The sequence below is a fragment of the Elaeis guineensis genome, chromosome 2 (assembly GCF_000442705.2).
Source record: "Elaeis guineensis isolate ETL-2024a chromosome 2, EG11, whole genome shotgun sequence".
Taxonomy (NCBI): Eukaryota; Viridiplantae; Streptophyta; class Magnoliopsida; order Arecales; family Arecaceae; genus Elaeis; species Elaeis guineensis.
In genome coordinates, this window is record NC_025994.2 from 112,064,002 (window position 1) to 112,208,180 (window position 144,179).

A 144,179-nucleotide genomic window follows, 5' to 3' on the forward strand; every position below is an offset into this window, starting at 1 on the left:
CGATCATCCAATACTTGACCGATGGGATTCTTCCTATAAATTTCTCAGAAGCGAAATGACTTTGATGGATGGCCTCTCAGTATGTAATAATGAATGGCCATCTCTATAAAAGATCGTTCTCTCTTTTCTTACTGAAGTGTTTGGGACCAACAGATACCGACTATACACTTAGAGAAGTACATGAAGGGATTTGTGAAAATCATTTGGGAGGCAGATCTTTAGCTTATAAAGTCTTGCGACAAGGATACTATTGGTCTACCATGAAAAAAGATGCAGCTGAACTTGTCTGAAGATGTGAACCATGCTAAAAATATATAAATTTACAACATCAACTGGTTAGTCAGCTAACATTGATTGTAGCATCGTGGTCCTTTGCATAATGGAGGATTGATATACTTGGCCCGTTTCTCCCGACATCTAGTCAGAGAAAATTCATAGTGATCGTTATCGACTATTTCACCAAATGGATAGAAGCCGAACCTCTGACACAAATCACTAAAAGTAAGATGGAAGACTTCATTCAAAAATTCATCATTCACAGATTCGATCTACCGCACACCATCATCACCGATAATGATCAACAATTCAACAGTCAGAATTTCAGAGAGTTCTATGCGAGATTTCATATTACGCCCAAACTCATATTAGTCGGTCATCTACAATCAAATGGAGAGGTGAAGGTAACCAACTGATCAATCCTGTACGAGCTCAAAATCTGACTAAATGAAGCCAAAGACCTCTGGGTGGGAGAACTGTATCCAGTTTTATGGGCATACCAAACAACTTCCTGCATATCGACTGGAGAATCCTCCTTTAATTTGGCTTATGGGACAGAAGCAATAATCCTGCTCGAGATCGGACTGCCATCAACAAGGATGGAATAATACAGTGAGCCAAAAAATTTTGAATGTCGGAGAGCCGACTTAGATCTTCTTCCAGAACTCCGACAGTAAGCTCAAGTTCGGATGGCTGCATATCGATAAAGGATAGTCCGGTATTGTAATACAAGAGTCAAGCTGAAGGTTTTTCGATCAGAAGATTTGGTCCTAAGAAGAATAGAAGTTTCAAAATCTTTAGATCAGGAAAAGCTATCTCTGAATTGGGAAGGACCTTATAGGATATCCGAAACACTTAGATCGGGTGTATATCGATCAGAAACACTTAAAGGATCAATAATTTTTTGAACATGGAATACTGATAATCTAAAGATGTATCACCAATAAAGTTGCTCATATATACATTATTTGGAATACAATACAGAATTTCAGAATCACAAGTCTTGATCAATTTCTATCAGCTATCGACTACATGTTGGCTTTCACTGTAAAAGTCAGAGAATCAACTATTTCAGTGTCGATTGTGTTTCGGTTCTCTTGTAAAAATTGACATACCGACTGTAATCTTAAACTGACGTCAAGTATACAAGCTTTCACTGCAAAAGCTGTAATACCGACTAAATCTCAATATTCAATATTGACTTTCCACTGTAAAAATCGATCGTAGTTGAAAGACTAATATGCTGACTTAGTCCTAACTAAGCGAAATGAAATACCGATACGATCAAGGTCGCATTGGAATTATATCGACTTAGCTATGGCTAGTCGAAGGATATTCGGTTTGCCACCGATTATCATATGATCTGACGTATAAATCCGACCAAGCATCAGATACAGGATATTTGATTTACCATCGTTATCTTAACTTTTATTAAGTACGTTAAAAAGACTACGTGATTAACGGATATTATACAAGTCCTACCAAATGATCGGATCATCGATTAATGTTCGGTGACTACTTTACATCGCAGACTTAACATTGTAGACAAAAAGTTTGGACTTGAAAGAAAAATACTTTCATTCATTGTCAAAGAGAAATTATAAAGTTGGACCGAAGTTCGATTATATATTTGATTGCAAAAAGAGAAAAAATACACCAATCAAGGTTCATCGCCATCCCTATCCCTTTGCTCTGGTGTAGAGTCGGCAACTTGAACAACTTCAGGTTCGATCAGTGTTTCACCCTGAGTCGGTGCAGCTTCTTCTTCGACAACCCCATCTTCCGACCCCGGAGGGATGATGCTGCTCAAGTTGAGGTTCGGACATAAGTTTTCGACCGCATCTCGATCGTCCTCATATCCGACGCAATATGAAGCGAAGCTACCTTCGAAGATTTCTTCTTTGAATTCTTTCAAACCCCAAAAATTCTCGATCGCTCGACTTAATGCTTCTCTTACCGACTCTGCTTCCGCCTTCGCCAAATCAGCATCGGCTCGAGCGGAAGATAACTCCTCGGCCAATGCCAACCTTTCTAGGCTGGCCCGATGTCATTCACATTCGGCTTTGAGTTCAATGATGTATCCATCTCGCTCCCATCGAAGCCGGTGGATAGAGTGTTTCTTGCTCTTGACCTGCAACTTAAGAGCTGAAATAGTCCCACGAGCCGACTCAAGTTCGGCTCCAGAAGATGCTAAGTCGTCAGTTAACTGGAAAACCTCCTCCTGAAGCTTGGCTTCCCGCTCAGTTGTCGACTTAAGTTGTTCGAGGTAGCTGCTTTCTTGGCTTTCGCAGCTGCCACCCTATTCATCCACGACAGACGAAAGTCACTGAATTTTGCGTAGTCGACTTCTAATCGAACATGTCGTGGATCAATTGCAGACAGAAGATAAGTCAGATAAAAAAAAGAAGAAGAAAAGGAAACTTATCCTGAGTATCATCGGGTAAAAGGATGAGAATATCTCGGCCACTGTTCGGCTCTTTCGATTCTTCTGATCAATAAGAAGAAGAGCAGCTTGGCATAATCGCTTGGCCAATGCTGGATTGGCCAGGGCGACTCATCTCCAAATACTTGAATGTCGAAGTGAATCGTGTGGCCCTCCGATGCTATGTCTTCCATCGAAATCATCAGAGCTTTTTCCCAATCCCTTCTCGACGGCCTCACATTTGAAAGTGAGAGAAAGTTTAAACTCGACTCCGCTCCGATTGAAGGAGCAACTGGCGCAGCTGTAGATTGTTTGGGTCCCTCGGCCCGAACCTCCTCCGATAGTGGAACTACTAATATTGCTTTGGTAGTTCCCCTTGCCACCCCTCCTTCAGACGGCCTGGCAGAAAGCACTGTCGAGGCCGACAGTGCCAAAACAGGCTCAGGAGCCAGCTCAGTCGGCGATAGAGCAACGACTGGAGTTGGTGTCGGCATTGGAGCAGCCACTTGAACTTGTGCCGAAGCGGCAGCTTGTTTCTTCTTCACTGGTCGGGAAGGCCCAGCCTTGGATGCTGCCCTCTTACTGGCAGCGTGTTGACGAATGTCGGCACTTGACATTCGCACCCTTGGCGGCATGGCTGCAATTATAACAAAAGTCAATACAACTCAACAAAAGAAGCATAAAGTGAGAAATGATCAACTGTACTATACCTATATGTGTGACCAAACTAAGACCGACGTCATAAAGGACTTGTTCGGTCACCAGCTCCTTCTGCGATGGACCCACCATATCCTTCAATCGATGAAAGTCTTTCTGATCGCCGACCTCTACTCGATTGTTGTCATTGGGATCGGTTCTTGGATCGCCCCAACGGGAAGAAAAACCCCAAGGAAGAGAAGAAGACGCGAAAAAGAACCGATTCTTTCATCCATGAATGGACGATGGAAGACCGGTGATGAAAGAAAGACTTTTTCGAGGGTTGAAGAACCACCATCGTCAGGCCTTTGGATGAGGTCGAAGGACAAAGAAGGCATGAAAAAGAGAAAGATGAGGTTCGATCGGTAGCAATCGATACAATAAAGCAAAACTGATTATCAGTCGGATCGAGTTCGGTGCCAGCTGAGCAGGGCAAAGGCTATAATAATCTAAGACATTTTGGACAAACACCGAAATCAGAAATTGAAGATCTGTCCGAAGATCTTCGACATAAAAAGCCATCTGATCCGAAGGAGTATTCATCCAACCATTCGCCCTAGGGGCGAAGAGCTGATACGGCTCCGGAATACAATACTGTTCTCAGAGCCGTTTGACATTCGACTTCGAAAGTGAAGAAGCCTCGACCTCCAGACCTGACTGGGACTTGTCCATCGAATTTTTCGACTGACCATCTCGAGAAGAAGAAATCCTAGCCATAAAAGATGAAGACTAGAGAAGAAGAGATTTAAGAAAAAATAGAAACTTGATCTGAAAAAGCTGGGAACAACAACCTCAGACGCTGGAGCGATCTTCCGGTAGAGTCTCAGCACCAAAAGACCAAATGAAAAGTGAAAGTTTGGTTGAGAGTGACCCTATATATAGGATCCCTCAACGATCGAGATAAGAGCATTCGAATCGAAGACTTATCATATGACGACACGTGGTAACATCTGGACCGACCATTGATCGGATGGTTCGATGCACCTATTCCAGATTATGCCATGTCACCCTAATCCACATGAACAGCTTCGACACAATAACATTCGGACATGTGGCACATATTAACTTGTCAGGATCATATTGTCCGGCATCGGATCAACTTCCCAAAACGACGTCTGATACTGACATTTGATACCGAATTGTCCTGACAATGTGCCAGGATAAGGATGATTGTACCTGCTAAAATGACAAAACAGTCGATTGTCCATACCTTGAAGGGAGTGGCAGTTGAATTGGGGTTCGATGTGACAGAAATAACTCCCTTTGTCCAACATGATAGACCACGTGACAATATCACATCGGTTCACTTTGGACTTGGGAGTGGAGGGCAACTGTTGGGGTAAACCGATCGACCCCCAACTTTTGTCACCACGACTCCGATTGTGTATCGACTGAATGTGCAGTTCTGACTCTTCATCAACCAACTGAGCAAACCTCATTGATCTATGGTCGACTGACCGACTAGTATTCAACTACTACCGACCAATAACAGATGACTAGAACTGTCGGTATAACAGAAATACTAGCCAACGGATGCTCATAGATCCTATCGACATATGATCGGTAATCTGTTCAACTCACTATAAACATTGCGAACGATTATTGAATACGTGTCACGGTCATTAAAAAAAATTAACGGCCCACTAACTTTATATTTATGGCTCGATAATTTAGTACCATAAAAAGTGGGACTCCGTGCTCGATGATTACATCAGATTCATCTATGAAAAGGAGATAAGGGAACAATACTGGTAGGCCACTTCGAGGCCAAAATTCTACTACTCTCAAATTTACTGATCAACAATTTTCTCTTTAACTTAAGCATCGGAGGGTTTCCGTTGGACACAACTCCGATCTGTGAGGATGCTATTTTGCAGATGCTCATCATCGACGACAGACGACAGGGAGTTGACAATAACACATTTTTCCCTAAAATCCTAGCAAATAAATATTATTTTTTGCACACTTTCTTCTCTCGCTCTTTTCCTTTTTTGTGGTGCTTCTCATGATCAACGTTAACGATATCTCATCATCATAGCAGCCATTTCTCATTGGGCATCTCTTCGTAAATATTATCATCACTTAATAATATTACGAGGTATGTAAACCATTCTTTTTATCAAAAAAAAGATATTTTTTTTTGCTCATTTTTGAAAGTCTTCAAGTTTCTCTCTCTCTGTATGTATATATAAGAAAATTTTAGAGATTCATTTTCATTTCTTATTTTTTATTTTTAAAAAAAACATAGAGGACTCGATTGGTTCATAGAAAGAACTTTTCTTCACAGAAAGTAACTTTGCAGAAACTAATTTTCTGACAAGTTACTTATTGGGAATAGGATTTTGGTATGTTTGACTGATCATGAAAAAGTGATTAATTGTAAAGTAGTTTATGTTTGGTTGAGCACCTATTTTTCTGAAAAAATTATATAAAATACTTATTATATCTTTAGTAGATATAAGACTATACCTTTTTACTTTTAAACTTTATACAAATATTAATATTATATTTATATTAATATATAATATAATATCAATATATTATAATATATTAGACCATAATAATTTATTATGTTAACATAATACTAATATATATTAATATTTTAATATAATAAATTTATTAATATAGATATTAAATATAATATTATATTAATATATTAATATAAGTATTATATTAATATTAATAAAAATATTATATTAGTATAAATATTAAAATAATATTAAAATATTAAAATATTATAATATTAATATTATATTTATATAAATATTAGGATAATATTAATATAATATTATATTACTATCTAGTATTTCATCGTAACCATTCATTGGTATTTTACAAAATCTTAACCGTAGATTTTAAAGAAATATTTTGGGAAAGAAAATATACCATTACTTTCCATTTCATAGGAAGTGCCAAAATCTACATCTCCAATGTATTTTCACTTTTCATGAAATATAGGAAATAACTTCTCATGAAAATTTTTTTTTTACCCTTTCTCTTCTTAAAAGTCCAAGCAAACAAGAGGCTCCTTCTCCATTTCTCACTTCCTACTTTCCATGAACTACCTCTTCCCCCTCCATTTTCTATCAACCAAACAAGTCCAGAAATCAAGATCAAAATATATTTGTCACTATTCTATTTATTTTTATTTTTCAAAATATTTATATAATTTTTTCTTTCATTATTTTCAAAATATGGACACTGATATATTTTACCACTATCACCGTTGATACCATCTCAACAGCTACCGCCATTGTGTTCTCACCGCTCCTACCACCTCTGCCACACAACCGGTGCCACCACCACTATAATCTTTACTGTTTTTGCGTGCTTCATTTATTTTCTTAGAAAGTCAGGTTCAGTGCTAGCTTTTTTTTTTTCCTTTTCTCTTGCTAGACAGGAATGGTTTTACTAGCCTGGATAAACCAAACACACTGTTGGGTGGATGTCTGGCCAGGACACCACCTCCCAAGACCCTTTCAGTACCACGCGATGCAGCAGGAAGAAAGAAGAAACAAAACAAAAGGAAAAACAATCAAAATACGTGGATCAGCCACAAAAGGGCTCGCCTCCACGGGGCATGCAAACTTCACTATGAAAAGAAAATTTTACAAGAAGAGACCTCACCCTCAACCCTTGTACACCCAATTCTCTCTCACATGAAGTTTCCCTCACAAAAGCTCTCTTTCTCTTGGAGACCCCCCTGAACCCCTGAAGAGCCTGGCGACCGCTGTCCAGGAGCCTCCTGCTCCTTCTCTCAAAGCGCCTCACGCCTCTCTCTCCTCTCGGTTCGTACGGCTGCGAGAGACCAAAACCCACTCGTTCTCTGCTGTGTCTCAGGCCTTTTAAAGCCTTAAACATAGGTTAGAGGGTGATTAGGAATCCTTAATCAAGCCAAATCACGTCCCAAGCCGTCCGATCAACACCGGGAGCTCTCTGGACCCTTAGATCGCGCTCCGGTCCACGGAATAGGGCCGTGGACCGCGAGAAACGAGTGGGAAACGTCCACGCGGTCCACAGGCCGCGCCGTGGACCACCCGGTCCACGGTGGACCGGGGATGGGCCAGCAGGCTGCTGGGTCGCGCGTCCCGCACGGGCCTGGGCCTGGGTCCCGCGTCCCGCGCGGGCCTGGGCCTGGGACGCGCGTCCCGCGCGGGCCTGGGTCCCGCGTCCCGCCCGAGCCTGGGTCCCGCGTCCCACGCGGGCCAGCGGGCCTGGGACGCGCGTCCCGCGCGCCGCCGCCTGCGGCCGCGCCGCTGCCGCCCGCCGTGGTCGCCGGCGGTCCTCCGTCACCTCGGTTTTCGTGCTATCTTCGAAAGCTCGTATCTTCTCCATCCGAGCTCCGATTCAGATGATCTTGGTCTCGTTGGACTCCGTTTTTCGCCGCGAACCTCACTGTGGGCTCAATGTGGGCTGAATCTCGAGGCGTCAAATCCTAACACACACACTATTAGAAAAATAAACAGTTTTGGTGATTATTTTTATCCTAAATTTGAGAACAACGTATCTAGGTATAATTGTATGGTATCACAACAACCCTCAAAAGTTAACAGCAATATGGAGGCTGTCATCCACAACATAAATAAATGTTCTCAAAAGACAATGCAAAACAAAAGACATTGCTTCATTTTTTTTTAAAAAAAAATCTAGTATTTCTAGAATAATATATAAGATTTAGAAAGGGGGTTTGGGGGCTCTTGGATTTTCTCCGGAGAAGATCAGTTCATCTTGATGTGACCCATATCCAGCTAATAATTGAAATGGGCCGTTTTTTCTATCCAAGGTTGACCTGAATGGCTTTAATTAGTTTAAATTGAGCCAATCATTTTCAGGTTCCTTTCAGTTCAGATAACTTTCAATGCAATCCACTGGCAACCCAAAGAGTAGTCTGCCTTCCGGGGAATGCTACAATTTTGAGAATTTATTTTTCCGGCACAATTGGTGAATACTTTTGACAAAGTTTGAAACCGAAAGGAGAACTGAGACGTGTCAAATAAAATTAAAAACCAACATTACCCTTGTTTGACACCAAATATGAAAATTAATAGGGTTGGTTGGTTCGCATTTTTGATGTGGGCTTTCAATTCTCGACTGTCAATTAGACTATTGTTCATGTACAACTTATACCGGCCTCAAAACAAAATAAATAGATAACTAATATATATTATATTATTTTAATTATTATCATCATTTTTTAAATATTAAGTTATAATTTTAATTGATATAGTTTATATATTACAAAAGTATATTACAACTATAATATTAACGTATAGTGGTGGAAAAATTTACTTACGATACACAAACATAAAGATACATGGAATAATGAGTTGCTCATGAGCGGCTCTTATTTGGCTGAAAACAAAAGGACCAGCTTGATTATTGATTTGATTGCAAAGAAGCTAGCATGATGCTGTTAGTGTTTGGCTCATTTAAACTAACAGTTTTAATCATGAAGATTTATTTAATATGTGAAAATGTATTTGTCGCCCTGCCATTATATTTTATGTTCGCCATCAGACAAGCTTATGACAAAAGATGCTGCGTAATGTGAACATCTTAATGCAACTCGTAAATGCCATCACTGCTTGGGGTGGTTGGCTTGTGCAAGTTGTGCCACCTCACAAGCGAAAGCAATTTTTCAGAGAATGCAGTACAATTAGATTGGCCAACATGTTTACCAACATCCCACGTGCAAGAAACTTACGTAGCTGCATAATTGTCGGTTCGGATTGTATCTTTTGCATGACAAAATGATCCACATCCTCTCGTAATGTCAACCAATGGATCGTACAATAACTACTTCAAGATCTATAAAGAGGGATAAAAAAAAAATTTTGGATGCTTTGAGATCTATACGAGATGTAATCTAGCAGTTGATGTTACGAGAGAAGATCAATCATTCTTTCGCATGGAAGATACAGTCTGAACCCCATAATTTTATTGAATCTAGCTTACCAAATTGAAAGGGCCGCAATCATTGAGTCGCACGGATGGTTTGATGGGGCCCGGCTTATTTAGTGCTAGGCCGGCAAAGCTAGGTTTTGCATCATGTTCTTCTCAAGAATTTGAACATGAGATGAGGTTTGTCCAAGGCCCAGTAATTTCCGTCTGCTTTGGTGGTGTCACCAATAATCTGATATTTGATTTGGCAAAAGCTATAGATCACCCGCTAGTAATCACTGATCAATTTACAAGGGGATGCGGAGGTTGGTGATTGTTTAAGTGCTGGTGGGGCCTGGCTGACACTAGGATCCTGGTGTGTTAGGCATCAATCGGATTTCTGATGCGATCACAGTGGGTGATGGGTAGCAGTACATTTTGATTTTGACCCACACGAAGCATTTTGATTCACGAAGAATTCTTTGTACAACGTGGGCGATGAAGAATCGTACGTATTACTCATGATGATTTATTCATACATGGAGTCGGAATGCGACACGTGAAAATTTTTTTTTCATCAGCTCTATGCGGAATCAATTATCGTGGATGGTGTATGCGGTTCTACACTGTCTACGGTGTATAAATTTTTTTTTTTTTGATTAACTTATCCAGATCTCATGTTTTACTCTACCATCCTATTGTGTGCGTTTGACAGAGGGAGATACCTAATTTTGAGCATTTGTTAGTGCACATGAAAAGTTTCATTAGGCCAGATCTTGCAAGTTGAGCAACTCGCATTCAACCGCATTCTATGCACCATTTCCCGTTGGTTATAGAGGAACCTTTTGTACCACATGAACATTTTGTGTGCATGAAATTAATATATAATAAGTATTACCTTTACATAAAGGTTTATTTTATTTGCAAGTAAATATTTTTTTGACTAGAGTAATTTTTTTAGAAAGCTGATGTCTGGATATATGATATTTAAAAAAAATAATTTTTATATGTTTGATTGATTATAAAAAAATGATATATTTTAGAAAAACTCATGTTTGATTTATCATCTATTTTTAAAAAAAAATTATATAAAATATCTATTATATTTTAATAAAGTGAAAGATTTTATTCTATTCCCTTTGAAAACTTAAAGAGTGTACTTTTAAAAAAGATATCCCAATTTTCAGCCTGTGGGAAAATAGTTCTCCCATATTCTATGTGAATTTTTCTTTTTTATAAAATATACAAATTTTATTTTTATAAGAAAACTATTTTCTTATATCTTTTTTTAAAAAACGCTAACCAAATATAAAGTTTTTTTTTTTTTTTAATTTTTTCATTGACTACACTTTTTTCCATTCTTTTTGGGCAAACTAAACGCGTCCTTATGGAAAACATGTAAGTTCATAGTTAGAATTTTTTGTGGGAGCTTGCATCGAGGTTTCATCCCATAAATTTGCTAAAGATATTATATGTTTCACAACAGGAGAAAGGTTGTGCCGCATTAGCTATCATTTGTTTGGATAACAATCGTCAATAGACACAGAATAGGCTTAGGAATGACATAATGAGTTTGTATATATCAAAAGAATGGTAATCACATAAAAACTATCTGAAAAGAATGGATCTTTTTCCCCTTCAGATAGGAAAGGGAAGTCTCACCACATCATAGAAGAAGAGGTATTCGGATCTCTCCAAGATCTTTCACCTTCTACTTAGACTACCTTGAAGCCCACAGTATTTGAGCTACCTAATCTTTTAAGAGCTTGGTCATCGTACTGTAACGCCTCTCAGAGCGCACTTGGATTTTTCTTTTCGACTCCCACCCTTTCCCTCCTCCTTTTGATTCAACCAAGATTTATTTGGATTAAATAATAATAATAATAATAATAATAATAATAATAATAATAATAATAATAATAATAATAATAATAAAACTTTGCTTGCATGCATAGAGTAAATCTTTGGACTTCACCAAGTACTACTTCAGTTTATGTTTTATGCTTCAAGTTTGTAATTATAGCCAGCAAAAAAAAAAAACAAACATGTCGAGCCTTTGCACACGTCAGGCTCCAACATAGCGTAGATCTATGGACTTCTCCATGCTTCTAGTTCAGTTTATGTTTGGTAGGCTTCAAATTTTATAATTATAGCCTGCTAACAAACAAACATGCTGAGTCTTTGCACACATGTCAGGCTCTACCTGTAGGGACCAGAGAGCAAGAGAAACCATATATATTGCTTGTGTCTCTGTTGAAAGAGGAGCATTAATTAGTAGCTTTTACTGTTCCTGGAGGCAGTGGACCTCATCTTAGTTCAAATAGTTCTACCTCTTTCTGCATTCTATTGGATTCTCTGAGAGGACCTCTTTGTCACAAATTAATCGCAAGACCACTGTTTAGCCTGCATCCAAATCATAGTGCTCATGCATGCATTGGGTGTGAAGCTAGATTTAGTGGCCCCATGAATAGTACCCTAATCTTGCTTGGGACCATTGGAAGCAGCATGTCATAGGTGGTGATTGATTTTGCTCTGTGTCCAGTAGCGTTAAATTGCTATCTTAATTAATAAACCAAAATTGAGCTTTGTATTATAAGGAATTATTCAGGTAGTGTAGTGTAAAAAAATGGGTTTTTCATCATGGGATCAGTGGCCACGAGCCTAAGGGATGCACACCCTTCCTTTTTCTTTACCACATTCGAAAGGAAAAACTGAAACAAAGAGCCCTTATAAAACCAAAGCCACAAGCATCTGCCGTTAATAAACAATTAAGCTTAGAATGAAGCGTATCTCCCTGCTTCCAGAATGCATCCTTAAATGTTAGCAAAAATTTACATCTTAGGGCACCAGACTTAATTCATCATGAGACTGAACAATCTGATGGGTACGTAGCAACTATAATCAGCAAATCCTTCAGAAAGGAAACAAATTAAAATTCATCATTTTGCAATATGCGACGGATTGTTGGATGAAGGAATCTCAAAAATATTTCTCTCTCTCATGCATCACACTTATATATCTATGACCATCTCAAGCTAAAAATTATGAGCTAGGTCAGATTCTTGTATAAGAGGACACGATGCTCATCCATTACTGATTGCAATGTATGGTGATTGGTGACGTTAACATTTCCTCAAATCAGCTCATCAAACTTTGTAACTCAGGTTTCTAGCCCTACAATCTCATAGCAGGTCGACGGTTAAATTCTCTTCTTGGAAAAGAAAAACAAAGGCTGGTTTTTTTTTTTTCACTTTTTGGGTAGAAGGAAAAAAAAAAAAAAGACTTGGTTAAAGTGGACTTGCAGTCAAAAGTCCAAGTGAAACCAGGGTTTTTCGAGCCAACATAATATTTGAATTGATGCAACCCAAACTTTATATGTAATCATCAAGTTAAAACGGCCTTTTATTTGCCAAATATCAAGCTAGAACGTGTCACATAGTGCATCATAATAAATAGGCTATGCTCCCACATTTAAACATCCTCCAAATCTTGTACGTCACACTTTTCTTTCCTTCCATCCATATTGATATCCTCCTTCCAACAAACTCGAGTAAAAACATGGGGTTGTTAGCGTGGCACGTTTCATTAACAATCTTTTTTGGATGGTCAAATTTATCTTAATCATCCGATGATCTTTTTTTTTCATAAAATTATGGATTGAACCAGATTCCCCAAATTAATGATGGATGAGAAAGAATGTCAGAAAAAAATATGGTGTTACGGTAAATTTGATCCGACTAAAAATTTCATCTTCCTCGTCCTCGATAAGAAAAAAAAAAAAAAATCACGTTCCCCTGCGGCTGCTAGCCCCAGCTAGAGAGAGAAAAAGCGAGCAACAACGACGGAGCCCAAAGGGTGGATGGCATCTCTCTCTTCTCGAGGTCTTGGGCGTGCGTTGGGTTTAGATCCGAGCGTCGTGGTCGGGGTGGGAAGAGACGTCGCTCTCGGAGGCCAATTGCACCCATTTGATCTCATGCACGTCTCCCTCCGTGCAGATATTGCTCTTTTTGGGATCCCCCCTCTTGTTGTCCCATTGCTTTTCTTTTGCTTGCAATAATTGGAGGTGCGTGCCGCTCCAAAAACTTTGAGCGCATGTGTTTGTTGCCCATGCCATGCCAGCTTCCTTACGCTGTTCACATGCATGCCTCGGCAGCTCAAAGGTACAAGCTGCTCAGCCCTTGGCCAATCAAATTGGAGAAGAAGTTGGATATGGATCATATATTAATAAAGGATCATCATGAGCATGAATAGTGTTGTAACCACCAGTCCAGTGGTAAACTTTCTTTTGATTGATGTGTTTGTGACCTTTCTTTTTTTTTTTTTTTCTTTTTACTTTGCCCTTTTCTGATAAAATCAACGATTTGCCAGACCTTTACCAGTACATCGGGAGGAGTCAAAAGATACAAGACATAACAAACCCAGCCAAAGTGGAAATTGATGTCTTACGTACTGTCCAAGACAAGGAAAAGAAGTCCCAATTCCCAAATAATATTCCAAAAACTCAAAAAAAAGATCTTGTTCAAACGTAACTCCTACATCCAATCAATAAAATATCAAAAATCATTCAGACCCATTTTGTTTCCTAATTAGCTTTTCCGACCGCGAAAGAGGGAAAATAGTTAGATCTCAGGCACTTTCGCTGCGAAGATTTGCATTAAAGCCCACATATATGGTGGACCCATATACTTCTTCTTATAAGCAGGAACGTACTTTTCATACCGGTCAGGCTCTAAAAAAAAATAATTATAATAAAATGAGCTTAACTAAAAGGAGCTATGCGTTTAAATCATATGCAACGTGCACCTATGTTCTTAATTATTATTAGTTTGAAACGTCAAGCATCTCATTAGTAATATGCGAATGGGTCAAGTTAATTGCTACATGTCATGGCAAACAATATGGGGCAGACCAGGTCATAGGTATTTTTAAAATAAATAAAAAAAAATTTTGAATTAGAATTTAAAAAAATTAAATAAAAGGTGCCCCATCGAGTGAGTAAAATCCTAGGCCACGATACAAAAGATTTAGCTTTGAATCTTGTCTTCACCATAGTTTATGATCCCAATGAAGTTTTGATAAGTTATATCATTCTTCGAAAGAAAAGGACAAAAATCAATTATCAAAAAAAAAAAGAAAAAAACAAAATAAATTATGCCAAATGTGTAAGTTTCAATGTGTAGACCTAATTGGTCCGGTCATCGTCCAGTCCAATTAGATCAGAGCACAGATCGAAGCTCGATTTCATCCTTAATTAGAGGATTAGATTTGCATAAAATGAATGTAACTTTGATTTTCATGCTCTCTTTCATCGGGAGGCATCTACCGAAAAGCACATCATTGCTATGTCATGGACTCATGCACATGCCTAAATCTAAATAAAGTTTAGGATAATTCTTTCCATACAGCAAAAGCATGATATGAAGTTTATGCTGTTTGACAAATAGTTCCATGTGCTTGGTCTCACACAATCAATATGAATATATTGCAGAGGCTTGCTGACATACTTTCACAATGGATACCGTCTCTGGTGCAATTGGATTTGAAGCTAATCAGACTCGATCCAATCCATAACCTGGATTTGATTGTGCAAACATTTGTTAAACTAAACCATGTTTTGGAATGGCACACGCCACACCAGTTTCAGCCCAAAGTTCATTTGGAATGGCAAGTGTGAAACTACTCTATGGGCATAATTTCACCGGGGACCACGTGACTCTGCTAGCATAACAAGTTACGTGGCTTCAAAGTAAAATCTTCATAATAGTGCGTAAAGAAACCAGATCTAGATTTAGAAAGTGACGCGCGCGCGCGCGCGCACACACACACACAGAGAGAGAGAGAGAGAGAGAGAGAAGAATATAAATATTTACATAGTTTAGCCTATGGTGTGTGTTCATAGATGAAAATGATAATAGAAAGTTTCATTAATGGTGGAGAAAATACCAAGAGAAGAAAATCCTAATTACAAAAACTCTTAATCTCACGATCTATCAAAAGCCCCAAAAAAATGGAGGTGCAATACCAAAAGGCCTAGGACAGGTAAAATCTATACATGTAAAAATATTTCGAAAAACTCAAGCTGGGGACTTCACCTCGGAAACTCGGATGAGTCAATTGCAAGTATCAAGTATAGAGCACATGTCAAAGTCCCTATAGTGGGCCTTAGTCTCTAGGTCAAGGGCCCAAATAGAGAGGCTCCTTTAGCTGTCCATCCTCTAAATGCAAGACAAACAATACCACCATACGACTAACATATACGTCATCCCCTCGGTGTTAAAAAAAAAAAAAACCAATATTTTCAATAGGAAATACATCTAGAATATACTTGTATGTACATATAAGCATGCAATACATGTTGCAAACTTCTTCTTCTTCTTCTTTTCTTTTTGTAAGGAGATATAAAGGACACTTATATCAGTTCTCAGAGCATAATCCAATAAGCTAATTTAGTACATTGAAATTGAAAAGCAGTCATATGCTCGGAAGTGAAAATGTTAGCCATTTATTCCAAATAGTTCTGCCTCAGAAGTAAAATTTCAACTCGAGCTTGTGCTGTCAGAGTAAGAATCACACCCTTAACATGCATGGACGTGTCTTGTGCCGACCTCCCAAATGGATCCAGTATTTCTCCGGTCACCGATCGAGCGCCGGCCACCCAATGAGTTCCTAATTATTGCTTATGATATAATTCTAGAGCTATCCTCGCTTTACACGTCACGTGCATGCCATGGTCTACTTTTGTGGGCGACCACTAGGAAGTATGCGCCATACAGTTGTCATGCTCATAATTCTGCTAAAAATGCACCCATATATGATAGTCAAGTCGTATTTATTCCACTTACTCCCAAGATATCCTCATCTGCTAAAATATAAGGATCCGAGTGTGTATTTACTCCCTTATTGACTATGCAGTAAAAAGATCTCAAATATCTATACAAAATTTAAATACTATACTTTACCTTTTTAGATGGGATCTTATATTGCTATAAATGATATTAGGGCAAAGATAATTCATAATCTATGTGGACTTAGGAATATTGCAATTCGCAATACTAGCATAATTAAATCGATCATAGACTGATCGTGATGTTTATAATTAGATTTATGAGATTTGAAACCTTAGCATGATGAGGATGTTTAGACTTAAACAAAAATGATGTGTAAAGATCAGAACAGATATATATTGTTTTATATCGGCTATGTACTAAATAGATATTAGTGCTCTATACAAAATTAAAAAATTTAAATAGTATTTTTTTGCTAACTTTTTTAGATGGGATATTTTGATCAAAATTATAAATTAAAGATAATTAGTATATGTCCACCATGGCACCATTGGGCGGGGGGGCCGGCGAGAGAGAGAGAGAGGGGTGGTGGGTAGTTTGGCAACCGCAGAGGGGGGGGGGGGTAGGAGAGGTGATGTTTCGTTTGCCAAAGCCGCAATAAAGGTGAGGAAAAAAAAGAAAAAAAAAGCTGGAAAGGGTCGTTTTCCAGTCGAGAGAGAGGCATTTTGTTTCGTTTATCTTATCGCCCAAGAAGCAAGGGGCAATATTGTACCCAAAAAGAAAAAAGAAAAGCAAGGGGCAGAGCTGAAGCTCTATCGCTGGTATAGGGATTTATTTTGGGAGAGAGGGCTATAAACGGCTGAGCTCACCATGATCTTTACTCTCTGACGCTTGTCTGTCTGCGCGCCACCCTCTCCTCCAGTGGCATCATCCAACCTCCTCCTATAGGTCCAGTCCGTACTCTCACTCTGTAATATTTCCTTCTCTCCTCCTCTTTCACCCTTCTCCTAGCTCCTCCATTGGCTGCTAAAAAATGAGAGGGTTTTGTTGCTGCTTCTGCACAACAAAATTAAAGGAAGCCGTGGAGCTAACAGTCTCTCTTCTCACTATGCTCGTGCCCTCTTTGCCAGGGCCAAGGACTTTGAAAGTTGGCAAGAGTTAAAGAAAAAGATGAGGAAATAGAGTTGCATCACTTTCTCCTGTTGTTTGCTTATTTACTAGTTTCTTGGTTCAGCATCTTTGAAGCGCCTCTTTGTGGCCGATGCTAATGGGGACTAGAGTGAGCAAGTGCTGTTGGTGATGGATTTCCGGCAGTTGCTTGTCCATACCTTTTGGAAGCCAAAGGCAAGAGTGCACCGCAACCAGATCGTAGCAAACCAAGAAGAGAAAGAGGAGTTTCAAGAAAGAGTTTGAAGGCAGCAGCCGAAGAGAAAAAGTAGACTAGAGAGTACTCTAGATCTCAGGAGGACTCATTACTACCCGATTCAAAATATAAGAAGAGGAGGAGGCCTGCCTTTCCTCAAGCACTTAAGAAAAAGGAGGTGGAGGGAGAGAAGACGAAGAAGAAGAGGAAGAAAGAGGACTGACTGCTTTAAGGCTTCCGACCGCATCAAATTCATCAGCAGCAACAGCAACAGCCAAAGCAAAAGGTTCTTGGGCCACCACGGCTTCTTCGTCTGAACATGCTCACCTCTCAGAGAAGATGGAAGAGAGCCCCCCCCACCACCACCACCACCACAGTCACGACGAGCAGAAGCTCCTCCACCATCACAACCACCACCACCACCAGCAGCGGCCGCCACCCCATAATTCTAGGCTGGGGACTTTGAGGGAAGGCGGTGGTCAGGTCGTGGAGGTCGCGGGGGGCCACATTGTGCGGTCCACCGGGCGCAAGGACCGGCACAGCAAGGTGTGCACTGCCAAGGGCCTGCGGGACCGCCGTGTCCGCCTCTCGGCCCACACCGCCATCCAGTTCTATGACGTCCAGGACCGCCTTGGCTATGACCGCCCTAGCAAAGCCGTGGACTGGCTCATCAAGCATGCCAAGGGTGCCATCGACGAGCTCGCCGAGCTCCCCCGCTGGTACCCTCCCGCCGCCACCTACGCCTCCTCATCCAATCCTTCTCCACCTCCAAATCAACACGATCACCTCCATGACCAGCCTGTGCCCACCGAACCATCCGCTGAACAAGCCGCTTATAGCACTGGTAATTTCCTCCCTCCTCCACTGGATTCCGATTCCATTGCCGACACCATCAAGACCTTCTTTCCTTTGGCCACAACCACTGCATCATCCTCTTACCAGAACCACCACCCACCGGACCTCCTATCTCGTAGTAGCAGCCAAGTCCAAGACCTCCGCCTCTCCCTGCAGTCCTTCCAAGATCCCATGTTTCACCAGAATCAAATACCTACTGCATCCTCCCAGCAGAACTTCCTCCCTGGCTATTTAGCCTTCGATGCCACCTCCGCCAGCTGGCCTGAGCAAAACCAGAGAATTGTTGCATGGAATGTGGCGGAGACCAGTAGCGGCGAAGGTGGTGGAGGTTATGGGTTCAATATGCCACCGCCCCAGACGGTGCCGCTGCACCCGGCGCTCGGTCAAAGCCAGCTTCTTTCTCAGAGGGGAACCCTTCAGTCCAGTATCTTGCCGTCGGTTCGTGCCTGGATGGATCCGATTGCTGCCGCCGCCGGTCATCAGATTCACCCAGCAGGAGTCCATTCATCATCACCGTCAGTCACAACCACAGGATTCGTATTCAGTGGTGATGGTGGTTTCTCTGGGTTCCATATTCCAGCGCGGATACAGGGTGAAGAGGAGCATGGTTGCATCCCCGGAAAGCCACCATCTGACTCCTCTGCTTCTAATCAGTGATATAAAGAGAGGGGTAGATATAGTGGAGAAGAAAATCCACAATCAAGCTTTCAGGGGCTTCTCCCATTCCTTCTCAGGTTAAAGTTCAATCAGATGACAACTTTAGTTGCCACAAATATTTCTATCAATGTTCTCGTACATCTCAGGATTGCTTGGTCAATATGGTAGAGGGACAAGAAGAGAGGGGGCGGGGGGGGGGGGGGGGGGGGGGGGGAAGAGAGAGAGAGAGAGCTTTTCTGCTGATATGTACAAACCAGGATTTTGTTTGCTGGATTGGCCTCAGGTTATCTTATTTTTCTATATCTTGCTCTTATATTGATGAGCTTCTTTGCCGGCCATGGTTAGACCAAGTGATTATTATTATTATTATAATATTGTGGTTGTTGTATAGCAGTCGCTCAAGTTGTTTGCTGTTGTTGTTGATGGTTTGCTGCTATGGCTACGGCGAAGATTCTGGTCCTTGGTCACCTGGAGATGTCTCTGGAAACTGGTTCGATTAGGGTTTCTTAAAGGAAAAAGAAAGAAGAAAGCTCAAGAGGATCAAATAAACTAGTGTATCATTTGACAGCAAGCCTGGGGTTGTTTGCATGCTGATGGGGAGAGCTTATGAGAGGGTTTTGGCTTCTCTATAATTGGCAATAAATGGTCTCTTTCCCAATACCTTCGTCACATAATGTTTTTGTGTTTGTTAAAAAAGAAGTAGCCTTTTTGTGTTGATGCTTCAGCTTCCTCAGACAACCAAAAATGATGAATAAAATATGGACTTCATGATTGCCAATTTCTCCATCCCATTTGAAGATGCTGAGGATACGTCTTTGTCCTTCAATAGTGGAAGATTTCATTGCCAGGCTTGCCAGCAACTTCTGCTTTATTGCTCGCAAGTCACAAGCCGGTATCCTATTTACACAGTGGATGGGAGAAGGAAAAGAAAGTAGGGCTATTCTCTTTTCTTTAGCAAGAGATCCCTTGAGGATGGGACAGTTAGCAGACGATCGATGATTTGGATTTGATACCTTGATGATATTTCTTTCTTTCTTGTGCAGTTGTGCTTCTACGGCCATCCGTTTCTGTACCTTCCTGCTCTTCGGCGTGCTGCTTTAGCTCAAGAAGTCAAAACTCGTGGATCGTGTTTGACTTGCTGTCTACTAATTTTTTTGATTCGAAGGAAATAACTCAATCGAGATAACTTAGTCGAGACGTACATTGAATACATGCATATTATTATGTATGATACCTTTTATAAATAATTAAAAATATTTGATGATCTAAGTATCTGTAATTAATTTGAATTTAATATATATAGTTTAATCTTGAAAATAAGGAATATGTAGATATTACAGGAGAATAGCATTATCCAAATGGATATCGATACTTCAACTTGCTAAAATTAATTATACCTAAATCATTTAGTTAAGAAAATATACAAACTTCAAATTAACATAAAAAGGAATACATCAAAATTTTTGCTTTCTTGCCTATCATTATGATTAAACTAATATCTGAGATAAAAAAATTGCAGCCATCTCTAGTGCTTGTTGGCCCCCCAACCCCCACAACCATGTCTCCTTGCTCTTCCTCGTCATCAGCAATATTGTCTCCATTTCACTCGGCGACAACATGGCATCATTCGGTCTGGCCCGGTGACAACCCGATTTAATTCGGCTAAGTTAAGATTTTGCGGGGAAAAAAAAAAAAAATAGAAATACAACTCAGTCAAATCTTATTCTTTTTTTAATAATATCCCAGTTGTCTTGATTTTTAATTCAGTAACCTTAGTTTTGGACTCAACTTGGTTGGGTCACGAGCGGTCTTGCCAAGTTTTACAACATTCAAAGAATCCTGCTAGGTCTCTTATACTGGAAATATGCATCGCATCATTTATTAATATACTATTTTCTCTTTCCCTTTTCCAGATTCCACGCACGCACAGAAATTGTGTAAACTCTTATCCTAAAAGAATCCACTTTTTGAGGTCAATGCTGGTAGATTTGTATTGCAGCTGTGGAGAAGCAGAAAGTTTTTAGTGAAAGATATTGCTTATGCTCCTTTACCAAAAAAAAAAAAGATATTGCTTATGCTCAAAAGAAAGAGGATTTGCCAGCAAAAACTGTTTGTGTGATTTGAAGTCCGATCTCCGAGACCAAAAAATATGTTTTGGTTAATAGAAAAGCTTTTGAACAGGACTGTCCAAATCTGCAAGTGCATTCATCACTGTTTATGGATGTAGCGACAGTAAGGTCCAACGTAGCCTGTCTTGTTTGTTCTGTGCTTAAGATGTAGGTTCCTGTAGTGGCTCTTCTTTCATCCACAGGTCTCTGTACTTGCCAGTAGATGAAGATGCTAAGTTATTACAGTTGCATGAAGCTTGAATTCCAGGAATTTCAATTATATGGAACAACTTATTCCGATGAACAAGCTACTCTCTTCTTGGCCACAGGCCAAGTGCAGCTTTGGAGTCTTGGATTGTTATTTTGTAGTTGAAGTGATATGCGGCTCTTTTCCTACCCCAATAAAAAAATGAAAAAGAGGCACTTGTAGAAACCAGACTTAGAAGCAACCAAGGACAACATCTTTGAGGTAGAGGAGATTATACTGTTCCTATGAGGATCTATACAGACGTATGTTTATTACCACATTTATTATTCGCTGGGAACATAATGGATACCTATAACGGATTAGGGAATCTAAATAACATCTTCTAACTAATCTTTTTGGATGAAATCTTGAGTTGTTATAGAGCTGTCTGATTAATTATAAATCGTGAAGCCAACATCATACTCTATCAAATACTAAATGTCCAGAAACTTATTTGGGTCCCCACAGAAAACACTGAGCAACTAGTGAAGATGGACCTTGATCGATGATGCGGAGTGGGTTGTTGCGAATCCCAAATTTCCCCTCACTCTATTACAAATTACAAAACATTTGATCAATGACAACGGTTGCAGAGAGATTAAATCAATTCTTACATCCAAACAATTCCAAAATCATCGGATCATGAACAGCTTCTAGTGCCAATCTAAACGTGTCGTTGAGCAGAATTAATTAAAGACTTGAAGGCTGTCCAAATTCCACGAGATGACATGACTCCAGACCATGGCAAAAAGCTACAGTTTATAGAGAAACACAAGATGAAGTTGAGGTTGATCAGTGATCACAAGTGGACACAAACTACTGCATTGCTCCACGCAAGCCAAGCCAACAATCTGGATGAGCCATCGCCATCAGCCAGGCCAGCAGCCGATCTTATTCTGAAAAAATGGCAGGAGTCACAAAGGTCCACCCAGTTCAGCCACCTTCAAAAGCGACTTTTCTTCAGAAAAGAACTTCAAAAGCTACTTCACATGAAAGCATGTGCTTATTGCATCCAAAATGAAAGCATGCGCACATATACATTTGTTAAATTATATGCCTGAAATAATAAATAGCCGATCACGTATTCTATACGCCAAATGGTAAAGCAACCGCCAGAAGGATACAACCTAAAAACTTGGAATGCTACACTTTCAGGGAAGCAACTTTAGTAAAATTAACACTGCCAACAGCAAGCAGAATATTGGCAGTAACATCTACCATGACATATATTTGTCAATGGTGCAACTGCCATCATCTTGGAATTCTGATCTGTTGGCAGAGTGCTTTAGTGGTTTAGAATCTAACTCTAGGTAACCATTTCCTCATGTGTTGGATGAAGTGAACTTCTCGTAGATCTTTTCTCATAACAACATATATATTTAACTGAATGGGGAGGCCTATGAGCCAATAGAATTTTATATGGGTAATGGACAGAGCAGGAAGCTGCATCTACCATGGACCACTAGTAATCCATTCCATCCAGCTCCATACTTCCTGCTTTCCCCAAAATCATTGAAAAATTGTCCCTGCTTCGAAGCATAGACCCATGAATAAAGTTGAAATGCTACTGCATAGAATAGAACATAGACCCATGATACTTCTGAACTAGCTTAATGAAGGTATTTTCTATTTCACGAAAAGACCTATGAGAAAATGCATATGCATTGGCACAGTCAATATTCTTGATCACTGCTGCTTCCCTCCACCATATCCTCATGAGAATTACATCCATTATTTATGAAAAGAAAAAAGGAAACCCTCCATGGTTTCTTAGATTCCATCCTGTGTTCTACCAGTAGGAAATATCTAGTTATGAAATCAAGTGGCAATGGAAATCATTTGGCAATTACTAGCCCTCCATGATACTTTGTACTAATACTCGAAAACATGCACATCAGATACCTATTGCCTTATTTACAAATTATGGCCAAAGAAAAGGGACAAATATGTGTTGGAGATTTTAGAAGAGGGAAGAGAACTTTTTTGAATTGTATTTCATTCCAACATTTTTAGATTACAAGCCTATATATATAGCACCTAAAAGATGATTCTAGACTTGTAATTAAGAGACTAACACAACCCAAAGAGTCAACAAACTCATTAACTTTGACACATTTCCAAACATAATTAAGGCTAAGGAACCCACAATTCCAAGACAGCTATTTCCAAGACTTACATTGAAAATGACAAATTATCATTTTAACAGCCCCTCTTAATTTGTAATTTTCAACATGCCTTTAAACTTCTCAATCTTCTCTTTAGTAACTGGCTTGGTGAGAACATCTGCAGGTTGCTTCTTTGTTCCAATGAACTCCAAGCGAATTTCTCCTTTGCTTACTAGGTCTCGAATGAAATGATGACGGAGTTCAATGTGCTTGCTTCTTGCATGAAAAACTGGATTCTTCGTCATTGCTATTGCTGACATGTTATCGCAATAGATCACGGTGGGTTCTTCAAATTTCTGCTGCAAGTCTATCAAGAGTTTTCGTAGTCAAATAACTTCACAAACTGCACTTGTAGCTGTAGTGTATTCAGCTTCCACAGAAGATAAAGCAATAGTATTTTGCTTCTTGGAACCCCATGATATCACATTCGAACCCAAACAAATCAGATATCCTGAAGTGCTTCTTCTATCATCCATCGAACCAGCCCAATCACTATCAGTGAAGCCAACAAGCTTGAAGTTTACTTCTTTCATATATTTGAGCCCCAGATTTTTTGATCCTTGCAAGTACCTTAGGATCCTCTTTGCTGCTGCATAATAAACCTTGCTAGGCTTGCTCATGTATCTTGAAACAACACTTACTGATTGCATGATGTTAGGCCTTGTGTTAGTAAGGTAAATGAGAGATCCCACTAAGCTTAAAAATAATTTTTCATCAATCATGTCTGCACCATCATCTTGTTGCATCTTCTCATTAAGTGCTATTGGAGTAGACATTGGTTTGCAATCTTTCATCTTGAATTTCTTCAACAAATCTTCAACATACTTTTCTTGCGAGATAAAAATCTCTCCTTTTGATTACTTAACTTGAAAGTCGAGAAAATATTTCATAAGTCCGAGATCAATCATCTCAAATTTAGTCATCATGACCTTTTTAAAATCTTGAACCATCTTTAAATTGGTTCCTGTATAGATCAAATCATTAACGTACAAGCAAACAATCAAGAAATTTTTACCTTCACATTTCATATAAAGGGATGGTTTGCTTTGGCTACGTTGAAGATCAAAATTCTAGAAATAAGAGTCAATCTTGCTATTCCAGGCTCGAGGGGCTTGTTTCACCCCATAAAGCATCTTTCGAAGTCGATAGATTTTTTCTTCTTTTCTCTTTGCAACATAGCCTTGGGGTGATGCACGTACACTTCTTCTTCCAATTCTCCATTTAGAAATACAGACTTTACATCCAAGTGAAATACTTCCATCTCCAATTGGGCTGCCAAAGCAAGAATAACTCGGATTGTTTCCATTCAAACCACAGGTGCAAAGGTTTCATTGAAATCGACATCGGGTTGTTGTGAATAGTCTTTTGCAACAACTTTGGCTTTGTGCTTCTGAATGCTTCCATCTTTATTGAACTTTGTTTTGAAGATCCATTTAGCCCAATTGCATCATTTCCTTTTGGAAGATCAACTAACTCCCAAGTCTGATTCTTTTCAATACTTTTAATCTCCTTATTCATGGCTTCTCACCAAACTTTTTCTCTTTTAGCTTTTTCAAAACTCTGTGGTTCTCTAGCAAATAAAACAAAATTACTAAAAGCATAAATATCAGTCAAAGAACGATACCTCTTGGGAGAATCTGAGTCCAAATCATGATTAGAAGAAGATGCACCAACTTCTTGTTGTTCATTCGGGGCTTCTGGTTGGTTATTTGGAGACACCACAGGAACAACATCTTGTGGGATAAAAATATAGCCATCAGGTTCTTGAGCAACCTGAGCTTCAGTAGCTTCCAATTTTCATGCTGCCATTTCATCAAAGATAACATCTCTCGAGAGAACAAACTTAATTATTTCTGGATTAAAAAGACGGTACCCTTTAGATTCATTGCTATAGCCAATAAAGATAAATTTTTTATCTTTTTCATCAAATTTATCCTTATTCGGAGTGGACACATGTGCATAGGCAATGCATCCAAAAACTTTCAGCTGAGTCACCATTGGCTTTTGATCGAACCATGCTTCGAATGGGTCTTGTTTATAACCACTTTCATCGGAGAACGATTCAAAATGTACACTGCTGTGTTGACAGCTTCTGCCCAAAATTTGTTTGGAAGACCTTTGCCTTTTAGCATACTTCTCACCATTTCTTCAATAGTTCGATTTTTTCTTTCTGCCACACCATTTTGCTGAGGTGTGTATCAGATTGTAAGCTGCCTTTATATCCCATTTTCTTTGCAATAATCAAGGAAAGACTTGTAGATGAACTCGCCTTTGCGATCAGTCCTAAGTGTCATTATCAAACACCCACTCTATTTTTCTACAAGGACTTTGAAATATAAAAAAAATGTTGAAAGCATCTGACTTTTTATCAAGAAAATAAACCCATATCATCCTCATATAATCATCAAAAAAGAGAGTAAAATATTGCATGTTACCAAGTGAAGGAGTTTGAGTTGGACCACATATATCAACATGAACAAGCTCCAAAGGGCTTCGAGCTCTCCGCGCTGCTTTTGGAAACGATAATTGATATATTTTTTCATACACACAACCTTCACAAACTTACTCTTTTGAATGAATTTGAGGAAGTCCACTCACCACATTACAAGAAAAAAAATTTTTTGTGATGAATTTATTTACGATGAAAATATTTTCATCGTCAATAAAGATATTTATGATGAAAAATCATTTTCATCACTAATAAAGAAATATTTATGATGAAAATTATTTTTCATCACAAATAGCTCCATATTTATGATGAAAAAAAAATTTCATCACAAATACCTATTATTTGCGATGCAAATAATCATCGTAAATAATAAAATATTTATTTTAATTTTATATTTTTAAATATTCATGATGAAAATATTTTCATCGTAAATAATGTCAGTATTTATGATGAAAATATATTTTTCATCAGAAATAGATATTATTTATGATAAAAAATTTTTGTGACTAATATTTGAAAAAAATAAAAAATTTAAAAAATTTAAAAATTATATATTATTGGTAATAAAAATATTACATTGTAAATAATGAATATTAATGATGAAAACTAAACTTCATCATAAATAATAAATTATTTACGATAAAAAATTTTCATCATTGATATTTGAAAAAAATAAAAAATTTTAAAAATTTAAAAATTATAGATTATTTATGATGAAGAGATTACGTCACAAATACTAGAGTTTTGACGATGAAAAAGATTTTTCATTGCAAATACATAAATATTTACAATGAAAATTTTTCATCGCTAATAGGTGAAAAATATCAAAAAAATTTAAAAATTCACAAACTGTAAATTATTAGTGACGAAAATATTACATCGTAAATACTTAAGTATTTATGATGAAAATCAGCTTTACATCGTAAATAATCTACTATTTACGATGAATAATTTTCATCATTAATATTTAAAAAAATAAAAAAAAATTAAAAATTCAAAAATTATAGATTATTTATGATAAAAATATTACATCATAAATAATCAGTATTTATGATGAAAAGTAACTTTTCATCATTAATACTAATTATTTACGATAAAAATTTTTCATCGTTAATAGATAAAAAAATTAAAAAAATTTAAAAAATAAAAAACTACAGATTATTAGTGATGAAATTTTTTTTCCATCGTAAATAGTCAATTATTTGTGATAAAAATATTTTTATTGTCAATATTTTTAAAAAAATAAAAAATTTTAAAAAAATAAAAATTATAGATTATTTGCAATAAAAATATTGCATCGTAAATAACTTAGTGTTTATGATGAAAATATATTTTTCATCATAAATAGTCTATTATTTACGATGAAAAGAATCAAAAGTTGATCATTATTTGTGACAGTATTTTTCGTCTCTAAGTATATTTGAATCTATTTCATTGCTCAATTTTGTATAGGTTGTTGGTTCTATGGACTGAGCAAAGGTTACAAAGTATAAAGATTTTGTATCATCAGTCCAAGAACATAGAAAGGAGATGATACTGGATCTTTATACGTTAAAACATAATCCACAAAAAAGTTATTCATATGATACTTGATCTTTATAAAGAATAAAAGTCTATCAACTTTCAATTGTATAAAGAATAAAATTTTATCAACTATTCGATGGACTAAATTGTGTCATATATTTCTAAACTGTATGCAGAAGGCCTTTGCTGGGTCCTTCAGTATTATTTTTCTAGAGTACATTCATGGTCTTAATTGGTATGCAATGATTATTTGTCGCAGATACTCTCGAACTAGTTGAACTCTTATTATTGCTATACAGTTCAAGATTTATCCTAAGATTGACATACTCTTAAACAGGTATTATCCTTTCTACTATGCTCTTTTTGCATCGGATCTCAAGGGTCTTAGCTGCTCGCAGATTAAATTTGAGTTCGAATGTCCATTTAAACCTTTCGATCAACTTATGACAGTGTTGCCACTAAAAAAATAAATCTAATTAGTTAATTTTTTTTAATTATAAATTATATTTGATTGTTAGTTAACATCTTTAATGTATCAGTAGGAAAATGTTTCTCATCCGACGGTACATGATCATGTAAGTTTTTTGGGTACGTAATTTTTTATGTACGTAATTTTTTTGAAAAAAAATTATAAATTAATTATTTATATAAATATTTTTATTAATATTTTATTTTTTATCATGAATATTCTTTTACTGTCATTTTTTATTATTAAACTTTTTGGATAAAAAATTTTCTTAATGAAAAAAATCTAAAATTAAATTTTTATGAAATTATTATTGAGAAATTTTTTTACAAAAATTATTTTCGATGAAAACTATATTGACATTACTAATAAGATTATTAATGACTAAAATTTAGTTTTCATCACAAATAATTTTTTTTACAAAATTTTTTAAGATGAAAAAATTTTTTAGTGGAAATTTTTTTTTGGTAGAATTATTGACAATAAAATTTTAGTTTTTATTGCTAATAAGATTATAAGAAATAATAGTAACTTGGTCTCGGGCATCTACCATTATACCTAAAATTAGGATACCAGAGGAGGAGGATCACCATATATAACACAAAATTTCTCCTCCAATTCTTTCTAGTCGAGCTTCTCGATCTGTCATTATACCTCGAGAAGCCATGGGACTTTTCCTATTTTGGGCCAGCCCTCGATTGGCCTTTCTTTGAAGCAATGTTGTAAGATGTCAGTCTTCGAATTGGCACTAGGGCCCCATCTGGGGGTTCTTCCTTTTCCAAATCATAGGTACTCAAGATATTGTGTCTGGAGAGGTAGATAGATAGGACCACGTCTTGCTCGATCAGGACCCTAGCTTTATTGCGAGCCAAAAGATCCATATGATTTTTCGAAGCAGCTCGTTCAGTCTCCGTCTCAGTCGAAGGAGAAGTCTAAGTCACCTTTCTTTGACGTTCTTGATGAATATTTTTCATCGTAAATAAATTTTTTATTTTTTGATCAAATTATTAGCGATGAAAATTATTTTTTCGTTATTAATAACCTAATTAATGATGTAAAGCTTTTCATCGTAAATATTTTTTTTTGAGAAAACTTTTTTAGCAGAAAAATGAGATATTTTTTTGGCGGTAATTATTAGCGATGAAAATATTTTTTCATCACTAATAACCTAATTAACAATGGAAAGCTTTCTATCGCAAATAAATTTTTTTTGGTGAAAAATTTTTTTAGCAAAAAATATTTTTTTTGGCGAAAACTATTGGCAATGAAAATTTTTTTCCATCATTAATAGGCTTATTAAAGATGAAATTTTTTATTTCATCATAAATAATATTTTTTAAGTAATTATTAATAATAAAAATTAATTATTAGCGATGAAAATTTTTATCGCTAATAGTTCACATCCCATCAAGTCCCATCCCGAAATTCATTTTCTTTCCCTCCCCCCTGTTTCGCGTGAAGCTGGTCCCCCCACCCCCACTCCCCCTCTCTGCACTTCCCCCTCTCCCCGCCGACGCATCCCGCCACTGCGTCCGCCACCATCCGTGATCACATCCGTCCACCGTCCGTGATGACGTCCGTCCGCCATCACCATCCTTCTCCGTTCGCCGCCAGTAAGGTTTTTTTTTTTTTGGTGTTTTCTCAGGCCACCGGGGGGCCAGCGGGGATGGGGCCAGGTTGGGCCGACGGGGATGGGGTCGGGGCGGGCCAGGCTGGCGGCAACTATTACTGGCCCGACGGTAAGATTTTTTTTTTATTTTTGATATTTTCTCGGGCCACCGGGGGACCGACGGGGATGGGGCCGGGCCGACAGCAATTGTGACCAGGTCAGCGGTAAGTTTTTTCTGTTTTTGGATGGTGTTTTCTCGGGCCATTGGGGGCCCGACAGGGATGGGGCTGGGACAGGCCAGCGAGGATGGGGTCAGGTCGGGTCGGGCCGACGGTGACTGTGACCGGTCGGGCAATAATATTTTTTTTTGTGGTATTTTCTCAGGCCACCAAGGGGCCAACAGGGATGGGGCCGGGTCATATCGGGCCGACGACGACTATGATTGGCTTGGTGAGGATGGGGTCTGGGGCTGGGGAGGATGTCGACGACGGGGAGGAAGGGAAGGGAGAAAGGAGGGGGGAAAAAGAAAAAAAGAAAAGAAAAGAATGGAAAAAAAGAAAGAAAAAAAAGGAGACAGGGTCGGGGAGGGGGCGGCCGGCGGCCGGGGGAGACAGGGCCAGGGAGGGGGCCTGTCGGTGGCCGAAGGAGACAGAATCGGGGATAGGGGTATTGGCGGTCGGGGGAGACGGGGCCGGGGGGAGACGGGGCCGAGGACGGGGTCTGTCTGGGTCGGAGAGGGGGTGACTGGTGGAGATGGGGCAGGGGAGAGTGTCGGCCGGCAAAGATGCGTTCGAAAAAATTATTTGATTAATTATTTAATTAATTATATTTTTTGCATAACTTTTTTAGTGTCACTGTTGAAATTTTTTAATTATTTGATTAATTAATTTTTTTCACTAACATAATGCATATTGCTATTACTTATTATAATTTAATTATTTTATGTGCTATTTTGTATACTTTTATTTATTATAATTAAATATGAAAAGTATTTCTATTTTAGAGAAAACTCTACTAAAATTTTTGATGACAAAATTTCAATACATAATTTTTTTTGATAAATTAAAAATTTATTTTCGAATGTATATTTAGAGATGGTAGTTAAATTACATTGAGCCATAGATTCTCGTTCAAGAGTCGATCTTCATCGAGATCGACTCTTGGATGTCCCATATTCGGGCTTGTTGAAAAAATAATAATCTTATTATTATTAATAGTTATTATTTTATTTCATTATGTAGTATTCAGTAGTTATCTGTCCATTGTTCTCTGGGTATATGGTGGATAGGGTGCGTAGGCACCATATTCACATCGTATACTTGGAGAACCATGGAGAGATGCTATCAAAATTTCTATAACAATGAAATAAAATATTCACTAATAACAATTAAAATTATTATTTTTTTGAAAGGGATAGGGCCACACCTCTAGTAATGATTTGAAATGGATAGGATCATATATTTTTACTTCATTAAATTGATGGAAGGATATTTTCTATGCTACTGTTCAGTCTGTATTTTTTAATATATGTTGTTTTGTATAAAGTGATCCGTGTCTGGATCCGAAATAAAATTTTGATTAGAATTTGGATCGCGATTCAGTCCAAAATTCAGATCGGGATCTAAAATATCACTTAACATTTTTTTGATTGTTAATGATTTTGTATTTATTATTAGATGGATATCAACAAAAATTAAATGAATGCTAGAGATATTTTTTTTTCTGAATATCGAAAAGAAGTTCGAGATTTTATTGAGTTTGCACGGCATATGGGTGACAGTGCTAGTCGGATAAAGTGTCCATGCAAGAGAGGTGTCAATTTGATATATCATGGAGAGGATGATCCGAATAAAGTGGTGCGCGATGATGACGATATTGAAGATGATAGTGATGCTGCTGGACCTGTCAAATATAGTGATATAGGAGAATTATTAGATGATTTACATCAGGATGCTTGTTCAAATATATGCATGAGTACTATTGCATCTGAAAGCAATTTTGATCATGAACATAATATCCGGCTTAAGGTAGAAGAGACTTCTGAATAGTTTACAAAGCTTGTAAGAGATGCACGAGAGCCACTCTATCCAAATTGTATAAAATTTTTTACGTTAGAGTTTTTAATAAAATTACTTCATATTAAAACCGTGAACCGATAGAGTCATAAGTCATTTGATTAAATTTTGACATTGATTAAAGCAGCTCTTCTCGATGGAGAGAGACTTCCGAAATCATATTCTGAAGCAAAAATATACATGCGGATAGTGGGACTTAGCTATATTCCTATGCATGCCTATAAAAATGACTGTATATTATTTTATAAGGATAATGAATAAGCAGCTGAATGTCTGAAATGCGGTGAGCCTAGATACAAAATCGATAATAAGAAAGCAAAGAATATACCTCAAAAGATTTTGAGATATTTTTCATTGATTCTAAGACTTCAAAGGTTGTATATATCCACAAAGATCGTTAAAAAAATGAGATGGCATTTGAGTACTTCATACAGCATATGGCCTGTGATGCTAGTTATATATAATGTGTCACCTTGAAAGTGCATGAAAGAACTATTTATTTTTATGTCACTGTTGATTCCGGATCCGAAAGTATCAGGTAATAAAATTGATGTATATCTATGATCTTTAATCGATGATCTAATGGAGCTATGAAAAAATGGGGTACAGACATATGATTCTATGAGTCGAAGTAATTTTAAGTTGCATGCTTCGATTCTATAGATCATAAATGATTTTTCTGCATATGAAAACTTATCTACATAGAGCACCAAAGGATATCTTGCATGTCCAATATGTAATAGGGATGCATCCTTCTTACATTTAAAGCACGAGCAAAAAATATATTTCATAGGTCATCGGTAGTTTTTTTCTGTTAATCATTCTTGGAGGATCATTATAACCATTATTTTGATGGTAAGTCTGATCGACGTCCACCACCTAAGGAGTTAAGTGAAGCAAAAATTTTAGAACAACTTGAAGTCATTGAAAACATCCAATTTGAAAAAATATCGGGTACTCGCAAGTGAAAGCATACTGAAACTGAGCTGAATTGGATGAAGCGAAGCATCTTTTTCGAACTACTGTATTGAAAACAGCTACTACTTCGTCATAATCTGGATGTAATGCACACTAAAAAGAATATTTGTGATAATATCATTAGTACTGTATTGAACATCTCAAAAAAAATAAAAGATGGTACAAAAGCTCATTTTGATTTACAGAAAATAGAAATCTGATCGAAGTTGCATTTAGTTCATCGAGATGAGAGTTTTTTATGCCACCTGCATGTTATTCGCTGTTTGGTGAGAAAAAGAAAAATTTTTGTGGATGGTTCAAAATCGTAAGTTTTCTGATGCATACATTTCAAATATATCGCAGTGTGTTAGAAACAACGACGGCAATATCTCTAGCATAAAAAGTCATGACTCCCATATGATGATGCAACATTTGCTTCTTATGATCATGCGTGGCTATTTGAGTGGTGATGTTCAAACTATATTGATTCAGCTGGGAGTGTTCTTTCGAGAACTGTGTTGTCGACAATTGAAGATTAACTTACTTGAGAGATCAGAGAAGGATATCATACTCATTTTTTGTAAGTTAGAAAAAAAATTTTATCATTATTTTTTGATGTTATGGTGCATCTAACTGTTCATCTTCTAAAGGAAGCTCTTTTGATCGGATCGGTATATTATCGATGGATGTATCCTATTGAAAGATAAAGAAATTATACGTATTTTATCATATCAATTATAAGATGTAAATATATTTTTAAAATTTAAATTTATTTTTATTTATAGATTTTTGTATACCTTAAAAAAGTACGTGTGTAATAAAGCAAGGCCTGAAGAATCTATAGCAGAAGTATATATAGCTACAAAGTGTGTCACATTCTGCTCGATGTATCTTGACAATATTGAAATAAAATTTAATCATATAGATCGTAATGCAGACCGTGAATGGGGTGACAATGAACTGATATTGTCTATATTTAAACAAACGGTTCGATCTATTGATGCAAGGAGATATGAATTTATGGATGTGAACGAGCTATCCAAGGCACACTTTTACGTTCTAAATAATTATGAAGAAATTGAAGATTTTATTGAGTAAGTACCTTCTTTGCATACTGTTTAATATTTTAAGTAAATTTTTTATGTCGGTGTAAAATTAAAAATCATAACTTGTTACAGTGAGCACAAGAGTATACTATGTAGAGAGAACAATACGGATGTCGATGATCGATATAGGAGAGAATTCGCAAAATAGTTTAGTGATCTTGTAAGATGCATTAGTGATACATTATTTATTTCATTATAAATATTATATTTTGAACCAACATAATTTTTTATGTTATGGTGTAGATGAAATATAAATATTTTAATAAAAAAGTAAATGCAATTGATGAGTTGTACAATTTAGCATGTGATCCCGATCGAAGGGTTAATCATTATGCATCCTGTATCATTGGAGGAATAAGATTTCACACAAGGGTGCTTGAGATGCAATGACGAACCAAAATAGTGGGATTGCTACAACAGGATATGAAGAAGAAGAAGAAGAGATTTATTATAATGGTATACTGATAGATATCATAGAACTGAAGTATGGGTCCTATAATTCTGTATTCTTATTTCAGTGTGAATGGTGGGATATTAGTAATAAAAAGATCGGTATTCATATTGATTCACACTTTATCAGTATAAATTTTGTATGAATATGGTACCAGAATGAGCTGTATATATTAGCAACTCAAACGAAATAAGTAATATATTTAAAGGATCTAAAGTATCGAGATAATTGACATATTGCACAAAAATAACACCTAGAGGCGTATATGACATATCAATCCGATTAGAGATGGATGAAAATTCGAATTTACATGAAGAAAAAAATTTTCAGCAAGAAGAACAAATATTAGTCGAGTTTTTTGTTGATGAAGAACTTGTAACGGCATCTTTGAATAGGGTTGATCTGCCGTCCAACAAAGTTGAAGCTGGTCATATATTTAATCTTGATGAGTCGGAGAGTGATGATTAGTTGATAAATGACGATGAGATAAAAGACGACACATATATCGATTATTGTGATTCGAAGAAGGATCTACACATCGAGGAAGATACGAATATTGATGAGTAGATCTATATTCTTTGTTCAATCTTTTCTTACAATAATGGTATGCGATATAATTGTATTCATTAGAATGTAATTTATTTTTTATTATTATTATTCAATATTATATTCATTTATATGTCAATTATTGTAAATATGGCATCAGGAGACAAACGACGACATTCGCGTTCACAGTCTAGCCCGGAGGTTGAGGTGCCTTCATCGATCTCCGTTGCCACACTAGCTCCATTATCAGAGGGTCCTACACCGATACGTCCTAATGAGGCAGATCCGAGTGAGACAGACTCGAGTGGTATTATTATACTTTTTATATAATAAAATTTAATTTTTTTATTTGGATACCTATCATACTAATGATTTATTTATTATTGTTTCAGACCAGTCTTCATCTGTAGTGAGACGAGAGTGAGGTCCATCGAAGAACCTCGCTCTAGAGCATTGGAGATGCGAGCACTCGGGACAGCGTCTTCGGATCGACATACCAGCCGGCTAAATTAGGCCCATTAGGGGATGGTGCGAGCCGTGGCAGACTAAGCTGGGCATTATATGCCACAGCTATGCCCCTGTGACGATCTTCAATTGGCATCACGTTCTACCGACTCAGAGAGAAGTTTTGTACACGTACTTATAGGTAAAATAAATTATATTATGAATATTTAATTTACATAGTATTCTTCTAATATTTGTTATTGACAGGGTATATTCGACATCATTGATTTTGAGGAGGATCGTGTGAGGCGAGCCGTGGACACTCATTTATCATTGCATTTCAGGGATTATCACTATGACATGCATCAGCATTGGTACCATGTGGTGCTGGATCATAGGGAGGAGGCAGCGTGGCAGCAGCCCTATGACAGCATCACTATGGATGAATGGATTATCATATGCTGGTATTACAAGGATCCGGTATATTAGATTACACATCCAATTTTTTTTTTTTTAGAGTTTAATGATTGAATTATTTATTCTTAAATTAAATTTATTATCTATAAATTTGATTGATAACTATATAGAAAAGATATGCCCAGAACGTCGTGAATCGGACAAGACAAATCATTCCGTATTGTGGGGTTTCGAGGTCGTTCGCTCGTCACATGGAGCACATGGTAGATAATTTTTAATTTTTAATTAGCATATAATTCTCTAGTTATTTAAAAAAAAATTAATTAATTCTCAAATTACAGAGAGATGCTGAGAGTGGCGAGCTTCCTGATAGGATCGATATCTACCAGCAGGCCCACCAGCGACGGTCAGGGGAGTGGACGACGGAGAGCCAGGAGCTCTTTGTAAGTTTTTTTTATTATTTTTTCATTCACAATCTGATTTTTATTATAAAATTAAAATAGCTATAATTTTAATTTTCAAGACAATATGACAGACATGAGATCCCAGCCTACCCCTGAGGACTCGACCGCACCCACAGATAATAAAATCTGTGATCAGGTGCTTGGTATGAGATCCTGTTATGTTAGGGGTCTAGGGTATGGAATCACTGCTCCCTCATCCTCATGCTCATCTAGGGCTAACATCCATTCTGCGTGTGAGACTCGACTGACAGAGGTGCAGAGGTAGACTGTCGAGGATCGACAGCAGACTACCATGGATCGACAGCAAACTGAGCAGTGAGCTCAGGAGTTGGCTGCATGCGTCGACGAGCATTAGAAGCTTCAGATCCAGATGATGGAGCGGATGGTGCAAATAGAGCAGATGATACACCTGATGAGACAGCAGTAGGCTGGTCCGAGCTCTTTCGAGTGCTCTCCTTCCTCAGCTCGTTAGCTAGATGCCGACACTTGACGGCTTCTTCATGTACTTTTTTATTTTTATTTTAAATCTCTTATAATTTTAATTTAATATAATAAAATAATAAAATTTATTTATTTATTTATTATATAATTTTTTTTATTTTAATTTTTTTATTATTAAAAATATTATAGATATAAATTAAAAATATATATTCAAAAATTATTTTTTTAAAAAAAATATGTTTAAATTATTAGCTATAAAATTATTTTTGATAAAATTTTGATCGCCAAAAATATTTTAGTATGATAATTTAATTTTTTAATAAATATAAAATTATTAAAATTTTATATATAATTAATAGTGATGAAAAGTGTTCATCGTAAATAATTATTAGCGATGGAAATTTTTATCAAAAAATTATCATTTATTTACAATGTAAGTTTTTCATCGCTAATATTATTTAAATTTAATTTTTAAAAAATTTATTATTAAATTAATAGCGATGAAGAATTTTGGTTACAAAAATTATTATTTATGACACAAATTTTTATCGTTGAAAGTTTTTAAAAGTTTTATTTTAAAAAAAATTAATTAAATTAATAGTGATGAAAAACCTTTCATCGCTATTAATTTTTTATTTATTAGCGACGTTATAATTCATCACAAATAATTTTTTTATATGATTAAAATTTTTCGATGAAAATTTTTAATGATAAAAATTATTCATCATAAATAAATATTATTAGCAATAAAATATTTTTTTCATTGTAAAATATTATCAACGATGCGATTATTTATGATAAAAAATTAGCGATGAAATTTTCATCACTAATAACTATTAACGACGAAAATAGGCTATTAGCGATGATAAATTTTTATCGCTAATAACCTGTTTTGTTGTTGTGCTATTTTCTTTTGCTTCAATAGTTGCAAATTTTTAAAATTCAAATATCCATATCTTAAATGCCAGAGATACGACTCATCAACTTGCCCTGATTTTAGAGCAAAATTCTGCAACTTCAGTGTATCAAAGGGAAATAGGTAATTTGCATTCATCTTCACAGCTACCAATTTTTGATTATTTTTTTTATCAAAAATTTCACACTAATCATTATCAAAGATCCGCTTGTAACCATTTTTCATCATCTGCCCAACACTCTGAGAGATTGTGAGTAATTTTGGAAGAATAATAGACATCATAAATATGTTTTTTGTTACCTCCATTAGTGTTTACAGCAATAATACCTTGTCCTTCAATCTTTAGATACTTACTGTCTCCAAGTTTCACTTGTGAAGAAAAATTTTCATCTAGCTCGATGAAGGACTTGCGATCTCCTGTTATGTGGTGGCTACATCCACTATTCCAAAACCAAGTGTTTTTGGTGTAGGGTTCTTCAGAAGAGAAGAACAACTTCTCAAGATTTTCTTCTTTTGCAAGATTTGCCGTAGAATTTTTTTTCTTCAATCTTTTTGCCTTTGTCTTTGAACCAACAATCCCTCTTCGAATGATTTGGGATTCTGTACCGAGTACAGCGGTAATGGCAATCTTTCGATTCTTGGCCGGGCTTCTTGCAAACATGACAATTCGAGTCGATTTGTTGCGAAGATGACTTCCTTCCTTGTCCTCGACCACGGCCTCGTCCAGAATATCCACGCCCTTTGCCTCGAAAAGATGAGTCCCCTCGTTGTCCATGCTCTGAAGAATCGGATTTCTTTTCTCCAAGATTAGCTTTCATTTGGAAAGCTTGCTCTAGAGGTTGGCTTGTATAGCGATTAACTCTCCTTTCATATGCTTCCAGAGAGCTAAACAACTCATACCTTGTAAGCCGAGACATATCTTTTGTTTCTTCAACAACAGCAACAATATGCTCAAATTTTTGTGGAAGAGACCTGAAAACTCTTTCAACAATTTTTTTTTCTGGGATCGTATCACCGCAACTCTTGAAAAAAAAGTACGAATTAACTCACCTTCTTTCATAGACAAGTCGTCGAAGTCTCTCCATAGAGTTTGTAGCTTGATGGAGATTACTTTATCGGCTCCTTGAAATTTTTTTTTCAAGACTTTTCATGCTTCTTGAGCCTTTTTGATGCCGAAGATTCTAGGATAAATTGATTTACTCATCCCTTGTTGAATAATCCTCAAAGCTGTGGCGTTCTTCTTCATGTTCTCTTTTAACTGTTTTAGTCTTTCTTCAATGAGCTCTTCCTCCATATCTGCTTGGACTTCGAATCCATTTTCCACCACATCCCGTAAATCTTGCGAGATGAAGATGGTCTCCATTTGAGAGTTCCAATATTCATAATGTTCTCCATCAAAGATGGGTATTTGACTGGGAGTATATGAGAAGAAAGTGATAGGATTGGATGAGGCCATTTTCCTTCTTTTTCTTTTGGTACTCTGATGAAGTCAGAATGTGGTCCTTTGCTTTTTTTTTTTTTTTTTTGTGTCTTCTTATCACTTCCTTTTGAAAGTGATGGTGCTCCTTGATGCTGGCGTCTTTTACTCTTGACACCGTGGCTGTAGAATAGTGGACTCCCTTTTTTTTGACAAGCTTCTTTTTTTTTTTTTTGGCTGAGCCCTGATACCAAAATTTGTTGGAGATTTTAGAAGAGAGAAGAGAACTTTTTTGAATTGTATTTCATTCCAACATTTTTAGATTACAAACTTATATATATAGCACCTGAAGGATGATTCTAGATCTGTAATTAAGAGACTAACACATCCCAAAGAGTCAACAGACTCATTAACTTTGACATATTTTTAAAACATGATTTAGGCTAACGAACCTATAATTCCAAGATAGCTATTTCCAAGACTTACATTGAAAATGATAAATTATCATTAACAATATGAAAAAATAAATAGTGAAACGGAAATGGTCAATAACAAGAAAAGAAAAGAAAACAAACGCATATATTAATGAAAGTAAAATGATATGTGAAAGGACCCAGGCACATAAATCCAATTCTCACAGTAGGAAACAAGAACCAACAGCTGCCATTCAAGAAGCATGGTGTCCACGCTATGATGTCCAGAAGATGCAATAGATTATGACCTTTGAGAGTAGGAGATCAATATTGTATATATGTTGTCTGCCTCTAAAATGATGAAGATTGTGATAGTGGGAATGTTATATTGGTGCTCTTTTACATAATTGTGACATGGTCCCTTGTCGGTTGAGAAATCATGCTCCAACCATTGCACTAAGAATGCTCCCATTGTGCATTTTATGCAAGATACTTCCTCAAATTGGCCACACCAAGAAGTAGAGACAAGAGGAATGGCAAGTCTTATTGCAACATCAGCAGGCATCATAAGTCTATATATGCCTCTTTAGGCATAGTAGTGGTGCATGATAATTTTACACACAACATTTTCCCTAAGTTTGGTTGACAGGAAATCTGCACGAAGGAAAAGCAAAAATAAAAGTCTTTTCATCAAAAGAAATTTTGTCCGAATGTAGTAATTTCTGGATTTTTAGCTTTTCCAAGGAAAACAAGCTTTTCACACAATTCTCCTTGCAACCACGTATGTTAATCAAAAACTCTGTAACTTATCCTTTCTGTCGTAGAAGTCCTCCACAATTAGTTTCCAGGTGATACTCTTTTTACCTCCTTTATCCTTTCGATAACCGAACTCCGTTCTCTCCTATTCATATATTCTTTTCCAATTTCTTTTTTGGATGAAATTTCCTTTCCCAGTTAGCCGAAAGGTTTTGCCCTTTTTCCACAGCACCTACTTGTTCTTCCTCATTTCTTTTTCAAACAATGCAGCTACAAGGGAGTCTACCATTCCATCAGGCACCTCACTCACCAGATCTCCTATCGAACTTCCCCAAACCACAAGGCAGCAACAATGTAAAACGTAATGCGTCATTATTCATGAGGATGGTCCCTTTCCCATTTCATCCACAAAAAAAAAAAAAAAAAAAAAAGAAATAAAACTTGGTAATGTCATAGAGCATGGTGTTACATATTTAGTATTTGTGATATACGTTAAATTATAATATATTATATTTTTTAATTATAATAGAAATATATTATTGTACTTTATATTTATATTATAAAATCATTTTATATATTATTTCTATTTTCTTATTTTTTAATCAAAATAAATATTAGTATTAAAATAAAATATATTATAGGTATAAACAAAAAAAAATAGTTTTTTAAAAAATTATCTTTTAATAACAATTAATATATTTTTATAGGATTAATAATTTATAGTATTAGTAAACATATTTTTATGAAAAATATCAACAATAAATATATTAATAATGCATTATGTTATATTTATATGATTAATAAATATTTTTTCATGGAATATATTAGAGGTAGTATTAGTATTATATAATTAGTGCTATTTGATTCCCATATATATCAAACAGGTTGCTTATAGATATCTACGGATCTTTAATTATCAAAATATAACATATCCAATTTGATGATCTTTATACAGAAAAAATGGTAATCTTTAATCACTTGGTATTAGATTATTCTAGGATTAAGATTATCACTTTAGTAATTCCATTTGAGTAACCAATCCCTACCTAAGTGATTGACATATAGAGAAGGTGAAGTGTGGGAATTGGATAGGTTTAAAACTCGAGTTGCATGAGCCAAGCTAACTACTGGGCATGCTCTCCCATTTCATCAACTGCCCAAATCTCGAGGTAGATGCAGAGCGATGTTAGATGGTGTCCTGTGCGATTTATCTCATGTGGTTTTTGGGCCTGGTTCATGCTCAAATTCAGGGCCATCTTGGGCTGAGCCTAATAACCATCAGAGCCCATTCCGAAATACACACGGGCTCTAATTTCAAACCCAAATTCAGTCTAGACATTGTTGAGCATAAACCTTAACCTGATGGGCCTCGGCCCAGTCTAAGCCCACTTGCAACCCTAGATGGAAGGAATTGTTTGCATCTAATTCCTCTTTATACCTTGATGTTATAGTTAGGTAATGCAGATTTAGTTTCCACACACTGCCCAATGGGAATTTTACAAATATAGGTAAAGGCATTGTTGTATTAAGTCCTACTTGTTCTTCTACAATGGTGACAAGTCTTTGGCGGGAGGATTATTACATTAAGTGTTCTTTCTAATTTTCATATCATAATTAAACTTCATATATATATTTTTAAATTAGTCTTGGCATTCAGGTTACCAATACTACTTTAAATATAAAATAAAAATATCCATGTTAAAATCTAATGTCAATAAGGAAATAAACATAAGTCTTATATCTTTTTTTTTTTGATAAAAAAGCATCCAATTAATTCCATTCAACTCAATTGATCCAAGGTACTTACATCAAGTTTCTCGTGTGATAATAAAGAAAAAGAAATGCAGCAAAAGAGCAAATATTCCAATTAAGAGAAAAATTATGAAAGGTAGCAAAATGAGCTAATTAATGGGCAGCCTTATTGCCATCTTAAGAGTGAAGCAAATAGTATTAAGAATTTGTTGAATCAAGATTCTGCAATGGGCAATAACAATCTAGGTCTCCCTCTCTCTAAAAAAACATCACTCAAAAAACCAATTACCAAAATAATGTAGATTTAGATTTAGATTTTTTATATTATGATAGATTTATAGGTAATTAATAGAAGAAATTTAGCATATTCCAAATTTCAACACTTTTTCATATGTTAAATCTTTCTATACTCAAACATTTAATAGAGGTGATAGTTTAATAATTCATTCTCCTACTACCTCAACATTTGAGTTGATAATGGGCTATGCCTCGGGCTTAAACTATATTCATTTTGCAAAATTCTTATTATACAGTGTATGGTGATTGGCGCAGAAACCCCTCCCCCATCTTCTCTAGAAAAAAAAATTTTTTTCTCCGACTTCCCCCCTTGTGGTGACCAATTACCGCACGTTGTGCTGAATTTCTGCATCATGTGCAGTGCACAAAGAATCGCTCATTTATTTTTAGTAGAATTTTGGATTGAACCTCTTTAAAATATGATCTTTTCTATGATCAAGTCCGCCCCATGACTAGTTCTACTCCATAATTTTGATTTAGTGATAGGCTTTTGTTCACTTATTAGTGCAAATCTTCTACATGCACTATAATTATAGTTGCATAGAATTCAAAAAATTAAAATATATCCAAAAATTTTAGTACCTATGCATTGTTAGCCTTGCTAATTTACTATAAAGAATTTCATCCAATTTCATTTTATTCAATGAAACTTCTGCATACCAAGTTGTAGCTAGCGGACTTGTTGCCTTCACGAGGTTTGCATGCTTTTTTTAATTTTATTATGACCGTCAATCAATGCAGTTAGTAAAATTATAGGCATGATTTTGGATGACCAAGGAACAAACCCCATCTATTTAGGTGGCTAGTGTGGGGAATAACACCCGCCCTCACCCCCAAAAAAAGAAAAAAAAAAACCAACATTTTTTTTAAAAAAAAATTATATATCCAAAAAAAAGTCTTTTTTTTAAAAAAAATTGTTATATATGTATATATATATATATATATATATATATATATATATATATGTATATGTATATATATATATATATATATGAGACTTTCGAAAGCAGAGAACGTTGACTTTTGATTGTATCAATTTTTGTACCTCAAACAGTCCTATTTATTTTAAAAATAAGTTACTTGACTGACTTTCTCACCTTTTACTGATCAGAGGCACACGTTTTTCCCCGGTCAGACCTGTCTCATAAATCCACTCTTTCCTCCCTTTCCAACCAAGCAAATAGGCTTTATGACTTTCTTTCATTCGACCCACAAATAGATTTGACTTTCATAAAACAAACTGAGACTCCATTACTTACTTTTCCTTTCCCATCCCCTCAAACATGCACCATGCTCCCGCTTGCTATGGATATGTTCTTGTTCATGTCGTATACGTACTAAATTAATCAAGATTTAAGATTTACAATGCTTGAAGAGTCAAAGACCCTATTCCTAAAGCTCCCTCTCTACAGTTGAAACCTAACCGTGGACCTCCTATTCCTGTTATGATTCCCTACGCTTACCACATCGGTGTTTAAAATCATGGACACTCAACTTCCTTGGATTTCAGATGGTCCGACCCAACCACAGATCAGGATAGTTAATTTGTGAGTCAACATTGATATAACTGAATAGTATATGACCAAAAAATAATTTAAAAATATTAATAAAAACTAGAACCAATAAACTAAGGAAACAAACACAAATCGTTTTCTGAAGACAATTTCGAAAACTTGTTGATTTGGATAACTGATCCGTCCACAAACTCGGCTGAGTTATTTTGACTGTTAGGTTTTGGATTGGATTGTTTGCTCCTAGTTAAAGTGATCTAATAAGTTATCCATCCAAAAACCCTATCAGTTTGACCCAAATTAGATGCTTCTTTAGTCGCATCTGTGGATTTCAAGTTAAATGATGTACCATACACTTATATATTAGATTCCTTGTAGCTCTCACACCATTAAAGCTACAAGTGAGCCGGATTGGCCCATGACTCTATCCAATTGGATCAGCTTAGACCTAATATAGCCTATTTAAAATATCTATAGGATCTGATTATGGTTTAAAATTGAATCCGCTCTATTTTTTGGGACCGGATTTAAATTTATTGAATTCGAATATAATTCGATCAGATCAGGCCTGAACTCGGTATATCATTAGGAGCTAAACCTATTTGAGTCTTTAAGCTATAATTTAAGACTTATATAAGTAATATCTTTAACATAAAGATAGGTTTAAAATTATTTTTATACAGTAATTAATTTTAAAAATAATATTATTTATTATTTATTTTATATTATTAATAATAGTTGATCATATGATAATTAAAATATGGTTGGCTACATATTGATCTGGATTAAAATTTTTGAATTGAGGCTAGATTATACATAGACTTAATCCGATTTGAATGATCTATTGGATTGAAAATTTTAGCCATAGATTTAATTCGACTTGATTCGATTTTCTATTTGATCGGATCCGAGCTAATCATTAGTATCCAATCAAGAAACTGGATCAAGTGGGGTCACTCATGATCCAATCCATTTCAATCCATTTGCGCCCTTTGCACATAGCAAGCTTTTTCAATTCCACATTTACCTAGATTGATCTGGATAATCTCTGCAGGCCATCAAGAGGACTTTTCTTTACGCCTTTATGCGAGAACATGACGACCGTTTGGCCCCTGGGTCTATATGGGCGACGAGTCTCATCCACACCGATCGAATTGGATTTGGACTTCTTGGGGAAGATAAGAGAAGGGAGCCTACGCTTGCTTAGATCACGTACATGAGGGTGTTCGCTGGCTTCGAGGTGAGGGCCCACCCTCAATTAGTTGTAAAATGCGTCGGCCACGGCAAACTCTTCAAAGCACCTCCACGTTCTTCTCTCGCCATTTTTCCAACTTCTTGACCAAATCGGCCCTACATCTACCACTTGCTTGCCCCAACAATTCAGATGAGAAAAAAATGCACAATTTTGGTATGCGGCTTGCTGCTTTGCCATTTTACCCCAATTGAGTTTTTTTCTGAAAAACTATTACCTACGTATATAATATCTGAAAAAATAATTTTATATATTTGATTGATCGAAGGAAATTAACATAGATTAGACAAAAAAACACCACATGCATAAAGCATTTTGCTAAAAAATTATCATAATTTTCAACTATGAAATTTTTTTTTCATATCTTAGATGATTTTTTTTTCAGAGAATATGAAAAACTTATTTCTATAAAAAATTACTTTTTCATCCCCCTTCTTTGATATTTTCAACCAAACATGCAGTATTTTTTTATTTTTTTTTGTTCACCATACTTTGTGCTCTCCTCTTCCCATGAATGAGACGAATCATGAGGTTTTAGTGCAGCTAAAAAATCTCATTCTATTGATGTAATATTAATTTAAAAATAATAACTAATATTTAATTAATTAAAATTTTTAGATTAATTTGTTAAAAGAGTAGTTAATCTTAATTAGATTTATCATATGGGCTAAAAATTTGCTCTTTCTACTTTTATATATATATATATATATTTTCATACATCAAGATCTACGAGATAGATTTATAATATCAGCATATTTGTAGGAATTTCTATAACAAAATGTCTAATCCACCAAAATTTGCCAAAAATCCATCCAGTGGATTCCTACCATTTCAATTAGAGGACAGGTCCTTGTGCATCTTGATTTATCGTGATTTAAATTAAAATAATAATTTTGAAGTCTTGGCCTATAAATGAGGATAAAGATATCAAATTCTTAGCTAATATGGCAACTCTGGAAATAAAATCTGTGATAAATCATAATTATATATTTTTATAATTATGATTGTAATAATACAAAACTTCTAATTATTTTAGTTTTGGTTCCTGCTCACGGGTTTCATCAACGTATGGACAACCGAGAAAGCATCGAGCACCCGACGAATGTCTCCCGCATTTTGAGTTCCCCGCATAGAGATTACCATGCGTTACTTCGTGCAGATATGTTCTTCGTCGCTTCCTTGACCGACCGAACCCCGCCCCATTCACGCGTCATCTCCATACCTAAAACATCCTGAAGAACAATCCAAAATTAGACACCTCACCAACAGCCATCCAACGTCCGATCAGCATCAAGCGGTCCAAATGAACACCAAACACAAGGGCACCATCGACCTTTTAATTTGCTAATTAAACTTGAGTCAATGATGGTAACAAAACCACATGCCTCACGAAAAATATCTCGTTATCAAAGTTTTTTTTTCTTCTTCTTTGTTGAGATAAACGGACCCCAGGGAGAGGAGAAGCAAAGAGGGGGAGTTTGAGATACACAAGCGGCCACCATGTCCAACGTCCCACCGCTCGAATTCTCCGACGTCGAAGACCACCGTTCGAGATACGACCTCGACACCCGGATTCTGGTGACGGCCATACTCTGCCTCCTCTTCGTCGTCGCCCTCGTCACCTTCCTCCACCTCTACACGCGCTACGTCCTCCGCCGCCAGCGCGTCGCCCGCCGCTCCACTTCGATCAGCCTTTTTCGTATTGGGGTCGCCTACGCCGGCCCCCGCGACGAGCCCCCCCAAAGGCCGGGCTCGACCCCTCGGCTATCACCGCCCTGCCCACGTTCCCTCACCGAAGAATTATTAACAACGCAAGCAACGATAAAAACGATGGTAGCTGCAGTGCTGAGTGCGCGATTTGTTTGAGCGTGATAGAAGAAGGTGAGATGGTCCGGTTGCTGCCGGGCTGCAGGCATGTGTTCCATGTCAGCTGCATTGATATGTGGTTGAGTTCTAATTCTACGTGCCCGGTTTGCCGGACTGGGGTGGAGCCGCCACCGGTGGCGGTCGCCGTGGAGATAGGGGAGTCATCAGCGCCACAACCAGGGACACGTGAGTTACCCGGAGGCGGCGTGACGGAGGGCACGTCGGAGACGAAGGAAGGAGGCGGCTCGATGTCGTCGCGGTTTAGCTCATCGTTTCGGAGGATGTACATGTTGAGCAGGGAGAGGTCTGCAGGGAGGAGAACTCAAGGGGTTGAGATCGAAGACTTGGAGAGGCAGTAGTAAAATTTTTCATACGATACTTGTTAAATTTCCCTTTTTTTTCTTTTCCTTCACTTTGATTTCTTCGTGTTTTCTTTCTTTCTACTTTGTTTTTTTTTTTTTTTTTCATTTGGAAAAGGTTTCTAATTACTAGTGTGAACATATACAGCAGATTGTTTATGAAGTAAGGTGAAGAACACAGAGATTTTGTTGGTCATGGACTTTAGATTTTTTTTTTTTTTTTTTGCCTTGCAGTCCGGCTTGAAAGTTGGGGCTTGCCACGTGGTACCACTGGGTGGTAGGTGAATGGGTCCACGAGAAGGAGAATGGAAGTTCTGAGTTTCAAAGGATTTGGTAGATGTGGGGGGGGACACGCCACCTTGGATACTTTTCATTGATGGTTTCATATGGTTAATTTAATGTGTTGCAGTTTGTGGGGCTTTTTATTTGATGAGGCCTTGACTGTAGGGGCTGTTCCACAAATGTGACTGGAGGAATATCGAGCTAGCATTTGGTATCCACGTTGATCCCCCGCTGATTTATAGCAGCATGATATCACTGGTTCTTCGTTTCATAAATGTTTTAGGTATTCAAAGTTTTCTGCCAGAAAACTCCAAATGTTCTGGTCATAGTTTGATATGTACCTTGGCCGCCATGATATGTTGATCGGGCGAGAATTGAACTTTTTCAAATCTCAATGAGATATGCTTCAGGTTACTTTGGTTGAACGGTTTTTTCCTCAAAAAAAAAAATGGTGGTATATAGGGAGTTGAGTGTGAAAAGAATTTAGCTGCAATTTGATTTGACTTAATTAAGATATGCTTCAGGTTACTTAGGTTGAACGGTTTTTTCTTTAAAAAAAAAATGGTGGTATATGGGGAGTTGAGTGTGAAAAGAATTTAGCTTTAATTTGATTTTGACTTAATTAAGAGTTATTGCAAGTTTTTGTTTGGTAACAGCTAAAATAATATATTGGATAAAAAGAGTGCTCCACTTTATAGTACAAAAGGCTTGCTCTGCAAAAGTTTATAGCTTCGAACAATTTTTTTCTTGTGCATTTAACCCATGTCTAAGAGCTCTTTTTTCAATCGTGTGATGCATCCAATATGGATTAATTAAAAGAAAAAATTGTTAGGACATAATATTCACTTGGAATTCAGGTATTCAGATACAGAAGATGAGAAAGGTAAACTTCTTTCTTTTTCAACTCCTTTAGTATATCCATATTATTCTTTTGAATGATGCAAGTCTTGGAAATGGAAAATCATACACCCAAGCACTCGTTGTCAATTTCTTTCATTTTTTTCTTCATGCTTTTATTGGTTGGCCTATAGTGTTGTTCATTGAAGCAACCTTATCTCAAAGAAACTAAGAGGTAATATATAAAAAAAGTAGTATTTTTATGAAGTCAAACGTTGCTTACGAGACGGAAAGCTGCCGGCGGATATGCAAGGAGTAAGAAATTTCTTATCAAATGTTTTCACAATTGCTCGAATGATATTGAATAAAATTTTGGGTGGCCTACCTCCCTTTTTCTCAAAAAAAGAAAAAAAAAGAAAAAAAGAAAAAAAGAAAAAAAGAAGAGAAAAACAAAAAAACTTGTTCAATACTTGTCAAGCCATCCACTGACATTGATTTAGACCTTGATGGTAGTATAACATTTCCTTCTATTTAGGTTGGCTTATCCTTGGTTGCATACCTTTATGCGTTCATCTGGTATAACATTTCCTTGTATTTGGTGGTTATTTGTTTATTACGATCGCTTCAACGTCATAAGATGACTCCATGGGGCTTGCAGTCCGTAGTTATCTCATCTCACAAGAAAATAACAATGAAAAGACGTATCTGAGGCATGTGTTGCGCATTTTCGCTGTTTCTAGATTAAACTGTAATAATTTAGATTTTAAAAAAAAAATAATAGAGGAGAAGGAAGACTCCTAACTGGAGTTTTCTTCCTTCCCGTTTCCGACGAAATCGGACTCGAGGAGTCCGGCTAGAGTTGAAAACCTCCTCTATAAAAGACCTCCCTTTCCTCCCTTAGAATCTTACAACAAAACTTCAAAGAAATTAAAGGGATTTGAAAGATTTTTGGCAAAAGAGAGCACCGTGAGGGTTGATCGGAAGAGAAGGGCCGCTGGAGCTATTTTCGACCGTCGGAATAAGGTACGTTCCTTCTTCCTTCTTTTCGGATTAATCTCTCCGGCCTTTGGGTACTTGGAAGCCGGCGAGATGCCGGTTCGGGCTCAAACAGGGACACCCCTGTTTACGTTTTATTTTTTTTTCTCCCTCGTGTGCCACCGGCAACAGCCACCGTTGGGGCTGTCATCGGGGCTGTGGATGCGTCGTCGTCGGCTACTGTCGGAGGGTGGCCGGAGTCGGCCCTCTTTGGCCGCTTGAGGGTGAGTGGAGATGGAGGGGGACGATGCCCCTGTTTTGGCCCAAAGGAACCCACTGGAAAAGAAAAGAAAAGAAGAAGGAAGAAGAAGAAGAAAAGAAAAGAAAAGAAAAAGAAAAAAGAAAAAGGAAAGGAAAAAGAAAGAAAAGAAAAAGAGAAGAAGGAAAAGAAAAAGAGAAAGAAAAAAAAAAGAAAAAGAGAAAGAGAAAAATAAAAATAAAATAAAATAAAAAGAAGAAGAAGAGAGAAAAATTTTCTCTCTCTCTTCTCTCTCCAGTTTCTCTCTCTAGATTCTCTCTCTATTTTCTCTCTCTAGATCTTTCTCTCTTTTTGTGGATTTTATCTCTCTAGAATCTTTCTCTACTATCTCTCTCTGATGACATCACAGACCCTAGGATATATTTGAAATAAAAATATGATGAATTGAGATTGCTCCGAAATTCGTGCAGTAGATCTGATCCCAGTCCGATTCTATTTGAAATTTGTAACACTTTATTCATATTGAGTCACCCTGATAGGACCTCTGATGATCTCGACCATGATTGCCTCATCGAAAGGATACAAAGATTCTCTCTCCACTTTATCTCTCTACTTTCTCTCTCTAGAATTTTCTCTCTCTTCATGAATTTTCTCTCTCTATAAGTCTTATAAATCAGTGAAGGATCTAGATACTTAGATAAATCCTAATTTTGATTAATCCTAAGAGAGGTCCTCGATCTGTGTTATTAGGATCGATTATCGGTAATTTTTTCCATATATGATCTTTATATTTGATCAGGATTATGAAGAGATGATTGTCTGCAAATGATATCGAGTGGAATATTTTGTTAAAGAATTCATAAATCAAAGAAGAACATTGATTTTTGTGTTTGGATCAGTCACCGTTAAAAGTAAGAATCCCTGTACATGATTATCATTATATATGTTATTTTATCGTTGGTTTTATCTCATTGATTTTGCATCATTGGATTTGAGATCGATGAATTTGTTATATCTGAGACACTGTTATTTATTTATGTGATTTTAAGCATGAGTATGCTATATCAATACATATGTATCGGTGATTGATGGCATGATTATGTGTATGACATATTTATTATACTGCAAAAGATGAATTGATTAATGAAGTTAAATATCATAATTTCATGAAAATGAAAAGAAAGAGAAATATAGTTTGGACTGACCTTATCATGTGGAATAGTCTGTCAGGAGCTTATGCCTGGGACAGCCCCCACAGGCTTATGTGTGGAAGAATATGATCCGAGAAAGATCATGAAGAATCTGATCCGAGAAAGATCATGAATGATTTGATCCGAGAAAGATCATGGCCACTTTGATCCGAGAAAGATCATGAATATTTCGATCCGAGAAAGATCACAGAAATCGATCCAAATAAAAGATCGTCGCATGATCCTGGTAGTCCAAAGCCAAAGTCAAAGCCAAAGCTAAAGCTAAAGCCAAAAAGAAAGGATTAAAGATGATGTGATAATAGAAGAAAATAGAAAGATAAGACATGAAACAATCATTGAATAAAATTGTTTCACTTATTTAACATACGATGATGCATCTCTTTTGATAAAACAGATAATCTATAAATGTTTGCAGTATTCTGGACAGTGAACATCGACTTTTATATGTTATTGCCTATCATTATTTTCAGATTATATTATTATATTGGTGTGATATGGAAATTCTTACTGGGCTGTAAAGCTCACACCCCTTCATTTTCTTTTTCTTCTCAGAGTTACAAGATGTCCATGGTTGGCTATGGTATGGATTTATGAGTGAGTGGATGCATAGATAGAATACCGTTGATACCTGATCAGAGGATTGAAGGAATGTTAATTGTAATTATGCAAGGTTTTATGAATTATTATTGAAATTAATTGTTATGGATGTTAAGATTGTAATGATTTATTTTGGCCTTGCATATTCTTTAGGGCTTGCTCTAAGGAGTATGCGGCCATCACGTATCCGATCCGGATGTTGGGTTCGGGTGCGGGTGCGGCCATCACGTATCCGCATGTTTCTAGATTAAACATTTCCACATTTCCACATTTCCAACTTTCTGCATTGGTTAGTGAAAGTCCTTTACGCTCCCCTTGGTCCTGGCACTGCGATCGATCAAAACACCTGCACCACCGCTCCTTAATTCTGCAAATCAACAATAATTAATTCAATTTTTTTTTATTTTTTCTTGATAAGACAGAGCATTCACTTAATTCTAATATGAATATAATAAAAAAATAAAAAAAATATCATAAAGTAACATATGAAAATCAGCAACATCGGGCTATAAGATGTCTCTAGTATACTCCGCAATGTATGAAGCCATCCGATCTATGATACTATTCGTCTTTTGATAGATATGCCCGATGATCATCGAGATATACTCTTCAAATCACCATATATCCTATAAGAGTAGATGCAACACTGCATCTCTAGATTGCTCCCGCATCTAGCCAACCATAATGGTCGTGTCCCTCTCATCAGCCAACCTCTGAGCTTTCAATGTTGTCCTGGTGAAAGATTATAATAAATAATCCACATTGTTTGTCCTACAACTGCATCAGCTCCACATGCACATGCTCCATCATTTAAAAAGCTTAGAAAGGTAGGTAGAAGTCTATATTTTATTTAAGAAAAAATTATCGGAACATCCTCTCAATTTTAGTCCAATTTCATTTACACACCCTGTATTTTAAAAAATGCTAAACTAATCCTTCTAGTTATGCATGTATTCCAATGTAGTCAAGCTATTGACACTGTAAAATACAGAAAATATAAGTGAAATTGAGATAATGTTCAAAAAGTGTTTCCAGAGCAAGATAAGATTTTAGGGTCTATCTCTTTATTGAGATAATAAATTTTATAGTGCTGTTGATGGGATGATGCAAATGGGCCAGAGGCCATGACGTGGTTTCTCAACCAGGCCGCTACAACTTACATATAGGCCTAGCTCAGCCCAGCCTGGCTTTGGATCACCTATTTCAAACCTTGAGAAATGTTTTGTGCACCGTGGGTGGTGTGCGTGGGCCAATCACCGTAGGCAGTACGTACGGTGCTTCTCCACCCGTAGTGTATAAAATATTTTTCTTCAAACCTGAGTACAAACTGGCCAGATCTGATCCCAACTTGGCTTTGAACTTAGATCTATGAATAATTATCTTAATTTTTCCGATTAAATCAAATGAGAGAATGGATCTGCGCTAGGTAATTTGGATACCTATCCAGCAGGCCACCTAAAATAACCTATAATTCGACAGTTAGTTTGCGGTTCATTTTGGGGCCTGGTCCACCGGCCTGATAAGCCAGTTCAACATCCTTGCATCCCCAGACTCATGTCATTAGTAACAACTCCAATCAACTTTACCAGCTAAACTGGTGTTAACCTATGCAATTTATGTTTTCTGATTTTAATCATAAGCACCTGAGAAAATGCTGAAGGTCAAGATTCCTGTCAGTGTAATGATCGTATCTGGTAGTAGATGATTGAGTGAAAGCTCGACTCACAAAATAGGTAGGCCTAAACTGCAGTTGGCTCACATAATTATGTAGCAACTCGAGGTCTACTTGAGAAGTAACTTGTTTAAGGGGCCACAAAAATGAAGTTTTGAGCTTCAAACACATGGTTAAGCTCACTTCAGTTTTAATCCAGACATGAACAACCTGCTTATAAACTGCTAATGTACAGACCAAATTTCTACAACTGGGATATATATAGCGAATTTTGATTGTCCCAATTGATTTTTCGTTCTTTTGGTAATACTAGTTTTTCTTATAATCAACTTTGTTAGTTGTTACATACATTAGATATCATACATGTTGCACAGCCAATAAAAATTAGCTATATTATTTTTAAATTACATAAAAAATTGAAATATATTCTAATTGTAGTAATTTTCTTCAATCATGCAAGGAAGTTTCACGGTGGGTTCAGTTGGATGTAAGGCTGCAAATGGATCGGATTAATTTGATTTGTTTCAATTTGATCCGATTTGTCTTAAAAGATCCATGGGGCTGCATCAAATTTTAAAATTGGACCCGTTCTATTTATTGGATTAAATCTGGATCTATTAAATTTGAACTTGATCCGATTTGAAGCCAGCATATTATTAGGACAAACACATGTTTGAACTTATAAGTTGTGATTTAAGATTTTTATATGCGATATCATTAATATTAAGATGAGTTTAAAATTAATTTTATATATTTTTTTAGAAAATATTATTTATTGTCTATTTTGAATGGTTATTGGTAGTTGGTTATATGGTAATTAAATATAGTTGGCCATATTTAACCCAAATAAAATCATAGATTTGAACCCGATTTAATCTGCATAATCCGTTGGATCAAAAATTTTGGCTATGAATTTGACATGATCCAATCCAATTTTTTATTGGATTGAATTTGGGTTCAATATTAGGATTCGATAACGAAATCAGGTCAAGTTAGGATCATTCATGACTTATTTCGATTTGATCCATTTGCACCCTAACTTTATATTTAATTAATTAATTAATTAATTTTTTTGAATAAAAGGAAGGCTGAGGACGTTGCCACCTAGCTTTTATTGACGAGAGAGTATCATTACGATAAAGGTTGGAGAGAAGAGGCGTTATAGAGAGATGTTGCAGAGAAGAAGGTGCATTGAAGTTACAAGGAAGGGGGATGGTGAGAAGCTGATGTTATTAAAAACTGTTGCTCGTTCTGGGTACGAAATCAGAAGAAATGATCGGATTCTCCTCACTGAGATCACTGAACCGAGCAACTGTTTGTAGAAAAAGTGGACCAGGTAGTCGGATGAGCGCCATCCTATCCCCATGCCTGATTTTCCGTGATACGTCCAATGATGCCACCATGACGTGCCAAATCCAAAAACCATGCTGTTGAGCCTGTGGCATCCGTGTCTAAAAGGAAAAAAAAAAAAAAAGGGAAGATCAACAAGAAACAGCACAGAAACAGGGGAAGAAAGAGCAATGTTAAACAGTGATCCGAAAGTGTGTCAGACTCCATTCAACATTTGAGGTAACGCCTCTACGTGTCTCCATACTTTCCCACGCTCAATTAGAAGTTTTTCGTTGCAAAGAATGGACCATTGATCGAAAAGTTGAACTCCTCCAGCAGCCACAGAAGTAATAGATGCCCATTTGTTGAGAAGAATTCCAGCGTTGCTCTACTTCCAAATTCCAACAAGTCCAAGTAAAGAGGTCCAATTAAAATGAGGATCACTAGTAAGGCACTTTCTGAAAATTTTTCTTTCCATCCAATCCATGCACAATCCCTCGAAATTTGCATGTAAGCTGAGCACCCCCATCAAGGAGCAGGCTGCCTTCCAAATGATTCCAAAGAAATTGCACTCCGAGAACAAATGGTCAGCAGATTCGGATGCCTTCAAAGCCTTTTCTTTCAGCTTTCTATTCAGACATCCCGGGTATTAATTTTCTTTTTCCAACACAACAGAACGACGGACTGTACTTTTAACAATATGCAAGGGGTATTTAGTTAAGAGGAGTGGGGGTCTGAAATCAGAATCGGAATGGATGACTCCCATTTCAATGATTTGGTTGAGAGGAATCCCATTTCAATTTCGATTCTGGAGAGGAATGGGAATAACTCAATCTATATAGAACTCAATCCCTACTCTCCTCCTCAATGGATTCAATTTTCTATTTCAATTTCGATTCTAATTCTGATCACGAACCAAATGCTTCGGAGTATTTGATCATTTCGATTCCGATTCCAAACTATTCATATTTTTATTCCTATTCTGATTTTGGTTACGAACCAAACATCCCCACATAGTCTCTACAATACTTTGATAAACCTACATTTGATTTCCTGATGTTAACGAAATTATACGTAGAAGAGCAACTGAAGCACTCATTGTTGTTTGACTCTCAAGTAGTACTTGAAACAATCAGACCATGTTTGGAATTATTATTGGTATTAGCGCTTTTGATGCTTTTGAAAGTAAAGCTGTTCTAAAAAATCACTTGCTATTTGATAACTATATTTTTAAAATATTATAAAAAGTTAATATATATTTGATAATCAAAATGGGAAAGTGCATTTGTTATAATAAAATGATAAAAAAAAGATATTCCATAATACTGTATATCAGAATATAATACAATACAATATAATATATTATTATATTATATATATAATATAATATTAAATACTATAGCATAATAATGTGATATGATATTAATATAATTTCATTATAATTACAATGTAATATACAATATAATAATAATATTATAATACAATATAACAATATAATATAATAGATTATAATTTAATCTAATAATAGATTATAATATAATAAATTATATTATAGTATTATAATATAATAAATAGTATATTATATATTTATATTATAATAATATAATCATATAATATAATATAAGAATATACCATAATTATAATTATGTATTTTATAATAATATAATAATAATATTATGATTGTAATAATAATATATTATATTATTAATTTATTATTATATTATATTTATAATATAATTATATATGATATTATGCTACGATATAAGATGTAATTATGAGATTTGTTGGTGGATATTTTAATCATTAAAAAAAATTTATGAAAGTCAAAATAGCTTTCTGATATTGATCAACAAGTACTTTACGAAAAAACTTCATTTTAAAATTTTTATAAATAATTTTTTTTATTTTTTATAAAAATAAAATAATTTTTTAAATTTTTTATCAAATAATATTATACTATCCAAAATATCTCCAAAAATTTTATGAAAGATAATCAAACTTTCATGTACCCAAATTCACACCCTCACGTGACACACATGAGGACGACCACATAACCTAAGGCCTAGGAGTCAACTGGAAGGCGCATAAGTGAGCCTTTTTGCCATGCATCGTTACTTTGGTGAGAGGCATTTCGAATGTGAACGGAGCGGGCTTCGTTCCCTTCTCCCCCCGCCATTCCTCCATAAAACCCCTTCAATTCTCATCAGAAAGAGAGAAAAAAAAGAAGCACCACCACCATCGAAACAAGGACAAGAGAAAAAAACAACCCAAACCCCCATGGACTCCTTTTTCCCCTCCTTATAATCCCCTCCTCGATTCTCCTCCCCCTGCAAAAACCCTCGCCTGTAAGCGCAAGAATGATCCTTACCTTCGTCCAACAAAAGCCCGCAATCTTTTGTTAGGTTGGATGTCTGGTCAGGACACCACTTCCCAAGATCTTTTCGGTACCGCGTGATGCAGCAAGAAGAAAGAAGAAATAAAATAGAAAATAATTAAAATACATGGATCAACTAAAAAAGGGCTCGCGTCTATGGGACATGCAAATTTCACTATGAGAAAAAAAATTTTACAAGAGGAGATCTCACCCTCAATCCTTGTACACCCAACTTTTTCCTCACAAGATGTTATCTCTCACAAAAGCTCTCTCTCTAGGAAGACCTCATGAACCCCTGAAGCGATCGTTGTCCGCTGTCCAGGAGCTTTGCTCCTTCTCTCTACAGCATCCTCGCATCTCTCTCTCTTCACGGGTGTTCAGGCTCCTTCACAACCGCACAAAGCCGTCCGCACACCACACCAAAAGACGGGCCACACCATAACCCTTCTGTTCACGTTCACAGCCGCTTAAAGGCTTAAAATCCATATTAGAACATGATTAGGAGTCCTAAGATCAACCAAAAACCTTTCCGGACCATTGGATCTCGACCGAAAGCTCCCTGGGCTGTCGGATCGCGCACAAAAACCCCTGAACCATGCGTGGATCGTGACTTGGTCCACGCAGCTCTCGTAGACCACCAGCGTCGTGCGGTCCATGATGGACCGCACGAGCGCTAGGTTGGCCTGCCCGCATGAGCGCTTGGGCCGGCCTGCATGCGCGCCTGGGCCCGACCGCACCTCGGCTGTGCGCCCCCGCACTGGGCCTGTCTGCAAGCTGGGCCGCACGCGGCTGCGTGCTGGGTGCATCTCCGTCGGGCCGGACGGCACTCCGTCAGTCATCGTCAGCCCACCGCCGGCCACCGTCGCCTCGTACATCGTGCCACCGCTTCGATCGCTCGTATCTCCTCCATCCGAACTCCATTTGGGATGATCTTGATCTCGTTGGACTCTATTTTTCATTACGAACCTCACTGTGGGCTCAATATGGACTGAATCTCGAGATATCAAATCTTAACAATCTCCATCTCGACTCGATATTCGGCCTCCTCCTGACTTCGAGAGCTTCTAGATCTCTTCGCCCTCATATCCTGGGGCAATCACCTGCTGATCATGGATGGGCAAATATTGAAGTCGAACTAGATCGCTCGATTTCATTTTCATCGTATGCTGTGCTCCTCCTGACCTGAGACCTACTCGGGGCATCATCCTGTGGCAATAGGAATCTCACCTTGCGACGTCGCTTCTTGTCCTCTTGAGTCTTCTGTCTCGTGCCTGATCCACCTCCACCTAGAGCTCTACCTCGCTCTGAGCTCCACTTGGCTCTTGAAGCTCTACCTCGCACTGGACTCTTCATCAGGTAATAATGTCCTCTCCTCCCCTTCTTCCCCTCCAGAATAATTCTATCACCGTATAGCACCTTTAGGATTCCTCCACCAGCTACCGTCCTGCAGCCTCTCGAATCCAGTCTACTCAGTGAGATAAGATTCTGTCTGAAATTGGATATGTATCGGACCTCCCTTAAACTCCTCACTGCACCATCATGTGTCTTCCAACTGACTGTCCCAATGCCTCTGATCGCACAGCTCGATCCATCCGACAGATATACAGTGCCCTCACTATTCTCTAGGGAGTCAAACTGCTCCTCTCTGCAACATACATGATGAGTGTATGCAGAATCTAATATCCACTGCTGGGAAGAAGTAGATACCTCGTCAGATATCTCCAGGACATCTCCATCTGAATCGCTGTCGGCCGTCGTCATAGCAGCCATCATCCGATTTTTGAGTTGAGAGCAATCTCTGGCTAGATGCCCCAACTCGTCACACCGGTAACATCTGCTTTTGCTCAACCACTTCTGGACTTGGACCGTCCTCGTCATGATCTCCTGTCTCTCCATCTATCACCTCCTGCTCCTCCAAAAGCCACCAAAGCTGAGCTACCACCACTTGAGCTCGAAGCTGAGTTCTCCCTCCTGAGAACCTCGTTCTGGAGTATCGCCGTGGTGATCTCGTCCATCTTGATGGTGCTCTTCCCCACTAGAAGAGCAGTCACTAAGAACTCAAATGAAGAGGGAAGCGACGCTAGCAAAACCAGCACCCTGGTCTTCTCCTCAACATTCTCACCAACGCTGAGGAGGTCGATGAGGATCTTCTGAAAGTGGTGAGATGCTCCTGCACGCTCTGTCTCTCAATCATCTGCAGCTGGTAAAACTGCCTCCAGAGGAAAAAAGTGTTGGTGAGAGATTTCACCATGTACAACTTCTCGAGCTTCGACCACAGCACCGCCATAGAAATCTCGGGAAGCACATGGATCACCACCTCATCCGCTAGATATATGTGGATGGTACTCATCGCCTGCATCTGTAGCCGTTTTCAATCCTGCACCTCCATGGTGGTCGGCTTCTCCTCACACAAAAGAGTATCAATCAACCCTTGCTAGATGAGCACGTCCTTCACCTTTGTCTGCCACAAGGAGAAATTACTCTTTCCATCAAACTTGTTGATCTCCATCTTGATTGATCATGTCTTCTCCATCTTCAGTCTTGCTCATCACTGCTACAATCTGCATCCTTGTACCGCCTCGCTCTGATATCACTTGTTAGATTGAATGTCTGGCCAGGACAATACCTCCCAAGATCTTTTCGGTACCGCGCGATGCAGCAGAAAGAAAGAAGAAATAAAACAGAAAACAATCAAAATATGTGGATCAGCCAAAAAAGGCTCGTCTCCACGAGGCATGCAAACTTCACTATGAGAAAAAAAATTTTACAAGAGGAGATCTCACCCTCAACCCTTGTACATCAAATTTCTCCCTAACAAGAAGTTATCTCTCACAAAAGCTCTCTCTCTAGGAAGACCCCCTGAACCCCTGAAGTGACTGCTATCTGCTGTCCAGGAGCTCTGCTCCTCTCTACAGCATCCTCGTATCTCTCTCTCTCTTCACGGGTGTTCAGGCTCCTTCACAGCCGCACAAAGCCGTCCGTGCACCACACCAAAAGCCGGGCCACACCATAACCCTTCTGTTCACGTTCACAACCTTTTAAAGGCTTAAAATCCAAATTAGAACGTGATTAGGAGTCCTAAGATCAACCAAAAAACTTTCTGGACCGTTAGATCTCGACCGAAAGCTCCCTAGGCCATCGGATCGCGCACAAAGAGCCCTGAACCACGCGTGGATCGCAACTTCAGTCCATGCGGCTCCCGTAGACCGCCAGCGCCACGCGATCTATGGTAGAGCACGCGAGCACAGGGCTGGGCACCCGCGCATGCTAGGCTAGCCTGCCCACATGCACTGGACCAGCCCGCGCTGGGCCCGCCTGCGTCTGGGCCGCTTGCGCGCTTGGGCCTAACTGCGCCTGGGCCGCATGCACCCATGCTGGGCCCATCTGCGCACTAGGCCGCACGCTGGGCACATCTTCATCGGGTCAGGCGGCGCTCCACCGGTCGCCGTCGGCCCACCGCCGTCGCCTCGTGCATCGTGCCATCGCTTCGATCGCTCGTATCTCCTCCGTCTGAACTCCGTTTGGGATGATCTTGTTCTCGTTAGACTTCATTTTTCATCGCAAACCTCGTTGTCGGCTCAATATGGACTGAATCTCGAGATGTCAAATCCTAACACCTCCCACGTCTCCCCATCAAATCCCTAGCTACCCATTCCCCCTTACAAACCCTCGGCCTGTGGGATTTCGCTCGCCTCCCTCTCGACCGCGCCATTCTCGCGGTCCTCATCGCCCAATACGACGCTCTTCACCTGCCGCAGCCTCGCCCTTAACGCCCGCGTCGTGCTCGCCGGCGCCCTGGCCCTCCATGTAGAGAAAGAAACGGAGTTGAATGCCGAGATCTTCTCCGGCCGTTGGGGCCGTCATGGATTTCATGATGAACTGGTTGGTGTTTCTATGAGGATGCTTGCGTCCTGCCGGATGAGATCGTCATCGCGGCGACTCGGCCGTGAAGGACGGGCGGCCGCATAAGGTGGACTAGGCTGGGTTGGTGTGGAACATAGTGATGAGGGAGATCTTGGAGGGGTTGAGGAGCGGTCGGTGCTACTATTCCTTGCACCTTAAGTGTTCGATGAAGCGCCATCGGCCCCGCTTTTCGAAGAAGAGTGCGGGCTGGAGATGAATACGGAGTTGGAAGCATCGATGGAGGATGAAGATGATGCTGGCAATGGCGATCGGGAGTTGGGTCCAGATAACTGTGGTCTCTAGTCGAGTTTGGGTCCCAGCAGCACGTGGATGCTCGGGTTGGTGTCAGAGAGGAGCCTTTGGATTCGGTCGGGAAGGGTGCAAGTGATGATGATGTGGCCATCGAGTGTGAAAATTTGAGTACTTGGGGGAGAATTCTTAGCTATGAGGACCAATGGTGTACATAAGAAAGTGATCTTAGATGATGGACCAAGGCGGTTTTTCTTTCTCGGGAATGACTGCATGAGAGGAGCTGGGGAGGGTAGTTATGATAATGACGTCAATGATGATAATGTTTGTGTCTTTGGTTGTATCATTTACCAGAAAAGGATGCGTGGTAGTTAGTCTTGGTAAACATAAAAAATCGGCTGTTGATGTTTCCATGGAAGAAGTGCAGAATTGGATGGCTAAAGCTGAGGTGATGTATTTAGAGAAGAAGCAGGAATACGTGAAGGTCCAATTGGAGCTGCAGCACTAATTTGGATCAGATGCTGCATCGGAAGGACCGGATCGTCTAGTCCTTGGAGAAGAAGCAGGTAGAAGCGTTAAGGAAGAGGAACCTGGAGGCTTGGTCGTTTAGTTCATGATTATAAGAAGGCTTTGAAGGAGAACCGTAGTGCATTTGCTGAGTACAGAAAACAGTTTCCAGAGGGTGACAAGCCTCATTAGAGGGATGCTGGTGGAACTGGTGGTGTTATTATGATTACAAGGGAGCTGAAAATGCAGAGTACGAAGAAAGAGGAGAAAATGCATTGGATGGCTGCAAAGATGATCAATGATTTTCAGAAACATTGGTGTGTAAGCTTCATGGATATGCTAAGTGGGCTACAAAGTTGGTAAAACTTGATGGAGAAACTAAGATTCTTCAAGAAAGGTTTGCAACCAAGGATTTGGAAACTAAGACCCTGCAAGTCTTTAAGATGCTTGAAAACTCGACTTTCACGTAGGATCCTTATTTCTTTATCCTGAAAATTAGATGGAAATTTAAGCAGTGTCACAAAAGCTTCATGTTAAGAAAGAATATTTTAATGCTTCAATGTATGACAACGTTATATGGTTTGAACCTCAGCTGTATAAATTTTTCACAGATATAAACAAGATTGTTGTTTATGAGGCACACAAAATTTTGACTTCTTGAATATCATGTTGTGCGTATATTCTTAGGAGATCCTGTATTTAACATGCAATGCTAATCATGGTTCGCCGCATTGACCCATACCACTGGGTAGTGGACATACTGTACTATACCGGTGAGGTGCCGGTACAGTATTGGGGTTCAGTATGGCATTGTATTGACATATGGTACATCTGCTGTCTCACCTCCAGCAGCATACCCTGTTTTAACAGTTGTGGCCATGCATACCTTACCATACAATATTTTCATGCATTTTACAGAGAATATTGTGCTGCAATATGTGGAGACATGACTGCTGTTGTTAACAGAAATGACTTTTATGTTCCTTTTTAATTGTGTAAGGCTGTTTCTCTTTAACTTAATATGAAACATTGTTGACTGATTCATAAAGATTTTGATAAGTTCAGTTCCAGGCAGTCTATCAATTATGAAGCTTGGGACAGGAATGAAGTAATGCACAAACTGTGTAGCTTCATTTAAGCATGTGTTTGTTTGATATGAACCTTTTCAAGCCACGCACAAGCTAGGCCGTTGGACATATAATTCTTATGTTAGATATCTGTCCATGAAAAAGTATTAACTATCATCTGTTCAAACACACGAAATATAGGGCTGGTGCTTCAATTCAGCTTTATGGCCTTCAATGTCGCCTTCAGATGAATGCAGTGCTTTTTATCTGTGACCCTTTTGTCTCAACTTTCATGGGCCTATTTAACCTTGAAGTGTTGTTGCTTTGTTTCACAAAGTGAACTGGATGAGTCATATGATACGTTTTCAAACTCACCAACTGCCTTCTAAGCTTCTTGGCAAGCACTTCCATGTTCAACTATGGTATTGTTCATGAGTTCAGCACACAAATATAAAGATTAACATCACTTTGAGAGTGGTCAGGCCACCTCTATTTCTGCATATTGACCTGATGAATTGAGTTGCTCCCTTTCATCATTGTTTACAAATAGTGTATATCATATTTACCTCCCTCTTAGCTTGAATTCTAGTTTTCCTGGATCTACAGTGAACCGAATTATGCAACTTAGTTTCAGTTCATGTATCTTGTTATATGATTTGAGGGACATCCTTTTCCTAGCCAACTCTGTTGGGTCAGTTTCAGATAAATTGTTTGTGCAATCAATTAAATCGTTTCTTTCCTATTCTCTGATGTCCTATTGAATGCTTTTTTCCTCTGTGGAAATGGAACTGCGATATTTTTCCAAATTTGCTGAACATTCTCTCTCATTGAAGGCACCAATAAATTGCTGTATCTCCTGGACATGAAAATGGATATTACTTGAATTAATGTGTATTTACATAAATAGTTCTTCCATTCTCTCTTTCTCTCTTTCTGATTGACCCTTAGTAGTCTCCATGTCAGGTTCCTTCTTCACTATTTCTGTTGTCCTTGAAATATGCTAATTTCACATATCTCATAAAACATGCAGCCATATTCAGATAACGGTTCATATTGGCATCAATAGTATTTTAATTTATGGTGAGAAGATTTTCACTAATTCGAGTCTCCTAGTTTGCTTGTAAGAAACGTTAATGCAAGAAGTGCCCCGTCCTGCTCTGTGATGATATATTGTTTCGTTTTAACAGGATAATCAAACTATAATGCTTATGAAAAGTAAGCTTGTTTAAGGTACAAGCCTTAAAGCTCCTTAATGTTCTTCAACAAATGATTTAATTCCTGTATTCATTTGAAGTTTTGGTTAGTTTGGGACTAAAGCTCTAATGCTTGGCTCTCTTTCTTGCTACTTCAGTGCTGTGGCTGCAGGTTCAGCTTATAGCCATTGGTTTCTAGCCGGCAGTAGCACATCAGTGTGAGTACCGATCAGAGAATTGGAGGGGGTAAGAAGCAAAGAACAAGTAAAACAGCAGATATGTGGATACTACATAGTACACACTTGTGGAGATTCCAAAGAGGTCACTACTGGATTCAAAGAATTATGTCCTGCCTGGTTTTCTATGTAGCCTCGGGCTAAAGTTAGAAGTCTTGCAGGAAGACAATATGATAGTGTGACACCTCTAATCCCAAGAACATCATCTTGCTACCAATTGTTTTTGACTCAAAAAATTCACATTTCGGAGGATCATTGCCTGTTAGGAAATGTTTGATGTGCTGTTTTATTTATGCTGTTGTCTTCATTTTTTCAATTTTGTAAATATCTTTTGCTTTTTTTTTTTTTTTTAATACTCCCTTGACTCTATCTGTCATATAGGAATTTTTATCTTTGGTTGTCTATTACTTTTCTTTCGCATGGCTTTCTATAACCATGTGCATACATTCTTTTGGTGACCACTTGGGTTTAGAAGTCTCCTAGCTTGACTTTGTTTACTATAATATGTAAAGTAAATGGCATATTTAATAATGCCTCATCACATGCCATGAACTTAGCAATACACACAGATCTGCGCCGACCTGCTTCAAAGCACCGTACCTTCATAAAATTTAGATTTTTGTGAACAGCTGGAGTGAGTGGTGACAATCCGTAACGTATGCTGATGAAGCCACGTCCTAACCTTGCAAGCTGTCCCTGGTGTTGCCTGGGTTGATGCCTCTTTCACCCTTTTTTAATCAAGTACAGAATTGTGCATTACTGTAATATGACATTGTATGAGTTGCAGTAAATCTATGTTTATTTTGCACCCGATCCAAGGAAGCTGTTGTCCTTGTGGAATATGTCACAGACTCACAGATGGAATGTCTTACCTAATGATGATATATATTGTGAACTCATATGGTTGACAGGAAAGGCAGGTCATATTATCAAATTATGCATTGTAGACTTGCTAAACATTGACGGCTGGAACAAATCATTAGCAGGGGATTAGATGCTGAAATGTGATAGCTGCAGGATGTTCCATGGAATGGTATGTTAATGTGGTTTCCTATCTGGTTATGACTTAAGCCTCGAGCACATTAAAATACCATGGATATAGATGGTTTGAAAAAATAATTTGTAATGTCTTGAAACATGCACAGGTTTCAGGATCGGCCTTCTGTATCATCCTGTTGCTCTCCTTGTATTTATCAAGATTTTATGTTACATTATGACATATATGATCTTTTATTCTCTCAGTTCGCACTATTTTTTCCCTTTCTCCTCTTTTCAGCCGCACCAAGAGAATCTCTTAAATTGCCAGGTCAATAAGTTGGTGGTAGTGGTGATGGGGAGGTATCCATATAACCATGCATGTGAAATATTACAGGGAGCCTAGTAGGCTCCATTCTAGTGGGTATTAGATCAAAGAAAATTATGTGAGTTACAGTCTACTGTACCATTGGGTGCGCAGGTGAATGGCGCGGGGACCGCAATGGGGTGTCTGACACCACCATGTTCATGCTGCCCAGAGGTTGGAATGTGACCAAGGTTTCAATATCTCATCACCAAGAGACAATTTAGAGTAGATGTTATTACCTTTTTGTGTTAATCTTAAGAGATCAACTTGGCCTTTGTCTTGATCCATTAAAGCTAGCTTATGCACTTGAGACGGGCACAAGAGGTAACAAAGGACTCACGGCCTATCACAAATGTCAAATGTCTAATTTGTAGAAAATATTTATAAAGACTTACGTCCTATTACAAATACCATTATAAACGGTGCTTGAAGTTTTGGAGTGCCATAATAACAGGAAGAAGGCTATATATGGTAAAACCGAAAAATAGTCATGCTGTTTGAAAAGAGAACAATGTTCATAGGTTACAACATTATTTCTTCAACTACAAATATATCAGTATTCCTAGAATATATACTTCATTATGCAAACAGTGATAAAATCCAATAATAGCTGTCATTTAACGCCCGGTATCTATATCTAACAGTAACCGGAGCATCCAAAACTGCTACAGCAGTCATTACTATGTCATAACGGCTGTTATTTCAGAGCAAAGTTAGTTTTGCCAGCCTGAGGTTAATTTTAGAGCGGCATGGGAAGAGACTTGGCAGTCATTTAACAATGAATAATGCATTACCGTATGGGATGGAATGGAAGCGAACGTTGAAGCGCAGCGAGTGTGGACACCTCATTTACATGTCTCGTCTCCCCTCGGGTTCTTGTGCCGCCACATGACATGCGTGTCCTTTTGCTGTAGCCATCCCCACATGTCACATGCTTTGCACTGTGACGTACCTCCTTTGCTACATTCACTTCTTTTTGTATGCATGGTGGGGGTACAAACTAAAGAATTATGTGGGAAATTTCCACGTCCTCCATTTTCTCTTTTGGCATAATGTGGGATGGGGTAGAGGCATCTTGTTGGCCTCATGTTGTCGCCGTGCTCGAGATCCAAATATTAAATCATCGCCATGTTCTCCATGGTACAACATTATTGATGGCCACTTGATCTTTTTTCGTTTTTTGGTGGTCAGACATACATACATACACACTATGTATCACTACGTATTTGTTTATGTCTGTATGTATGGTTGGGTGCTTGGTTGGTTATAGCAAGTCAAGAGTACAAATAAAATTTTTGGTCGCTGAATTCTAAATTTACACCAATTATGGCTACATGTCTAACGCACATAGCCATGTATGCGAGGAGAAAAAATTTAATGAATGATTGTCATTTTCCCCATCCAACACTGAAAGGTGGAATAAAAAGTGGGGACCATGCTGGGACTTCGTGGTTTTAAAAAGAGATGACCGCGGTGTGAGGGTACAAGTTATTTTTTTTTTTGCAACATTTTAGTGTTGTGAAAGAATTTTCTCAATAAAGACACCTTTAAGAGCCATATATTGAAATCTAAAGATTTAGAGGTGGCCGGACAAAGAGTCAGTTAGGTCATTTACATGTTAATTTTTAGTCATAAAATGGTAAAATTAGGGAAGAGACTGATTTGGAAAAATGTTAGGCCAAATACCTCTCCATGCTTGCGTACAGTGTTATGGTTTGATGCTTCAGCATGATTCCGCATAGATAGGATATCTAATTTTCTACAAGAGATTAGGGGGAAAAAAAAAAAAAGATCGTGGCGGCCAGATGCTCTTCCAAATGAAGAGGGATACCAGCATAAGTTTTCGCAATTTGAGTTTGAAATAGAGCCTCGTTTCTCTATATCTCTCTTTTCTAAACTATGCTATAACATTCATGTATGTCTGAGTTTGCAATTTATAAAGGAGATATATAAATAAATAAATCTTTACCCAGATCTAATTCTATTTTTATCTTCCAAATACTTCTCCTAATTCTCTTGACACTTTAATGCCCCCCATGCACATTCTACTACTCCCCAGAACTCTATTAAACTAGCAATTTGCGGGCCATGACTCTTCCACTTGTAGAGCAAACATTATACTTTTCTTGGCCAGCGAGATGGCCCGGAAGTGTCAAGAAACCTCAAAGACGAGGTAGAAAGATTATTGTTAGAGGAGAAGAAGAATATATATAAAATAAAAAAGGAGAGACAAGGAAAAAGGAAAGAAAGAGGAGGCATAAGGCCTGCATGTGAGAGGGCATAGTTTGGCGACAAAGCAGGGAGGGGGCGTGCCAACAGTGCACATGGGATGGCATGATTCAAATCCACAGCAAGCACACAAACCCGCATCTCTCTCTCTCCTTCCCTTCTCCCAAACCGTTTCGCCTTTTAAACAGCTCAATCCCCATTCTTAAAGTTCCCACCACACATCTCTATCCATCTCATGATTTCCATCAACCAATAGAAGAATTACAGCAAGAAGAATATGTCTCTTCCATGTGTATCCTCCTCTTTTTTTTCTTTTTGATGGAGTTCCATGTGTATCCTAATATCTATCAATATATTGCCATCGCATGTACCTTTTATTGCCCATGGATGTGGATAGATATGCAGCTACTGGGTCGCTGAGCCAAGTTACAGCTTTGGCTTAGCTCTTGTCAGGCCTCTACGACATAATTAAGAGTATCTTGTCAGGCCACTCCTTTTTTTCCTGATCTCTTGATGTCTCAGTCTACATTATACTCGCCCTTATCGTAAACTAACAAACATTATGATAGCTAATGAGACAATGTCCAACTAAAATGATAATGTAAATATGATGATGCTGTACAAAAACGATACTATATTTTTTATCATAAGCATCAGTGTCACATGTGCAGGTCCATCTATTATGACCATTTTGGCAATTATGTTGGACTGCTATTGGCTCGTTGCGCCTTACTTGATTAGTAGCACACTTATTTTGAAATGAAAACAAAAAAATATCAAATTTTAATTAAGCCAACTTAGAACATATCTTTTAAAAAAAAGTCCTGCTCAATGTACAAATAGTAACTGCATTTGGTATAAATATTAGAACCAAACTTGAATTAAGCTGACCCACCAAGATCAACCTAAGCTCACTTAGTAATGCCTTGATGACAACCACCCAGCTCAAATCACATAACCATATTTTACCCAAAAAAGAAAAAAAAGTGTATGTCGTATGTTAATTAATGAGCAATTTTTTTGAACACCAAACAATAATAATAACAACAACAATAAGAATAAGCAACACTGTAGACATCCCAAGTCATTAATTTGCATAAATAATCTTTCATTCATCCCATGCATTAATGTTATTTTCTTCAAATCTTTCGAACTTACGACAATGAGAAGAGCTAACACTACATCAGTTGTCACATATTTTGTTCCATGAGCTGGCTTTGATAGCAACCTCAACCTCATTCTACCGGTGGAATCATGCTTGGAGCTTGCATCCAAAGCCCAGTTCGTGGCAAGCCAAGCATGTTGGCCAGCCGATCGAGTTCCAAACATAAACAATGATCCAAGAACATGAATACATGATGCATGTGTGCTCCTCTAAATCAACGAAAGACACCAGCAACAATCTCTCTCTGTCTCTCTCTCTATCCCAGTCCATTAATCTGAGAGCCGAACCAAAAGGTACAGTCACATCAGCACGTGGTGGCTGATTCCTCCACTTAATTAAACTTAAGTTGCGTGTTTCCCGTAATACCGTTGAAGCCCCAGCTCCCCCCGTCCTCCCTACCTCCTTCCTCGCACCTCTCTCTTTCTCCAGCTGTTGCTAGCTGTCCCCCTCTTCCCTCATCATGTGAACCCCTCTTCTCCTCCCCGTATCTTCCACAGCCCATACAGCAAAAGAAAATTCAACCGCCACCCCTACCACATCCACCATAATAAGGAGAGAGAGAGAGCGAGAGAGAGAGAGAGGCACAAACCAGTGACTGATATTCGAATTCGAGTTGAAAGACCTCTCCAGCTACCCATCTCACAATCCTTTTCCCACCAGGCTTCAGCTCTCAGCTTCCATTACATTGCCTGGCCGCCGGTCTAAGACCAAGCTCCCTTTTCTGACCCTCCTTGAGAGAGAGAGAGAGAGCTATATGGCTCAGCTCCCTCCCAAGATCCCCACCACCTTCCCCCCCACGTGGCCCAACTTCGGCCATCACCGTCCACCTTTCTCCTCCATTCCCACCCCCGCCGCCCCCTCGCCGCCGGCTCCCAGCTCCCAGCCCTCATGGGTTGACGAATTCCTCGACTTCTCCTCCGCCAAACGCGGCTCGCACCGCCGCTCCGTCAGCGACTCCATCGCCTTCCTCGAGGCCCCGCTGGCGGACGACGCCGCCGCTGCAGCTGAATTCGACCGCCTTGACGAGGACCAGCTCATTGAGTCCATGTTCTCCGACGACGTCCCGCCCCCGTCATCCTCCTCCCCCCGTGCTGCGCCACCCCTCACCTCTTCCAACCCCTCCACGCCGTCCGACCACAACAGCATCAACGACGACAAGCCTGCCGCATCCTCCGACCACCAGACCACGATGAGCAACGACTTCGCTGCGGAGGCGCAGAGCGCTTGCAAGGCCGAGCCGAAACCAGCCACCGAACCGGAGCACATCGTCGACCCCAAAAGAGTCAAGAGGTGAGGCCGATCGCCGCCATTTTACGACAATGTAGCGCTGTACCTCCTGCATTGACCTCAACCGCAACCATTACACTTCTAATCAACTTGTGGATTCGAGCAGGATATTAGCCAACCGGCAGTCGGCGCAGAGGTCGCGAGTGAGGAAGCTGCAGTACATATCCGAGCTCGAGCGCAGCGTCACCACGTTGCAGGTAGTCATGTACACACACACACACACACATATATGCCGTGGATTTTTTTTTTTTGGATATCATGGTGGAAACGTTAAGTCGAATTCTAATAGGAAATTAGCTTCTATGGGACAACGTAACAGTGTGAGCATGTAGAGATTTCATAAGTTGGCCATCATTCTCTAATGGTTCGGTTGGTTATGTTTGTCTTTTGGATGTTGAAACGAAGACCGAGGTGTCGGCATTGTCGCCTCGGGTTGCATTCCTCGATCACCAGCGCTCGATTCTTACGCTGGGAAACAGCCATCTGAAGCAGCGGATTGCAGCTTTGGCCCAGGACAAAATCTTCAAAGATGGTGAGTTTCTTAGAGAGACAGATTACTAGAATTGGGCTATATTTTTCAAGTATTTAACACAAACACCGGCTATTTTAATTTGAAGTTCTCCAGGAATTTTTGCTTAATGCTGTAGCATTTCCTGTTGCATATAATTCCTACACAGTTACCCAAATTAAGTCCCGAATATTTCCTCCTCGCGGACTGGACTTTCATCCATTCCTTGTCTTCTTTTATGAACAAATGAAGTAAATGTAGGTGGGCCAAGGGACGCGGCCACAGCAACCTTGCAACGCATGATAGGTGGAGCATAAATTATACAGCATGTAGATATTTTTTTTACCCAATTCTCGTACAGGTGTTCGGTAGATTCGTTGCATTGGAGTTGCTCAGTACCTTCCAATTCACTAATCGAAACTTTCTGGATGTTCATCATTCTTTCATCAGCCAAATGACTTTGGAAATTATTTATGACTTAAAAAATTATTTAGAATTATTTGATAGTTCATGATGTACGTTTACATGATTAATGAATGAGATAATCATTTTTCTACAAAATTGATGCCCTTTGTCACCTATAACTGCTATTTTGGTTGGTGCCATCCCATTTTTGTTCGTACATGCAGATCATGCATAGATGTTAATTATATGCTTAGTTTCATAAACTTTTGTAGTTTCTAACAAATTCTTCCCCTAACAAAGTCTCATATATTTTTTCTTAAATGAACTAGTTTTGAATGTCAACTCTTAACAACATACTATAATCTATATATATGGTTAATCCACCCCTACATTGCAATTTGAAATATATATATATATATAATTATCTTAATATTATTAATTGTACCTCTTCGTAATGAAATTAAGGAAGGAAGTGGGGGCGCTAGCTTCACTTTTACTTCAAGGAAATAATATTATGCTTTCCCCTTGCTCAAGAAATAAAAAAGAAGAAGAATGCGCCTTTATATTGAAATGTATTATGTATAATCTAAGTCTCAGATCCTCAGCATTCACAATAATATATAACATTGAAACTAGCTATGAATTTTTTTTTTTTTTTTTAAGGTTAAATCACAGCACCTATTTTGTGCTAATTTAATTCATGGTTAAAAGTATAAAAAAGATTAAACTATGGAATATTTTCAATTGGACGGTAGGCAAGTCTCACGCATTTGGAGATGACTAAATTATTCATGAATTGCTTAAAAAATTTATGGGCAATACATAATGCGACAACAAGAACTATGCTTCTTGTAATACAAATAGATCCTCTAAAAATCTCAATTAGCAGTTGAGACATATGCAATTTAAGAAGATGATGGCTTTATAATAACTATCATGGAGTTCCTTGTAATGGATTGGGTGGTGATTGTGTGTAAAATTGCAGCCCACCAAGAGGCATTAAAGAAGGAGATCGAGAGGCTAAGGCAAGTCTACCACCAGCAGAATCTCAAGAAAATGTCTGCTCCCACCTCTGATCCCGCTATGCGCACAGAAAAAGAGCTGGTTAGCTGACGCACCACTGGCTCGGAAAGAAAATGCTGCACAGTAATTTGTTGATTAGGGATTGATCGATCAGGTGATGGTGTTCATTAAGTAGGAGAAATTGTGGTTACGTTGGTGGTGGTACGTAAATGTATTATTATATTCTTTGTGTATTTCAATTTCATCTATGATTTTTTCCTTTTTTTTTAAAAAAATATTAACCGTCACATGGTGGTCATGTGTGTGAAGTAGTCTTAAGGTTTGGTAACATCAAAAAGAATGCCACAGGGCATTGTGTATTATTTTGATGAATGTTTTTTTCTTTTTAATGCAAATATTCCACTCATTTTATTTTTTCTTGAAATTAATGGGGGATTGAGGTTTCTCAAATCTCAAAAGAAAAGTGAACACGTAATGTGTGCATACCACATGTATCATCTGAGGTTTACACCATTAAATTCCTAATTAAAACTTATGTACATGTATGTATGTATGTGTGTGTGTGTGTGTTTGCGTATGTATTTGTGTTTTCACTTCTTTAATAAAGTTCCCATCCTGACATATAAAGGAAAAAGAGAAGAATATGAGCAGTTTATAACATTTATAGCCTCCTGAACTTATCACTTTGTGTGCCATTTCCAACAACACGTGACGGCATTCTATCCGAAGAGGGTGTTCTGGATGCCGGCGGATCTCCTCAATCAGCTGGAAACATCTTCCTGTCTAGGTTTCCTGGTGGCTCTCCGTGAGAAGTGGAGCGATTTAAGGCAGCAGGACAACCGACAAGCAAAGATTATTTCCATTTTGCAAGGATAAGATAAGATATTCTAGAAATGGAATGAATTATCTCTAGGAGATGGGGTTTAGCTGTGTTTGCTAGCCCTATCATCTCTTTAAGCTATGTTGCAACCCAAGTAAATTTCAGAGATATAAATATTTCAGGCCCTAATGAAAACATGCAGCACCTCTTTGCCTGAAAATGAAAGATTCTGAGTCCGGATATTTGATGGGGCATCCCCAGTTGTATCTTATGCCGGATCCTTAGCATATTTTTATAGCGTGATTGATCATAAACTATGAGACAAGAGAGGCACGGCAATCTGACATTCTTCTAAAGGAAGAAAAATAAATAAATAAAAGATCAGGATCAATCTTTATTACTTTCTTCATAACCAATTAAACGATCACAAAAAAAAAAAAAAAATCCTCCTAAAAAATGCGTAAAAAAAAAAAAAAAAAAAAAAAGAGCAGAAGTTTTCTCCATAACAGCTAGCTATCTCTAAAAAAGAGTGCGCATAGCATTATCTAGTTCTGTTTTTCACTCAGCTCCAACTACATAAATCGAGGTAGTTCTATAACTTCCTCAAACCAATCAAGCGTGGCATATTTGCCATTTTGGTTTAGCTAGCTTACCTTATCCATCCTTGGATTAGGCCAGCTGTAAAAATTGAAAAAAATATAGATTCAGGCACATGGGTATGCATACATTGTTGCATGAATGGTGTAGACTTTATTATAGTGCTTGTTGTAATGGTACCAAGAGGGTTGTTAATACCCACTTGCTATTGAATTCAATTAGTCTTATAAACTCAAGAGAGGCCATGTTGCAGTTCTCTCTTGATACAGAAATGAACAGCATCTTATAAACTCAAGAATGAACTTCCTTGTCTCAAAAGAAGAGTTGGATAAAATAGCCATAAGTACCTGCTTAATTTCACCATAGATGGTAATATTAGAGATGAAATTGCCCTAACAAAAAACAAAAATAAAAACAAGAGAGCACTAGGCTGTAAATTTTTACATTTGCCCCTTTAAAGCAAAAAACCAAGACGTGGTGTGTGTGTGCGCGCGCGTGTGTAAAGATTCTTATTTTATTACAACCCACACCCTTCCCAGGAAACTACATGTTTGATGCCTTTGGCAGATTCCATTTACTTGTAGCATCCCTCTTCCCACCAAGCGTCCCCACAAATAATATCGCAAATTGATTACAACATTGTCGTATAATATTCTCCACACCACATGCACAGCATGTGCTTTTGTACAAAGCAGCATGGATCTTCTTAGCTGGCTGCACTTGAGAGGCACCGCACACAGAATTTCTTCTATGATCCATCCATTCTTGTTGGTCCAAAAGGAGTAGGTAAAACAAGCAAACAAGCGAATCCGCCAATGCTGGGATCCTCAGGCTTGCAATATGTTTTAAATTTGGAGCCTTGATACCTTAGCACGCACCCTTGCCTTCTTAGTTTAACTCTTCATGAGCCATAAGGTACTGCCACCAATAATAATAAACTACGCCACAATTATTCTTTTCCTCCCCTTCTCATCTTCTTCCCCTCCCCATCCTCATGGAAACTCTTAAATATGACATAGAAGTAGAGGCCGTCGCCTTAATAGCAAAAGACTTTCTAATAAAATGAGAAATTCTTTCCCACCAAGTGAGTGGCCCGGCGGAACGAGCTTTGGCTTCCATGCAAATGATCTGCATTCGAGTCACGGAGTTGGAGATATTATGGTCACATCCAGAGGAGATAGCCACATCAGATCGCCCACCTTCTAACCTTTTTTTCTATCCAAAAAAAAAAAGAGAAATTTTTTGTGCACCGTAGAGTTTTTCAACGTGCAATTAATGTCTGCATGTCAACTTTTTCGTTTAAAAATTTTGTACGATGAAAGTACCCATTTTTTTATAAAAATTATAACATCCTGTGGCGTATTATAGCCCAGAATATCATAATATGACTCTGGATATCATTACATAGAAGAAATATTTTTGTTCAACCATTTATCAATGGTATTTAATGCCTGCAAATCGATTTTTTTGTTGAAAAATTTTGAACGACGAAAATGCTCTTATTCTTTGAAAAAAATTATGACATCTTGTGCATATTATGATATCCTACATTATATTATGACATCCTGTGGATAAAAATTATGACCTTCTAAACACATTATAATATGGATATAGGATGTCATAATTTTATCAAAGAGCAGAGATATTTTCGTTATACAAAATTTTTAAACAAAAAAGTCGATCTGTAGACATTAAATACGCGTTGAAAAATGATAACTACGTGAATCAATCGGACAAGATGGTACACTCCACGTCGGATTTTCTATACCGCTCGCAGTGCACAAAGAATTGCCCTAATAAAATAGCCCAACTATAAGATGGCCCCGAGGTGTAGAGTTGTGCTGTACGTGCATGGGTCATCGTGTGAGGGAGGAAATCGTGATGCGAATGGACCAGCTATCATGCAGCACGCATGGTGGAGGCATGCCTCGAACGCAAGAAGAGTTCATTCGTTTTCCACTATACTTCATGAATAACATCTAACTCTATGATTTGTAGATTTATGGCCCATCCGTTTCATTGTCATCAAATTTACCGTCCTCTTTCCGTTACATAGCCATCATGCTCACCCTTTTAGCAAGCATGCATGTGTAGGCACGTGTGCTGTTGCTTGGCTTCCAATATTCTCCTGTTGAAGCATAATTGCATCCGTTTCCTCCACTGTTCACGCATACGAGACCATGTGCCAAGGAAATGGGGCCAATTAATAAATTGGATGGCAGATGGTACCATAGTTTTCCTCAAGGATTCATGGAGATTATTAGGTATATGAATGATGTATTGACTTCTAGCCCTCGCTCAACAACCATGAGGTGGGCCAAAATGAAATTAAAGCGGCACACCAGGCCTACATGCATGCCGGCAGGAGGGGCTGACGTGCCAAGCTGACACCAATTTTCCCCTCTTAATTATGGGGGCATATTCCCCCTCAAATGATTACGGGGCCCACACATGACATAACTGTGCTTTGCACAAGAGGGAAATGGTATCATTCCTGAGATTTGTAGGGCACTTTCGCGATCATCCTCTCCTTGTTTGTCCGTCCGATGTTAGGTGAAAACTAGAGGTGAATAATCCCTTGTTTATTGGTACCATAGTGTAGATGAAAACTGGTAAATGAATTATTTGGGCTCAGATCCATGATAGGCTTCATGGAGATTGTTTCCTGGAGAGAGGAGGAAACCTTGAACATCATTTCAAGCTTGACGTGTAAATGAGCCGTGCCTGCAAACCTCGAGCTTGCACAAATAACTAGAAGCGTGAAATTGGCTTGGTAATACGCTCCTCCAGTTAATAAGCCAAGCTTAAATAGCTTTTTGATGGTTGGCAACCTCAACTCGTATACCCTTCTCTTTTTTTTTTTTTTTCTTTTCTTTTTTTTTTTTTCGATACATGTGAATGGCAGCACCACTCTAATACGAGAGCAATCCAAAATATCAGAGTATAAAAGAACCCGCAGAACTACCGGACAAGTCTCACCCTATCTCTGGTTTCAGTTATTTAAGATAAGCTGGAGTAACTTAATATTAGGCTAGGCTACTTTGCATTCCTAAAAAGCATGGTGGACAAACACAAGTGCTGGGGTTCCACAACAATGGGTAAAAGCTTATCAAAAATAAGTTCTTTCGGACGCAATTGACTGTCAAATTGTCCAAACAACATATAGTCTTCTTTTTAATAAGTCGAGCATCCTTTGTGTATTCTTAGCTCAAATCAATGAAATACATGAATTCTCGATTTCTCAACTTGATTAACACTGTAGCTTCCTTCATACAGCATATATTCAAGAGAGAAAATGGCAAAGATAGTAACTTAAATCATAATAGGAATTTGTCTCATCTCAATTTAAATTCACCTCCAATGAATATATTATTAAAAATAAATTTTTACAGAACATTTAGTTTAAAAAGACTTGTCAGACGATGTCAATACATGAATTGAGCCAATGTGAAAAATGGAAGTGCCTCTTTAATCATGTTCAATTTAGTTGTTATGTTCAGTTAACACGATAGATTTCAGCAGCTAACTGAAGTACCAAATGTTGAAAATTAGAAGTTACATCTACACTGCAGTGATGTGGGACCGGACTCCATTTCTCCGCATAGATTTGGCCATCTCGTCCAAGTTTTGAGGACTTTCAAGTAAACACAAGTTGTCTCAAAGCACCCAAAACATGCTGGATCAAATGGACCGACTGCATGTTGCATTCCATCCTGTTCAGTTAGGAAGGTAATCTGATCAATGACTAATGGAACTTGATCAGCTGGACCATGGCTTTAGCCGTTTCCAGTAAGTTCAATGCTGCAAGACAAACAAAATAATCTAGATCAAACTCAGCATGAAATCAATATCAGCTATCAACTTAAATATTTGATGCTGAAGAAATGTAAAATACACAGACAAACAATTTTTCCCATTACTTCGTAGAAGGCTACATGGATTCTCATATTTACCAATGTTTCCTAACTAGGTTCTCCAGGATTGGAAATTACATATCCAAGAGTTTGCAATACCAACCCCTACTGTATCGTACCGGTATGGCAACAAGGTTTGATTCAGTACATGAGCTGAATGGCATTTGTAGAAATCCAAATCAAGCAGAACCTTGCCCGGTTCTGTCTTGCACCACCTGGTTTTGGGAGGTACCATGGCTGAGAGTAAGAAGAAATGTTGGAAGCCTGTCTTGGCAAAAGATGCATACCGTACCATACTGACTATACCTTACCAAACCAATAACATACTGGAACAGTTTTCTGTACCAGTTTTGCAGGCTTTGATCCAAATACTTTCCAACCTGCTTATGGACCCCCTTAAAATTGGAACCCCTCCTTGCCAAGGCTAACACCAGGCTCTAAAAAATGTCCCAGCCATCTCGAACTTATTTCTCATTTATTCTTGCAATATAACATTTCTCTGGTATAATTTTCTCGCTAAACCTGCTTGTTTACCATATGTCAATCTCAACATCCTCATCCTTGCAATGCTTATTTTACACTCATGGACTATCATAACTGAAAAGGATGCAACTGATTTAAGTAATCTTAAGATATTGCCCTCGTGTCTACATGACAGTTGCAAGTCACCAAGCACCCTGGTGGATGAAACATCCTGTTTTGAGACATGGTTGTTATTTCTTCATTGCTGTGTATAATGGAAGAAAAAAATGCAAAAGATTTGTTCAGGGCACGTCTATATATATATATAGAACTGTATATACTAAATCACTATCTAACTTTCTACTATAGTTGTAATTCCTTGTACTTTATTTTGTCCAAGTTAATTTTCCATCCTTTATCCTGTGCTGCTACCTTCTAGTTTGATTTATACAACTAATTCATCGACTAATAATGTATCATGGGCAAATAACATGAACATAGAGGTCTCCTATCGCATGCCAGAAAGTCCTTTCATAACTAGTAATTTGTTTACCAAGGGAATTTGTACAAATATAAATAAAATATGGACTCTTTGTCGTCAAGCAATTGAATCTAGCTTTCTTTTAAAAATTGGACAGATGATCTGTATCTTTGATCTCTTTTAAAATAGGTGGTTGTTTTCTGTAATAAAGATAGCACCTATGGCAAGTAATAAATAATGTCCACGTAAATTAAACAACAAAGTAAAAGAAAGATTGAAGAAAATCAGGAATGCTCCTAAAAAGTGTGAATAAAATATGAACATGTCACCTGGCACTCATAAATCTTTCTGACCGACATCAAACTTTGCAATGAAGAAACCAATTGTATCGAGCGAAGATGATGGGTCAAACCTTTGAACAAGTTCTGCTTCACTTTGGGTAAGCCATTTCCTAGCAGAGCAAAATAATGGACGGCAATACTGGTTAATAGTTGCAAGATGGAAGCGGAACCTTCTTAGCATATATCAGTGGAAACTCTTCAAAGTCTATCTTTTCATTCGAGTTGGGTGAAACAGATAGACAATATTACAAAAAAGTTGTTTATAAGATTTCCCAACAAGAAAGCAGCATTGAAGCATGCTTCATTCATGCAGAAATAATATAAAAAACTTGGATTTCACATAGGAATAAGGCGCATCAATTTCAATTTTGCAAATTCTGGTTATTTTTTTCTATTAAATGTCTAATTGCTTTCATCACCTTGTTTGCAATTTGCTTTGCCAATAATATGTCCATCAATCTACGTCAGCATAATATGTTTTCACAAAGGATTACTGCTTTGTTTTTTCAATTTATATTTTAGCTGTAAAACAAGCATTACTAACCATGAGGAACAGACTACTCAGAAATAAACAACTTTTTCATGATGCCCTTTATTTTTACCTTGTAATTGTTCCAATATTGATGCTACATTTTCATTTTGATAAATTTAACTACAGTTGATTACTCCAAATAAATTTACAGTACACTTCTATCATTAACGATGATGACAATGGGGGTGGTGGTGGCGGCGGCAATGATGGTAAGAAACCTCACGGCTACCAAATATGTAACAAGAAAGGTTAATGTTCTCGAGAGATCAATGTAATCTAGAAAGTTTTTATGATTGATTCATGCGTCTGTTCAATGACTCAGTTTAACATTCTGTTCTTTTTTTCTACCATAATCATGATCAGTTAAGTCCTACAATCTCAGGCAAAGAGAGACTATAACAAGATGTTGTACAAAACTCTCTTCAGCTTTGATGGAAATGAAGATGGTGGCAGAGGTGATGAGAAAAAAAAGAAATATACGTACGCAGGGAGGCTTGATGATGTTTTCCAGCTTAAGCATATACTAACAGAATTAACTAATTTAACTTATTTAAAATCATCTTTCAATTGTCCTGAAATACAAACCAAACAGAGTGTGGTGCACAAAACACATCTTACAATGACCCTAATGCCTCAAAATCTGCATGTATTTGGGGCATTAAAATGCACCCCCATTGCGAAAGAAAAAGGAAAGCGACTTACTCCACATATTCCCCACCAAACAGCTCGCAACGACCAGCTATACCAGCTCCTCCAATTTTAGGGTGCTGAGATTTTACAACCACATGAATAGAATGATAAGAAGAACGTGTATGTAGTTAGAAGCTCAAAAGTGTAGGTATGACATAAACCATAAATGTTCTGACATTCAAGAAGCTTCATGCTATACATATCAAAAAACTTCTTCAAGGTCATTACATGTTACCAACTCATGTACTACAACTATATAACTTAAGTCTGAGTAAGCCACCGAGAAACTTATTACATGCTAAAGCTATAGATAGAAAGTATGCAATTTTCCCATCATGGAACCAAGCTGCTCAAGTAATCTTACCTGTGATGCCAATGACAGGAATTTGTGTGTATCCAAAGCATACCGAACTAAGGCCTCATTCTCTCCTGGGTTTATTGTACATCTAAAAGAACAAATATCAATAGTGGCCCTCCTTCACTTGTTTATTGAAATACAATAGATGTACAGCAACTAAATTTAAAGAGTGTACAACAAGCAAAACAGAGAAGACATATAAGAACAAGTAAGTACACATGCTTAAAAAACTAGTCTTCGAAAATTGAAGTCCATCTTTTATATCAACCTTAATAACCATGAAAAATGAATAGGGTATTTCTGAGTTGATATAATTTCTATTAACAAAACCACCAGCGACAAATATCTCCCCTTTCCCTACAATGACATGTATAATCATTTCTCATTATTCAACAACATCTAGGAGTAAATTGTGGCTGTCATATAGGACTCAGGAGAGGAAGACTACCGAAACGATGAGGTGCTCCAAAAATGAAGTATAATGCTTTTTGGTTTGGGAAATGCATCAAATACTTAAAGCTGTCGATGCCCTGCATTCGTTGGTGTACCAATACACAATATAAAGAATACCTCATGAATACTACATGCTATGGAAAACATGTCATAAGTAATGAGACTAGGTGAAAGCAACTCAGGATCTGCGAGATGTTTGCAAGTTCTGTGCCTACCCTATACCACTTAATAACTGTAACTTGGATAACACCTATAAAAGTGTATTATAAGAAAGTTTTAAGTTGGCTGTCCCTTTAATATTTGAGGACATTTATGGTGAAATCTTATGCATGAGGTATGGAGATGGATTTACAATTATGCCATGACAGATGACAACTGCAAGTTGATTGAGAAGCCCAATGAAAATTCATAGTTGATACATACCTATAAGGGCCTGTTTGGGAATTTCCATCCAGATCCGACAGGATCGGCTAGAGATCTGTAAGAGGGAGGGAGCGGGTGGGAGAGCGGAAGAGGTAGGACCGTGGGGTTGTGGGGCCTGATCCTGAGGGATAAAAAGAAAAGACCTATCGAGGTCTGTTTTCTAAATAGAGGCTTTGCCCGTCTCGTTGGGTTGTGAGGCCTGGTTGAAATAAAGGCTTTGCCCCTGTCTCGTCGTGTTTTTAAAAAAAACACGATCGATAAGTGAAGCCGGCAAACCCATGGCCGGCTTCACTTGTGTATCGTCTTTTTAAAAAAAATAAAACAAAACAAGAGCTTCGCCTCTATTTTGAACCCGCAGTGGCCATGGGCTGTTTTGGGCTATCCGATGGCCACGATAGCCACCCAACGGCCCAATAGCAGCCCCCCCACCGCCTACCCCTCCCTTCTCTTCTCTCGCTTCCCCTCTCTCTTCTTGCATCTCATGGAGGACCGCAGAGCCCCGAAGGCCTCAACGGCCCTCCGACGGTCTTGACGGGCCATTGCCGGCCTTTTTCTTTCCTTTTTTTCCCTCCTCTCTCTCTTCCTATCCCTTCCCTTCCTTCCCCTCCTCTCTCTCTCTTCCTCTCTTTCCTTCTCCCTTACTCCATTTTTGCTGGTATTCTGAATCGAACGTCCGAAATGCACCGATTAGCTACCGGTATGGTTCGGCACACCCGTGACCTCTAGGTCAAAACAGAGCAAGCTTACATTGCACCAAGGCTCAACCTCATGCCATCCAACCACAAAAGGCCCACAAAAATAATTGTGTTTTCCCTCTTGCTCTTTTCCTCTATTTTCTAACTTCCTCTTCCCCTTCTCTCCTGGAGGATCCTCCCGTAATTTTTCTCCATCTTCTTCTTCTCCCATTTCTCTTCTGAAAGATTCTTCCTTTTTTACTCTCATCTTCTTGATTTTCCCTTTCTCCTTTTCATCACACCCCCCCCCATTTTTTGTCTTCTTTCCCTTGTACCTTAACCTTTTCTCTTAATTCTTATATGCTCTTTTTTGTTTCAGTTCTTCTCATCCTTTGACATTATGGATTTAATTGGTTTAACCTGAATATGCTATTAGCATCTCTTGTTGATAACCCTTTGAAATACTGCTCTAGGCTTTGATTCATTTAAGGTCTTATAAAAAAAATGTATATGAACAAAACCTTCTGGTAGTACTTGGAGAATCATGTTCATGGATGTGTACAAGCTATCCTCTGTAACAGATTCCTCAAGTGTAAATCATAGCACTTCTGGGGGTGCATGTGAACTGTTCAACATAGTTTTGTCTTTAAAGGGAAAAAATGCATTCTGGAGATTGAGGTAGTAGCTCACTGCAAGGCATGTTCTTTGGTAAGATCTGTTTTATGGATGATGAAAAATTGCATAAATTGTTTGGCTGTTCATACCATGAGAATCTTCAGGCCACCTTGCAATTGTGTTGACAAAAATTATACTGAATTTCATGAACTTGAAAAGAAGTTAGAAACTAATGTATCTTAAACTTAGAAAGGTGCATCAAGAGTAAGCTGAATCTATAATGACCAAAAAGCTCTGAGAAGAAAAAAGAAAGAAGAGGAGGAGGGGGGGGGCGATGCACTAGCTGAAAAGTTAGAAGTTCCATCAAATAAAATGACTCATAATGTGGGACTTCTACATCGTTCGCTAACCCTACTAAAAAAAAACAGACAATCACTTAGAAATGGTAGTCCTACTCCTACACCACATTGGGCTTTCTGCATTAGAAATAGCTTTAGATCTCATGAGCTAAGTAGCAACTAAAGAACTAAAAGCAAACAGAAAGCTCCAAGAAGATCAAGATGTATACAGAAATTTTATTGTTGACTTAGTTTGGAGAGGGGGGAAATGAAACCAGGACAGTCAAATTTCTGGATCTATGTGTAGTATCAATGGTTGAGACATGTGGTAAATACTAACCATAAATAATATAAAGGCAAGATAAAGAGTGCAAGATAGTAATTAAAGAAGGTCAACACAGATCAAGCAAATTCCGGTAGAAAATGGAAGCAAATGATGCAAATAATGATCCAACGATTGACGAGGCAGCAAGTTGCAGACCAGGCGACTGTTGAATTCAAATAAAAAAGCTAGGTCAAATCAAATGTCACAGTACAATCAAAAAATCAAACATCAATCTCAAATGGAGATAACAAACTACACTGAAAACAATTTATGAGAAAAAAAATGAAAATATAAAGTATTTCAATTACACTAGATTCACATCTCCAAATCGGATAACCATTCACAAAAACTCACACATCATTGAACATACAAACTCTAGTATCTTGATGATAGAATACTATCTTATAGATGGAACGCGTTGGCTTCTCTTATTTGGTGTTATTGACAAATATCAAAATGCACTATTAAACTACCTACATGTTGAGTGAACTTTTCATAGTTACAATCAACGATCATGGTACCTAACAAATCACCCAAGATATATACTTACGTTGAGTAGACAATAACTCCTCCTGGACGGACTAGCTGAACAGCTTGGTCAAACATCCTTCTTTGATACTTTGCATGATTTCTCAAGGATTCTACAGTTTCCTACATTGTCAGAAATATCAAAATCCATAAAGAAGTGAATTTAGAAGTGGCAATGAAAGTAACATCTTACAAAATGAGAATATAAAGTATTAGAGAAATTGTGTGTCCATAATTTAAACATCGCCAATATCCTTATTTGTCCCCTTTTTTACATAATTAATATTATGAAGAAAGAATATTACAATATAATATGAAAATAAATTGAGGTCAATGTACCAATTCAAATTTGTATATGAACTATGCACAGAAAAAAGGTCATTGAGATCATCAAAACCTACAAATCTCTGTATAACACATGCATCGTTCATTGGTCAATCTAGATTGTTCCTTCCTTGGTCTCTTCATTTTCATGGTTGTAAAGATGTGACTCAAAGTTAGAAGTGTAGTTGTGATTAAATGCATCCCAAAATGAACTATGTTGATTGCATGTTTTATGATGAAAAAAGACACAAATAAATACACAAGATACAAGTATCATCAAGGAAGATAAAGCCAGGACTCTCTCTTGCTAAGTTGCTTTAACAAGGATTAGTATCAATCGAAAGACAATAGAAACCAGGTTGAGATCCAACTGTAAAACATTCCCAAAACCCTCATGGATCAAACTGCAACCCATATATCGAACCATATAGAGATGGATAAGAGGCTTGTCTATCAAGGTAAGATTTTGTATACAGATAGCCAACACTTTTTTGTAGCCAAAGTATATCAGATATATAAAATCTTACCTCCCCAGCAAATAGTCGAGGTCTCAAGCCAAGAGCGGAACATGGAGCATCAAGAAGAACACGATCAAAACTATTAGGTAGAAAGCCTTTTGAATTTTCAACCCTAGCACCCATGCAATGATTTCTTCCGGGTCCATTTCTCATTCGTCGAGCATTCTTCCTTAGGTCAGCTTTGCTGAGATACCTTCTTAAATCTGCTTTTCCATTATTGACTGTACAATGACTTCGTTAGAATTTAAACAACTATAGATGAAAGTGATGAAGATCATTATAAAGTCTTCAAAATATGAACCAAGAAACATATGTAGTTGTAAATTATGTGATGACAGACAAGCTTGCCGACACTAAGAAATGTATTAGCCTTCATGTGAACGATGAATTAAAACTGGTTCTAAAGATTAATCATTAGTTACAGTTTCACAGAGTGTTAAAACATGTTTGGAAATTAAATGACATGATGGTAAAACTGACATAAGTGCCCCCACCATATGATACCTCATGTGGAAAATCACTATTAAACATATTTATTTGCAATCTAAACAGCACCTTTTCTAGAATATGAAGTAGTGAAGAGGTGCAAATCTGAATAGCCACATATGACAGGCAGGTGGAGAAAATAAACACATAATTAGTATCATGACATGAAACTACACATTTTTCCTCTTGGTTTCTTGGAGATGAGAACCCTAACAAAGATGTAAAGGCTATAATTAGCTCTATAATCAACAAATTACCTGAATAGGCAGCGTAAACCTTGTCTGAACCATGGAATAAGGTGTTCTCCATGCCAAGCAACATGGACCAGCATGTCCCATATCAATGCCTTATTGAAATGTACCATGTGGCATTAACATGATGCTAATTGTGTGCCAGTGCTTGGCACACTGAACAGCACAACACTGTAATATGCTATTACGAGGGACCAGCATCAAAAACTTTAATCCCCCAACAAGATTTATTACAACCATTGGGGCTGGCTCTGTAAATCCTTCTTGATCATCCATTTCCTGTAAGAGAAAAATCTCTGGAAACAAGCTTTACAAATCCTTCCTAATAACTTTCTTTACCATCATAACCTGTTCCTCATGACTTAATCTACAACTGGTGCAATTCTAATACTTCCTCCAATGCGCGTGTATCCATACTTGTTATTACAAAATTTACCACAATCTATAGAAACAACCTCATTTCTAATGATCTTTCTCTTATGTAATCAGACCCTCCAATAGAGCAACATCAAATCATACATGTTCAGAATATCTTATAAATTAAAGAAAGCAAACCTTTCCCATATTCATAAATATAATGCAAAGGAATTAGAATATAACTGATTAAACCTTCCCTTCAAATTCATGATTGATAAAGGGATAGGCAATATTGATCCTGAAGAATTCAACAACTTGTAGACTTAATTAGAACATCTTTCCTTTCCTCATGACTTAATCAACAACCGGTGCAATTCTCATAATTCCTCCAATGCATGTTATCTGAAACTTATTATTACAAAATTTACCACAATCTATATAAACATTTTCATTATGTTTTTCTTATGTAATCTGAGCGTCCAATAAAGCAACACCAAAACACATATGCCCAGACTATCCTGTATTTGTAAAATAAAGGAAAACAAGCCTTGTCACATGTTGTGCAATGGAATTATAGCATGTAGCTGATCAACCCCCACCTCAAATTCACAATCCGTAAAGGGATAGGCAATGGTGTTAGAAAAGCAAATTATTGATCCAGAAGAATTCAACAACTTGTAGCCTAGAACATCTTTCCAGCAGAAAATGGGAAGGTATTGATCAACTGATCTCAAATTCTCAACAAAATATGCTTGCACAGGATAATCAGAATGTAAACAAGTCGAATCCACTCCAACCATTGCAATGCCTGATGTTAATATTCTGCAGCAACTAGCAGAAAACTGTATGGTGATGATAAGACTGATAATGTGCTTAGTACAGACCTGTTACCATATGGTACAACACAAGCACTCAGTACAAGGCTGTACCAACACATGGCACAACTGTTATGCTGACTCCAGCAGCATACCACATGTTAATAGACGGGTGTACCAGACCAAACCCGAACCATACCAGTAAGTTACCAGTATGGGGACTTGTACCTACTTTACAACAATATATACATTACCAAGTGCCTAAGAATATAGCTGATTCAACCACTCAAATATCCATTAGCAACCACTTGTTAACAATACAAAGAAAAAAAAAAAGAAAGGGGAAAAACTTTGGTAATTCCAAGAGACTACTAATAATTTTATGGATTGTCCAGAGGACTTGCTTACGTAGCATAGTTCATAAAATATAGTTCAAAGATCACAAATTTCTTCATCCAAGCCAAAGAAATATAGAACACAGATCCCTTCATCTACCTGATCACTTGTCTCGTTGACGAGGAAAAAGAGAATAAGAGATTTTTTTTTTTTTTTAAAAAAAAGGCGGACATACTTCTCTTACCAGTTTGCATGTATGTCACATCAAAGCCGGATGTTTCTGTATTACTGCTAACTATGTCACCATTTGTCGCTCTAAATGATTTTGAGTCTTTAACAGTCATATCAAAATCTCTAATGATATGATCTGTTACATCAGTATTATCTCCCTCATTAGTCCGACGTACTGATTTAAGAGCATCGAGCTTATATGCATTTATACAAGTCAAGTCCATCTCTGCCGCCAACTTCATAATTTCCATCACCTGAAAGCAATATACATGTTATGATTGAAATGTCAAATAAGATAAATGTTCAGAACAAGATTTTAAGTGCCCATCTGTGTTGTACCATGCCAAGCTGGTGTTAACATGGGGCATGCACATGTGCTACAGTGCCCTGCATATCACAAGGCATCAACCTATGCTAGTTTAGCATAGGTGGATAGGACTTGGGATAGAGAGGGGAAGAGAGAGAAAAGGTTGGGTGGTGGTCACGAGGATGGCAGGACATACATGGTGCAGCCACCGGCCACCATGCACTGTGCCATAGGTACTTAAATCCTTAGTTTAAAATAAATTCCATTACAGCATTGGAAGTTATTCCATTATTATGCCAATTACCTGATGGGGATAATGGCTGTTTTGATAGTTATGCTGATTCAAATAATATACAATCTTCTATTTAAATTTTGATGCCAGCTTTAAGGTAATATTTTGTTCTGTGAACACTAAGATAATAAAATAAGGCCTTTATTTCCCCAAGTTCTCCACCCATTCCTGATATAATGGCTAACAGCAACCGCTATAACAGCCATTATCTTATATTCAAAAGAATCAAGTCAAAGGCTTAACTAGGCAATTAACAGCCTTTTTCCATTAGAATGGTACATAGAGGATATGTAGATACATTATTAGGGGATATCAGCATTGGTGAAGTCTTCAATCAACTCAATGTCAAATCAGTAACCTAAATTAATGGCTCAACCCAAAACAGTTGAACTGGCTAGCACATGGGGGTGTTCTAACAGTTAGACCTCTTCAACATGGGGATCGCCTGATGTAAAGCAACAGTTGGACCTCTTGCCTTTTGACCAGATCAAGCCCACTCAAGCCATTTTCACATTGGAGGGGCTTACTTCTTAAAATCTAGCTCTGAACCTTGATCCAGTAATATCTAAGAGAGGAAAGAAGGAAAAATAAAATTCTTCTACCAAAGGCAACCTTTAAACCTCAATTTCAAGCCTGACTAAGGTTTTGTTCCATTCTTTAGCTCGCACAAGTTATAGACTAAACATACAGTTATTGGAGATGCCAGAAATAAGAGATGTGTTGTTAGAGTGAGACAAAGGAGATCTTTGATCAATATCAGTGGTCCTATTAACTTCTTCAAGCAACTAAACTTGGCTACATGTGTGATATGATAGACCTAAACCTATCCCACATGACCAGACTCTACCAAGCCAAGTTGATGTCTGCAGCAATAATGTAGAGCAGAGAAGGCACTAACTTCATCCTGACACATTAAGACAGATGGCACGATCCCTTACTCAAAACCTATACAAGTTCGAACTTGGATGACTCAGTCTTGGCCAAAAGAAAGGACAGGTGGGCCACATTACCTGATGGGTTCGCATCTGCTACCTCTATTATAACAAAGCACTGTTGCAGCATTCTAATACAAACCTCATGCTGCCCTTTCAAGACAATCTCTTAGGTGATCACATGTCAAATGGAAGGCGACGATAACAAAATTCTTTTCACAAAATGCCCTTAATTTGTGTTTACGTGAAAGTAGACTAATCAAGCATTAAAAAGATAAGGGGCATATATTTGCCAAAGCTAAAACACCCATTAATCTGATGAAAAGCCTTGTTAATCTTATAAATCCTTTTACAGACTTAAAACCTATTAGCATATCAATATGTTAAATTTTTAATTGAAAAAGCAAGGCTGTCACAGTTGTTGGCCAGCTACTTAGTTTCTTCTAATATAAAAGGCTCTAAAGCGGTATGTTTATATCTTTAACAAGGATTTACATCTCAGTGCTGGAACTCATACCAGTATGTTCCCAGTTGGTGTTGGCACCATACCAACACATTGTAAAGGTGCCAAGGCAGCATGACACTCTATAGTATCGACACAGTACCTTATCAAGTTACTAATATTGTACTCTACCAGTACTGTACAATATGCCCAGCACAGACTGGTGCGGCTCAGTATGTCAAACCTTAGTTTTGAAATTAAACATATCTGAGGATTTTTTCTCAACAGAGTCTCCATGTGACATGACACCATATGCCACCAACTAGTTCAGCAGCATCATGCGCTTGCTAATCAAGAAATTGCAATGCTAGAGAAATAATAGCATTTGAAAGCCCACTACATATGCTCGAACACAGCAAATCTAATGTCTTCACAAGATTAAATCGAATAAGTAGAGTCAAATAACGAAATATGAAGGTTCTACCTTATTGTGAGATCTATCAATGGCAACAACCTCTCCTTTGTCCTTCATAAGGATAGCAATTGCAGTCGTTTTCCCTCCTGGAGCAGCACACATGTCCAAAATCCGTTCTCCTTGTTGGGGATCTAAGAACAAAATTAATGAGGAAAATGAATACCTTGATGGACCAAGAAAGCATTACAGCATAAAATAAATTATCTTCCACTAAACCCTTCATAACGAAATGGCACCAAAACTTCGAATTCAACAGATTGAAAGAAGATCAAGGACAGGTTCTCCATACTAAAATTGCACCTTTAAAACCTTTATTATCCATTTACGTAGCAAGACAGCAATAACGAAGTAGCTGAAATTTTAATAATCGGTATTTCATAAAATTCCCTCTTTTAATGGAATTGTTTTAGGAAAGTAAAACTTATTATCATTTTGCTTGAATGCATGCAATATGATAAAGGAAAGATGCATCAAAATTTTTAAAGAAGTTGCATGGTATTAACTATTAGTTCTGATGAAGGTGTTTTTTTTTTGTTTTTGCTACAGTCAGCATTTGTACCACCAAACTACATGTACAAGAACCAAAATGTCCTTTTGATGTAGTGCATAGCATTATATACACAAGAGAGTGTTGTAGCAGCAGTGTATGGCACTGCACTAATAGTGTATACCGGCTTTTAGAACATGTAAAAGGTAGAAGCATTGCATATTTGCATGGTTACTAGATGAGATTATTTCATATATGGAGACCAATTGTTTGGGCAAAAAAAAAAAAAAACCTTTAAAGCTACAAAATGATCTTTTGAGCAAAAAAAACATTTTTATAACCAATACCCAATACCGATATATCTGACTAGATATAAAGCTGATGCAGGAATTTTAAGAAAGGTCAAAGTGTCAAACCACTAGATTATGGTTTTATAAGAAATTTGCATAGGAACTTTCATCTAAGTTTTAAGTGGCAACTCTAGAAAAGCTCTTATTATAGAATGATATATTTAGTGCTTTATTGTTAACCATGGCAATATGTCATGCATAGGCCAATGCTTTTCTATCCACTGCTTGATTTGTAGGAATCATATTCATGATCACATGTCACCGTAACAACGATGGAAAAGTCTTCATCATCTCACTTAATCAAAATTTGATGATAAGGGAGCAAGATCTAGCATCTCTAGTTCATTAATTCATTCACCACAGAGACATCATTGGATGTCTATGTTCAATACAAAACATCCACTAGGCAATTCTGAAACTAAATCCTTGAAACTCTCCAATTTTACCATCAATTTTGATGAACATCCCTTGAAGTTCTCATGATCTGCTTTCACCTAATTGCCTCAAAAAAATCTTCTTTCACCATTTTCTGCATTTTAACATGTTAATAATAACAAAATTCTTTGTTTTTCTCAAAATAGCAGGCTTGAGAATATCTTACTACCACGGAACTTCTACATAGAATGTAGAACCTGCTTGGGAATTCTCAGGAAACTCTCTCCCATGTGTGTTTCCTACGTGTTTCTATTCTAATTAGATGCGGTTCCCCATCACTGTTCCCAAATCTGCTCCTGCACCTGCTCCTAAGCACTGCTAACCTTAAACATGTATTTGAGTCTTTCAATTCAGTTGCTGAAGTCACTTGTGAAATGAGGCTCTCACCATGCACAGGCATCAAATGTCTCCATAGGACTTCACATGAAAAAGCACTTTTTTCTAAATCTTCTGTGGATCACATCAAACTTAAAAGGAAAATCTCTAGACACATATATGCATAGTGCATGGGCAATGCTTGTACATGCCTATATGCATGTGCAAGGTTCATTGATAAGTACATGCATGTTCCTGAGCCTGCTACCAAAGTGTTTTCAATTAATAAGCATCCCTTAGTTTTTCTTGCCATATTAACAGCAACAACTAAAAAGTAACAGTGAACTATCCACAAGAATAAGGACTGAGTTATACAATAAATATTTGGACTATCAAAAGAGGGGGAAAAGTGACAGCACAGAAAATAAATATTGAAAATAAGGATCCTAAATGGCAGCTGTTCAGTTTCCACCAGAAATAATAACAAAACGCATCCAAAAATAAAGTGCACTGGAGGCATGAGCAAATCCTCATTCTGCATTCATACCTAAGACATGAGCAGTGACAATGCTGGGCAAATTTTGAAGAAATATTTCTCCTTCAAGCACATCTAGATAAAAAAAGGGAAAAAATCAAGTTAGTGAACAATGTATGTGCCTTGTACATGGGCTTGCAGCAAATAGTTTACAAATAGAATAGCAGTGTTCAGCTGATCAAATCATAGATTTCCAAAGAATTTAATCAGGTACGAAGGTTAGCAGACACTGCACAAAAATGGCAGATGAAACCAATTATCCTTTTTCATCAAAAAAAAAAAAAAAAGAAACCAATTATCCTGAAGATAGAAAATTATAGTCATCATAACTTACAAAATCATTAAAATTTTGTTTTTGTTTTTTTTTAATGTTTTTTCATTAAAACCAATGATGACAATTGAGTTATTCTCTGCCTCAAGCAGTTAGCAAGAACTAATAAAGTGACACCTGGCCAACCCTCTTCCATTGGGTCCATTGGACAGAGATGAGTAGTGAGACATAACCTAAATGGCCAAGCTTATAGTTGCAGAAATTCCTTCTCCACGTGTTTCAGACTGCAAATACCTGGAGTTTTTATCTCCTTTAAAGTCCGAATATGAATATCAAGACCTGCATAGTCATCTGTATAAGGATTCTTATTGGCCATCAAGATGTTTTTAGCAACAATAAAGTAGGTTCAGTTTGCTCATCTTAGATCTCCCTTAACATTTGAAGTATATAAAACAAACAAGATATAGAGACAATCAGGCAAGCCATGTTTTAGCAAAGAAATGATTTTTCAGAGGAATAATGTAATATTGATGCAGCACAGGGTGCAGCAAACAGACACTATGACGAACTAGACTATGCCAAGCATCGGAGGAGCCAACGAATTCACGGGCGAAGACTGCAGTAAGCAAATATTTGACTTATAAATTTTCTTATAAATTTATAAGAGGATTTTGGCAAATCTTCTTATAAATTTCTAATTCTAGCCAAATTTCCATATTTGTAATAAAATAATTCTAACATGCTTTCTTATCATCAAGTCCTATTTCAAGTATGATTCTATCTCGGATTTAATGATCGAATTAGCGTTAGGGTATCATGTCCTACAAATATGTATATAATACATGGTAAGAGGCAGCCTTTGAGACAATAATAAAATTCTTTCTGAGAGAATTTCTTTCACCCAGTGAAGGATTCTTCAATCCAGTTTTCTTCTATTTGCATGTTGATCTTTGAGGTAGAACCTCGTCTATGGAATCAAAACATCTAGTAATTGAACTTTAAGGCTTCTGGAATCTTATCTCAAGCCATTGTTTTAAGACCTTGGATGTTTCCAAGTATTAAAAAGGATCAACAACCATGACCACCACCAAAAATTGCAAGTTCACAACATTTTCTAAATTAAAATTCCAATCATCCTGCACTATTTTTGACTATCCAAGCCAACTTGGGCTTGGTAGGTGAAGTCTGTCATTATCCTAAGTTACGGCTTTGTCTTGAAGGGTGAATTTTGGGCTAGCCCCAGACCTATATGTAATTAATAATGACTCCTTTAGAAGACTAGTGTAAAAACAAGTGATTCTCAAGCCACATGTCCTAATGATGCAACTTGGATACTATATGACCCCTAATGGTGCATAAAAACTCACCAAGGCTTGATTTAAGGTTGTGGGCCCATTGAAAATGATTAAAAACGTAATAACACCAGATGTTCTGCTATTACAATGGCAGTAATAATGAGAAGGAAAAGAATTAACAATTTAGGTCACTGTTCACCACTCTCTGGATAAAATAGTCTGAATTCACTGATAATGATAATTAAAAAGACATTTAATTTTCTGTCAGGACTCCTTTTAGAAAGCCAAACAAAAACATATGTTGTAGAAGATATGAGCTTTCAAAACTAGCAAGCATGAACAACTCGTTGAATTCTGAAGTTCATCCATGGAGAAGATCCAAAAAACTAAAATCAAAATAAACATGCAAAAACAAAGAGGAGATGACTCGATTTAACAGCGAACAATAGTGCGTTTATAATTACACTTGTTACTGCTCTGGAGTTGGTTTTGAGAATCCAACACGACCCCTTGCTTTGACCCCAAGCAAACTTGAGGAGTGAGCTTGGGGTGAATGCAATATATGTTGTGGATGATAGTGAGAGCAAAAGCCTAGCATAAACATTAAATGACAGACCAGAACCTCCAACTTTGTTAGAATGCATATATATGGATTACACCAACTTTTTTTAACAAGCATCTCAGATAGAGAAGCTATATAAATACTCAGAGATATCAAATAGAGAATTTTTCTCTTAAATAAATGTGCAACTTCTTCATTTTCAATGTGATGTAAAGAAAATCTTGTTAGATCTAATATGCCAAAGAAATACAAGCATGTATCCAATTGAAGAAAAAATATACATTGAGATGAAATCAAGGTTTTAAATACCGTTATTGTCCCAGAACAGTATGGTACAGGTATGCACCAAGACTCTCACAATCAATAAAAATGAAAAGCAACCAATACAGATTGGTGCAGTATCAGTACGGACTGTCAGAACTAACCAGTAGGATCGGCATGTACCATTCAATCAGTTCCAATGTCCCGAGGGTGGTATCAAAGTCAGTTTTCCATCAATGGTATGGTATCAGAGGCACTGTCCCATTCCAACAAAAGTTTATTCCTTGGATGAACTAGATCTGATTTTGACAAATAAAAGTTTTCTTAAAGCACTTCGAGCGAAAGAAGAAAAACACCATGTAAACATCACTATGAAAGTTCTGTCAAATAACCATGACCAATGTTAGTAGGCTTTTCTGTTGACATCAGGTTAGCATAAGCAGCAATGCCTGCAGAAAACTCTGCAGCATAAACTCTTTTAGCAAGTCAAAACTTTGAAATTTGAAACAGGTGGCTGTGAAATGATAGTGGAAACAAGAATGTAATGGAAGGCAGGGAAGAGAGCTTGGAAGAGAACAGGATGGTCACCCGGTATAATATAACCAGCTACTGCAGTAAAAATACCAATACCCTGCATAAATTATTAAAATCAATAACAGTACCAGTGCAACCAAATATACCCAGTACACCCTCAATTCCAAATAATCAAACAGCCAACTTATATGTGTCTAAAATTATAAAAATGGTGCAATCACAATTGTTACATTAAATTAGATGCACTAGTGTATCAAAATAGCAATTAGTTTACATAGGATATTGCATTAAACTGCTTGCAGGAGGACATTTAAATCAAGAAAAAAATACCATGAAAAGATGGAAGTTTGTATACTCTATTTGTCATTTCCACAGCAATCCCTTCAGGAACACGAAAGATTCCAGCCCTTGACATCAAAGTTTTTCCTTGCCCGATGTACATGCCATTTCTTTCATGATATTGAGGATCTGTCAATATTATTGTTTGCATCAAATAAGATCACATATCATGTGCAAAATGGCATCTTGAAGGACTACCTATATAATTAAAGCTAACTAGCTTGAATCAAATAAAAGAGAAAATTGACAGCAACAAGATCAAGTTAACTAAAAGATATTATCCAATCAATTCCTCCGGTACAGTCTATTTAGAAATCAAGTTCTATACTGCTGAAAGAGATATTTATACAACTCGTTATTTTCATAAGGATGCCCTTTCAGCACCTTTCCCAGTTTTTTTTTTCTTTTTGGGCAAAGAAATGTTCAGCATGCCCAAAGTAAAAGTATCATCATTTTTAGAAGCTTTTGTTTCTAGGTAGCTCCCGAACTTCCTCTGCTTAGCTAACAATCTTCAGCTTTTCAATATTTTGACTTGCTTGTTCTTTTAAAAGGTAACTTGAAAAGATAAATCTATATAATCCATGTGCCAAGATAAAGTTTTATAGCCTTTCTTTTAAGAGTTTAACCTAAGTTGAAGGGTTAGACTGGAAATTCCGGGTTATTATGAATATGTCACGCCCCGAACCCAACACCCGGGTCGGGTACGTGATAGCCGCACACTCCTTAGAGCAAGCCCTAAAGAATATGCAAGGCTAAATTAAATCATTACAACCTTATCAACCATAATATTTAATTTCAATAATGATTCATAAAACTTGCATAATTACAATTAATATTTCTTCGATCCTCTGATCAGGTATCAATGGTACTCTATCTATGCATCCGCTCACTCACAAATCCATACCATAGCCAACCATGGACATCTTGTAACTCTGAGAAGAAAAAGAAAATGAAGGGGTGTGAGCTTTACAGCCCAGTAAGAATTCCCATATCACACCAATATAATAATATAATCTGAAAATAATGATAGGCAATAACACGTAAAAGTCGATGTTCACTGTCCAGAATACTGCAAACATTTATAGATTATCTGTTTATCAAAAGAGATGCATCATCATATGTTAAATAAGTGAAACAATTTTATTCAACGATTGTTTCATGTCTTATCTTTTCATTTTCTTCTATTATCACATCATCTGTAATCCTTTTCTTTTTCGCTTTAGCTTTAGCTTTGGCTTTGGCTTTGGCTTTGGACTACCAGGATCATGCGACGATTTTTTATTCGGATCGATTTCTGTGATCTTCGTCAGATCGAAATATTCATGATCTTTCTCGGATCAAAGTGGCCACGATCTTTCTCGGATCAAATCATTCATGATCTTTCTCGGATCAGATTCTTCATGATCTTTCTCGGATCATATTCTTCCACACATAAGCCTGTGGGGGCTGTCCCAGGCATAAGCTTCTGGCAAGCTATTCCACATGACAAGGCCAGTCCAAACCATAATTCTCTTTCTTTTCATATTTATGAAATTATGATATTTAACTTCATTAATCAATTCATCTTTTGCAGTGAAATAAATATGTCATACACATAATCATGCCATCACTCGCTGATACATATGTATTGATATAACATACTCATGCTCAAAATCACATAAATAAATAACAATATCTCAGATATAACAAATTCATCGATCTCAAATCCAACGATGCAAAACCAATGAGATAAAACCAACGATAAAATAACATATATAATGATGATCATGTACAGGGATTCTTACTTTTACTGGTGACTGATCCAAGCACAAAAATCAATATTCTTCTTTGATTTATGAATTTCTTTAACAAAATATTCCACTCGATATCATTTGCAGACAATCATCTCTTCATAACCCTGATCAAATATAAAAATCACATATAGAAAAATTACCGATAATCGATCCTAATAACACAGATCGAGGACCTCTCTTAGGATTAATCAAAATTAAGATTTATCTAAGTATCTAGATCCTCCACTGATCCATAAGACTTCTAGAGAGAGAAAATCCATGAAGAAAGAGAAAATTTTAGAGAGAGAAAGTAGAGAGAGAAAATGGAGAGAGAAATCTTCGTATCCTTCAGATGAAGCAATCATGATCAAGATCATCAAAGGTCCTATCAGGGTGACTCAATATGAATCAAGTGTTACAAATTTCGAATAGGATCGGACTGGGATCAGATCTACTGCACGAATTTCGGAGCAACCTCTGATCATCTTATTTTCATCTCAATTTTATCCTAGGGTCCGTGATGAAATCAGAGAGAGAAAGACCTAGAGAGATAAAATTCATAAAGAGAGAGAAAGATCTAGAGAGAGAAAATAGAGAGAGAATCTAGAGAGAGAAACTGGAGAGAGAAGGTAGAGAGAGGAGAGAGAGAAAATTTTTCTCTCTTCTTCTTCTCTTTATTTTATTTTATTTTATTTTTATTTTTATTTTTCTCTTTCTCTCTTTCCCTTTTTTTAATTATTTTTTTTTCTTTTCTTTTTCCTTTTTCTTTTCTTTTCTTTTCTTCTTCTTCTTCTTCCTTCTTCTTTTCTTCCCGCGGCCACCCTTGGCTGAAACAGGGGAGGACCATGAGGTCCCCCCCCCTCGGTGGCTCGGGCTCTGACGGCTTGGCCGGAGATCCGGCAACAGGTGGAGGCGGCGGTGAGCAATGGACGGCCGGCGGCAAGGTTCGGCCGGCAAAAATCAAAAAGAGATCGGAAAACAGGGGATTTCTTGTTCATGGATTTTCCGACGAAGACGGTGGCCGGCGGCGAGGCTTTGGGCCAGGGGAGAAAGGGAAGAGGGAGAGGAAGAAGGGGAGGGGCTTACCTTGCTCCGACGGTTGAGAAGAGCTCCGGCGAATCCCTTTTTCCCATCTAAGAACCCGCGGATCCTCTTGGAAAAATCCCTCAATTTCTTAAAAAATCTCTCCAAAACCAATTGCAGAGACATAAAGGAGGGAAGGGGGTTTTATAGGGGAGATTTTCTACCTCTGATCGGACTCTATCGGTCCGATTTCGTCATAAACGGAGAGGAAGAAGACTCCGGTTAGGAGTCTTCCTCCTCCTCTGTTTTTTTTTTTTTTTTTAATTCTGGGTTATTACAGAATAGCCATTTAAATTTATTAAACATGACCATGCCAATGCATATGCACAAATATATACATATATATACACATTCATGAACACATGCACACATACCTATATATGTAATGCTTGCACTAAGTCCTATCCAAATTTGCCAATGAGATTCCATACTCACATGACCAGAAGTGAGGCAAGTTGCATATGCATCATCACAATTTTTTGTTAAGAAATAGGTTCCCATTCACCAAAAAGACTAGGTCTCAAGACAATAGACACCTAGCTGCCATGTTCCCCAAATTACAGAAGAGATATACTGGCAGTAGTCATTTCATTGAATTCAAACAAGACGCACCTATTTGCTTAGTTGTTTTAAGAAGCTAAAATTTTAGACCGAAAAACTAATCATCTATTCTAGACCACGATATATTAACAAAGCCAAAGCAGCAAATATATGGAAAATGAATTGATTGCGTTACATGAATACTTGATATCCTTGGAAAGAAGTCATAGATATTGCTTGCCTGACAGCAACCCCTGGAGAACAGTTCCACGCGTTATACCAACCCCCCAACAATTGTCATTAAGAGGCTGTTCCACAGCAACTGAAACTGCAACTATATCCCCCTTTTCAACGTGCGAACTGCAAGCCAATACACCAGGAACATATACCTGCAGATCAAGTGTAACTTTGTGATAAAATGGTAATCATGCTGGTGAGAAATTAACCTCACATCACTAACATGTTACAGAAATCTAAGTCCATGCAAAATATAAATCAGGCCACTTCAGATACAGAAGGCATGTATATATTATAAGAAAAATACATCAAAGAATAAGACCGTGAAGATGTAACAAATATATCATAAGAAGAATAAAATCACCCTCCAAACCAAGGATTTAAGTCCCCATGGGATAGTGTGATGTCGCAGCACCCACAATGTCTGGACAGGGCACTGTCCTAAGATTTGGGACAGGCCAGGGCAAGACAGGATGGGATATCCACTGTCCAAAGTTTTGGGATGCAGCATGTCACCATCCACAGAACAATTAGGACAGCCCTGTCCCATGAGATTTAAATCCTTGCTCCAAACACACATCATCCAACAGCATGTTTTTAACATAAAACAGCAACAAGCATTATTATACCATTGCTTAAGTATCAACAAAACAAGCATCACTTGCCTGTTTTAGCCTATCAAGTATAAACCAAAGTCAAGAGAAGGGTATCTTAACTCAAAGCTTGCCTAAAATACATATATGAAGCTAACAGAATGAGAGACATATTTCAAAGGCAAAAAAAAAAAGAAAAAAAGACTCCAGAATTTGCCCCATGGAAAACTCTCGATACTTGGACATAAGCTAATCAGATTATTAGTTGGTGAATGCTAGGAAGTATCTTGCAGCTTCAAGGTTTCAGAAAACATAAAAAGATTTACACCCAAAAAAAAAATATTATGCATACATAGATAGAAAATATTTGAAAGCATAGAAACAACATTATCTAATATCTTGAAATGGTCTTAAAATTATTTTTAGTTTTTCATTGGCCAGATGATTCTTCAAATTAATCTTGGTAATCAAATTAGTCAAGAATTATTCGATACTCACAGTTGTTTACGACTAATCAAGGAAACATGTATCAGTTACAAACAGATGATGCTATATGCAGCTAGCAATGGTGGTGTCTTTGCTATTATTAACCAAGGTCCGTTGTATCAGTATTTGGCACTTCACCGGTACTCAATCGATACAGTATGCCTGGTACATTACAGTACACTCCCAGAACAAACATAGAGTCGGAAGATCATTCTGTCATGCCCCAGACATGGTACCACTCATAACCAGGGGGTATGGATTGGTTCAACACGAAATCATGTGAACTTTGTCAGTTCCACCTGGTACAGGCCTGTTTGCCCCTACACCATATCAAACCTCGATATTGTATAACTACCTTACAGATACAGCACAGTACATGACCAGTATCGGGCAATATAGGTTGGTGCAACTCATCGTGTTGCTAAATTTTCTTGTCTATCCCATGCTTGTTTCCTCATGAACATATGTATAGGAACATTGATCAACTTGAAGTTAATTTTTTTGAAGTCTTAGAAATCCATTTTTTGTTTTTGGGGGTTGCGGGGGGGTGTGCTTCTTGTGAATTCTCCATAGTTTCCACATCTGTTTTACAAATTGTTTTAGGATGTTGTAGAGCTTGTGAACACGTTTGAAAAAGTATTGTATGATGGTTATAATACATAAGAGTCTATAATTAGTATATGTGGGCACATATATACAATAAATGCTATTTCTTTTATTCTCCAAGAATTGTGATGCATGGTGTGGATTATCCATGAACGACGATCCATACGCATTTTGGGGTCAAGCAGAACCACACCCACAAACTGCCTAATCATAGCAACACCCGATAATGTATCCAATAAGGCTGTAGTATTTTGTACATGAAACTTTGGAGGCAATAAATTTGCATTTTTAAGCACGCACATAACCACCCAAAAGTTAGTTGTGCAAAAGTATAACTTTTAAGATGGGCTTAAGTTTGCATCAACATAATCAAGAATGCAAAATCTTGCTATGTAGCTCATAAATTATTAACAAGTTCCTCCATATGGTCCTGCTCCTAGAGAAGTTTCCTACGTAAAATCACATAGCATACAAAGCAACAAGCAATTAGAAACTTAATAGATTTTGTATATCCCCAAAGAGCGTTGTCTATGTTGTTTCAAGTCTGGGAGAACCATTTAGTTTGCAACCCGAACACATGAGCATAAGCCATGTGATTAATTAGTATTCTTGCACCAATAAGGTTCTGGGTTTCATGGCAAGCCCCACTATAAATCTAGTCTCAGACAGGAAGTCAACACCAAACAAATAATATCAGGTTGGGGACTAGTCATAAAATGCTCACAAAATTAATAAATCTACCATGGTCTATACAGTTGATCCTAGTTGAACAAGTTTATCAGTTGAGGTGAAAGTTGAGATGGGAAAGAAAATATTGCTTGAATGTAACAAAACCCAATGGCTCAAAGAATTACAATGCTCAAAAAGGGCATGGTGAGTCCTAAAAAAGAATTTAACAGTACCAGTTATAAAGAATCTGAAGAAGCACCTTCTGATGAAAATTGTTGCCTTAGATAAGGCAGAATTAGCCAGGTAGGAATACAATATTTAACCAAATGGATACGATAAGAATATTCCATGGCAGATACTAATAGTTTGCCTCTCATAGGGCTAGAAGATTAATTTAAAGCTGCAAAAAGCAAGAAGTCATTTTTTGAGGGATATGCCTTAATCAAGCAACAGGAAGTGGGAAAGTTATTAGTGCAACCATCTAAATACAGCAAAGATGTACCTGGGCTCCTCGAAGAACTGCCTCAGCACATTTTCGACTCACAATTACTTCTTTCACAGGTTGGCCAGGTTGACTGTCATACTGAAGCATGTGCGGTCCTGAACCTTTGACAAACAAAACATTGTCTAGACCAGGATAGGGACACTTGCAAAGGGATGGCCTTAGTACTCTTTCCACAGAAGTATCTCCATCCCCAACTGTTCCTGTGGAAAGCCTATGATCAGGATTTAATGTTTCACAGAAGCTATCTAGTTTCATTACTTGGTCAACTTCAGCTGCAGCACTCTGTTTGCTAATTGTCATGCCATCAATATCACCAGAAAGCTTTTTATCATCTAGAACGGTTACTAACTTCTTGATAACAGCATCACTTGAAGATTTGAGAGTATTCACACGAATACAAGAGTAACAAGATGGATGCCTAGCCAAAATAAACAATCAATACCTCATACTTCCTGTTAGATACTTTAAGCAGAAGGAAAAAGTATGGAATAGAAAGCACACCTCCACAAGCACCTAGAATGAAAGTATATGCGAATGCCATGCGAGCAAATTGGACTCCAAGAACTAAGGTGCTTCTAATATGTATAAAGCCATTACTCAACCAACCAATAACTTCATATAGCACCTCATAATGTACATTATTCCTTTTAGTGGCAGGAAATGAATTAATTTAACAAGCAACCTACTCTGTCCTGGAAAAGGACTTGTTCATTCAACCAACACTGAAGACCATAATCTATTTTTGAGAATTTTCTGCCACATCTCTGAATAATGCAAAGATCGAAAAACTGTGGTAGAAAGGATACAAAGAAAAGAAGACTATGAAGTTTGTCATATGACTGTGTATTATGTATCAGGTTGCTGTGATTAGTGCTATCAAAGGAGGAAGCCCTTTGCGAATGGCTTATGTTGGCTCACTAATGGTTTGCTCAGTTAGTAACCATGCTGAAATAGAGGTATGTTTGGAGCACTTGAGCTGGACTCAATTCAACTTGCAAATACATGTAAATAAATAATTTCTATGCATAATATACTATTATAGTATTTATTTTTTTATATAAAAAAAATCCATTTACTTGTTATTGATGAACATAACTTATGTAAAAAAGAATGTATCAACCAAGGTTAAAAGTCTCAATATTGGTACCTTACCGGGATGGTATGTCCAATAAGGACTGATACGATATGGTACTTTAAACCATGACTTCAATAACAAGATTGAGATACAACTAGAATAATTAGCTTCAAGTACGTATGTCAAGGTCTTGAGGACCTCAAAGCTCTCACCTAATCTCTTGGACAAGATGTCCATCAGCAGCTTGAGTTTGACTTGAAATTAGCTGAGCTTGTTCAAGCCCGGCTCATTGGCACCCCTAGCTTTGTCTCATATGAGGCCAGGATGCATAGATACTTTAAAATGCATATCATCTCATGATCAAATACCTATGAAATATCAAAACTTGTCTGATACTTCTAGGATATGTATCAGATACTTATCTTGACCAGTCTATTTTACAAAACTTATTAAAAAAAAAAAAAAGATCTCTGATGTTTCTTAACTACGTCCAGGATGCTTCATCGATATATCCGACAATGAGGAGGAAGGTTTTATTTTCCTTCTTTCTCATCATTTAATTCTGGAGTTTGTGACATTGATATCATTGTATAAAGTGTAACATTGTGGTCTATGGATTTGATAGATGACTAGAGTTTTCGAATATTGATGCTAACTGTATAAAGTATAAATTACGTTATTTCTGACATCCCAATAATGATTTATGGATGTTCTTTTACATATATGTAAAAAGATACATATTTATCAGTTGTCACATCCTAGCCGAATCATATCTTAGTTTTCAAGATTCTTCATATCCATATCATTTTATATTTATATCTCATATCGATGTCCATACTTCATAGGTGGGAGAATTCTTTCAAAATTTGATCAGTTCAATTCATGTGAAAGTTTTATACACCCATTGCATCTACATCTGCGAAAAGCTGTCCGGGTCATTTGTGACCGGGTCATTTGTGACTTTTGAGATATCACTGGTTATGCCTATTATTTTTGCACTTAAATGATTCTCCCCCAGGAAAAAGCTTGCTTATGCTCCTTTACAATATATGATTCTATTTGTCCACAATATTTCTTTAAACAAAAAAAAGAAAAAAAAGAAAAATGATTGCAAATTTAACGAGTCAAGAAATCAGAAGCCAAAAGCTGAATAACAGCATCACTAGTCAATTTGATTTATTGCCAATCTTGAAGTGGAAAGCTAGGGTTTGGCTCTATATCATCGGCTTCTGAGCATAAAAAGTTATAGAAATCTCAAATCTATCCAGAGTCATGCTCCTTACAGTATATGATTCCATGTGTCCAAAATTTTCGTTTAAAAATAATAAAAAAGAAAAACGATTGCAAATTTAACGAGTCAAGAAATCAGAGACCAAAAGATAACAGCATCACCGGTAAATTTGATTTATTGACGATCTTGAAGTGGAAAGCTAGGGTTTGGCTTATATACAATGGGCTTCTGAGCATAAAAAGATATAGAAATCTCAAATCTATCCAGAGTTATGCCCCATACAGTACATGATTCCATGTGTCCAAGCTTTTTCTTTAACAAAAAAAGAGACAAGAAAAACGATTGCAAATTTAACAAGTCAAGAAATCAGAGACAAAAGATGAATAACAGCATCCCCAGTCAATGTGATTATTGCCAATCATGAAGTCGAAAGTTAGGGTTTGGCTCTACATCATTAGCTTCTGCGCATAAAAAGATATCAAAATCTCAAATCTATCCAGAGAAGAGGTTAATCAATTCGAAGACAATTAAAATCATTCCAGTTTCCGAACCAAAACTTAAATCCGAAACACTGAGACAAGCGGGGACGGGGGGTGGACAGAGAGAGAGAGAGGAAAGAAACGCACGTTAGGGCTTTGGAAATCCGGGCGAAGTGGTCGGCTCCATAGGATTTGATGAAATACTCCTCAACCTGTGGATTCCAACGAAGGGTAGGGTTGTAGCTGTATCGCTCCGTCGACGACGACGAAGAAGAAGAGTCCATCTTGAGAGACGAAGAGAGAGTTTACAGGAATTGGGATCAAAGATACCAAAAGAAGAGGAAGCGAAGGAGAACGAGGAGAGTATTTACTGCTACTTCGAGGCTGGAAGCAGCGGGGGTGGAGCTGCGGCGGCGTGAGTCTCGGAACAAGAAATCCCACGCCCTCTTCATTCAAAAGGGGACCGATGCGAGCGGCATTCTTGAGGGGTTCCGTAATGTTTCACAAGGGCTTGTTTTCTGGATTGGGCTTTGCCAATGAAAACAACAATGCGGCCCAGAAGACTCGCATCCCACGCTCTCTTCATTCAAAAAGGGAAACGACCTGAGCGGCTTTCTTGAGGGCAGGAGATGCAAAGATATTTTGTGACGTTTCACAAGGGCTTTAGTTTTCTGGATTGGGCTTTGCCGATTAAAACGACCATGCGGCCCAGCAGAGTCGGATCCCACGCTCTCTTCATTCAAGCGAAATTCTTATTGCACCGCGAGCGGCTTTCCAATTAAAAATGCTTCCGGGTGCAAATTAAGTGGACACCAAATAATACAAGCTTGGCAATCCAATATTCAACTGCAGTCGCCATGTTAAGGAGCCCTGGACAATCCCCAGGAGGCCAAAGGAACCTACACATTAATAGTTGAAAAAGGAATAGGGATATATAAGTCGCTGAGAGAATCCTTTTTCATTTAAAAATTTGAAAGTTGTGGCATGATAAAATTAAGAAAAAAATATCGGAGAAAATTAAGTAAATAGTTGAGCTAGAGCCAATAAAACTCATGATCTCCAACAAACTAAATCAGTTTGGATGGTTAAGCTGAAAAAACTGTAAGATTCATAGATTATATTATAATTAGCAATCATAAAATTATAAGCTAAGCTAGAATTATATTGATAAATATTCAAAAATAACTATGAAGTGGATCAACTCGAATCTCATAGAGAGAAAATTATCCGCCGATCTATTTTAAAGTTATTTTTAGATATTTATGAATATAGATTTAGTCTAGTCTACGGTGTTATAGTTTTGCTAACGATACTGGCTCAAATTATGACTCCCGTAGAATTTTTAGCCCGAGCATCTAAACAAATCATAAGCTATAACATTATGTTAACCAATCAATTAACTCCAAAAATTTAAACCAATAAAGAATGAAACGATGTTTTATGTCAAATTTAACAAATACTAAAGTTAGCTATAGACTGATGGATCAGTATGTAATATAATTAATATTTGATGGTACAAGTCTAGTCAATTAAGGTCCGCAGGCCACTTTGGAGAATAGTGGCTATGACCAAATGCCAATGGATGCCTGGCTGTTAAAGTTTGCCACTAGATTTCTACCAAAAAAAAAAAAGGTTTGCCACCAGACATGACTTATATAAAGCAGGGGATTCTTTTATTTAACATATCATTACCAGCACTTACAGAGATGCCGGCCAGCCATAGCTCAAGGTCCTTGGACCCACAATTCCTACGATGGGGAGTTTTTGACTAGATACCCAAATAAATACGTGGGTGCCTTATTATTCTATAATTTATTTTTAAAAATAGTTAAAAAACACTAGGCACCTTTGCATAAAGGAATGCAAAATAGAAATATGATGCGTAGGCGTCCACTAATTTTTGGAAAATATCTTCTTTTATAGGTGGCCAAAAGGTTTTATGATAAGCTCCAGTTGTAAACATGTACATATCATGAAGTAAAAAATGCTTTTTCCATAAATAAATCATGCGAGTTATATATGTTTGTATGTGTGTTTGCAATCTATCCAGCCCGTGTTAATGTGCCATTGCCCTGTGCACATTTTAACGTATGATTTGGAAATCGCGTTCACGATGATACGGAGAGTTCAAAGATTGATTAAAATTTATGTAGACTTTCTAGTTTCATACTCTGACGACTATGCCAACAGATTGTGTACATAGTTCTCTAATCCATTTATAATCTAGAGTTAGGATTTGAGCTTAAATTTTATTAATGCAAAACATGTGACAAGTAAATTTAACTGACCGTAGTTTGCATCTTGAGTGATGAGTCATTGTAAACATGTCAGAAGGACAAGCACAAGAGAAATGTACCACCTACAAACTCTGTTACAACATTTTTATTTTGGAAAAATGCTAAATTACCATTATTAATGCCATGAACAAGAACTCAAGTTTTAACAAAACATCCTCCAAGATATCGGGACATAATACCATCCTAAGTGTCGAAATAGGATCATCCTGTCATTGTCCCAACATCTCAATCGATATATTGTGGAACATCCCTTTTCCGATGTATCAGGATGGGATGGGACCGCAGTGCACTCTATTGTATAAAAAAATCAAAATAATTTTATCCCTACAAAATTTAAAATCGTGTCCATAAGAATAAATCTAGCTAATATATATATATATATATATATATAATTTACAAAATTATTGATTTTACTAATTTAAATACAAACTTTCAATTTTTAAAAAAAAATATTTATAATCATCATAATCTCGTAACAGCAGTGATAGCAGGAATGTAATTTCTTCTCCTACAATTTATAGAAGCACTTGGCAATTGGCTCCATGACACCACACCACCATTGCTAAGCTGGCATCTTCAACACATGCAAATTATATATCATAAATTAATTATTTCCCTTTGGTAATGAAATGTATTTAATTCAGAAACCTTATAAGGTTTCAAGGGATGGCATGTGCAACGACATCCGAGGAACTATGCTAACGGAATAACTGGTGTCTTGTGTTAGTCAGGCTTTCCCGTCGACAATATTAATTAAAGAGCTAGCTGTTGATATTTTCCCCCCTAAATCTCTCGGTAAACCAAAATTTTTTTCTAATGGATGGTAACTTTGTTTTACTTGCTGAAGAAATACAATGACCATATCATTTCTACCCTTTTTTTTTTTTTTTTTTAAACTCGGTCTCACAAACATCCACTGGCTCTCTGATCCAAAGAAAATCCACCTAGTTAGCACAAGGCAATACAAAAGGAGCACACATAATTGTTCACCCCCACAGGGGACTGTACACTTGCTCCATGTAAGACTCCCCATAGTAGTAGAAAGAGTTCTCTCTCACATCTCCGTACCCAACCATCCCACCAGCATCCATGCACTCATCCACGTACCAACCACCCGAAGGAGACCCTCCCACCACCTCCATCTCCACCAAATCAAAAGGATCATCGATAAGGTACGCCGAGGACGCCGAGCAGTCATGGCTATCAAGATCCGAGAGGATGTCATCCAACCCACAGTCCTCACAGTCCTCATGAGCATGGATAGACTCTACTCCCATGATGCCACTGCCACCGACCGCCGTCGACGTCGGGCCGGCGGGGTTGATCTCCGCTTCGAGAGACCGCATCACGCAACCGAGCCGATCGTCCTCGGCCTCCTCGAGGAGAGACTCGTCTAGTAATTCCATGAGAAGGGTGCTGCCGATCTCCGGCGCCGCATCCATCCCCTCCTCACTGGCTCTCTCCAAGCACTCAGTTGTCAAGGATGCCATTGTGATGAAAAATGCTAAGGAGGAAAAAGAGAAGCTAAAAGGGCTAACGGGAAGCAAGAGGGGTGAGGAGCTTGGTGACAACTAACTCCCAAGGGTTGGATTTTATATATATAGGAGGAGAGAGGGGGGTTGGGATATGATATGCCATGTAGGCATGGTGGATAACTTCCAAGGGCACACCTAAAGGCATGTTGCACCTAACCCACTGGCTCCCCCCATGTGGATGGATGGCGTAGCACAGAGTTGGAGCACGAGGGGCGCCCGGCTAACTAAACCAACCTAACTTTCCAGCTAAGAAAATTAAGGCGTGGGGAACAGGGACAGGGGAACAAGGGGAGGGCAGCGTCAGGAAGCAAAGGTTTTATTTAACAGGTGGGGTGGGTAAGAGTGGGGATGGACGTAGGACAGGAAAGCAGCAGCTGATGGACATCAATAGTTGATGTTATAATTAGAGGGAGGGTGTTTTTCAGGTAGGTTGTAAACTTGTAAATGATGATTCATTGTCCGAGCCTGGGTGAAGCAAAGTAATGAACAAGCTAAGATCTTAAAACTGGAAATCCTGAGCTTAAACCAATAACCCATTAACTAATTCCTTGATCCATCTTCTGTTTTCTTTTTCTTTTTCCTTTTCTTTTTTCTTTTTTATCTTTTAGGTTCTCATCATTTCCAGATAGGGAATGGGGAATTATGGACTAAAGGTAGATTTCTGTCAGCAGTCTGGTAGATTTCCCATCTTTCCCATAAAAATTAATTCAATAATTTATAATATATTACTTAATTATTAGAGAGTTCAAATCTTGTTAAATTAATGTTGTGAGATCCAATCAAATAACGGTGGGTGATCGAACGGGGCAACACACACAAAGCAAGCATTTCTCGTCACCTGTTCCATTATCTATTGTTAATTACTTTATGGTTGGCGGTGGATCGAACCATACACTTTAATTCATCAGTAGAACAAGATAGGATCATAATTTCTTATTCTGTTAGCACTGTGCGGTTGATGTAGACAAGAGGGACAGCACAAATGTCTGTGACCTCAACATTAAGATATTTTAGATTTTATGTTAAAAATGTGGTTGCTCCTTTTATTGACTCTGAATTTTTGTTACTCTCTGAGTTAAAAGGGGAAGAGAAAAAGCTAGCAAGTTGAATGTATTTAGAACAAGAAAATATGTGCTCCAAAAAAGTTAACCTCCTTCAAATGTCTTGTGAGTTTGCTTTATCTAAAAAAAATAGTTGTGCTGATGTACACCTTATTTTCACATCTTTATTTGTTTTCTCATAAATGCTATCTATTAAATCTAGACAAAATCCAACTTATTTAAGATAAGAATTTGAACATACTAGTAATCAAATTGACTTGCTTCTCTTGTATATGACTATATGCGATAAAAGCAAAGGTTCTAGAGTGGCAATTTTGAAGATACATACATATGCTGGTTCTATGGAACCTCACTACTAGTTATTGATTTGAATCTAGATCAAACCAATTAATGAGAACCTAAAAGGGACAAAACTCTTTGCATTAATTAATCCATGGGTCGGTGGCTGAGTTCTGACTGCCCCCAACTCATGCTCCTGGTGGAGCACATGGTGATGTTGGGAGGGTGGGTGGGGTCTATGATCTCTTCCAATCCCCTCATCCGCGGTTGGTGGCGAGGCAAACACACCAATACACCACCCCCCTGTGCGCCCATAAGTTGCCCATCTTTGGGGCTTGGACCCCAGACCAAACGCCACATGCAACTCATCTCTCATCATCTTCTTGATGGAAATCACTCCAACAGCCTTAACACTTTGAACCACTACTATCATGTAGGCCTTAAAGGTCTTTAACCTATGGCCCTCAAGCGTACATCCGGGTTTATGTCTCATGATGCTGCACCCACTAAATGGGCTGTGGACCCGGGCAATTGTGAGTGCAGGACTCCATGTTGGCCATGGCAATGTGGCATGGCATAGCCAGTAATGCAATGACCATTATGTTTCCTTTGGACTAAACAAAACCAATGCATCATGGCCTTTTGTAATTAGACTAGTGACAAGCGTATTTTCCGTCAAAAAGTCCAGCACTTCATTTAAGTGGGCATTTTTATATCTTTACCTTGTGTTAAGGAGAAGGGCCCATAGGATATATTCTTTTTAAAGGGAATGATAAGTCTACTACTAAGGGTAGGTGTCCTTGCCTTGGCTTTGAACACGATTAGAAAAGGAAGGTGAGATAAAGATGAGGATTTGCACAACTGTCTATTTTGCTTATTTAATGGGTCTGGTGCCCAAAAGCTTTAAGGGTTGGGGGTGGTTCCTTAGCCAGGTGCCAACCCACTTTCAAAGATAATGAAGTGATTCTAGCAGCAGCAGCAGCAGCAACGATAAAAATAAAAAAAATGCTGAAGTGAGACTGTCGACATCTTGAGCCATTGCTGTGAACCACGCTTTGCTGTTCTCTTCAATTAAAATTTTCTATAGTCGACAGAAGATATGTGTCCCACGCAACATGCTGTTTCTAGAAAAGAAGACTCGTTTTGGAAATAGAACCAACTCCATGCCTTTAGAAAGTGTGGATGAATGGAAGTAGCTTGAGTAAATGCAAAGATCTGTTTGCTTCCCATGAAAATTTAGATAGAGATGTTTACTCAACAGCCAAATGACATGAACTGCACTACACTTATTTTGTGCTAGAATTCAATGTTTGTTAGATGATTTGGTGGTTCTTATTCCTGGATAAGATGGATTTCGTGATAAATTACAATCAAGCTCCGCTAGTCCCGCAATGGAGTGGTAACATCAAAGAGCTAAAGGCTTTTTTCTAAACGTGCTATAAATAAAACTTGTTCTTCCTGAGCTGCTCCAGAGTTCATGGAAATATCTCATCTATCTGTATCGAGATGGTTCTTATATTGTCTTCCCTCAAGAGAAATTTGTTCAAAAAAAAAAAGTAACATCTAATTCACTTCCTCTTTCTTCACTTTTCCCTCCCTTTTTTTTTTTTTTTTCCGTTTATGTAGCACCGGAAAAGAAATTCTAAAAATAATGAACATTTGGTCCTACACACAGACTCACATGATGGATTCGGTACTACCTATTTTTACCGGGAGGAAAATTGATTCACCTTAGAAGAATCATAGATGATATGGTATCTCTTTTAATTAATGGGTCCTTGGGGGTGAAAAATGAAACATCTAGAAAGGAACATTCCTACACCCTGATACCCAAGAATAAAATCCGGGTCAATGATGTCTCCTTGCAAAGGAGACCACCACACACCTGGAACACCTCAAATATAAGCTTAACGTGGACGACATGATAGATTAGGTGCAATTAATGGTGCATCTTAGTTACTTTCGACCCATTTTATCTCAATAATTGAAGGCATTTGTGATTTTATTAGGGAATGATTAGAGGGGAAGTTGCATTCCGTGGTGGAAGGTTTGACAGGCTTGACAAGCACGTCAAAGCCAAGCCACTTTCAAGGGTCATGGTGCGTCCTTCAATACCATATTCCTTGGTCTCGGACGATGCTTTGCATGCACTTTTTTTTTTTTTATCACCAGACGATACCCAATGGAAACCCCTCTCACAGCTGGGGTGAATTACACTAGCCTAGTTGGATATCCCCATCTTCTAGTCAGTGTCGGTGTTTTCAGTTGGGTCTTTTAGTTGGTGTTGTTAATAGAGTATCTTGTGGTGGGCCTTTACAAAATAATGATGATCAGAAATCGCGGACCATGTGCACTATTCCATTTGAATAACAATATTAGCAACAAACAAAGGGTTAGTGCATGATAAATTGTAGTATTAAGTCCACGTGCCCGAGAGATACAGGTAGAAAGTTCAGACAGCATGATCCTGTCTCGCAACAGTTTTTTGTTCTCTGCTCCATGTTCGGTTCTTTAAGTGCATTTCTAGGTGCATCCACCTTAAGAAAAAAACATATCCGTCTTCCAGTGACAGCAAGCATTGCTAGCAAACAAAAGAAAAAGAGAGAGAAGGAAAGAAAGAAAGGAGTGACAGCGGCTATGGCTGGAACCATACCCGAGGGCTACTTTCGGGTTAGGTCGGGTAATGTGAATCTTACGCGGCTTGGCTTGCCTTCAGTCGGGCGTGTAATGGGTTGTGGCTGAAAGAAAGAGGACACCATCCTGAAACGTTCATGAGCTGCATTCACGCATAAATCACTTGTACAAAGCATGACATCATATCCACCGTTGGCTGGAACTAGCCAAAAATTTTATCAAATAACTAGCGTTCGGCAAGTGGCTTGGCTAAGATTCATTAAAAAAGAGAGCATTTGATGAATGACCAGCAATCAAGATTAATTAAATGGAGCGCATAACTCCTACCATATACTTTGTCCTTTGCTTCATTAATTATTTGAATGAATTCAAAGGAATATGTTTTTCTTTTTTCTTTTTTTCTTTTTTTTCTTTTCAAGATAGAAAGATTCTTCATGTAATAATAATTTATGGAGGTGGATGAACATGCCATTCACTTGAGCATGATATTAAAAATTAAAAGTTGGGGGTGGAATGTGTGCGTCTTACCCTGGGTGTTCTGAGTTATCACAGTGAATATATATTTTTGAGAAATAATAGTGATGTACATAATAGAATGAAGTTCAATTAAGCAGGTACATCCCAACCATCCACGCTTCTCTCTTGATGCATCATGCCCTACACTTGTGGCTGATCATAAATGAACGAGATCCAGAACTAACCAAAGATTCTGAGTGATTCTCAACTTTGGATCCAAGACATGCAAGAAATCAAGCTTAACTGTATTTGGTTTCTTTTCAAACTACTCTAGTCTGGCCATCTATGCATTGCAAGCCCTCGCCCTCCAATTTACCCTTCCTTTTTTTTATAAGAAATATACCCTTTCAAGTCTGAAAAAGATACTTCAGCTATATCCATTACCAACCATTCAGTAAAACCTTCCAACTTTGGTGGCATCACTCATTGCAGCCACACCACCCACACCACTTTCTTTTTAGAACCAAAGCCACCTACATAGAACTAAAACCTGCCTATCAAGCACAACCATTTGGTATATCAAAAAAGGACTTTTTGGCAATTGGAACCTCGGAAATGTAGGTAGCATGAAAGAGCAGCACGGACTGGAATTCAAGCTGAAATTAGACCAATATATCCAGCAAGCATGGCCAAGATGTATGATATAACATATGCACTTGCAACGATGATGGGTTCTTTCAAACCACATAATTCGAAGTGATGGTGCACAGGGGCCATTCGAAAGACGCGTCTGCTAGTCCCATACAACCTTTTGGTGATCTTCACACTAAGAACCTGACAAATATTACAGCCCTTTAGTCAAAGAAATACAGCCAGCATCAGCTCTGAAGGTCAGATTAACTTGCTATGATAAGAACATGCATAAAAAATGGAGATACATAAGCATCAGTGTAAAGGAATAGTTCAGGTGTTTGAGTCAAAACTATAAAATGAGTATATACAATTGCCATGCACCAAGAGTGTCATGTGAACCAACTTACAGAGGCTTTGAGGTAAATGATGACCATGTATGCGTCTACTTGCTGTCTACCAGATGTTAGTATTTAATCGTATGAAGGAACAATTCAGCTGTTTTTGAGTCAAAACCATAATATGGATGTACATAATTGCCATGTACCAAGAAGGACAAGTGAAGCGAGGGGTTGCTCTATTGTGACCTGGAAGCTATGGTTTTGAAGGCTGCATACATCTAATCCTCTCCGGATCCTACAATGTAGGGAGTCTCACATGCTGAACTTCTTTTCAAAAATAACATGTGAACCAACTTCGAAAGGCTTTGAGGTAAATGATGGAAACTCATGCATGTGTCTGTTTGGTGTCTTCCGATTGTAGGAATTTATTATGTAGGTGACAGACCTATACTGCTCCATATTCTACACCTTTTATCCTCTTACAAAAATTGCAAAGTTACAATAATAGAGTGAAACCACCATTTGGAAGCAAAGCCAGAAATAACCTCACATAATATCTGAATAAATAAATGTATGTGCAATATCCTTGCACACCAAGTAACACTATACTGCTATACATGTAGTAAAGTAAGCATTAGTATCAACCCCCCACCCCCTTCCTCAGAAAAACAAAAAAAAGAAAAATAAAAGACAAAAAAAAAGAATTTATGACATTTTATTAATCGAGGGGCAACTAAAAATTAGAAAAACAGTAAACAAGAGAGACACTATAATATGTCCCTCAAATACTTAAAAAAAAAAACAAGAAAAAGAAAAAATGCCAACAATAAGGATAAAAGTGGAATAATGCATTTTGATACCCACAAGAATTGATGACAATGAACATATGTTAGTTGAAGGTTGGAGAGGACAAGAAATCCAAGAAAACTCTGCAGTGATGCTGGGTATCACATGGCAGTCTGCCTTGGTGATAGTGTAAATTCAACATCCAAATCTATGCATCAATGACAATCATCATACTCCCTCATACTTAAGTGTCTCTTTGAATTCTAGAATTTATCATATTGATGCACTAAATGCATCAGAAACAAAGTAATCAATTGCATACAAAAATATACAAGTTTAAAAATACACTGAAATAGACAAGCTGATTAAATGTTAAAAACAGAGGCACAGACACCGAGTTTCAATAGGAACAAATTTTTCTAATGACTATTGGATGAATGTGCATACACCTGCATGTATGCATGCAATGTAAATGATGAAAAATATATCTGATATAGCATATTTCACATGGTAGTCTGCCTTGGTGATAAGGTAAATTCAACATCCAAATCTAAGCATCAAGTACCGTCATACTGCCTTGTACTCAATTGGCTCTTTGAATTTTAACATTTACCATACGGATGCAGTGAAGCTTCAGAAACAATGTAATCGTTGCATTTTTCTAAAAAAATGCAAATTTAAAAATACATTGAAATAGACAAGCTGATAAAATGTGAAAAATGGAGGCAAAGATACCAAGTTTCAGCAGGAACAAATTTTTCCAGTGTTGTTACTGGGTGAATGTGCACATACCTACATGTGTGCATACTATATAAATGATGAAAAATATCTGATATAGCACATTTCTTAATACATTTGGCATCTTTTTTTTCCTTCCATAGCTAATTAGTTAGTGAATGCAGTCATATGGATAGCAAACAAATTTATCTTCTTTCTGTATGTAGATTGATCTGATCATTTATCCAATTAACAAGATGAAATTGAAGAACACTCTGGACTCAACTTTGTTTTCTATTGCTTCAAGTCAGGATACCTGTATTAACAAGTCTGAAAAGGGATGAGTCAATAATAACCCAAAACAATGTGGTGCATAAAATTATAGTACTTCCAAGTACATAACCAATATTTATGGATGTATTTGATGTGCACAATATAGATGTCATAGGTAGACACACATATAAGTTTGTACATGCTAGGGTTGGGTCATATCAATTCATAGTTGGGTTAAAAATAATTTAATCATGTTAGTCTCATGCCCAACTTGAACAGATACTGCTAGATAGGATCATTGCTGGAATAAACCTGAAATGACCCATCAGCATTCTTATATATACAAATTCAGACTAGGACAGTTTCAAATCTCTAAAAAGAGCCTCAAAAAGTACTCAAAAATTAAAAATTAAAATCCTGGCACCCACACGTGCATGCAGGAACACCATCCCACCATGATCACCAATACAGGAAAGTGATTTGGCCAGATTTACACATGTCAAAGTCAGCTCAAGCCCAAGTGCCCAACTAGTCTATCAAGGCATGAAACCTACACCAGAGGACAAAAAGCACAGCTCGATGGACCCAACCATTTAAACCTGCGAGTTGATTGTTAGATTCAAGAGTTCTCAAAAAGATACTGTTTCTATTGAACAGCCAAGAATGAAACTGATCCAGGAAAAGACATCAAATGTATCATTTTCGTTTCCTTTTTTCCAAAAACAACTATACCTGTTTAGAACCAAACAAAACTTAGACAACACAGTCCTAAGAGAGTAGGCAACTTTCTTCAAAATGAATAAATCCAGGTCCTTCAAATGAATGAAGTAATTCTGATAATGATAAAATTAATATAATATAATTCTGATAATGATAAAATTAATAAAATATCAAGGAGCACATGTAAATACTTGCTTTACAACACCAAAGGATATGAACAATGGAAAAATAGAAAACTTAATCTAACAATATAAGCGCTAATCCTTTGCATGAATATGCTAGCCTTCCAAGACATAAGAATTTACCTGTATGATGACTGACAAAACTTCCATGACAAATATACCAGAAGCAATGAACAATGGGAAAAACATTCCTGTGCATGCAGCCATTGCAGCAAGTGCTCCACCCAATGCCAGGGACCCAGTGTCACCCATAAATATGGAAGCTTTGTACCCATTGTGAAACAGAAATCCTATACAAGCTCCAGCCATTGATGCTCCAAAAACAGCAAGCTCTATTTCACAATAAGCAGATAGTAAGCACTGCCTACAATATGTTTTAGAATAAATTTGTCTGTGAATAAAATTTATCCGTGCAACCAAGTTCTGCTTCTTAGTAAGTCATAAAATTTGAGATTTTTAAGGAATAGGCTATTCAAGTCCACCATATACACCACATGAATTATAAGATTTCAGAAAGCCAATGACAAAACTATGACATACCAGCATTTTGAACCAGACATGATTAACGAGTTGACATACATATTTATGGAAAACAATCATTTTGATAGATTGAAAAATCGAATAGCAAAATGTACGCATTACTCATGAAAATTACCAAAAGAAGGAACTAATAAAAACCATAGTCAGGACTAAACTGGCAATAAATCATTACACCAGTTAAGACATCCCAACAGACCTATCAATGCGACAAAGATCAGCAAGTCAAAGCAGCTACTACAAGGCATCCAAACAATACTTATGCATGAACACAATAGTCAGGATATAAACTGAAAAATAAGTCCTCTCTCTCTCTCTCTACACACACACACACACATATACACACATAGATACACACACACACACACACATATACACACATAGATACACACACACACACACACACCGACATATATATATATATATATATATATATAGACACACACACACACATATATATAAGTATGCATACATATGTGTACGTACAAAAGTATTCCCCACAGAACAATTGTAAATAGAAGTTTCAACATGTTGCATAATTCCTCTGTTATCCTGAATCTCTGATACTTCATGAAAAAGAGAATAAGAAAGTTCCAGTGAAATTTCTTATCCCAGAAGACCTAATCTGTGAGTTCGCTAAAGGCACCACTAGTGCAAGTAAAGCTACTCTCTTTTATCAGAAAAAGACAAACCGTTAGAGTTTCTCATCATCAAACCCAATTGACACTCATTTTAGACCCTTACAGATCTCTAAACAGAAAGGCAGATAAAGTACCTAAAAAATCTAAAAGCACACTAACCAGCTGTAAGGGATAGTTGAGAGGAGTCAAAACAGTCACCTGGACACCAACTTCAATTTTGGTGTTCAAATAATAGAGGTTATGGTTTCCAATGTCCTTGACCAAAGTCTTTGAAGACTAAGTGGATACAATTTTTTTCTAGTTACTTAGTCTGCAAGAAGAGTTCCTTTAAATATATGCTAAACAAAATCCAATTTTTGGTTAAATTACTCTCGATCTCTGGCTTTCAAAAATTTATCTAGAGGAAGAATTAAGACGAGCACATTTGATAAAGAAGGGTGTGTAGGCCTAAGTGGTGGGAGCCACAAGTCCAATGCCTCATACAAACACCTAGGCATGCTGAGAAAGTGATTTCGTGAGGCCAGGTTCAACCAATGGCAAAGACATGAAATCACTGATGAGACTTTTTTGCAGAAGTCTGCAGGACATTTCTTCAAATTATTTACTTCTAAAGCCCCTCAGATGATCATTCTGCTAGCATTTTATCATATTGATCCATAAATTTTGCCATTACTTTCTAAATTATTTTAAGCATAGCATGGAATCATGAACAAAAAAAAAATACTGACAAAAAAACTGATAAATTGCAGGCTACTATAACACAGATCAATTAAAAACAGAGGGGTTTGATTAACAAATTAATGCATTAGAATTTCAGGTCAAGTGCCAATAATATCTATAATATTGAGTTTGTGATATAATCAATACTGACCAGGACATATAGCAAGAACGGTAACTGACATCGCTACAAATGCCAATGCAGCAGACCCTCCAGCCAAGCCATCAAGTCCATCAGTCAGGTTAACGCCATTCCCCATTGCAGCAAAACAGAATGCTGTCAAAATCAGATAGAATTTTCCCAGACACACAAGGCCAAATGGTGGAGGAAGAGGTACCAACCATTTCCTTCAATGAACAACTTGGAATGAGTCACAACCAGCAAAACATATGCTACATGTAACTAATGACATTTTGCTTTATGTTGAGGATAAATGAGATGAAGAAACATGAGAACAAAAGGAAAACAAAAAATTAAAGAGAAAAGGGCCTGGGCTTTTTTGGCCAGTTTAACTTGCCAGCTCCATCTCCAACTAAGCAAAAAGAAACTCCTAGATAAAATGCATTATCCTCTCCAAAGGATAACCAATGGCGATCCCTGAATGCACAACTGAACTACTTCCTAATACTTCCAGCCCAAGCTAAGGTGAAGTATCTGGCAATTGTATTATGATTTATGACAAAGCTGACTGCCTCAAACCTAAGTGTTGCATTTAATTTTGTTGTACTAAAATTCCCATGTAAATGAGACAAATCTTATAAATCAAGATTCACTTTGGCCTTCTTGAAATCCTTATATCATGTTTTTCGTTAAAAGCACCACAACTGAAGCAGATCATTTATTCTTCATAGCATTTGAGTTGTATCAGTACCATTATTATGATGTTACCACTGTGTGGATATCTGCATCGTGTCCATATGGGCAACTTTCTTAGAGATATCAATAGGATAAATTTTATTATACAACATTGCACACTAGCAATAATTTAGTCTCCTGCTTCACAACATATCCCTTTGTAAAAGGTGAGTTTCACTTAGACATTACAACAGATAAGAATCACAATCATAATTATCCAGCCTTGTCACAAATGTCAAAGAACAACTTTATGAATCCTCCTTTGCATTCTCCTATTATAAACAATAACAACAAAACCAGTAAACTAATTTGATAATTCATTAATAATATGTTACCACACAAAGTATTGCTCTTACTGGTTATGAGAAGCTATACATGTTGTATGGTGTCGATATACTAGATGAGTCCAACCAAAAAGAAAACCATGTCCCAACAGCTACCTGTCAAAATGTCATTGAAAACATTGTACATTGTTACCAAATGTATTCAATAAAATATTTATGCTTTACAGGGAGCATTGTGGGGGTTTGGGGTACCTGTAAACTTAGTTTTACCCAACCTGGCAATCCATAGTTATGACTCTTGATGCAACTCAAAAGGTCATCAAGCAGCCCAATTATTGCAAATGCAAAAGTTGCTACAGCTGCTCCATCAAGTTGAATGGAATTGCCGCCAGCTATGACTCTAGCAACAAAAACACCAATAGGAATGAAAAATAGTCCACCCATTGTCGGCGTTCCCCTTTTAGAGGAGTGTGTAGTAGGCCCTTCTTTCCTAAGGATCTGATGAATCTTCATCCCATCAACTATTGGGACATATAAATATCCAGCAAATGCTGATAGAAATGCTGATAATGTGAAAGGATGCATCAAAAGAAAAGGCTTTAAGGGTTGTCTAATGATCCGCCATGAACACCAGTCGAAGAATAAAAGGAAAACAGCTGAGAAGGCTATCAAACCCATATTAATCAAGATTCCTGTTTGAATTCTGGCATTAAACATTGAAAAGCAAATCCAAGTCAGTGACCAGACAACATAAGAGTTAATAGCCATATCATTTCATAAAGACAAAACTGGATGCTATATGGGCACCAATCCAAAAAAAAAAAAAAACAGATAAAAGGATTTCAGATGACCATGCAATATCTTAACTAGATTGGACATTTCCCACATGGTAAATTGCACTAGTCATTGAGTAACTTAATCATATACCGCAACCTGATAAAAAATAATGTGACAAAGAAATGTGATGAGAGAAAATGATAGAATGATGTTCTCTTTTTAAAAATTGTAATCACAGCATAGGCATCTTAAAGTACATAATTATTATCTGAAAATTAGTTTGATCATGCTTGAAGCTTTGAACCATCACAGAAGCAACCGGCAAGGCTGTGGAGAATAAAAGGAACTTAATGCTTTAGTCTTAAATGCCATTTTTCAAGATGAACTGTAACTGGAGAAGCAAGTGTGCCATCACTTAAACATACATATTCATTAGAAATATAATAAGGTAAGACACAATAAGAAATAGGAAAGGAACCTACCTTTCCAATCTAAAGATTGTAAAACTAAAGAGTAAGGACATTACGAGCATATTGAGCTCTTTGATTTCTAACTGAAACTTGGATCACGCTTGAACATCAAAGAAGTGAAGCACCAATGGGGTGAATGAAGAGAGATTAAGTTTCAAAGTTTCATGTGATCTACAACACATAACTTGAGAAGCATTAATCAGAAATCATGCATATGAATCTGGTGAGCACAGATAGGGGTAAAACTATTTGGGTCAGCTTTGCAGATAAGAACTGGTATTTGGAGCCCAAATAGATCAAAGTCCTGAACATATACCACACACATATATTCTACAAATTACCAGCATTAGTACAACTCTTAATACATACAGAAACACTCAAACAACATATCACAAACTCTGGGATTATAACACAAAAATTCACCTAGTAACTTCTAACACTGTACTGTGCATGATTTCATGTAGCTTGTGATTTGCTTTCCATGTACATAAAGAAAAGTGACTTAATCCAAAAATTGGATAGGTACAAAAGATGAATATTGATGTCCTTCATTTGTTTGTGCAATACTTGCTGCAACCTGATTAGCTCTTCAATTGTCATGAAAGGCAATAACTTAGTCAGAGACAAGGTGGAGCAAACAACCTTTAGGACAATGAGACATCAACAGCTAAACTTGGTAACTTCTGAAGCAGGAGAATTACTTCTTGAACTTGCAAGAATAAAGGTATCTAAAGGAGGGAAAAGAGGCAACTAGAAGAACATTAATTCTCAAGATTACATAACACATAGGCATAATTAGGGACAGTATTAAAGTAGAGGTAAAGAAGAGACAGAACCCGCAATTACCCCTAATAGGTTCTTAAAAATGAGGCAGAAAGAGTGATTAGGTGATCTAAGTGAGTGGAGAAATTCCTAAACCTAATTTAAAATATTCTCCCTCTTCACACTTCCCATCTTAAGCCCTAAATCTAAACTAGAGAGAATAAAAAAACTTCTTAAGTTAACTATATTCTGCTCTCACTCCTGCAGCTGATCCAACCTCCTCTATTCTCTCTGACTTGTGTTTCCTTGACTCCACCAACCACCATACCTTCATACATTTTTTGAAGCACCACCTTTATGACAAACCTTTTCAGAAAGGTGTCTGTACGCAGGGTCATATTTATCTTTAAGTTTTGCAAGGATATTTTTTTCTGCAGAAGAAAATTAATTTCCCAGTTCTGTCAAGAAACTCCATAAATCTACTAACAAACTAATATGTTTCACATATTAACAACGAAGTAAAAATTACCGGCAAAAATGGTTAGGAAAAAAAGTACAAGGTGCTATATTATTAGCAATGCATATCTAAGACATTTTCCCTACAATTTTACTCCGCGTTTATTTCAGCATGAAACAATGTGATCAAGAAATTCTATGCATGAAAAATTTTACGAGGTTTAGTCTTGACCTTCTTCTCTTGCGTCCTTGTTGAAGGGTTGCAACATGGTGGCCCGTAACTGCTAAAGAAGGATCAGGTGCTTCCACACGATCCTTGTTTATTGGCAAGTCTACATCCACAGAAGGATAAACGAGTAACTCGGTATCGCGATCCTCACCATCACTCGGAGATGGCATGCTCGAAGACATCCCTCCACAAATCCCATTACTCTCTTCAATAACCGTGGAAACAACCAACGAATTCTATTAAATAATAGCACAAGAACTCCATAACATCAATAAGTAATCAAATAACTAAATAGCTCATTCAAAATTTCAGTAAGCCTATCAAAAAAAGAAATGGCTGAATGGTAAAACAAGGGACAAGAAGACTTCTTTTTCTTTTCCGAGAGAGTAAGTTGTGAACTTGAAACCGTAGAAACCTCATCAAACGTCGCCATGGGAACGGAAAATCGCTTAAGGCTGCATCTCCCAAGGCCGAATTTGAATCCACCGGACCGCTAAAAGGAAAAAAAAGGGAGAAGATTACCAATGCGATGATTCAAATCATTCATATAAGACGAAAAATTAGGATCGAGATGGAGAGCTCGAGGCACTGACAGGAGGACCGAATCGAAAAACGGGGGAGGAGATCAGTGATCTAGTCGCGGTCGGAGAAGAGAAGAATCTTCGGGGTTTCTCGAACCCTAGGCGGACGAAATGGGGAATTGCGGAAGACATGAGGGCGCACGGAAATGGCAAATATGGAGGTCGATCAGACGGACGCCGGAGGGAGAACGACGGCGTTATTTATAGGAAGGAAAGGATCTTGGGATTTCAAAAAATTCCCAGGCTTTGAGCCCGGCCCAGAGCGAGCCCGTCCTAGCGATTACCCGCTGGGTCTTCACGAGACGAGGAGGCGAGAGATCTCGAGCGCGAAACACGTTCGAGATCTGATGCTGGTCCTACGAAGCGAAATGGCCGGTTGGAGGGCATCCAAGACATCACTGCTGTCTCTTTATCTCTCACCGGACTTAATAATGGTGATCTCCTGATCGGGCCATTGGTCAAGGAGGCGGGAGAGCCTCACCCTCAAGGAACCAATCAATCAGGTACGCTCGCCTAATAATTCATGCACGAACTTTTTTTTTTCCCGGCTCATCATATGATTCCTTCAACCTTTTGTTCAGGAAAAATTTTGCCGCTAGCCGGAACGAGGCATTAAAATTTAATCGTAGAAACTGCGAGATGCTGTATGGCCAAGAGATCAGAGGAAGATACTTTAGTCATGCATCGTGATTTACATGCTTCCTTCATGTGTTGAGGTTGGATGCCGGGAGTTTCCATGTCCACTGTTGGGATATACCGACCGACCGATTCTATTCGACCGACTGACTCCAACCGACCGATCGGCCGACCGACCGACCGATCGGCCGACCGAGAGTATGCCGGTCGGGCAGACCCTTTCTGCCCTCCCGACCGACTACACCTGGGGGGTCCGGTGTCCGACTCCCGCGACGGACCCGACTGACCGTAGGAGGGGTCCGAAGTTCTACCCGGCGCCCTTCAGCTGGCCACCGACCCATGGTCGGATGACTCCTCCAGGCGCCGTACTACCGCCAGGGACTGTCAGCCCTAACAACGGCATGCGGCGCTACCGCCTAGCGGCATTATCCCGCCTATGGCTTTGTCAACCCTAGTGATTTGACGGCTCCGTGGCGATTTGACACCTTTACGGCGACTCTGATATTCTACAGTGAGTTGACAATTCTTCAATTGTCCGCGCCATTAATGACGGCGCCATACCATGCTCCACTATATATATCGGGGAAGGCAACAGTGCTGGGGGGTCTTTCCAAAAACTCTCAGGCTTGCTCCCTTTCTTTCTCTCTCTCGATTGAGCTCTCTGTCTTCATTTCACTGTTGCCCAGTCTCTTCTCTGACTTAACCGTCGGAGGGTCCCCGCCGGAGCCGCCTCCGGTCAGTGTGGACTTTCTTTTGCAGGCGCTCGTTCCCGGCGACCAGGCAACGAGAGGATTGGCCGCAACAGATTGGCACGCCAGGAAGAGGGGGATACGTACAGGACGTTACGGTACGCTATCCCCACGAAATTTGAAATGACAAAGACGAGAGCTCAGCGATCGAGGGTCACCGGGTCGGCGAGGCGCTCTTCCCGCCGGGAAGAAGCCTCTCCTCCACCCTCCGCGGCGGAACCCAGCTCACCGCACCTCGTGGTGACCACGGAGGCGCAGATCGCGGCGATCGTGCGGCAGATGATCGTGCTGACGGACGCGGTCAAGAGCCTTCAGCAACAGCCGGTCCAGCTGCCGCCATCACCGACCGAGCAACCGGTGGCACGTCCGATGCCCTCCAGGAGCAGCCGCCGACGCCCGCATCGATCTCCGTCGCCTCCGCAGGAGCACCTGCCACAGCGCTTCCACAGAGAGGAGGAGGGGCGGCCGCGGCGCGACACCCATCGGCCCCGACGGCATTCTCCCTCCCAGCTAGAACGATCGAGGAAGGAGAAGCGGCCGCGAACGTCGTCCGCCTCTCTCTCGGACTCTTCCGGAGACTCTACTCCTGGGGTCTTCCAGCACCGATGGATCGACGACTACGAACGCAGGTTCGACAAGATAGACCGTCGGCTCGCCCAGTTGCAGGTGGACGGGCAGAAGTCCTCGAACGACGTTGACTTCCAAACCGCCCAACTTCTCTCCCGACTTGTCCTTGACGAACCGATCCCCAGTCGGTTCAAGATGCCGCACGTGGAGCCTTACGACGGCTCCACCGACCCCATCGACCATCTGGAGAGCTACAAAGCTCTCATGACGATCCAAGGGGCAACCGACGCTCTCCTTTGCATCGGCTTCCCCGCCACGCTACGCAAAGCTGCCAGAGTCTGGTACTCCGATCTTCGATCGAGGAGTATCCACTCCTTCGGGCAGCTTGAGCACTCCTTCGCGGCCCACTTCAGCACCAGCCGAAAGTCGCCCCGAACATCGGACAGTCTTTTCTCTCTTAAACAAGGGGAAAATGAGACGCTCCGACACTTCGTGGCGCGATTCAACGTGGCCACACTTGAGGTCCGGGACCTCAACGAAGACATGGCCATCTCGGCCATGAAACGGGGGCTGAGAGCATCCCGATTTACCTACTCCCTGGACAAAACCCTCCCCCGGACGTACGCTGAGTTGCTGGAGCGCGCGTACAAGTACATGCACGCGGACGAGGGAGCTTCCGACCGACGCCTGATTGAGCCTAAAGGCCCGAGGGAGAAGCGGAGGAAGGGCCGGGACCCTGCTGTGCCTGGCAGGCCCCCGACCGACAGTCGGGTGTCGCCCCCACGACGGGACAAGAGGTCGCCCCGACGTCGGAGCCCGAAGCCAACACGCCCCAGGTATGATTCATACACTCCCATCTCTGCTCCTCGTGCGCAGATTTTGATGAAGATCGAAGGAGAAGAGTACCTGCGACGGCCCCCGCCTTTGAAGGCAAAGGGCCTCGACCGACGAAAATACTGCCGATTCCACCGGGGCCACGGCCACAACACCGAGCAATGTATCCAGCTTAAGGATGAGATCGAAGCCCTCATCCACCGGGGGTATCTCGATAAATTTCGGAGGAACCCGTCGGCTCGACCAGTTGCCGACCGGCGACCCCAGCCGACTGAAGAGGCGATCGATAACCGACCAACGGTCGGGGTCATCAATATGATTTTCAAACGGTTGGGCCCGGGGACGTCTGCTGGGGGGAGCCAATGAAGAAGCCACGCACGGATGATGTAATTGCTTTTACGGAAGAAGATGCTCGGGGCATCCAAATCCCCCATGATGACGCTGTTGTTGTCTCGGCAACAATAGCCAATTATAATGTAAAGAGAATTTTTGTAGATAATGGGAGTTCAACGAACGTTCTGTTTTACTCGACCTTCTCATGGATGCGACTGTCGGCCGACCGACTCAAGAGAGTCTCTACGCCCCTGATAGGCTTCGCTGGGGACGCAGTCACAACGGAAGGGGAAGTCACTCTGCCCGTGACAGTCGGTACCAAACCACGACAAAACACGGTCCTCCTGACTTTCGTGGTCGTCCAGGTGCCCTCGGCCTACAACGCCATACTCAGAAGACCCGGACTGAACGCCCTCAAGGCGATAGTTTCGACGTACCATCTCCTGGTTCGGTTTCCGACCAAAAACGACGTCAGGGAGATGCGCGGAGATCAACACCTCGCCCGTCGATGCTTTCAGATCTCTGCTCAAAGCGACGAATCGAAAGGCCCCCTGACGGCCGATAAGCTGGACCAACGGGAGGAAGAAGAGCGGGGCGAGCCGGCCGAACGGCTCGTTCCCATCACGATAGCAGGGAACCCTGACCAAAAGGTGTGGGTCGGGTCTCAATTACCCGACCCCGAGCGGCAACATTTGGCAGAGCTACTGAAGGCAAATACCGACGTGTTCGCTTGGTCGGCGGCGGACATGCCGGGAATTCCCCCGGAGACGATGACCCATCGGCTCAACATCGACTCGTCAAAGAGGCCGGTGAGACAGAAGAAAAGATCTTTCGCTCCAGAAAGACAGAAGGCCATCGAAAAGGAGGTGGATAAGCTGCTCGAGGCAGGCTTCATCAGGGAGACCACTTATCCCGATTGGCTCGCCAACGTCGTAATGGTGAAAAAAACCAACGAAAAGTGGAAGATCTGCATCGACTATACCGATTTGAATTGGATCTGTCCAAAGGATAGCTTCCCGCTACCAAAGATCGACCAGCTAGTGGATGCGACGTCCGGCTATCGACTGCTCAGCTTTATGGACGCCTTCGTAGGGTACAACCAAATCCGGATGGCGCCCGAAGACGAGGAACACACCGCCTTCGTGACCGCCAAGGGCCTCTACTGCTACAGAGTAATGTCGTTCGGACTGAAAAATACTGGCGCCACCTACCAACGGCTGGTCAACAAGGTCTTTAAAGATCAGATCGGATGCAACATGGAAGTGTACGTCGACGACATGCTGGTAAAGAGTGCGCAAATCTCGTATCATGTCTGGGATCTCGAAGAAACCTTTCGCACTCTACGACGACACCGGATGAAGCTGAATCCGACCAAGTGCGCGTTCGGAGTGACCTCGGGGAAGTTCCTAGGATTCCTCGTCTCACAGCGGGGAATCGAGGCTAACCCCGAGAAGATCAGGGCCATCATCGACATGCAACACCCGGACACCAAGAAGGAGGTGCAGCAGCTCAACGGAAGGATTATCGCGCTCAGCCGGTTCATTTCTCGGTCGGCTGAGAGATGCCTCTCGTTCTTCAAAACCTTGCGACAAGCCAAGCAATTTTCTTGGCCGGACGAGTGCAGGCAAGCCTTCGAGGAACTGAAGAGGTACCTGGCCTCTCCGCCACTCCTAGTGAGACCGGAGGTCGGGGAGGTCCTGTACCTTTACCTGGCCACGTCTCCGAAAGCGGTTAGTTCGGTGCTCGTCCGAGAGAACGAGAACCGGGTTCACCAACCGATATATTACGTCAGCAAGGTGCTCCATGAAGCTGAGACTCGGTACTCGAAAGCAGAGAAAATGATTTTCGCTCTAGTCATTTCGGCACAGTGACTTCGTCCGTACTTCCAGGCACACGCCATCGCGGTCCTCACCGACCAGCCCCTGAGAGCCAACTTGCACCGCCCTGACACATCAGGACGGCTGGCGAAATGGGCTGTAAGACTGAGCGAGTTCGACATCCAATACCGGCCACGACCTGCCCTCAAAGCTCAGGTTCTGGCCGACTTCATCGCCGAATGCCCGACGACCGACCTACCGTCGGGGGAGGGAAGCCCCGCGGAGGTCGGGACCTCCGACTGTGACCCCGATTCGGCCTGGGTGTTACACATCGACGGCGCTTCCAATGCTCAAGGGAGCGGGACCGGTTTCCTACTCGCCAACTCGGAGGGGGTGGTTACTGAGCACGCCCTCCAATTCGACTTCAAGGCCTCCAACAATCAGGCCGAGTATGAGGCGCTCGTCGCAGGTTTGAAATTAGCATTGGAGCTCGGGGTTAACCAACTCAAAGTCTTCTCCGACTCCCAACTGGTCGTTGGGCAGATCAAAGGCGAGTTCGAAGCACGAGATCCGACCTTGGTCAAATACCGCCAAAAAGTAAAGGATCTCGTGGCGCCCTTCGAATACTTCGAGATCTCCCACATCCCCAGAGCGGAAAATGCTCGGACCGACGCGCTCTCCAGGCTCGCGACGTCCGACTACTGCACCTTGGGTCGGACGTTCGTGAAAAGTCTTGAACGGTCGAGCATCGATCGGGTCGAAGAGGTGCTGCAATTGGCGGTGGAGCCGAGTTGGATGGACCCGATCGCTCACTACCTGACCAACGAATCTACCCCCGAAGACCCTGCGGAGGCCAAACGGCTTCGGTGGGCGGCTTCCCAGTACGTAATGATCGACGGCCGACTGTATAAAAGGTCATTCTCTCTTTCCTTGCTGAAGTGCCTGGGGCCGACCGACGCAGACTATGCCCTCAGAGAGGTACATGAAGGAATCTGTGGCAATCACTTGGGGGGCAAGTCCTTGGCTTACAAAGTCCTGCGATGGGGCTACTACTGGCCCACTATAAAGAAGGACGTTGCTGAATTGGTTCGGAGGTGCGAGCCATGCCAGAAGTACGCCAACATACAACACCGACCCGTCAGCCAGCTCGCTCCGGTCATCGCCCTGTGGCCCTTCGCCCAGTGGGGAATCGACATACTCAGACATTTTTCTCCGGCATCCGAACAACGAAAATTCATCGTTGTCCCGATCGACTATTTCACTAAATGGGTGGAAGCTGAACCCTTAGCACAAATCACTGAGCGGAAGATGGAAGACTTCGTACAGAAGTCTATCATCTTTCGGTTCGGACTGCCAAACACCATCATTACCGACAATGGACGACAATTCGATAATCAGGACTTCAGAGACTTCTACGCGAGGTTTCACATCACGCACCGACTAACCTCGATCGGGCATCCACAATCCAACGACGAGGTCGAGGTGACCAACCGGACCATATTGCATGGGCTCAAAACCCGACTGAATGAAGCCAAGGGCCTCTGGGTCGAAGAGCTGAACTCCGTCCTGTGGGCGTACCGGACGACGCTCCGTATCCCGACCGGAGAATCACCTTTCGGCTTGGCCTATGGAACGGAAGCCATGATCCTGCTGGAGATCGGATTGCCATCAACTAGGGTCGAGCAATACCGTGAGTCGGAGAACTCCGAGTGTCGGAGGGCCGACTTGGACCTCTTGCCCGAGCTCCGACGCGAGGCACAACTTCGTATGGCTTCTTACCGACAAAAGGTGGCCCGATATTACAACGCCAGGGTAAAGCCAAAGCTCTTTCGACCTGGAGACCTGGTCTTGAGAAAGGCGGAGGTCTCGAAACCCTCGGATCAGGAAAAATTATCCCCGAACTGGGAGGGACCCTACAAGGTAGCCGACGCCTACGGACCGAGAGCTTACCGACTGAAAACCCTGGAAGAAAAACCCATCCCCCGAACCTGAAACGCCGATAATCTGAGATTGTACCATCAGTGAACTCTGTACCTCCCCCCATTTGGAATTCAAACTCAGTTTAAACTTCGGAGTCTGGAATTTCGACCCTTCGACTAGGATTCGGTGCTTGCCGAGGAATGCGGGCCACCGACGTCCCAACACGGACTTTATGTTCTACTTCGGGCCGTCAGACTGGCTGCCGGCATTTCGTCGAACATTTAAAGGACCGACGCACTTGCGAAAATGGGAGTTACACTCCTTCTACAACTTTCGGCTAGAACGTTCGGGCAGAATGATCAGCCGACTCGCCGACCTCGCTCCGGCCGGGAAAGGCAAAAGCGCCAACGCAACCAACGCCGCATTCGCGACTTACCGACCGGGTCGAAGCCGGTCGAAGAGTATTCGGCTTACCACCGTTTATCACACGGCGCTACACAAGTGTCCGACCAAAGTCTGGGTAAGGGAAACTCGACTTACCATCGCCTTCCCGACCAGACATGTCGATTGCGTGCGACAATGCAGCAGACGCAGTCTGACCGATCACATCGGACGACATTCGGGTCATCGAGGTGCGCCCGAAAGTCGGTCGACTTTCTTCCCTACGAGCGACCTTCGACTCCGCCAGTACGACCGACTCAGCACGCTCGTGCCTAGAAGTCGGTCGACCCCCGACTCACGCCAGGACGACGTGCGTTCGACTCTGGCATTCGGTTTGCGGCCTAACGATGGATGTTCGGTCTAGGTCTTGAGACGGACGATCAGTGGTCGGGGTTCGTCTTGCTTACCTCACACTGAACCGCCGACTATCTCGACTAACGACTCGGGGTGACGATTGGGTGTCCTAATGCGGCACGCCAAGGCTGCGGCCCTCCGACCTTATGACCCCGCGATTACAAGCACATCCCAGCAGGCAAGAAAAGGAAGTCGAAAAGGGAACTGAAAATTTCTTAAGTTCATTTGATTACAAAATCGGGCCGAAGCCCGGTTACAAGTGTGCTAAGAAAAATAAAAACGATAAAGCCGCGATCATCCTTCAGAGTCAATCTCCTCGATTGACGGAAGCTCGGGGATGACCGGTGTATCCACCATAATCGGCACTGGGTCGACGGCCGGGGTAGGATCGTCGGTCGGTGCTGGATCGGCGGTCGGCACTGGACCATGGGTCTGAGCCTGGTCAGGAGTCAGGGCCATCCCTCCTTCAGCAATCTGTCCCGGGACGGCCTCTCCCGCCGCAGCGACGCCCCCCGACGATGGGTCAGCCATCTCTTCCGTGGCTTGGTCCTCAGCCCCCGATGGAATGACGCCGCTGAGGTCCAACTCCGGGTACAGGGCTTGGACTGCGTCCCGACCATCCTCGTACCCCATCCAGTACGATGCGAAGCCGGACTCCAGTAGCTCCTCTCGATACCGGTCGGAGCCACGAAAGTCGTCCACCGCCCGACTCGCCGACTCCTTCGCCGACCTTGCCTCCGCTTCCGCCCGATCGAGAGAGTCCTTCGCCGACTCCGCCTCAGCCTTCGCTATGTCGGCGTCCGCCTGGGCAATCGACAAGTCCTCCTCAGCCTTGGCGAGATTCTCCAGGCTGACCCAGAGCTGCTCGCGTTCGGCCTCGAGCTCGACGGCGATGCCGTCCCGCTCGCGCCGCAGACGGTGCGCAGTCCGACCCTTGCACTTGGTTTCTTTTCGGACCGACTTGAGCTCGGACCCGAGATGAGAGACCTCGTCCACCAACTTCACCTCCCGGTCGGTCGACTGCTTCAGGTGTTCGACCAGCATCGCCCTGTCGGCTTCGGCGGCCGCCGCCCTGTCCTTCCAAGCCGCCCGGACGTTTTCGAACCTCCGGTACCCGGCTTCAAGTTCGGACATGATATAGATCAGCTGCAGATGCGGGTACTACGTCAGGAGAGCGAAGTAATGAAAACACTAAGGAAAAAGGAGGCGAAGTGGAACTTACCCCAACCATAGTCGGGTAGAACGAAGATAGCATCTCGGTCACTTGCCGAGACTTCAGCACCTCCATGTCGGTTGGGAGGAGGATCCCCTGGCACAGTCTCCTGGCCAAGTTGTGGTCGGCCAGCGTCGATGCCCCTTCGGGCATCTGAGCGCCAGGTGGCGCGGTGCGACTCCCCGACCTCGTGTCGTCGCAGGGTCCATCGGGGCTTTCCCCCGATCGGCCGCCCCAGCCAGTGGATCCGGTAAGGAGGGGATGCTCGAGTTTGATGCAGCACCCCCCGTTGCAGCTGCAAACGCCGTCGGATAGCGTTCGGGTCCCCGAACGGCGTTCGACGCTACTCCCGTCGGCGAAGCCGCCGACGTTCCTTCAGCCGCTTCCTCTGCCGGCCGCTCCTCCGATTGCACCGTCGGAGCCGAGAGTGCGATCACCGGCTCCGACTGGTCGGTCGCCAATGCTGCAACGATCGACGTCGCTGTGGAGGGTTTCTTCGGCGGTCGTGAAGGTCCGACCCCCGATGCCGGCCTCTTCCTCGCCGCATATTGTCGGATTTCAGCATCGGTCGGCCTCATCCTCGGCGGTGTCCCTGCGATACCGACAGAAGGATCAGTATATGCACAAGAACGAATGCCAAATAAAAAGACAACCGATGGATCGGATGATACCTAGACGGGGGACCAAGCTCAGGCCAGCGTCATAGAGGGCTTGTTCGGTAACAATCTCCCTCTGCTTCGGGACCGACATGTCCTTGAGTCGGTGGAAGTCCTCCCGGTCGTCCGCCTCCACCCGACTGTTCTCGTTCGCCTCGGTTCGGGGCGCGCCCCAATGAGAAGGGAAGCCCCAGGGAGAAGAAGAAGAAACAAAGAAAAACTGATTCTTCCACTCGTGAATGGACAATGGAAGGCCAGTGATGAAGGAAAGACCCTTCCGGGGGTTGAAGAGCCACCACCCTCGGGCCTTAGGATGGGGTCGGAGGACAAAAAATACCGGAAGAGAGAGATACGAGGGTTGGTCGGCAGAAGCTGACACAACAGGATGAAGCTAATTATTAGCCGAACAGAGTTCGGCGCCAGCTGCGTCGGACAAAGTCCGTAATAGTCTAGCAGATTTCGGACGAACTCCGGAATCGGAAGCCGAAGACCAGCCCGGAGGTCCTCGACGTACAGTGCTACCTGGCCCACCGGTGGGTTATTAACTCGACCGCCGGCCCCTGGGGTGGAAAGTTGGAACTGCTCCGGAATATGATTCTGATCCCGAAGCCGATCAACATTCGGCCCCGAAAGCAAGGAAACCTCAACTTCCGGAGTCGATCGAGGGTCGTCGGTCGGGTTTCCCGACCGAGCCCCCTGAGATGAGGTTCCGGCCATAACACCAGAACCAAGAGGAAGAAAAGACCAAAGGAGAAGGAGAAGGAAGAGAGAAGGTTTAAAGGAAAGCTAGGGCAAAACAGGAAGGAGCACGAACCCCGGGTGGACCCTTGCAAGAGTGGGAGAGGAGGCAGCTGCCGGCGACGACGGAAGAACCGCTTGGGCAGAGTCTCCGTAGCAAGTCGTCAGGAATGGAGCTTCAAGCACAAGTGGCCCTATATATATAGGGCCGTTCAACGGCCAAGATGACGCCGCGCCGATCGAGATTTCTCGGATGGATGACACGTGGTGGCATCCGGGCCCCCTTTCGATCCGGCGGTTCGGCGCACCCATCCCAGAAAGGCCACGCCACCTTCATTAAATGCGAAGGACGCCGGCCCAACGACCCCCGACACGTGGCGGAAGGGCCGCGATTCGGAATTGAATTGCCCGCGACGATTCGCATCCCCGATGGGACGTCTGACAGCGACCCGCGCTCCCAGAACCGACGCCGGACGGCGGTTTGCGTTCCCCAAAAGATGCCGGACACCTGATCGCCTGACACCGGATCGTCTGGCACTCGATCGTCTGACACCGGATCGTCCGGCACCCGATCGCTTGACACTGGATTGTTTGACGTCCCGACGACGGGACACCTGACGTCGACTCGATCGGACCATCTGCCGGTGAGGTCGGCAAACTCGGTCCAGGACGCGGCAAGGAATCCACTCATTTCGCCCAACATCCTACCTGCGTGGAGACACGGGCCGATGCGACATCAGGCTCAAGAGTGAGGGGGGCAACTGTTGGGATATACCGACCGACCGATTCCATCTGACCGACTGACTCCAACCGACCGACCGACCGACCGACGGACCGACCGATCGACCGATCGAGAGTATGCCGGTCGGGCAGACCCTTTCTGCCCTCCCGACCGACTACACCTGGGGGGTCCGGTGTCCGACTCCCGCAACGGGCCCGGCTGACCGTAGGAGGGGTCCGAAGCTCTACCCGGTGCCCTTCAGCTGGCCACCGACCCATGGTCGGACGACTCCTCCAGACGCCGTACTACCGCCAGGGACTGTCAGCCCTGACAACGGCATGCGGCGCTACCGCCTAGCGGCATTATCCCGCCTATGGCTTTGTCAACCCTAGTGATTTAACGGCCCCGTGGCGATTTGACACCTTTACGGTGACTCTGACATTCTACAGTGAGTTGACAATTCTTCAATTGTCCGCGCCATTAATGACGGCGCCATACCATGCTCCACATATATATCGGGGAAGGCAACAATGCTGGAGGGTCCTTCCAAAAACTCTCAGGCTTGCTCCCTTTCTTTCTCTCTCGATTGAGCTCTCTGTCTTCATTTCACTGTTGCCCAGTCTCTTCTCTGACTTGACCGTCGGAGGGTTCTTGCCGGAACCGCCTCCTGTCAGTGTGGACTTTTTTTTGTAGGTGCTCGTTCTCGGCGATCAGGCGACGAAGGGATTGGCCGCAACATCCACAATCTCAATTTTTTTTGATGGAGATCAACGAACCGGCATGGCCATCACTGTTTCATTTGTGCCTTTTCCTCCCCTTCGGAGTATACGGAGGGAGCTTTCGCTGATCGATTCCCTTGCCTCAACAATGCCTTAAAAAGAACATACCTGCAGGGGTCCGACATTGGTGCAGCTCCAATCAGGATGCCATATTGCTAGGCCTCCGAGAGACCGTTCCTGCCAGGTCTTTTATCCCCGCAAACAAGCAAATATCTTAACTCATTGTCACGATTCTACACGGATTAGAATTATAACCTGCGCTTTTGGTATAACAAGAAAAAGAAAGAAAAGACGTGATAAATACAAGGGCCTAAACGAGTTGCTAGGACCATGATGCTTGCGGTTTTGGGAACGGGTTCCCAAAACCGCTCCAAGCCACCAAGTTATGACTCTCTGCAAAAATAAAATAAGCGACGGATGTCACAATAACCGTGACCAGGCAACAAAATACTTCCTCGACCGTCCTAAGAGGTTGTTTGGTTGTCCGCTAGTCAATTGCATTCAATTCAGTTACAAACTTCCATTCAATTATCTGCAATTTGAATTGGTCATTGAATAGGACATCTTATTTTATTGTCTGTAAATTGAAATTGCAACTAATGCCATCTGATTATTTGATGCAAAAAGAGATATGATTACCTGTAATTGGGATGATAAGATTATTTTCCAGTTAATTGTTCCAGTTTTCTATGATAGTCATATCATTCAGATTTTTTTAATAATTCTAATTAAAAATAATGTGTTATTAAATTATTATTGGATTACTGTAAGAATACTACTTAACACTATACTAATTGTGTAAATATAAATAACTCAATATTAATGATTACTAGACGTATTATTTATCATATAATAACTAATAATTGTTATATATTGTTTATGACATATTATTACTGTTATAATATTATAAAGATCATAATATCTTAATAATATTATAATATTTCAAATAATAATACTATGATCTTCTTGCAGTCTGACAAGATGATAGAGTAATATATATTCTAGTAATGATAACATTATCATAATAACTATTATAATATTTTAGTAATATGAGTATGTTCAATAGTCAATATATTATAATTATATGAAAAATGCTATGGTGCTCCAAAGGATACTATCGTCATTTTTTTTACAAAAAGATTTGATTGTTTGATTAAAAAAGAATGGTCATAGATGGGGCACCGGCTGTTTCTGCAGCCAATCACGATCGTGACTGGTGCAGATAATTGTTTCAACATCCGGGGACAAATTAGCACTTTCTTATTGGATATCATTTTTTAATTATCCAAAAGTCATGGCCGGATATCAAACATGGAGACGCCCCGCCTTCTCTCCAGTCTTCTGCACTTTCTTATTGGATATCATTTTTTAATTATCCAAAAGTCATGGCCGGTGGAGACGCCCCGCCTCCTCTCCAGTCTTCTTTTCTTGGGCAAGGGCCCCAGCTGTTCTCTTTTACCTGCTATCGCTAAGGTGGGAGTGGGGTTTATTTTATCATGGGAGATGGTCCTTGGGGGGATAAAGAACCACGCCAAAGAGTGGAAGTGAGACAGAGAGAGAGAGAGAGAGGAAGAGAGTTTTAGAGAGTTAGAGAGATAAGATTGTAGGCTCAGACGCAAGAGGTGATGGGAAGAGCAAAGAGGCGCTGGGATGATGGCGCTCCACGAGGCCTTTAGGAATGTTTGCCTCAATGTGACTGGACTGACTCTATCTTCTGGACCATCCATCCTCAATCGTGCATATCCCTTCTGCCAGCGCGGATAAGGGGAGGGGGGCCCGCCAGCGGACAAGCAGACGGGGCCGTCTGGAGGCAACGGGCGAGGTGACGGGCCAAAGGGAGGAGAGGCCACCAATGCGGACGAATGGATGAGAGGCCGCCGGTGCGGAGATGCAGCAGGCAACCGAACGGTGGCGGTGCACGATTAGACACACCGATGAGAGGGAAAGGCGACGGAAGAGCCTTTCCAGAGAAATGGAGAAAAAAAAAGAAAGAACGGTTATGGATGATCGATTCAGCAATCGGCTAGAAAATAAATTTACTTTAATCATCCTATCTAATCAACGGTAAGGATGTATCCAAATTTTAATAAAATATATTTAAGAAATACCGTAGCAACAATTATATTATTTTATATTATTCTAATGATATGATGTTGCTATTTAATAATTATATTATAATAATTATTTTAATTACAAGGAGAAGCAATGGAAACATTTAGTGCAGTAAGGAGACCCTTCCCAAGGAGAAATTATTGCGTGCACCAAATCCATGTGAACCAAGGCAAATCCCAGAGCATATGCATGATGGATGACGCACAATTGGAAATTGGTGCAATACAACAGGGAGGTAGGATGGCATGTTATCCACCATGGGATTTGATGTGGTCCAATTGCGAAGCCTTCTTAAGAGATTTCTCATCTTGAGGTTAAAGTTATAATTAATTTTAAGTGCAATTTAATTACAAGTTTGAAATTTCTCATTTTCAATTAAGTTGTAACTAGGAAACATCAACATATGTTTCGAGCATATGTAATTCAATAGCAGTTAGATGCAACCGCAGAAAACCAAATAACCTCTAAATTTGGCTACTTTGCTAGCCTGCTCACGGCCAATTTCGATGCATAGACGTTCTTGGTGTATCCATGTATTGACATATCTTAGTGTAAAAAAGATTATGATTTGGTGGTTGTTTAGAAGCTTCTTTGATATGGATAGCAATTTTAGCACATCCATGGATACCCGACCCGTTCTGAAATGGATTCAAATTGGATGCAAAATAATGGTAAGGCCCATCTCAAACCTGATCCAATATAATAAAATCTTAATTCCCCTCCTCTCCAGCCCTCCTTTCACTTGATAGCTATTACAGGATCACAACCCATACACCTCAGTTGTCCATCCCTTCCTTGGCCCTAGCCGCACTTCATCCCTCCCCACTACACACTCCTCCATCCCTCCCTATGCTGTGGACTGTCCATCCAACGCCCTGTGTTTCTCCATCTATCCGAAGCTCATCCCCTCTAGGCTCCAATGAGTAATCCTTTCTTCTTCATTTCTAGGAATTGGGTTCATGCTTTCTTGCCTAGGTTGTTAAGCAGCCCCCCCTCCCTCCCTGGATCGGCCTTGCTAACCACAACGCCACCTTCCTTAATGGCAACATGCATCTCCTAGATGACATCCAGATAACTTGTCAACCATTGAATTTACTCACTACCTCTGGCTCCACCGCCTCCGCCATCTCCAACCAATTTCCCACGAGAACACAGACATTGAGAGCGTCAACCAAGAGGACGACGACCCCTACCCTCAAAACCAGGTAGCTTGTTTTTTTTCTTTTTGCCCCCACTGATGCAACCGACCTGCCACAACCCGCCTTAGCCCCACCATAACCTATCCCATCTAATCTACCCATCCCGACCAGTCTTGTGGGAGGCGTACATGTATTGACCAGCCCATTGCCATCCCTATTTGTTGGCTTCTTGATGAGACGTAGTGAGACCCCCGTCCAAAAGTTACAGCTGCAATAGAAGAGATAATTTCATCAACATCAAATCTAACAGTCTACCCAACAACTGTATTCATAATATATCCTTTCCCCCACCCCTTAATCCAAAGGTAGCCACAAGAGATCTCAAAGAACATATAAGAGGAATCAAGTCTAATTTAAAGGCAGACCATCTGTCCAGAATCATTGAAAGAAAACCCGATAATTGCCTTTTTTTTTTTTTTTTTTTCACTGTAAGAAAACCTGATCGTTGTCAGAGTTTTGAAACGCCTTCATGCATCATGCTGAGTGGATTCGTGATCTGAAACAACAGGTCTACCCCGTCCCATCGTGAAACCCCTCGTTCCATCTGGCATCCTTGGCCCAGGAACGGGCTTGCTCATATATTCGCTGCTGGAACCGGATGCAATACTTCCATGTCCTGAAAATACAAACAAAAAAAAATTATATTCACTCCAAAACTTAGTTGCGTAAATAAGTATACAATTTTTATAGCTAAAAACATATGAAAAGACAGAAGCTTGACTCACCAATGAGCACCATTATCGTCTTGCCTTAATTCAATAACATCGATTATTTGAAAGATAAAGGCGACCAATTACCAAAGAAAGAGTAGAAAATCTATACATGTAGTTAAAAAGCCAAGGGAGCTGTATGAGACGATTCTTGTAATAAGTTGTTCAGATACATTTTCCCCAGGAGAGGAAGGCGGACTCAGACCCTACTTATGAATAATATTATAAACATAGTATCAGCATGTCAGAGGTCTACTAGCTTCCAAAGGAACTTGGAACCATAAGCAAGATGTGACTAATTGGTCAGATATATTTAGAAAACTAATAATATAAGCAAAAAAAAAGAGAACAAAAATTATGTGAGGAGCAGCATGCGACCTGTCAAAAATTAAGAAATGATAAGCCAATTTTGCTTCATCACAGGACAGATGGTGGTTTTAGTGATGTATGTGGTAGAGGCATGAGAGCAGACTAGGCAGTTTCTCTACAAGTACATAGAGGTCATCTAGATGCAGAGATAAATGGACAGTTGGAAAAATACATGGCTTAGTTGAAAATATAAAAATTTCAACAGTAAATTGACTGTATGAACCCAAAGGTTAGCAGAAGCCAAAAAAGTGGCTGACTGGTAGCCCGAAGGCAAGATAGATACTCACGGCAGGCATGTTTGGTTTTGAGATTGCATGATTGGCCTAACCACCAGTCTTAGTGCTATATCAGAAGTTTGTTTGTGTAAATGTGATGTTTAAATCAAGTTACTGAAATATTTATTTATACCGAAAAATGTACTACAGGACAAAAAATAATGTGCACAACCTATGGGTCAAGCGATGATTAATGAATTTCAGATGACACCATAGAATGCAAATATGCAAGCTTAGATGGGTGATCTGTTGATGGACATGAAGTATCCACTAATGATCTCCACAACCTTAGCAACGTCATACAAAGGGATATAGATCCACATATATTCATGAGCATTAGATACTTCTAGGTGAAGTAAAAGAGAATTACCAATGTTGACTGACAAAAGTATACAAGGGAACTAAAAGGCTGATTATGGCCTGCTTATGTTCTATAGATTAGAACATTGTTGTCAAGATTAGTCTCAAACCATAAATCATATAGGGGGTAGGATTGGATCAGGACGTGGGTGATAAGACCTTTTCAGATATCGTAAAAATATGAAAAAAATAAAAATAAAAAATCAAACAAGATATAAGAATCACTATAGAAATGATTTTAACAACACCAGATTGGAGTCTTTGAAGTTTAAACAATAGAAGCAAACATACAAATAGCATGGTAGTAAAGATTGCAATTTGAGGTGGATTTGTAGTAAACTGAAAAAATATTTCGGAGTTGAGGTGGATATGTAGTAAAAATAAATAATAAAAAAAATGTGGAAAGCCTATAAGATGCATGAGTAAAGGATGTGATTTAGTCAGGAATTGGGGCAAGATTTTTTTTCTTTCTTTTTTTTTCAGAAGGGGGCACTAAAATATAGTATTGAGAAAAGCAAATCCAAATATGATAGAAAATTGTATCAGTGTTTTCTTAAGGAATGTTCCAGATCAGATGAACAATCTCACCAATTAAACTGACAAAACAGAATTTTAGTCTATTCATAAAGAATATCTACTTGCCATTACATATGTTCTTAAGCTCCTCAAGTGTTTTCTTAAGCTTAAAAAATTAAATATATATTAAATCGATGAAAAACTATATATATATATATATATATATATAGAATAATGAAGAGTAAATGTACTATTTATGATCCAAATTTAAAGGAACATCCAACAGCATACAAATAACTCGAAATACATCATTGTGCATAAAAAAGCCAATTAAAGATCATTTAGTATTCTTTATGAAGCAGTATTCTTCCAAACAGCCTATAAGAAGCCTCTTTGCACCACGGGGAGTTATAATAGTAATCAAATACTTGATGTGGAGGGATTTATTCAGACGTTATATACCGCATATTATTTAGGAAATAGTGGACATAACAAAAGGGTCAATTCCTATAGCTTAGATTTAAAATAGTAGAGCTCTAAGTAGGGGAACACAGTATTTATCAGGGCTCTACATAAGCATTGTAGAGGAAACATTACATATGATCTTTTGGAGGCAAGGGGGATATGGCCCCTACACCATCCCCACTCTCAATCCTGGAGCTCTCTTTGGCTCCATTCCTAGATTTACTGATACATGAAATATAGTTTGATGAAATCAAAAGGTGTCTGCTAGATGAGGGACAGGCCTGTAAAAGAAATTGAATGGTGGTAGGCCTAATATCACATAAATGGACATGGAATGGAATATCTAAAGAGGCTTTTCTTAGTAGAATTAATGGTCAGACAATGGTCCAGTGGAATCTGGTCTCTCATCCCACCCACGAACGTAGCTGAGCAGAATTGCTGGCAAAATTAGTTAAATGTTGATGTTCAGTTGGCAAACTCATCAATGAAGAAGAGTAAAATAGAGTAAGATAAGGGGAATAAACTAAAGATCTGTAATCAAGAAAGTTATTTCATGGTACCATGCCCATTATCATTTCGTTGACTGTGACCCTTTCCTCGATTCTTGTACCGACTCCTCCGCCCGCCTCTGACAATAGCAGATTGCTCCTCCTACATGGAGAACAATTTGGAAAAGTAAGAAGAACATAATTATTCAATATAGGATGTTTGGAAAGCACATTGAGAATGTATATAGTTAGCAATGGCAGTTGCATCAAGATATTATTACCAAACAGAAGAAATAGAACAGCTACATCACAATAGTCCAGGAAAACATTTTATTTCTTCATTTCCTCTTTGTTTTTCGTACCTGGTTGTTACATCAAATTATTTTTAAAGCAAAGAGCCAAAGACCCAGTTCACATTTAATTAATCTATATGCCAACCAAAGAGAGTGAAGAACAAGAAAATCAACTTTGACCATTTTCAATGTGATAAACTTTTCTCTCCAGCATTCTGTTTCCCTGAAACTATGATGTCACAATTGTGTTATCGCTCAGTTACAACAATATGAAGTGAACAGGCAAAAAAAACTTCATTTCATTCAAATCAGGACCATTGCAGTTAAATTGGGACTTGCATACAAAAGAAGCATCATGAATTGCTCATATTTAAATCACAAGTTACCAACCACTTTCTCAGCCATCTCATTATGGTAGTTGACAGATTTCATCTTCTTCCCATCTCCTGTCATTTCTGTTGTTTGAATATCATTGCTCTTCTCGGAAAAGGTCCCTTTGTATCCTTTCTGGACTAGTCCATACTTCTCCTGAAACAAAATACATTTTATTGCCAAAAAAAAAAAAAAGAAAAAAAAAACTAAAGAAGAGAGGCAGCCTGTATGTTACCATTCGCTTGAGCAAAAGCTCAACTCGCATTCCAGTTCTCCAATTCTTTTCATCATTCAGAGTGGCAACCTGAGTCAGAATGACGGAAATCATGTTTCTTTCTCATATAATGCTAATTTTGCAAAACTTTCAGCACCCGGCTATTGCAACGCATGATATATGACACTCACAGCACGCTCAGCTGCTTCAACCTTCTCGTACTCAACCAGGGCATAAACCTGTACAATCAGAGCACACCATGAATGACTTCAGAAGTTATCCATAACAACACCCTCTACTTAACATAGAAACAAGCCAGTTCTAGGTAAGTCAAAAAAAGCCATCAGATCCAAAGGACCACAGGAGAAGGATAAAGAGGTTCCAAAGAACTTTGTCTTCACCGTCTTCTGTTTTTTCTGGCTGTAAATCTGGTTGAAACAATGCATAACCACCTTTTGATGGTCTCAAACGAGACATTTGAGACTGGTGTCCCAATCAGACATGCAGCATAAAGGCATCGACTGACTTTCCAGGGAAAGAGAGTATGCAAGCATGACAACAAATTAGGAATATTTTTTCTTTCATTAATGTCATTAATAATCCAATACATCGCTTTGCAAAGCACGGTAACACCATTCCCACAAAAATGCCAGAGATGTCAATTCATTATGATGGATTTAGTTATGGGGCAATAGAAGAGATATATTGGAACATGAAAACTGCATCAAAAGAGTAGGTTCAATTGAAAAATTGCATTGTAAGGGTCACCTAACAGAGGTCTTAGAAAATCCAGGAGAAAGTGACAGGCATACAGAGAAACATGGTCGTGCAATGATGAGATCAAGAAAGCAATCACGGAAAAGCACCCCTCATCAAGTGATGGAAATAACAAATGATATAAAGGACCCAGGTAAAAAAAACCAACGAGGCAAGAATAGCTCAGATGGCTCATGTGCACCTTATGATCATCATTGTAATATGTCCAGCCATAAGGAGGGTAAGAAAATCTAAAACATGAAGCAAACTAAGAACTACAAGATCCAGAAGTGTTCATGGAAGGAACATTGCATTGCAGAAGAACAGTTCATCAATATTGACACAAGTTCCAAAGCCAAGTGCTCAAGAAAGAAATTAAAGCATTCAAATATTTCCTGGCCATGAAGAAAAAGATTGCTAAATCATTCAAATCAAGTATTGATGAAGACTAAGGTTGTCTACATGCTTAGGCAGTTCTAGGAGGTAGCCCCTTGAGGCTTGAAATGCCCAGGCAGAATACCCAGGTGAGCAGGCAAGCACCTGCAGTTATAAAAAATAATTTTTTGCAAAAAAAAACCTTTTGAGATTTAATGAAAGTAATATAATAGCCTTCTCCATCAAATTATCACAGTACATATTTCGTTCAAAGAGAACATGCATGAAAAAAAGGCCATATTCACAAATAGTAGGTCATTAACTACTTGAGCTATTCATAATATGATCTTGCGTCAGTCTGTATATCTTTTAAAACAGATTATAAACACCAAAAAAAGTACTTCTGAATAGGGTAGTGGCACAGACCAAAAACATGTGTTCACTGAAATGGTCAGAAAGGTCTTGAACCAAAAAAAAACATAACAGCATACATCCACAAAGATGGTCACAAGGATGATGAAATACATTAAGGTGCATGCCCACATAGATGTTGCATAGATGACAAAACAAAAACATGAACACAAAGATGATCACCATACAGATAACAAACCACATGATGACAAATGAACATGAACATTTATAAAAATAGATGTATCTACATTACTAGATTATATATAGACTTTATAAAATATATAAAAAGGCTTGAATTTGACAAGGTAGATATAATCACAAGTAGGAACCCACCTGGAAAAATAGCAGTTTATAAGCAGTAGGGCGCCTGGGAAGCAGCCCACTGGGCGACCGGGAAGCGTCAGGTGCCTAAGTGGCCACCTCTAACAACTCGACAAAGATTACAAGAGAACTTTTTTAATTGCTTATGTAATTCCTTAAATGTCTTAAGTTGACCAGACGTAGGACACAAAATACAAATATGTTGTCATTATGGGGTCACTAGACCTGAAGCCATAAAATTCCAGAAGCTCGAAAAGAAGGTCCCAAAGTATTAAAGATTAGTTTCACAAACAGTGTGTCCATATCACATGTATTAACGATCATACCTTACTACTGATTGCAATTTCAGCCTTCCTGGTTGTGGCAGATTCCTCTATTGAATGTGGATCATGAATGGTAATATTCACAATGCTGACATTTAAAAACTAAAGTAAATTAGTAAATTTCTTTTAAATAATGAAACATCAATTTTGAGGCTAGAACATATTGAAATGACATACTTTCCAATATTACCAAAGAGTCTTTGGATAATATCTTTTGAGTAATTCTCTGGTAGATTCTCCGCTAGAACAGTGCATGGCTGAATCTCAGAAGATCACAGCTTAGATATTCAGACCAATCTCTGACTGCAACAGACAACAATGCAATTAAAGTATGAAGGACATACCTTTGTATCCTTGATTTCAGTAACTAGTAGTGGATGTAATCTCTTCACCTTTTTCCTGTCCATGCTAACAACCTGCATATAAGGGCACCGTACAATTACAGTCAGAGCAAAGCTCCAGGAAATAGAGAGCAACTAATCTTCTGCATAATGACCTCCAGAATACAATCCCAACAAACAGAGTTTATGCAAGTTTGAAAAAGTAACCAACCTTTCCCTCCCCAAAAAGATATCCAACAATTATTGCATGCCAATATCATTTTAAAGCCATATATGAGAACTCACAAGCTGGGATGATGTCCTGAGTGCAGCCTCTATCAAAGAGAGGTCCTGAACAAGCTTTTTCATTCTTCTGAAGGATGCAATAATTGCAATAGGAACTGCAACAACCAAATACCATTAACAGCTGAAAACAGCTTGACCTTACAATGTATTTCAGAAACGATATGAGAAACAACTTGATTCTTTTCCCCCTTTTTCTGGTAAAGAGAGCCACCAACAAAAAGGTTCAAAAAATTCCTATTCTACAAAAAGAAATCCATACAAGCTGTATTTTTTTGGTTTGTATGTGTCCATTTATAATTTTCATGTATAAGATAAATATTTTCCTATTCCATAAGTTTTTATGCTGCTTATATCACTATATTTTTAATGAAATTGTCTGGTTGGTTAGTTGAATTCTGCAAATGTGAATGAACCTTCACACCAGCTTTGGATTAACAAGTCAGAGA

General features: G+C 39.1%; 8 protein-coding genes and 1 pseudogene across 10 annotated transcripts in view; 4 read left to right on the plus strand and 5 right to left on the minus strand.

Moving 5' to 3' along the window:
• The first annotated feature begins 16,819 nt into the window (after nt 1–16,819).
• On the plus strand, nt 16,820–19,135 carry LOC105043724 (transcription factor TCP4). 3 transcript variants are annotated; one of them, XM_029265058.2, is made up of 2 exons: nt 16,820–17,029; nt 17,294–19,135. In XM_029265058.2, the coding sequence occupies exon 2, from the start codon at nt 17,762–17,764 to the stop codon at nt 18,932–18,934; it is 1,173 nt and encodes a 390-aa protein (XP_029120891.1). In that variant the 5' UTR covers nt 16,820–17,029; nt 17,294–17,761; the 3' UTR covers nt 18,935–19,135. The 3 variants fall into 3 exon arrangements, with proteins under 3 accessions (XP_029120891.1, XP_029120885.1, XP_019705962.1); XM_029265052.2 differs by having other exon boundaries at nt 16,820–17,007; nt 17,190–19,135; XM_019850403.3 differs by having other exon boundaries at nt 16,820–17,007.
• Nucleotides 19,136–38,466: 19,331 nt separating this feature from the next.
• Nucleotides 38,467–38,775, minus strand: LOC140855370 (uncharacterized). Its single transcript, XM_073251255.1, has one exon. It carries the CDS (start codon nt 38,773–38,775, stop codon nt 38,467–38,469), a length of 309 nt encoding a protein of 102 aa, XP_073107356.1.
• Nucleotides 38,776–46,131: 7,356 nt separating this feature from the next.
• Nucleotides 46,132–47,647, plus strand: LOC105043737 (RING-H2 finger protein ATL40). The gene is given in 3 exon segments (XM_073251380.1): nt 46,132–46,436; nt 46,439–46,941; nt 47,177–47,647. Coding segments are annotated over 3 exon segments (732 nt in total). The 5' UTR covers nt 46,132–46,217; the 3' UTR covers nt 47,187–47,647.
• A 12,445-nt stretch (nt 47,648–60,092) lies between these two features.
• Nucleotides 60,093–64,513, plus strand: LOC114914289 (uncharacterized; annotated as a pseudogene).
• Nucleotides 64,514–68,745: 4,232 nt separating this feature from the next.
• Nucleotides 68,746–72,721, plus strand: LOC105043744 (basic leucine zipper 6). The gene is made up of 4 exons (XM_010921427.4): nt 68,746–69,659; nt 69,763–69,853; nt 70,062–70,188; nt 71,555–72,721. The coding sequence occupies exons 1-4, from the start codon at nt 69,124–69,126 to the stop codon at nt 71,680–71,682; spliced, it is 882 nt and encodes a 293-aa protein (XP_010919729.1). The 5' UTR covers nt 68,746–69,123; the 3' UTR covers nt 71,683–72,721.
• A 3,626-nt stretch (nt 72,722–76,347) lies between these two features.
• Nucleotides 76,348–104,080, minus strand: LOC105043751 (rRNA (cytosine-C(5))-methyltransferase NOP2C). The gene is made up of 14 exons (XM_010921440.4): nt 103,941–104,080; nt 103,717–103,853; nt 100,782–101,202; nt 97,930–98,077; nt 94,285–94,422; nt 91,044–91,106; nt 88,919–89,040; nt 86,475–86,715; nt 83,995–84,206; nt 83,166–83,266; nt 79,794–79,875; nt 79,442–79,506; nt 78,196–78,317; nt 76,348–76,810 (listed from the first exon to the last, which is right to left on the minus strand). The coding sequence occupies exons 1-13, from the start codon at nt 104,019–104,021 to the stop codon at nt 78,203–78,205; spliced, it is 1,926 nt and encodes a 641-aa protein (XP_010919742.1). The 5' UTR covers nt 104,022–104,080; the 3' UTR covers nt 76,348–76,810; nt 78,196–78,202.
• A 2,269-nt stretch (nt 104,081–106,349) lies between these two features.
• On the minus strand, nt 106,350–107,448 carry LOC105043773 (uncharacterized). The gene has a single exon (XM_010921468.3). It carries the CDS (start codon nt 107,354–107,356, stop codon nt 106,853–106,855), a length of 504 nt encoding a protein of 167 aa, XP_010919770.1. The 5' UTR covers nt 107,357–107,448; the 3' UTR covers nt 106,350–106,852.
• A 4,470-nt stretch (nt 107,449–111,918) lies between these two features.
• Nucleotides 111,919–122,573, minus strand: LOC105043783 (phospho-N-acetylmuramoyl-pentapeptide-transferase homolog). The gene is made up of 8 exons (XM_010921481.4): nt 121,803–122,573; nt 121,625–121,702; nt 121,213–121,445; nt 118,768–119,218; nt 118,607–118,671; nt 117,530–117,723; nt 115,604–115,812; nt 111,919–112,665 (listed from the first exon to the last, which is right to left on the minus strand). Exons 1-8 carry the CDS (start codon nt 121,920–121,922, stop codon nt 112,483–112,485), a joined length of 1,533 nt encoding a protein of 510 aa, XP_010919783.1. The 5' UTR covers nt 121,923–122,573; the 3' UTR covers nt 111,919–112,482.
• A 14,530-nt stretch (nt 122,574–137,103) lies between these two features.
• Nucleotides 137,104–144,179, minus strand: part of LOC105043794 (la-related protein 6A) — a 17,419-nt gene continuing 10,343 nt past the window's right edge. Inside the window, exons 3-11 of the mRNA XM_010921503.3 lie at nt 143,734–143,828; nt 143,452–143,523; nt 143,285–143,364; nt 143,111–143,195; nt 141,113–141,160; nt 140,943–141,011; nt 140,726–140,863; nt 140,115–140,205; nt 137,104–137,475 (exon numbers count right to left, since the gene is read on the minus strand). Coding sequence (XP_010919805.1) covers nt 137,327–137,475; nt 140,115–140,205; nt 140,726–140,863; nt 140,943–141,011; nt 141,113–141,160; nt 143,111–143,195; nt 143,285–143,364; nt 143,452–143,523; nt 143,734–143,828 — 827 coding nt within the window. The 3' untranslated portion in view covers nt 137,104–137,326. The remainder of the gene's footprint in view (nt 137,476–140,114; nt 140,206–140,725; nt 140,864–140,942; nt 141,012–141,112; nt 141,161–143,110; nt 143,196–143,284; nt 143,365–143,451; nt 143,524–143,733; nt 143,829–144,179) is intronic.

Coding starts and splice junctions, on each gene's coding strand:
- LOC105043773 (XM_010921468.3), bottom strand. CDS start 107,356: ATGGCATCCTTGACAACTGAGTGCTTGGAGAGAGCCAGTGAGGAGGGG.
- LOC140855370 (XM_073251255.1), bottom strand. CDS start 38,775: ATGGCCTCATCCAATCCTATCACTTTCTTCTCATATACTCCCAGTCAA.
- LOC105043744 (XM_010921427.4), top strand. CDS start 69,124: ATGGCTCAGCTCCCTCCCAAGATCCCCACCACCTTCCCCCCCACGTGG. Junction 69,854..70,061: donor GCAGCGTCACCACGTTGCAG/GTAGTCATGTAC, acceptor GTTGAAACGAAG/ACCGAGGTGTCGGCATTGTC. Junction 70,189..71,554: donor GGACAAAATCTTCAAAGATG/GTGAGTTTCTTA, acceptor GTAAAATTGCAG/CCCACCAAGAGGCATTAAAG.
- LOC105043751 (XM_010921440.4), bottom strand. CDS start 104,021: ATGAAGAGGGCGTGGGATTTCTTGTTCCGAGACTCACGCCGCCGCAGC. Junction 84,207..86,474: donor TGTGACATACATGCAAACTG/GTAAGAGAAGTA, acceptor GTCATTGTACAG/TCAATAATGGAAAAGCAGAT. Junction 83,267..83,994: donor CTCGACTATTTGCTGGGGAG/GTAAGATTTTAT, acceptor CTGACAATGTAG/GAAACTGTAGAATCCTTGAG.
- LOC105043783 (XM_010921481.4), bottom strand. CDS start 121,922: ATGTCTTCCGCAATTCCCCATTTCGTCCGCCTAGGGTTCGAGAAACCC. Junction 118,672..118,767: donor GGGTAAAACTAAGTTTACAG/GTACCCCAAACC, acceptor ACATTTTGACAG/GTAGCTGTTGGGACATGGTT. Junction 117,724..118,606: donor ATATCGACACCATACAACAT/GTATAGCTTCTC, acceptor TGTTCATTGAAG/GAAATGGTTGGTACCTCTTC.
- LOC105043724 (XM_029265058.2), top strand. CDS start 17,762: ATGGAAGAGAGCCCCCCCCACCACCACCACCACCACAGTCACGACGAG.